The sequence below is a fragment of the Manihot esculenta genome, chromosome 5 (genome assembly GCF_001659605.2).
Source record: "Manihot esculenta cultivar AM560-2 chromosome 5, M.esculenta_v8, whole genome shotgun sequence".
Taxonomy (NCBI): domain Eukaryota; kingdom Viridiplantae; phylum Streptophyta; class Magnoliopsida; order Malpighiales; family Euphorbiaceae; genus Manihot; species Manihot esculenta.
Window position 1 is genome coordinate 3,991,827 of NC_035165.2, and position 118,485 is coordinate 4,110,311.

Below are 118,485 nucleotides of genomic sequence, written 5' to 3' on the forward strand. Positions count from 1 at the left end.
GTTAGAAATACCACAATAATCAAGATGCAGCAGAGGGTTCAACGCCGAGGGAGGATGAGACATCAGCTCTTGCGTTCCACGAGGAGATGCATCATTTATGGTAGTTAAAAAAGCAATTATTTTTTATTAAATATTTATTTACATTTAAAAAAAAAAAACTAATTGTTTATTAAGCTAAGCTAAAATGACAGTTATGCAGTCCAAAGAATATGTCAATAAAAAGTTGCGACTGTGATTTGCAGCCGCGTGACTGACATTTTTACCATAGCGAGGAAATTTTGAGGGTTTGCACACAAAAGGGTGGATGGCCATACTATTAAAAATTTGTTAGAGAAACAACAGGCACCATTTTCAGCAAACATATATATATATATATACACACACTAAGCTCAAGTCGTTTACTACATAAATTAAATTTAAATTTATTAATATTTAATTTAAATTTAAAATAAATAAAATTTAAATTCAGTTGAAATTCAAAAAAAATTTATCGATTAAATTTAACCAATTTAAAATTCAGGCTTAACTCAATTTGTTTATATCCATAACTCATGTAATGTCGGTAGAGCCTTAAGCTAATACTAGCTCTAAATACATATACTAGCAATCTATACGGTCCAGGACAAGGAAAAAAAAAAGTAACATTAAATTTAATTAAGGATGAGTGTCTTCTGGTGTATCTCCCTGTAGGCTGTACATGTGATGTGAGTGGTCAAATCTTTAAAACATTCAAAAGCTATGGTGCTTTTGTTTGATTTTGTTATAATTGTCACAGTAATTTGGCAGTGAATCCCTCACAAGGGATATGGACCTGTGTGGGTGAATATGGGGGCCATTTATTTCTGCAACTCTGTTTTCTTGCAATGTTCAACATCAACCCACATACTCACACACGTATTATGTGGTATCAGTATGTCGTAAATGAATACTAAGCTTTTGTGCATAATTTATTTTTTCTAAAGATTTTTATGTGCTCTTAAAATTTCATAAACCATTTTTATCTCTTTAGGAAGTTTACGTAAATTTATTTTTATTCGGAAGAAGAATATTTTTCAAATGGGAAAAGAGATATGAGCAGCTATGCAAAGTTGGAAAACAAGAAAAAGTAAAAACTGTAGCTGCTATTACCCACTTTGGAGAATCAAGCATGGACTTGGCCGTATTTAGGCTTGGTCGTGCACATCTCACGAGTTAATTTCTCGCAGGTTTTTTTTTAATTATTTTTAATTTGTGCCTTCTTTTCCTGTTAAAAGATATGTTTTTTGATATTAAAGGAAATCTAATAAAAAAAAATCATGAAACTTGACTCTATATATTAACTTTTTTCTAAGGAAGGCGGGAGAATCGAATCTTGATCACAAAGGTTTCTACAGACAGAGTTAGAAGTTACTTTTTTAAAAGTTTTAAATTATATAAACGTATTTAAATAGTTTTATATATAATAAAAAAACTATCATTAGATTTCTATATATTTAAAAAATTTATTAATTATTTTTTATTTTAAAATTACTCAATTAAAATATTTTATATTTTATAAAATTAAATTTTTTAATTTTTTTTATTAAATAAATCTTTATTCATCGTTAATTCTATTTAATTTATTTAATTTTAGTTATTATTTTATTTTATCCATTCTATTTTCTTTTTTTTTAATTTAAAAAATTTATTTTTTATTTTTAAAATTTCAACTTTAATATGTATTTTTTTTAATTATTCATTCATTGTACAATTTAATTTTATATGCTATTTTTATTATTCAGAAATAATTATCTCACTTAATTAATTTTTAATCTATTTATATAATTAAAATTATTTGTAAAATTATCTAGAGAAATAAATTTTAAATTTTATAAAAAAAATATTTTATGAGTAATATTTTATTAATTAATGAGTTTTATCAACTATTTAAATTTTAAAAATAATTTAATTTTAAAAATATAAATTTAATAGATAATAAATTAGATAATTTAAATTTAAAAATACTTAAATGTAAATTAAGTATTATTTCTATAGATAATAAATTAAATTATTTAAATTTATAAAAAATAAAATAAAAATATTGTTTTTATAGCGAGTTAGATAATTTAATTTAGAAAAATAAATTTTATAATAAATATTATATTAAATTAAATTAATATATTATCTATAAAAATAATACTTAATTTACATTTTTTAAATAAAGATTAATTAATAAATTTTTTAAATATATAGGGATCTAACAATAATTCTTTTTGCTATATATAAAATTACATAAATAACCTTACATAATTTGAAAATTTTCAAAAGGGGTTCATGAGTTTTTGGCACCAACATGAATTCGTATCTGTCAGTGCGTAGAATTTTTTGATATATATATATATATATATATAATTGAATGGATAATAAATTTTTTTTACAAAAAAAACATCGATCATGCTTTTTTTTTTTTTGAAGAGAAAATATATTGAAACCAGGAGAAGAAACAATCATGCCAAGGCTTCACAACCCACCCCACAAAAGATTGACCCAATCCAAGCGTGACATGCCAAGGGAAATTAACCAGGAAAACAGCCACAAGATACAATCTCAAACCAATAAAACCGAAGGCAAAAGGGACCCGCAGCTAACAGGGATTAGAACGACTAAGCAAGTAAAGATCAAGCCACTAAGCAAAGAAACTGCTATGCCAAGAGATATTCTGCTCTACTAAGAAGGCAGCAGACCAAAAGCTTCCCTGAGAGCATGCAGAAAGAAGGATGGAAACAAACCTATGGAGCTAAAGATCAAGATGAATACTGAAGACTAAGCTATTCAAAGGTGGTCTCTAGAAATAGTGTGTGGTGTCTTAATAAACTATTTCCAACTGAAGCACATAAATTTCAGAACCTGTTTGGCTTGTTAAAATGATCAACCCAAATTATTTTAATGGTTTTGAATTTAAATAATAATATTAATTCAATTGCAATTAATAAATCTAAATCTTATAGTAAGGATATTTTTAAAAAAAATATTGGCATGGATACGGTCTATAGATTAAGAAACAAATAAATATTTCTCAATGAGAAAAAAAAAAAAAAAAAAAAAACTACTTATCTGTGGTTACTAGTGAACTTTTTAATTTAGGTTAAGCCCGCATCACCATGCACATAATGCGGTCATTGTATGCCTATGAAGAGTCAAATACTAATTTAAGTTGACGCTACATTAGAAAAACTGTGACATGCTCTTAGCCACGTCCAAGTTAAAATTTTTTCTTATAGGACTTTAATATTCATTCAATCAATTAAGATTAGCCAATTGATTTTAACTTGTGCAAGAGAAGAGTTAGAACTGTTGGATAATATATGCAAAGGTTTAGCCATGAACTTAGACTTAGCAGCTTTATGAAACAGTCGCCAGTTAGATCAAGGCGACTTACGGGCTGGAACGAAACAAGACAACAGTGAAAAGACAGATGAAACTGTATCAGATTGGGCTTGGGGAAATAGAGGAGCTGACAGCAGCTACAAGTCAAAAAAAGAAAAAGAAAGAAAGAGGTGTCATAGAGGATAGGTGCCCGCTGTTTAGGGCTTTTATTTAATCAAAAGAAATTTAAGTAAGAAGAGAGTTGTGAGTTGTGGGTGAGGCATGGATGGAATTGTAGAGAACCAAGAAAAGGGTTTCACACACACAAACACCCCTCTTAACTTTGAAAACAACAGGTGAATGAGCCAAAGCCCATGCAAACGTCCCTTTCTCACTTCCCTCCCTTTCCCCCACCTCTGCCGCCTCTGCTCTCTCTATCTCTTTCTACACACACAAATCCATTGGGAATGCCAACCATTCATTTGCTTTCTCCCTTTAACCTCAGCCCTTTAGGACTTAACCCCCTCTCTCTCCACTGCCTCCTGTTTATGATCCATCAACAAAATGTACAAGTTAAAAATTAAAAAATTAATTTTATAACATGTAAGGAGCGGAGAGAGAAGGGAAACACTTTCTGCTTCTGCTCAATCTCCTACTAAATTAGTGGTATTTCCCCTCTTCTCTTTCTCTTTCCTCTATCTCTGTCTCTCGTCTCCCTTTATATCCTATAATAACAACTCAACAATCAAGAAGATCAGATCCAAGAAGAGGATTATCTGTCTATCTATATATCCACTGATCAGTCACTCCATCAATCAAATCAACAAACAAAAGAATCAAAAACATGTCCTCCTCATCAGCTGCCTTTTCACCGGACCACCTCTCTCCCTCCGACCAGCTTTATTACGTCCATTGCAACTTTTGTGACACTGTCCTCGCGGTATCATTTTCTTTCTGTCTTTTGTCCCACTCTCATCTTATCATTACTCTATATGCGCCACTGCATTCTTCTTCTTCCATGGCATCATTAAGGGTTCCAACTCTAACTTTTTGTGTCCTAGGTGAGCGTCCCTTGCTCTAGCTTGTTCAAGACCGTGACGGTCCGATGCGGCCACTGCAGTAACCTCTTGACCGGGAACATGCGTAGCCTGCTTCTTCCTGCGGCTAACCAGCTCCACCTTGGTCATGCTTTCTTCAATCCGCAGAACATCCTGGTATTCAAGAATTTAGGGTTTCAAACATACTATAACAATGATTGATATTTTATTTGTGTGTGTGGTTTGGGTGGGTGGGTGGGTTACAAAAGGAAAGAAGCTAACTAACACAATTACGATGGTTAGATTGATCTATTATTTTAAAAATCCCTACTTTGGTATCAATGCACTTCAGAAATTAGGGTTTACAAGCACTAAACAAAATTAGAAGAAAATATAGATATAATTCTATGAAAGCCATTCTCACAGTTACTTGGTGATGCCAGGAGGAGATTCGCAGCGCAGCACCACCGAATATGATGATAAATCAGCCCAACCCAAATGACCCACTTATGCCAGTGAGAGGAGGCATGGAGGAGCTCCCTAAGCCACCGGTGGTGAACAGACGTGAGATTCTTCACTATTTTTTTTTCTCTACTTCTCTAACATGACATCTGGGCTTTTAAATTACAGAAAGTCCCTCCATAAGTTCCACATTTTAGGTCAATGGACGACCTTTGTCTAGTTGAAGACGTGAAAGTTAGTTAACACCGTTGAGTGTTTGTAGGATTCTCTAGCCGCAGCGGTCCCTTAATCAACAGTGCCTGAGATATATTGTTTTGTTTCAAGCAAGGATCTTTCGGACACTTGTTTCATGCCTAGCTTTCTTCTTCATTTTATTTCACATTAAAAATGATACTACCAGAAAGCCTACTTCAGACCTCCCCATATAGCTCCTCATATCACTTTCGAGACCCCATGTAGCTATGACCTATGTGCAACAATATTTATTTACCACTTGCTAGTTTCTTCATTTGTCTTTAATTACTAAGCCCCAATTTTGTAGCTGGAAGAGAAGCCTAAAAAGATCCCTTTATACTTGCGCGTCAAACGGGTTTTTGAATTCCTGTCGTGCATTATCGTTAACTATGGAAACGCATAGTTTTTATTCTATTTGATAATTTTGTCTAGTTTTATGTATGTGAAAGAGATTTTTGCCCCCGGAAATCTAGATAATGGATTGATAGATAGATAGATAGATAGATAGATTGATAGAGATGATGATGAAGAAATGATGAAGAGAGAGAAAGATAATGAAATCAGAAATCTTTCACAGAGTCAGCGAATTGATTTTTTAATGTCTCTGTCCTTTTGTTTGTCTTTGTTATGTCTGCGTGCTCCATCCAAGTCCAGCTCCGGAGAAGAGACAGAGAGTCCCATCTGCCTACAACCGCTTTATCAAGTAAGCAGTCTTTAACTTAATTAATAAAAAAGATGGAAGATCAACTAAGGCTTGAATTAATTAGTTTCTCCTGTGTTAAATGATGAACTACTGTGAGGAATTTGTATGTTTCTATGAAGCATATGCATGATCTTTACACGCATGTGTACCAACCTGCAGGGACGAGATCCGACGCATCAAAGCTGGAAACCCTGATATAAGCCACAGAGAGGCCTTTAGTGCAGCTGCAAAGAATGTGAGATCCGAGAAAATTCAACTAGGGTTCCATTCAATATATTGTGTGCAAATAAATAAATTAGCTAAGATATGATAATAATTAATAAATAAATAAATAAAATAGCTAAACATTTGTCTGTTTGTTTCAGTGGGCCCACTTTCCACACATCCACTTCGGACTTGTGCCTGATCAACCCGTGAAGAAAACTAACGTGCGCCAGCAGGTACGTAGTCACTTTTGAAACCCTAAAAGCTAAAAGTTCTATCTTTTCACACTGCAATCCATTAACAGTGTCTGTCTGGGTTTGTGTAGGAAGGAGAGGACGTTCTCATGAAAGATGGGTTTTTTGCTCCTTCCAATCTGGGCGTTGCCCCCTTCTAATAAGTGCAACTCTTCCTTTTCATCTTCTCTTCTCCTCTTCAACTGTTAATTTTTAGGCTTTCTTCCCAGGAGACTACTAAAGACAACGCATGGGTATTTATTAGTTGGTTTACGTTATTAATGTGTTTGTGAGAGGAGTTTTCAAGCTTAATTAACTGCTAATCTCCCTTTAACAGTAAGAAAAGGAAGGTTGTGGGCTCTTTGGAATTCTTGCAATGTTATCACCACTGATAATGACTCCTCCTATCTAACTATTCAACCTCTCATTACATTTTGACTTTTCTCCTTTGTGTTCTTTGATTCTTTTGGCCGTCTTTCTGCACTTCTACAGATGCACTACATAACAGATTGCCAAGCTAATATATATATATATCTTTTGTTAGTCAATACAGATCGTATAGGTAAGATTTAATAAATAAATCAGATTTTGGTTTATACACGCTCACAATCACGGCATTTCATGAAAATAGAATTAGTTGCAGGTTGTGTTTTTTTTTTTTAAATGAGGGATGAGATTGGGATATTTAACTTGAGACATTCTAAGGTTGACTAGATACACTTACCCTTCGGCAAAAAAAAAAAAAAAGAAAAAGAAAAAGAAAAAAAAAACATTAAGCCTGTGAGTGCATGCAGGTTTTGATGTTATTAGTGAGTTAACTATAATTTCCAGGATGGGAAATTGGATGGTTAACTAGAATTCATAGGTATGACAAATCATTACATGCTTCATATGGTATGCTACTCGCTGGCTTTAAAGAAGACTGTTGAATAATGCTTAAGTTTCTTGTTCTCGCTGATTTTTTAAGTCTAAAATTATTGTAAAGCCTATAACTCATGCATAAGCTGGGATGTTTTCTTAAATTAACTTGGATTTTTTGTGAATAAAGCTGTTATTACAACCATCTCTATCCAGGCAACGAAAATTCAACAAGTTTCATTCAATGCTTCATCAAGTCTTTTCCGTATGCAAAATTTAAAAAAAAAAAAAATTCAAGAGTAATAGGATAATAAGCTTCATGTATGTAATCTATTATAAAAATTAATACAAAATATTAAAGAATAAATCTCACTTCAACAAATTTACCTTCGAATTATATAATTGAAATATTAAGAAACTTGCAATTTTAAATTTTAATTAATGAAAAAGTAATTTTATGTTATGATAATCTTAATTTTAGTTTAACTCTGAAATTAATATTATAAGTAATTTTTATAAATAACAACTCTTAATTTTATATCTCAAAATATTAGTAGTTCTTTAAAATTTAAGGAAAATAATATTTTATAATATGTGGGCGAAAACATAAATTTCATTGAAAAAATTTATTATTTTGTATTTTTATATTAATTTTGATACAAAATTAAAACAACTTTTACAGTTTGAGTTTGCTTAAAGGGAAGATATATATAACTATGTTGAATCATAGAGTTATAGCAAATCTAAATCTATTTCACATATTTAAAAAAATAAATCACAAAAGCGATAAATATAAATAAAATGAAACAAAAGAACTAATGAACTTTGGTAAAAATCTTTTAAAAAAAAAAAAAAGCTTTGGTAAAAATCCCTAACTTGTTACGTGGACGACATAAAATAATTGCATGGGTGGTCCTGAGTGTAGAGTCTTTATAATTTGGTCACTGGGCCAATCTCATTAAAACCCAACTTGGACCCTATCCCTATGCACTCAGCGAATGTGTATTTATAAAAGAAACTCTTTGTAATTTTAATATATATCATATTTTCTGAATTACCTCTATATTAGTAATTGTGAATAATTAACATATTATTATTAAAGTAATAATACATTTTATTTTAAATATAATGATTTTTATTATAGAATACAATTTTTAATTAATTAAAGATATGAAATATATATTTTTTAATCAAACTAAAGACTTTGTTTCAATTATTTTATTAAGTTTTATTTTTACAAAGTAACAATATAGTAGTTGAACTTTGCTAGTGAAAAAAACAGTTGAATTAAAATATGTTAAATGTAAGTCAAAAACTAATCTTTAACAGTCAATAGTTGACAGATTTAGGTCATTAAATTCTGCATTTTCCTGAATTTCAACAAATTATTTCAGGCACAGACACACTGAATTTTTCATCTCATGAGAAAAAAAAAACTAAAAAAAAGGAAGATTAACACCTGTAATAGCAAAAATGTTTTCGTTCAAAGTCCGGAATAAATGTTACAGAAGAGCTGGGGCTAATTGCTCCTAGAATACAGAGAAGACGGTTTCTGCTATAAGGTCATGCATCCAAACTCCAAGCCTAAAAGAAATGTTATTCAAGCCATTGATTTTAATACTTGTAACACAACAGAAGCATTTATTGCACAACTTTCTATTCCAGATTGAATTGTTATGTATCCAAAGGAGGCTTATGTGGTATACAGTGTCCAAGCTCAAAAAAGAAAAGTGAAACACAGCTAGGTAATGTATTTTTCTGTCAGAAATGGAGCTTGCAAGCACAATCTATAAAGAAGAAAAGCAAAAAATAGAACTTTACAGCAATTTTCACATACCATCTGGTATAGGAGAAGAAAGATGAAAAGGTAAAATTCACAACCAAGATGGAAGCATAATTACACATCATATAGCATCCAAGCTGCATACTGCCCAGTTGCTCCCAGTGCCCAGAGCAAGAATGCAGCAAAGATCTGGTTTCTCCAATTGTTTTATATCTCATATTCCATATTCCTCCCTCAGCATATTTAACTGAGGCACCCTTTGAAACACTGAACGAATCCCTTCGTATTCCTGTGCCACTGTCATTTACCCACAATGACGGTGTTGCAGAGAGTCATACCAAAAGCAAGACAAATTATTTTGCTTCGGCTGCTTAACTTCTAATTTCCTACATGATACAATCATGAACAACTATCCTGTACATTTCAAACCACATAAATAGACCTTGGACTGAAGAACTGTTCTCCCAATCTTAAATCCTGGAACTACCGTAAACCCCACCTTCATCCGGGTTTTAGCTGGCAAGGTGCATCTTCTAGTTACATCTTCCATATATACCACTGAAAAATCAACCCCTCTTTCCACCTGGAAAATCTCAACAACAGGATCAAATGAAAACGCCAGCTTATGAAGCGTCCATACTGCACTAGCCATGTTAACAAATGACTCGTAGAATATGCTAAGTGACCTCCATGAATTCAAAACAACTTCATTTTGACCCATGTTACTGAAAATCGATGATTCCATTGTTGCATGAATAAGTTCTTGATACTTCTTTTCACAAAATCTTGAAAATTCACAGTAAGGATTCCTATGTAGCAACTCCATAGGACTGCTAGAGACATGCTCAAGCAACTGCTTCAACGAACTATGAGTCTTGTCAGAATCAGAAATATGCCCATTACAAAGGATTTCAGCATCACCCTCATCCAAACCAAAACTCTTTAAATCAAAACCTCTAAACATGCCCAAACAAAAATATGAGAGAAAAGCGTAGCGATTATGCCCTGTTTTTGCATATTCAATATCAGCATGAACTGAATTCGCCGCCAAATCCAAATCCCACCCAGCTTTTCTCATTAAATCTATCAAAATATTTGTGAACTTATGTGTAGCTCTACAAGCATCATTTATCACAGAATCGAAAACCCTAACAGACAATAAAACATCACAAGATTTAGGCGAACTCAAATTACCAGATAATCTCTTTGCCAACTTGGAATTACACCTTTGTATGTCGCTCAATTTCTTCCTTAAAGCCGAAACTTCGTTATCCTTTCGATCAATATCTGCTTGTAAATGGTCCGAAACAATCCCCAGAACTCTCAGCTTGCTTTGATTTTCCTGTACTTGAGCTTCCAAGCACGACCCAATAGGCAAAGCTGCCCCGAAGTCGGGATTCGTACACAAATTGACATAGAATTGCTTAAACTTAGATAGACTCTGAAGATGCGAAACCAGAGCTTCATCCGCGACCTTTATACCCTTTTCATTGAAAGGAACATGGGCAGTCTGTAGCTGCAGATACGAAGCTTCAAATGAAGAAACTGTCGCAAATATGGAAGAAATCAAAGTTTGAGCGGACTGGGCGTTTAAAGGCGTGATCTGGGTCTGGTTCGTCAACTTACTTATCGTCGGTTGATGTGATAATTGTTGAGGCTTCCACGAAGGAGTTGGAGAGGTCACTGAATTTTGATTGAGGGGTTGATCGGGCTTGAGGATGATAACTTTCTGATCGGGAATGAAATCTTCAGCGGAGTCGAGGAGGGAGAAACCGTCGATGTCGGATGGGTCATCGGCGGCAGTCTCATCGGCGAAGAATTCGAAAGTTTTGGTCTTGAAAGCGATGGCGAACTTCTGGAACATTTCAGAGATAGGTGGGGCTTTGGGCGTAGTTGAGGGGACATCCATCATCTCTGTCATGACAAATTGAGAGGAATTGGCTTCCTCTGTTGTTTTGGGTTGTTGAGAATCGGATTAAGTTACAACTTTCTCTTCCCCCTTGCCTGAATTCAGATCAGATTGGAAAAGAAAGGGAGAGAAATAGAGAGAAATGTTAAGGGAGGTACTGTTACTTTTTCTTCAGTGTGGTGCTTTGAATGACTTGGAAGGAAGGTATGCGTGTGTGGCCTTGGGTGACTGCAGCTGCTCCTGTTGCTGCTGCGGCGCTTGCTTCTTTAATTTTTCTTCTTTTTATAATTTTTTTAAAACTCCTCGTTTCGCTGACTTTAACAATATGCTTAACGGTAATAATAAGGGAAACGGCTAGTGGACACTGTTCTTTGCGATTCTATACATATCACTGACTAAAATGATTAAGCGGATAACGCGTTAAACGGCCAAAGTTAGTAACTTTAACAATAAAATATCACGTGAAAGTAACCCTGAATTATTATTATTATTATTATTTTATATATAATCAGACTCAAAATAATTTAATTATCTCCCAAGTAAATCTCAAGTTTTCTATATATACATATATATTTAAAAAGAGAATTAATTGTAATCAACAATTTAATGCAGCAAATAATATGAAGCCAAGAGGGGACAAAAAGTTAGTTTTTAAGTGGGAGAGAAACTGACTCTTCACCTGCATAACCATTTAGGCCTCAGAATTTGTCTTATGCATACTAAGACTGATTAAGACATTGGGATAAAATGCCAAGTTAAGCAAATATATCCCTAAAATGATTATAATTAAATAGTAGTTTAATTGTGGTAGTTTTATTATGTTGACCTCTTAAATCATTATTAGGAATATAGACGACGCTCAGCACTAAAATAAAGTGGAGTTTGGTGCTACTTCTTTTTCACTAATTAAATACTTGTAGGGCTTTAGCAGCTTCACTATTTAATTCAACTCTCCACCACTATTTCTCATCATCATCACAATATTAAATTGAATTCCTCTTTCATTTGGGTCTTGAAAAAGACAAAGTTTGATCATTTCTTAATAAAGATTTTTCCTCCTAATTACAAAAATAAGTGGGTAAGCTGTTGGCATTTCAATGTTAATTTTGTAATGGAATCCAATCATGACTATAGTACTGTTGCATTGAGCAACTCTGCCTCAAAGCTACCTTTTAATAAATGTATTGTTTTGTTTTACAACACTATGGTGCTAGCTTTACGCTCCCTTTAATCATGTGTGATGCTTTTAGCCGACAGATTTTAGTGGTAAGCAAGCCTTCACAAGCTCATACACTGCTTCAAGTAGCAACCAAGTCCAAGAGAACCCTTTAGGAGTAGGTTGGATTCCTTTGAGATTGTAAGTTGACTCTGGGACACAACACAAGCCCCACTTGAGGAGTTTGGTTTGGCGAATTTGCGGGCATGATTTAAGGCGGTTTGTTTTTACCAAGTCAAACTTATACGATGCGTTTTGATTAGCATTTTTGTTAAGTTCTCATTTCCTTTGACAAATCTGATTGACGACCACCGTTTAAGAAATTTAAAACCTAGGTTTGAATTTTTTGTATAACCGTAGCCAATTAGGTTTCATATTCAAAGCAGAAGTTGTTAAGTTGGTAATGTAATATTTTAAGTAATTCGTTAAAATAATTTGCTATACGTAAGACAGAGACTTTTATTAATTTAACCCAAGCAATCATGGTGCCTCTTGCCCCTTGCCCCTTGCCCCTTGCCCCTTGGTGGTCTGCACGCCAAGTAAACTGCTTGCATAAATTTACGTAAAGACATTAGATAACCTTATCCCTCACAAAGACATCAAAATACAATGGTCTCTGTCTGTATTTTTTTTTTTTAATTAAAACCTATTGAAAACTTATTTATAATTCAAATGGTTGATTGTCTTGGTACTTAATTTAATTTTGTACATTAAACTACTGAAATTGTTGATAGAATTATCAGATTTTTAATTTGACACTCAATTTACTATACTTAATGGACATACACTCAATTTACAATACTTAGTTGACATTAATAAAAAATATCTAATAAATTATGAGTTTAATACACTCTGTTTAATAGAAAAAACGGATATTTCTTACTTATTACATCCACTTAAATAATGAAATAAAATGGAGAGATAGAATGTTCAACTAAGATAAACAGATTCGGGAAAAATAAAATTAAAAAAAAAAAAAAAAAGACAGCAAAAACGTGAGAAGTCACTAACACTTCCTGGGCTGCTGGGCTTCTATACTTAGTGGGACACGGTGATGAGTTGGACCACCTGTGAACATGGTGATGAAGCCCAGCAAACGGTTAACTATACAAGTTCTTTAATCAAATAGAACTCCAAGTATTTATGAAATTCAACTTTTTATTTTGAATGAATTTAAGAGATCCAGGAAGGTATCGTTTGGAAATGTAAATAAGATTGGCAAAGGGCAAGTATTTGAGAAATCAGAGAAATACAAACACTTTTACAAGACATTTTTAATGAGTAAATAAAGTTTTTTAACTCTCAAGTCCCGATTAAGTAAGTTTGCTGCTAGTGAAATTAATATGTTATGGCATATTATCCGCATAATTTGTATTTTTTTTTTTTAAGCTTGCAAATTGGGGCGATTGCCGTCTATGTTCAAGGCCCAACTAAGACAAACTCAAGATGGAAGCCCCTAACAAAGAAAATCTTAGAGCTAAGGAAACCCAAAACAATACCCAGCTGAGAACGATTCTACCGCCTGCTTTGCCGATCAAAGCAAAGCAGCCGAACCACAACTGCAAGTCGCAGACCACAAAAGTAAAAAAAGCCCAACAAGCCCAAAACAACTCCTGACAGTGGTGGAATTAGGGGAGCTGGCAGGTCCACTGCCTGCGCTCCTCCCCGCTCTCCTCCAACCAAAATGATTTCCTTTCAGACCATTTTGTAATTATTCTTATCTTGTCTCATGTTGCCCCATCTACGACTCAACTTGCGCCCCCTAGCCTAGCTCATTCTATTTCATTTTTAATATTCAAGTCTAATTACTTCGGGGAAAAAAATGTCTAATTGGTTTCAGAATTTTATTTTACCCAATTTAATTATTCATACCCATGATTAAACAAAAATTTCAATTCATCAAGATAATAAATTATAATTGTTTATATTTATGTGAGTGAGCATCAGATTTTAAGATAAATGTTTACATAGAGTTAAGGAGAATTTTTTTAAAGTTCGACTCCTCCAACCCCCTAATTCATAGAAAAATAAGAGGAAAATTTTTCTATCGTCTTGTTGTGACTTCCTCTTTAATAATGCTCAACTTTCTGACAAAATCTAACACATTGGCCATGGTTGATCTCCATGGCATTTTATTCAACCTTTGGGATTTGGCCATGATTGAGGCGGCTAGAAACTCTGGATCTGCACGTTAAATACCAATAAAATTATTGTGTCATATAAACTTATATTTATGTGTATAATAAGTTAATTAAAAAAATATAAATAAATGAATATCAAAATATAATAACGAGCATAATTATTTTTATATAAATATTTCATTCTTATTTATTAATTATATAATATAACTGTTTCATTCTATAATTTTTTTTAGCAAACTAAAAAAAAAAAAAAAACACCTTAAAAAATAATCCAACTCACAGCGACAATTTTGGAACATATAAGTTCATAAGAACATATCCCTCCCTCCCTTAAAATTATTGACCTATGACGAAGAATTTTTTACATGCATCTTGATGTTTATACACTATCAATAAATTATAGTGCACATAGCTTAATTAAATACATGTAAAAAATTTCTTGAAGTGATTTTTTCTACAAATTAGGATATTGTTTAGTTGAAATGTGTTATTTTTTGAGAAATCAGTTTTTTAGAAGTAGTTTATGTGAAAGTGACTTTAATTAATTTAGTTAAGTAAATTATTTTCTCTCTATTCAGAATAAGAAAAACTTTTGACTTTTCAGAAAATAAAGAAAAAAATGCTAATTAAATAAAAATAATTTATACACTTTTATGAAAATTTTAAATTTTTTAGTTGAATTGCTTCAATGAAACAAAGTTTAGAGAGAGACTGCCACTCCAGTAATACATAAAGTTAATTAGGGAAAAAGGTGAGTTCAGATATGCATGTCAATCCAGGTAAAAGTAGAGGATACATTTATGTATACTGGGGGAGTAATAAGCGCGTCTGTCGTCTTAGGCCAAATGGGACTGAGAGGGGGATGGGGATGTGAGCTGCCCACCACTGCGCTCAGATTTGTCCTATACACAGCTGCTGTGTTCTGATTCTGTTTGCTAATTAGTACGGTTCTGCACCCTTTCTCGTCTGCAAATGTATTCTTTTCGTTGTTTTGCTTGCTCCCACTAAATACCTAAACCATTTCTTGCTCTTCTAATATTCTTCCTTGTAAAACTTACCATTCTCAATCAACGGGGCTTAGCTGATTTAATACTCATTATCGAGTCCTCCTTACTTATTTGGGTGTCTGCTTAGCCCAGAGTTACTTTCAGACTGCAATTAACTAAATGATATTATTCAAGAGAAAAACTTTTTATACAACCACGTTGTGTATTTCTATGTTATCTGTTGTTTGCCCACATTGACCTCTAGTTTGTTTTATTATCATAACATCAAATGAAAGCTATCAATGAATTGCTCAGTTTATTTGCTGACCATAACATAAATTCATATCAAAGTAAGCAAAATAAATCGAATTTAAAATCTGGATTTCATGGATGCAGATTTTCTTCACCTCTCTTTCTTTTTTTCATGGACCTGGTTTGACATCATGAACTGAAGAATCCAGCTAGTATCGTTCCATTTTTATGAAGCAAACTTAAATAATTGTACGCTCGCAGAAGAAGTTGAACGGAATCAACATTGATCATGATGTTTCATGACATACGCAAGCTAAAAACTTCAACATTTTTGTCCAAAATATAACTGATTTCTCCCCTCGGTTGAGGAAAATACTGAATCAGAGATATACAAATAATACTTTTGCCATTCCAAAATACTCTTCCACTATTATTATTATTATTATTATTTTTTGCCAATTCCACTATTAATTTACTCGAGAAGAATTTCGACTTACCATCTTTGAAGTATATTAAAACGGCGACTTTAGAATACCAATGCCACTTGGCCACCCTTTTACCGTTTTCCACCGAGAAGTGAGAAAAATGGCTGTTTCTGTTTATAGTTTTGTCAACTCTTCACAGCAGAGAGAGAGAGAGAGAGCAATGGAGGCTCAGCCACTTACAAAGAATGGTAAGAAATAGTTAGGGTTTTTAGAGAAATGGCGAATAGGAAACAACAATAGGGAAGGAAAGTTCATTTGGACTCGGGTTAAGCAATATCTTTCTTATTTCCAGTCTGGTTTTTATTATTATTATTATTATTTTCATTTTCCAATTTTTCGCTTATTACAATAAAGTGCAGCGTAGAAAAAAACAATTACGCGACACACATACACTCTCCAGTCTCCACCTCCTTTAATGAGCCCAACCGCCTCCTCCTCCTCCTCTCTCTCTCTCTCTCTCTCTCTCTTTCTCTCTCGATATCTCTACTGTTCTTTTATTGGTAACAGTAACACTATACCAGTAGCAGCAGTTGACAGGCGCCGTTCCTATCTCTCTCTGCAATTAAAGATTAGTCCACCACTATCTTCATAACCCTGATACAAGTCTCTTTGTCTCTCTCATCGATATTCAAATACAAAAAGAAATCATGGTGGGTTTGCAATCACTCTTCTTCTCTTCCATTTTTTTGGTCGTTTTCTTAGCGTTTCTTGCTAGAGCTGATTGAAGTCATATATGTATACAGCTGGTTTCTTCGCATCTACTTCCTCACTGGCTTCAAGTTCTTCTCACTGAGAAGTTCTTTAACGCTTGTATAATTCACGAAGAAGCAAAGAAGAATGAAAAGAACGTATATTGCTTAGACTGCTGCATCAGTATCTGTCCTCACTGTTTGTCTCCCCACAACTCTCACCGCCTCTTGCAGGTTACTTTCCCTTGAACTTCACCATTCACATCTTCGAGGCTCCATTCTTTAATTTCTATTATAAGAAATGCCTCACATACAAGTCTAGTGAACTTGTATTTGTTGTTTTGTTTTTGTGTTTCAGATTAGAAGGTATGTGTATCACGATGTTATAAGGCTGGGCGATGCTCAGAAGCTGTTCGACTGCGCCTTTGTTCAAGTGAGTGAATTCATTTTTTACTTGGTAATGAAATTAAAGAAACGCTCTGAAGGTGGACATATATTAATATTGCACTCTTTTTATAGTTTCTCTATCGCTATTTAATCATGAAAACTCTTTACCGTCTGTATCTTTTCTTGTTGACATTTCGAGAAATCTAGCTACAGTGAACAGAAAATCTAAGACATGGTCTTGTTTTTCTAATTGTTGAAGTCCATAAATCCAATGAGCGTCGAAATTGGAAATTTCCTGTTGTGTAACCTATTATCGATTTTCATTTCCCCTTTCTTTCCAGTCCTACACCACTAACAGCGCAAAAGTGTTATTCTTAAACCCGAGGCCGCAAACAAGACAATTCAGAGGCTCCGGCAACGTCTGCGGCACTTGTGACAGAAGTCTACAAGACCCTTTTCTCTTCTGCTCTCTTTCTTGCAAGGTCCCTTAATTGCTAAATTTCTCTTATTATTCTCTCACTCACCCATATCATTTCCTCACTTCCTATAATCCGAGATTTTCGTAATTTTGTATTTTGTAGGTTGATTGCATCATCAAAATGAAAGGTGTGGATGGGCTCTCAAGTTTCCTCTTTGATTGCAAGTTTTTGTCCTTATCCGAGTCGGTTTCAGACGACGGTTTGATGACTTCAGACTCGGTGCTTGAACCGGCCGCTTCAACCCGGACATCTTCTAGTTCAGATGGGTATGGTGGGATTGGGTGCAGGACGCTTGCTTGCACTGCCACGACTGAGATTGTGAGAAAGAAGAGAAGCAGTTTATCGGTTTGCCAGCCAATGTTCCCACGATCTGAAATGTCAGCTGGTTTGATGAACCGGAGAAAGAAGACTCCGAACCGGGCTCCGCTCTATTGAATAGGCGTAAAACAACGTCGGGAGAGAGGAGAGATTGGAGAGCGAGGGGGAGATATGGTTAGTATTTTATTGTTTACAGGAAGGTAATTTGGGGACAATAGCTGAAACCTCCTTATTTTTGTCTAGGACTCCCCTCTTGAATACTCTCAATTTTAGGCCTCGTTTGGATTGACTAACTCAATTTAGAGAACTTAAAATTCTCAAAAATTACCAAATTTTTAATTATTTGATTGGGTATTTTGTTTGATTTGCTAAGAAATTAACCATAAATTATGGTGGAGAAAAGAAATTACAAGTATTTTTTAAAATTTGTTATCTTCTATTTTCCCTGTGCTTTGGATAAGAAAATGTACATTTTAATTCTTGAGATACGTATAGTAGAAAATTCAACAATTTTATCCTTGCAGTTTAATTCTATCCAACCTAAAGTCTATTATTTCCGTTATTTTTTTAATAGATTGAGAAATGATTAAAATATATTTCTATATATTTGGTATTCTTTTCAAGCATCTTATCTTAATTTCACATTATCGAGAAAAAAAAATTCATAATTTAATTCAAAATTTTTTTATTAAATTTTTTGTTTGGAATACAAATTTTTTTATTTTTAAATAAAAAAATATTCATGATTTTTCAATAATTAATTTAAAATTTTTTTCTCGGTCATATCAAGCAGAGGGATTAAGAAAAAAGGCTGGTGGTATCAATAATGGTGAGGTTAGGACAATATCCATGTTCTGCTCTCATCACAATAAGCTTACAAGAAATTGAAGCTTTAATCCTTTTTCTAAAAGTGCTTTCTATACGTGACGGTTGTCGCGGCTAACACAAAATGGCTTCCCTATTCCTCATAATCCTCGTCCTGCGTTAATTATTAGACTCATCATGCGTTCATTTTTCAATATTTGTGAGAAACAAAACAGAAATGAAAATCCCTAATTTTTACATCCTGATAACCTAATACCCAAAGTAAAATCTATAATTCTCTTGTGTTCTCCCCTCCCTTGTAACAAAAAATAATAATAATAATTAAGCACTCCATGGTATAGAAAATGAGAATAATGGACCTGAAAACAACAATACGGCTCAGGAGCAGTAGGATCATGGACCATATGGAAATAGGAGACCTGCGGGTGCCGATCTTGATTCCACGGACTAACAAAAGCCGAGTAGTGATTCCAGAAAAAGCTCTCGCCATCAGATTGTCCCACCAAACCAAGTGCCAAGATCTCAAGGATAGGGAGTTTCTCACCCAAGGTTACATGGCTGCTTGCAAGTGACACCTGTGCATATTGCCCCTATTTTGCCTTTTTATTTCTTGCATTTTCTTCTTTGCTAGGAAGAAAAACATATAAAAATTAATAAACAAAGAAAAAATATTTTGAATATCTTTTTTTTGGACATACAATTTTTGTTTCATTTAAAGCTCAGACTGGACAGTACAAGATAAGTCCATAGAATACAAAGCCCAGGCCATTAAGCCCAAAGCACCGAAAACAGGACTAGAGGCTTCCGTCTTCCACTGACCACTGCCAGAGACTTCTATCATCCATTAGAATATCATGTTGATATTAAAAATTCATTTGTTTAGGAAATACATTTTGTATTTAAAAAATATTTTTTAAAAAATATTTTAATAGAAAATAATTTGTGATTCACTCTAAATTAAAATAAAGTCTTAACTAAAAATAAAGTTTTAAAGCCTTTTTTCGAAGGTAAATAATTTAGTAGATGGATCAAATAGGCAAGTTTCTAGGACATCGATTTTTAAGACCTACACAGAAAAAACAGAAACAAATAAGACTGAAAGCCTAAAAAGCCTAGAGACTCGAACCCACTTGCCTCTATAAGTTGGATTTGATGGAGATAACAGGAACCAAACCTCTTCTCCATTTGAACGTATTAGTTGTGGAAAAATGGTAGAAACAAAACGGCAGAGGTAAACATCTTGCTACAATAGCAATTAATTAAAAGCCAGAAAATTCTTCTTAAAGTCTAGAGGAAACCCAAAAAATAAAATAAAATAAAATAAAAGCCTTCACAACACCTTGTCGCTAACCATAATAAAAAACCTGTACACCAAGCTAAAAGCACATGCATCTATAGGATATAGACAGGCATTCCATTTACATAAGCTATAATTGGTCAAGAAAGCATAGTGAGATTTAAGAGAGACATTGTATGCTATCTATATGATGCAATTATTGTTGAAAGGAGAGGCTCAAGGTCTTAAACTAGGAATGCTATAACTACGAAGGATATTTTTTATTATCAATAAACTAACCAAAATCAAATGTCAAAATTATATTTGTAACATCTCAAAAAAAAAAAGTAAAATAAAATAAAAATAAAAATAACTAAATAAATAATAAATAAATAAAGAATAAAAATAAAAAAAAAAGAAAAAAAAAAGAAGATAAAGAAAAGATAAATTACATTTAATTTGGGACAGGTGACTTAATGCTAGCCACTTTAACCTAAATGAATTTAAAAAAAAAAAAAGAAAAGAAAAGAAAAGAGTTAGGATCATCTTCTTTCTTTCTCCCGTTACTTCCATTTCTTCTTCCCTAAAATTCTTCTTTTCAATTCTACTCCATTTTCTTCTGATTTTTCACCCAAATTGCTAGCCCATCTCATCCAAGTCTTTTCCTTAATTAAATATTCAAGGTCGGAGAAAGAATCAAGTAGAAAATTTAAGGTGGAGGGAGAGGAAATATTAATTATATATTGAAAATCTGAAAGATATGTTAGGGGTTTTTATTGTAGGGTTATTTTTTATCATTTTATAAAAATATTTATGAGAAATATTGTATTAATTTGATTTATTGGTTTATTTTTTTTTATGAAGAAAAAGTGGGAGGGAAAAAGGAAAGTTTCAAAGGAAGAGGGGGTGTTACAATATTATTAGAGAAAGTGAGTTATGACTATCGAAAATTTATTGGATCTGACTATTTAAAACATACAATGTTAATAAGAGATGTAATAATTATTTTTTTATATGAATCAACTAAAATATAAATATATGAAGAAAACTTCTCTACAATAAATTCTACAACTGTCCGAAAACTCAACAAACAATATTTGTAACTATTTGTAAATCATCAGAAAATTAGAGGAGATATTTGTAAAATTAAAAAGAAAATAATTATGATCAAGCAAAATATAGGAGCTAAATAAAAAAAATCAAAAGTGAGATAAAAATCAATTTAGAGTGAAGTCACGTGCACAAATAATTAAATAAATAAAAAAAATTGTATTCGTAATATTTAAAAGCTATAATTAATAATATTATCTATTTTAGTACGGTTAATAATTAATTTAATAATGCTCCGCTTGTTAAATTTTTAAATGTTAGTATTTTTTATAAAATCAAAATATTAAACCCACTAATTTAAAACATTAATGCACAACAAACCCGGAACTTATGCCCTATTGGCGCCTCACAGACTCGCATTTCCGACATAACAGCCATCCAAAGTTGAATGCCATCACGAGGATTAATGGTATATCCTCGAGGACCCACTTTCTTTCAAATCCAACGGTGCGATTTTGTCAATCTTACTTTTTCCTTTTCTTTTTTGAACTTTACTTTTTTATCTTTTGAAAAAAAATAACAACTCTAATTAAATCTCTACATTTTTTAAGAAAAACAAATACATATAATTTAATCCTCATATTATTTAAATTTTAATACTTTTATTTACTAATAAAATAATTTTAATTTATAATGTTTCTTAATAAAAAATGTTTTATATGATAAATTTTTATTTTTATAATTTTAAAAATTATTTATTATTTTCATATATTTTTTAAATTTTATATTAATTAAAATATTATTTTTTAAAATCATAAATAATAATATTTTATTATTAAAAATGATATTATATTAAATTAGAATTTATTTATTGGAAGATTTGAAGTTTAAATTCTATTTATTTATAAAAAATAATTTATATTTGAAAAATATTTTTTATAAAATAATTTATTTTTTATTATTTAATTTTAATTTTAAAAGTAAAATATATTAATAAATTTATATTTAAAGTTCCTAATAAAATTTTAAGCCTTTTTTATTTTGAAAAAAAAAATATTTTTTAAAAATGATTTTTTATAAAAAAATATTTTTTTATTTATTAAATTTTTTAAGTGTTTTAAATATAAAAATGAAAATATTATAAAAAATATTTTTAAAAGATATTTTTATTAATTAAATGAATACTTAATTGATAAAAGAAATTGGATTTATTTGACAACGATGAAAAAGTAGAGTGGCTCAACTCCAATAATTTCCATTTGAAAAACTTTAGAAACAAAATAACTTTTTTCGTTTCGCCATTTCTATTCAGTCTCCTAGATCACACTCAATAGATTCTTCTTTCACAGCCACAACCCTAATTCTGATATAGGTTTCATAGCTAAACTGCTTTTCTGATTGGAAGGTCATGACCACCGGAGATCTTCTCAACGTTCAACCTACGGAACTCAAATTCCCATGTAAGCTTCCTTTTCCTGTTTGCTTTCCGAAAAACCTTGGTGGTAGAAAAGTAATGTAATCGGGAACCACGTGAGATTGGCTGATAGTCATGGCTGAGAATTTATGATTTGTTTGCGAGTGACACAAGGAAAATAAGTGAAAAGGAAGGGGAATATGAATTTTTTTTTTTTTATATATTTTGAATGCTGTCTTCTAGATTCAACTGTACCTTTTATTCTGGTTATTTCATTTGCTGATTTATCTGGGCAACCAAGAGAGCCTAATTGGTCTGTTTTGTGTGATTATTTGCTGTTTCTGTACTGATTCTCTGGCACTGGACGAAGTTGAATTGAAAAAGCAGAGTTCATGTTCTATGCAATTGACTAACAAGTCAGATAAGTTTGTGGCTTTTAAGGTAAGTTCTGTTTTCTCCTTGTCAACATTAGTTGGATTTTGATTACGACTGTCATTGGCTAACAAGTTAATATGCCGGGATTAACTAGGTTAAGACGACCAATCCCAAGAAATATTGTGTTCGTCCCAACACTGGCATCATTTTGCCTCAGACCACTTGCAATGTTACAGGTAAATATTCTGTAATTATTTGGTAGTAAGAACTTTCTGTTCTTGGATTACAATTACGTTTCTTGCATCTTATCTCTTTTTACCTGGTGTTCGCTCATTTATGATACATTTTCTTGTAAATTCATGATGAATTCCCTTTTTTTTTTTGGTAGCAAAGAGGTTCTAGTTCAGATATTTTGTTTAATTTTTTTTTATTCCATGAATTCTTGTAATTTCTGTTGATATTTTTGCACACCAAAGTAACTCATTTGGCGTGAATTCTTGCAGTTACAATGCAAGCCCAAAAAGAGGCTCCGCATGATATGCAATGCAAGGACAAATTCCTTCTTCAGAGTGTTCCTGCACCTGATGGCGCAACCGCAAAAGATATAACTCCAGATATGGTGTGCATTGATAGCTCCTCACTAGCTCTGTTTTTCTTCCTTCCATTCCTGCCGTCTCAAGAGATTCATCTTTTCCCTTTTGGACTTCTAACTAAATTAATCTGTTTTGCAGTTTAATAGGGAGGATGATAAAGTTGTAGAGGAGTTCAGATTGCGTGTAGTCTACATCCCTGCTAATCCTCCCTCACCCGTTCCGGAAGAACCTGAAGAAGAATCATCTCTGAGTGCTTCTGTGCTTCAGAATAGTAATCAAGATGCTTTGTTGTTTGAAGCTGTAAGTAATTCTCCTTGTTGACGTGTGGTGTATGTGAGAATAGCCAATATCGCTGCATGAGATTTAGCATAACCACTCAATGTAATCAGGTATCTAGATCTTTAGAAGAGCCCACAGAGAAATCTTCGGAGGTAACTTGTCTTTTTCCATTTTGCATAAAACTTGGTTGCCTTAATACTATTTTTGTTGCCTTCACTATTTTTGAGTGGGTCAAGTTCTTCAATGGTTCCAGTATTTGTGACTTGGTGCTTAGTCTTCATCACTGACATGCCTTAGGTGTTGCAGAGGGCCTCTACTAATTCATTATGCAAAGTTTGTCCTACTAATTGTGACTTCAAGGAGCACGGATTACTTGCTTTAATGGAGGGTTCATATATTTGACTTGCAGATGGAAAGCATCAATCACACTTTCTACTTACTTCGTCTTCTCTTTTTCACACTGTGAATGAGTTCTCATCAAAGTGCTTAATTACAATATTTCCTTGCAGAAATCCTGTAGTTTGCTTGATTACAATGTTTTTAATGATCAACCTTCCAAAAATGCTGTAAACTGTAGTATGTTGATGTCACTGACAAAGATCCAGTGTTCATTTCTTACATAATTGGTTCTTTTAAAAACTTATTAATGTCCAAACCTCTCTATGGTTTTTAAACAAACACTTAAGTAGCTTGCGCTATAACTTGAATGGACTTGTCTTAGGTTGTGTGTGCGCATGCAGATGTAATCAAATGTTGCACTTACAAAAGGATTATCCACGAAAATGAAGTTGTTTAAGTTAGGAGGTTTCATTGTTGTTCTCAGTTGGAACTTGGAAGGTGTTCATCTGCATTTCAAGGGGCGTCTAGTAGTGTGCAGGCCTGATATTTCAGATTGCTATATTTATGTATGAACCATATGCTAATCGATCTCTGTTTCAGGGAGCATGTAACGTCAAATTCCTAATTTCCTCTTTTAAAGGGTTCACCTTTGACTTTTATTGGTGGTCATATTATTAGCCCGGCAATATAATGCCATCTAGTACTTTTGGAGGCTCTTAAAAGTTGATGATTACAGCTGTTATATACAAATAGAATGTCTTCCATTTATCCAATATTTCAATGCAATTTTTATGATGGATTTTTCAGGCATGGTCTACCATTTCTAAATTGACTGACGAGAAAGCTCGTGCGCTGCAGCAAAATCAACAGCTTCGGCAAGAACTGGTATGATTTCTTTCACCATCTTAAAATTGATAGGGAAAGTGGGATTGGGAAACTCATTTTGTAGTTCTTGCAACTCACAATTTGTTGCCTCTCTACTTGGGTAGTCTTGCTGGGATTTCCTTAGTTGTTGTTTAATGATGTTTGTTACTGCTATGCTAACCTTCCTACCTTGAGCTAATCACTTGCAACAGGAGCTGATGAGAAAACAAGTTAGCAAAAATCGTGGCGGTGGCTTCTCTTTATTTTTGGTGTTTTTGGTTGGTCTAATAGGTATCCTAGTTGGCTATGTTGTGAAGAGAACATAGAAAAATACCAAATAACTGGTATGTATTGCATTGGGCTCTAGATATTTTTTTTTAAAGTTTTCAGCCTTTCCCTAGTCTTGAAAACTTTGTAGGACCACTTTCACTTAAGTTTGTAAAGTCATAGTCTGATGTATCATTGATTTATTAGGTGTCTGATGTATTACTTGTTTGTGGTTTTGACACGGTTATTGTTGTTTCTATCACGAATGGATTGATTTATATTAATATGACTAGGATCAAGACCATTTGCTAAAACCAATTTCTTTACATAAAAATCAATTGATTCCCATATCTTTTCTAACTACACATGTAATCTTAATACCAACTAAACTATAAGAGCGGTGGCCTTTACTAATGATTTCTTAATCTTGTGAAATGCACAAAGAGTCATTATTTGAGCCTAATTTTATAGTAAATCTCATTTAACCCTTAAGCTTAAATTAAGAAGAACAGTGTTGTGATCTTTATTGTCCTCATATCATATGACGGTGCCTTGATTCCTGCAACAACCTTAAACAAATAGACAGGTTAGCTCCATGTTTCCTTTCCTCATTAATACCAAATTAATAAATTAACTAGTGCTTCTATCTATTTTATTTTTAATAATATTTTTTTTATATTTTGAAATCATATTTAAAATTTTATTAACAATACAACTCTTAATTACTTATAATTTTATCTCAGATACTATATTTATAATAATTTAATATAATCTTATATATATTTACAGCAAATTAATGGATTTTAGATATCTAAAAAACCTTTGGACAAAAATTGGATAAGTTAATTTTATATAATAAAATATAAAAAATAAAAAATTTAAACATTATGTCAAATTATATGTTTATTTATTTATTTAGCCGTTAATTTTTTCTTTTTTTTTTTTTTTGATATCTAATTTTCTTTGTCTTGGTGGGGTTCGTGAAGTAATCCTGTAAATTTTCTTTATTTGTTTGAGAAGAAAAAGAAGCCTCTATTTTAGAATTGCTTGTTAACATATATTTCTCTTGGTATTTAAATTCTTTTTCTCTTAGGTTTTTTTTTTTATTATTATTTTTAATCTGGTTACAACCGATAATTATTATAATGGCAAGTGTCATATAAATTTCATATAAATTTCTGTTGTTATTCACAAGTGTTACAATAATGAAGCTTAGTAGTGGCCATTCCCTAATTAATTAGCATGTATTGATTTAAACTCTTTGATAGTGAGTTCACGTAAGAACAATATAGCAGAAGTTTTACTTTATCTTCTAAATGAAAATAATTTAATTAGTATCTCTCGAAAACTTATTCTTGTTTCACTCTGATCAGCGAGAAAACTTTTGTCGTGCGTTCTTTACGTTACTTATGAACAAAGTACCAAATTTTCTGTAAAAAAGATAACTGTATATAACAATAAAGCAGCAACCAATCATAAGAACTAATAAACAACCCCATCAAAGCATAATTCAGAAATTAAGGGTACAGGCATTCTGTTACATTCAATGGTACGCATTAATCTTGTTCCTGACAAAGAAAGTCGAAGAATTAATGTATTTATGCATGGTGACAGCTGAGAAGTCACCTAAAACCCAAATAAATAAAGCACTCAAACTCAAACACAAGCCATGAAATCAATGTAAATGAATAAGGAAATAATAATAATAATAATATAAAAACTAGAAACAGCACTAGGCGCATTGGAATCCAGCGGGAACACCCTTTCCACAGTAATTCAAGAGCAAGCTTAAGGAGATAGGCACATTAAGATTGATGCCCAAAACATTGGCCTTAAGAGCAGTGCAAAGGCAAACGGCGGCTTCAAGATCAGCAAGACCTTGGATGAGAGGGCAGCATGGTTTCTTTGGTGGGGTTCCCACTACCAGATGCAGCAAATCGTTTAGTAAGTTAGCACAGACTCCTAGCTTTAGGGTGTCTCTTGGGCAAGTGGCCTTAGCTGGTGGTGATGGTGATGATGGTGGTGGTGGACAAGGGACATCATGATGATGATGACTTGAGCTCACCAAAGAGAAGAAGAGAAGATTAAGGGAGAGAAGAAGGGCAGTGCTTGCAACAGCCTTGGAAGCCATTGTTTTGGGATAATGGGATGGTGTTTGGAATTGGTAGTGAAGTAGTTTGCTGTGCTAGCTAGGGTTTATATAGACAGAGATTTTTAGAGGTTTAGGATTAAAGATTAGAAGCCATGTGAACACATCGCATCTAATCAAACCCTCCCTAGCTGGCAATATTAGCAACTTGTGAACAGGGCCATCTTCATCTCTTGGAGGTTTGTGCATTTGATTATCTTGCATTCACCACGTACGGCAATAAGACACCTTAATTGCTCTTAGTTTTAGTGTATATTTCTCTGTCTTCCACTTATACTCTTCCATTGCCTGAATATTTCTTTTGTCGATAATAATATTTTATTTATATTTTCACATGATCTTTTTGTATCCAGTCAATTATTTCATATTAAATAAGAGATACATAATTATAGCCCTTTAAGAAAAACTTCTTACTATTTTCATGTTCATTGGTTTAATTTTTGGAATAAAGAATCAAACTAAAACTTGTATGGTAGTTTTGCCTACTAAATTCCAGTGTGGAATTCACAACTATGGCATCTTGGAACTAGGAGTCTATGCAACAAGCGGACAACGGCGGATTGATTACCTTCTAAACTATATAAAGCTACTCAAAAGCAATTGGTTAGAAATTAAGGATTACGCCAGCCGCACAATCCCAAGCAGCTTCTCATAACAGAGGAAAATTTGTACCAGAACAATATCCCAAGTCTTTTAAGGAATTTCATGTGTGGCCACTTTATCATTACAATAAGACCCAACTGTTCTTTAGGCCACCATGTAAGGGGTGAACTAAGGATCTGTTGGGTTCACAAAGAAATGAAATGGAAATAGGATGAAATTCTGTTCCATTTTGATTCTTGTGACATCGGTCCACCTAACGGGTTCGTATATAATATCTTTACATTTTTGCCATTTGGACTTTAGCATACATGATATACTACAACTAATTTTTATTATTTTTTTTCGTAACACAATAATTTTTATTAATAAAAGTAAAAGAAGCGAATTAAGTAGGTCACTGGGGCTTCAAAAGAATGATTACACGGTGATGCCCGATCCGGGTCTCATTGATGCGACCGAGGTGACGAAGAACCTGTAAAGCATCAGAATGCAGAACTTATCAATTGACATGAAAGTTATTGAAACATCATATATGTTATGTTTCTGTGAGCAACAGGGGTCGACAACGTAAGTTCCATAGAATTGTGTTTTCTGAACCATTTCCCCCTAATACAAATTAATTCTTCCGTTAGAGAAATCTATGCCAATAACTTGTTGGAAGTTTTGCACCTCTAAACCCCAAAACTGCATTAGAATGAAATTTCCAAGGATTCTACTAGTCACTGAATTAACTAAACGGGCTAAAATTGCTATTCAATGATGACAAGACAGAAGAATAAAATCAAACTTACAGTGAGTATAGCTTTTCCGGTGTTGTCAAGCTTCAATGTTGGCCCCTTTATGTCAGTTTCAAGGAAAAAGTGTTTTCCCTTGATTGTTTCTGTCATTGCAATATCCCTTACTTCCTGCATGTTTCATGAACATATTGAAAATCAACTGCATAATCAACAGCTAGTTTGCTTAGAAACAGAAGGGACTAAAACATTTGTAAAACTGTTTAATAGCGCATACAGGCATCTGCATCTATTAGTTCTGTATGAATTTATTAATCTACATCATGCCGGCAAAACAAGGAACCCATGCAATTCCAGAAAAGCATTCAACCTTCGAAGGAACAAGAGTGCTTGAAGTAATTTTGGATTTTCTTATTAAGTAAGTCACTTACTAATGCTTTTTCCCAGAGATTTTCTGCCACCTTCAAGGATAAAGAAAAAGAAGTTAGCATTAAGTGCAAGGTTGAGAATCCATAAGCGGAAGCCACATCAAAATATGCACAATCACCTTTTTCTTTGAGGCTCCAATAAGCTGAGCATTTGTTTCAGCGTACGCTGCCATGTCGTTGATAGCAGAATTGACCTTATCTAGTGTGAGCCTTCCTCTCATGTATCTGCAATCAGTGGAAATTCTTTTAAAAGGAAAAAGAAACAAATAAAGTATGGTATGATGCTAGACCACCATTTCCCACTTGAAGTCTAACAACTCTAAAGTTTGGATCTTATGCCTATCTACTGAGGAAATATGTATAGGAGTATACAGTAAATGTACTCGAATGCTCAAACATGTAAATTTGGCAATGTACTACAAGAGAACATTTAAATATAAATTGGTAGTCGCACACAAAAAAAATGGTAAAAAAAACAAAAAGAAAGAAAGGAAGAGCAAGTCCACGTAAAGTTGTTGTAATGATAAATCATGAAAAGTAACCGACTAGATTATACGCAGCCCACCAATTCTAGCATGGATGAGAACAAAAATTGCATAGTTGAAAAGGAATGAGAGATTAACTCACGAGGATAAGGAATCCAGCTCATCAGCAGTTATGTACCACAATGGTGGAGAGACGCGGCCCTTTTTTCCCTAGAATTAACACAAATAACAATAAGAACCTACTAAAGTAACTTCCCCTTAGGCTCACGCTTCTACAACATAGATTTTTGAGAAATTGAAGAAATTTTGCCCAAAGGCAAACATTTGCACTTTTTTATTTTTCCAGGTCCATTATTTTTAGGCGAGATGCGTCTCATCATACAGAACAATTATCCGAGTCTTCTTCTAAACCACCCATGAACCACTAGCATGTAATAAAATTATAGAAATATCATGGATCAAATAAGTCACAATAACTTAAATCCTCGGGCAATGAAGCTGCTTCATCACATCGAGCATACCTTAGGTAGTGCTGCAGGCTCCTCCTCAGCCTTCAAAGTACCAAACCCAGGTTGTAGATTAGAGGCTTCAGTAAGTGCACTGATGGAAAGAAGTAGCAATTCAACATTGAATTACAAATGTAATTTCTTCTTTTACAATGGATAAAAAGCCATGCAATAGAAAAATACTATTACCCTTTATTTGTATCTGAATTCAATACGGTAATTCTTTCTGACAAATGTGAGGGTACATGAACAGACATACTCTGCAACTTCTTCTGTTGCTGAAGTGATGCATTGATGAGTCTCTGCAATGAAGCAAGACACATAACTCGGTCAAAATTAACCAACAAAACCCGATAAGAAATAAGCAATTCAAAGAAACAGTGGTTGAATTGGAGCCGATGCCAGAAGTTTACGCCTTCGGTTTTAACATGCCTTAAACAGAATTATCTGCCAAATTTCCCCACCCCCCTTCTCTGTGTTTGAATTTCAAACTACAAGAGTAGCATAATGATATACTCAGTTCAAGAATTCCGTAGAATCGCTTACCCTTTGTTTTGGATAATAAGTAGTTCAAGGGAATTAGGGAGAAATTAAAGGGAAGAAATAAGGAGAAAAGAAATGAAATGAAATTTGATTTCTCTTCTATTGTTTGGAGTGCTTAATGATTCAGGAGAGAAATCAAAGTTTTTCTCTTAAATAAATGAGGAGAAATAACAAAGATACCCCACATTTCTTCTGTAGAATTTTATTTTCCCCACCATTTTGAAGGGAAATAAAATGGGGGCCTTTCGCATCTGATTGGGAAAATATGATTTCCTTCATTTCCTCTCATTTCTTCTAATTCTTCTCCTTATTTTCTGGCCAAACAAGAGAAATCTCATAATTTTTATTTCTTTTCTTTTCTATTTTATCTCCATTTCTCTCCATCCAAACAAAGGGTTAGGGTCAATTAAAGAATATTTTTATTTTATATGCTCTACCATGGGAATTAAAATTAATAATTTTCCTTCATTTTGTAAAATAGCTAAATGGAAAATGACGGTTCTAGTTTATAGAGATGAAATGGATATACAATTTCTCTAGTAACATACATGCAAATGTCAGTGCTCATGAGTATTTTGTTCCAAACATTCTCCAGAAAGAAACCATGAAAAATAAGAATTTTGCTAAGCAGTCAAATAAGAAACGCAAACCTAAAATTTGTATCCGTTCTCTGAATTTTCTAAGCAACCAAAAAAATGTACAATTTCAAACAAAAAGGATCCAAATAAAACTAAATCTTAAAAGCCCAATGAGGTTTAGTTTGATTGGACATTTTAAATCCCCAAATTTTTTGAAATCCCTAGTAATGAAGGATTAAACTCACCAACTTGCAAGCAATAAAGCGAAGTCCTACTTCGAAGTACCTTAGCTTTGGGAATAGCCTCATTCTCCTCACGCAACCGATCCTTGATAGCCTGTATCTGCAGCTCCATCGCCTTCAATGCAGCATCCACCGCCGACAGATCATTGATGCTGCTCGCGGGGTACACTGCTCAGACAGACAAAATAAATAGCTCAATTGAAGCTTCTAACTCTAGCTCTAATTCTATCTAAGAAGAGCAAAATTGTACACTTGGGGTTAACTCACTGTTTCTGCCGATTACGAGCTCTTGAAGCTCGGCGATTCGAGTGTTGAACGAAGATATGAGAGAATCGAGGGACGAACCAGCTTGATTCACAGCCATCTCTCCTCTCTCTCTCAGTCAACAACCGTATAATTAATATGTGATTTTCAGAATCTCAAATAGCTTCAAATTCTCGGATCGGATGTGTTTTCAGGAGGTTTTGGTGGGCGGGCAGGAAGGGGTTTCATTTTTGAACGAGCCTAGAAAGAAGTTCATCAAAACGCACTCGTAAGACGCCGTTTCCATGTTTGCGCGTCTAGCGGGAGAGCACATGGATGGGTCCCCCAGTATGTCTAATGGAAGTGGGAACCAGTTGGAGTGCATGGGAAATTGTTACAGTCATTACAGGGAACTGTGGGCTCTGTTAAGGTTTCGAATATGGGATGTTTGTTTTCGTTACTGCAACAAAATCTGCGAAGCATTTCTCTTGGGATTTTAATCAAGTGTAGTTCAATTACAAGTATTTGTTATTGTCTCTTTCGGATACACCCCGGGAACTGATGCATCTCCTGTCCCTTTTTATATATGTTTAAGCACGTCTTAGCTTAGCTTATGTAACATTCATATTCTTCTGGCAGATCAATGTAAAAAGAATATGATGGGAACTTAGTGGCTCCATTTACGGTATCAAAATTAAATCAGAAGATCCTGAATTTTAACTTCAATTCTCTTCTATTTCTTTTAACTATGTAAAAAAGGGGCTGTGATAAGAGCAAGCGATCTCTAGACGTAGTGGCCAAAAAAAGAGAGTTGCAAAATCACATAAGAGAGACTGAAGAGGCTTCCATTGGACCATTGCTTGAGACCAAAGACCAAATGACAATACCATGTGAAGGGAGAGTTTCAAGCATGGATAGCAAGTATGGGAACTAATATTAAAGGTCGGCCTTCTTTATCACGAGCAATCCAACCATTCAATCAATGCTTGCACAAATCTTTTCTTTTATTTAAATTTTCTGTCTATCCTTTGAATATAAGTAAATATATGTGCATACATGTATTTATTATATAAATTTATGTGTAGACTCAATGCATCATAAATTTGAAACATAACATATATTTGAGCCCATTTATAAAATAGAAAATAAATTCAATATACATAGTTTGTTTCGAAAAATAAGATATACAGTACGTCAAAATTAATTTTACCGTAAACAAACAAGCAAAGCATTTAATCCATATCTCTACTCACATACGATGTTCAACTATATATAGCATATTATGTGAAAATGCAGGGAGTGATTATTGCGCACATAGCGCCTGCTTTCTATGCAAGGCAAAACTGGGAGGTAAGCTTAGCTAGCATGCATGCATGCAACTTCTTAATATTTGTGTGCATACCTTCCCTTCTACTCGCATCATGTGCTATTAACTACTAGCTACCATGATTGGCCAGCAGTGGCCAAGTCCTAAGAGACAAAGTCATTTACATTTCAATTTATAATCGATTGCTGAAGACTTGTAATGATTAATTAAGGATCACCCAATTAGTAAGGCAGACATTTAAATTGCAAACTACAAACAATTAAACCAAACTAATCAATGTTAAAGCTACCATTCAGGTTTTGGTTCCAACTACCCAACATGCACTGGACGGAGGCCGGAGCAAAATGATATAGCGGCTTCCCCATGTTCTGCGCTCTCCCAACAGTGCTCATAAGTAGCATGAGTAGTAATTAGTCAACATTGTCAGTAAATGACGACAACCAATTAACAAAGGTACTACGTTACTCATTATAAAAATAAGAAGATGAAGAATCGACCATATATGTATGACAACAATTTGATAGTTGATGAACTAACAAGTAAATTAACATTTTGATATACATCAATCAGAGGCTTGGTAGTACGTTAAACCCACAAGCCTATGTTATGTTATCTTATATATTTAAAGGTTGCCGCAGTTACATATATATATATATGCTGACAGTGAGAGTTGGAACCCTGAGGGTGCTATCACAGACCCTTTGAGCTCTTGATTACTCTAATACTTGATGGAAACTTAATTTCTAGATGATAAGGAAGAATACCCTCAAGGATCAAGGGGAGAACCAGGATTACAAGATAGCAAAATTGGTATACGCATGTTTCAGTTATGTGAAGGTGGGTGTGTCTTTGGGGGTGAGTAGTCCAAGTTGAAACCAGGATGCTTATCTCCACGTTTACTGTGTGGCACACGCCATGGAACTGAAACAAGAGTCTTTTTTTTAGCAGAACCTGATTTTTTAGCATTCTCTCCTGCCTTTACTTTCTTTTTTGCCTTGGGTTCCTTCAACTTCTGAGTATAACCATAACCATTCAGATAATGAGTCTCTGTGCTGCTATCTTCCTTTGCCGCTCCAGCAGGTTCATTTGATGAAGAAGACTCCTTTGGTACTGCGACTGAAACATTCTTCTCATCCTTCTGCACAACAGACACATGCCCAGACGAAATGCATATATGAATACAGTAGTAGAATATTTAGTTCTCAATGAGATAAAGCTAGCAACATGCTTGCACCAACCTGATTGTAGATGTGAAATTTCTGATCAACAGCAGGAAGTCGCCTGGCAATACATGCATCCAAAGAAAGACATAGAAGTAAAAGAAGAAGACAGGATACGACTGACATGTTAAGAAAGACAGGTCTGCTTAAGCAAGCTAAGAGCTTGAAGGTAGCAACAAAAATTTTGTAGCTTGGTGAGCGTAGTAGCAGCGTAGCACTAGTGCTGGCAGCTAATGTAGTCGTGGTGGTATTTGTAGCCAGAGCATTAATTAGCAAGCAGCCCAGGAGATTAAAGGCTCTCTATTTGCAGAACATGCAAATGTATGGGTGAGAAGTTAGTGCAAAATATGAAGATATGGGTGGTTTCTTTTGTCCCTATACTTCCAAAAGTTTTCAATCAAATGGGTCCCAGGACACAGACCCCACCAGGGAAAGAGGGAAAAGAGCTTAAAGCCTTTCTGTAGATATATGGGGAGAGAAGCAGAGTGTCCAAAGGAGAGATCTTCCCTCAAATACACGTTTCTTGAAAAAAAAAAAAAGGAAAAATACCATGTCAAATATTAAGCACTAGACAAAATCAAGAAAAGCTTATGCATACTTATTGTTTTTATCGAGGAACTCCATTTCTTGTCTTCGTCTTAAATATTCACCACTTGCATAGCTTATGCCACCTTGTTTCTTGCCCTTGCGTGGCTTTTTACCTTGGAAATCTTACCATTTCATATATATGCATGTAAATTCTTTTATTGTTAAAAAAAAAGAAGTAAAAAGCCTTTTGCGTTGCGTGTATATATACTGCGTCTTAAATTCTTAATACTGCCAATAATAATAACAACAACGAGAGTGAAAGTATAGGGAGGCACTAGAGATTTTGTTTTATAGCGCAAGCGTGTATAAGTTTTGAAGTGTTTTTGTACTATATGTATATATGTTGTATATAGAGTTAATAGCAAAAAAAAAAAATTCTATATTTTTATTTTATTACAATTACACCTTATATTTTATTAAATTAAAATTTAAACTTTTAAAATTATTTCAACTGTATTCTACCATTAATTATATCATTAAAATTTAACAGAATTATCACGATTACCATGTCAATAAATTTCAGAGTAAAATTGATAATAATTTAAAATTTTAGGATAAAATTACAACAAAATAAAAGTATAGGAATTTTTTTATTAATTATTTATTTTATTAATATTTTTTTAAGATACTGAGGAATGAAAATTAAATTTATAATTTCAGATAAATTATATATTTTTTTAGTCATTTAATTTACTCAGATTAAAAAGTTAAATACTTAATTTATATATTATTAATTTTTTAAAATTCATTAGCATAATTTAAAAAAAATAATGGATTAATATTATACCTGAAAGTTAAAAGAATAATTAAAAAAAAGATTTTAAAAATTATTTTATTATTTTTAATATTTTCAAATAGATTCATGTTAAATATTATTTTAAGTTACTTTTAATATTTTATAACTAATGTTAATAGAGTTTTTTTTTTTTTTAACTGGAGAGTTATTTTTTAATAATAATTTTAAAATAATGTTAAATAATAAATATTTTAAATAGATTTAAGAAAAATTGATTGATAATAATTTTAATTAAAATAAAATCAAAATAAATTATTATTATTATTATAAAATCATTGATATTAAATAAAAATAAATAAATAAATTTAATAGTAACTATATTTAATAGTGAAAAAAATAACTTAATAATTTTATAAGTTTTGCAATTTGATTAGGTATAAAAAAAATAAAGTTTAATTAAAAAAATAAAAAGTGAAATTGTAATAAAAATAAAATATAAATTTTTTTTAATAATTATTTTTAATTTTGTTAGCATCATATGGTGTTTGATATAATAATTTTATTAATTTTTTAATGATATAAATAAGGATAAAATATAATTAAAATAATTTTAAAAGATTAAATTTTAATTAATAAAAAAATATTCAATATAATTATAATAAAATAAAAAATATAGATTTTTTTATTATTCACACTAGTACATATATCTATTTTTTTAAAAAAAAAAAAACGGAAAATGAAAATACTGAAACGGTCATTTGTTCCTTTATCCTACGAGCGAAACTGATGTGGGTATACAAACTCAAGCATTTGCTTCTACGTTATGCTAATTTATCCAGAAAGCAATTAAAATTTATTTGTTCCTCGAATTTGTTTATTCGATTTTACTCTTCTTTTTCTTATCAATATTTGTAGAACAAAAGGTCGATACCGTCAGTCTGTTCAATTTTATTGAATTAAAGTTTTATTAAGAACAGAATTTCTTTTGGAAAAAAAAAAAGAAATATATTCTTAATAAAACCTAATACATCAATTAAGGCAAAGAGCGGACACGATTCACGTACAAAACAAAGAGAAAAAGAAATGGCAAGTATGATCGTTGTGTGACACCCACATGATCACCTCCTCTGTGTTCCTTTTAAAAGGGGTGTAGAGGGTAGGGACAAATGTATCGGGGAGACAACTTCTCATGGATCACCTCTTCTGTGTTCCTTCTACCAGGGACACCTGAGAGTGATCTAACCGTCAATACCGGCCATATCTGAAACGTGGCAAACCCCCATGTGATTCATTCAATTGCCACGTGTACTTGGCCCGTCTATGGCCGCCGGAACCCATGTTCTTGGTTCTACGATGGATTTGGTGGTCCTCCGGTCCCGTCCAAGTCTATGAAGATCAGTCATATGGAGACTGTTATTGCCATTTCGGAGTCTCCAACAACATTGTTCATGGGGACCACTCCTCATGAAATTAAATATAATTTAAAAGTTTATTAGCAGTAAAGACAGAAGCATGAAACTGCCTAATTTTAATGGGCTGTTTGTTAGCTTGTTGGATGGAAGAGCTGAAAGTTTTCTGTGTTTGCAAGTGTGGATGGGCTTACGTGCAGTGCAGCGGATATGATCGACGGCGCGACAGGCTCGGCTATCAAGGTGACTGGGGATTTGGTATCGCCGTTGACAATTGGCCCAAATCGTTGTGTACTTAAAAAGGAGAGCAATCTTGGTGGGATCGCCCCGTTGTCTCCACGGCATCCTGGCTCCATATGCGCATCCAGTTTCAGAATGTAGAATAAGAAGTAGAAGCATTATTTTTTAAAGGAGCGTCTTTAGAATTTTATAATTTAAAAAATTTATCCTATAATAATCCTACTTTTTATCTTGTGATATGGGAAATAAATTGTAGATGGTGCATGCATATGCAGTAATAGCACTTTTAATTTTTAATCTCTCTTACTTTTATGAATCCCATGTTAAACTTCCCAAATCTGCGATTAATGTTATTTCTCATATGAATCAATTGATTTAAATTTTAATTAACTTTTTATTTCACATATTATTATATTATTGGATATATTACTCTAAAATCACACATAGATATAAGCTGACAATTGATTCCTTACATAGCCCTTGTCTATTTTGCAACATTCAAATTGACATTCGATAAGCACAAGGCACCCACTTCGTTTTGCAGCATACATATACATATATTTATGTTAGCCAAATCTAGTAATCATTTTAGTAAACAAGTAAATGATTTAAACAAGTCATTCTTTAATATACTTTAATTCATTTTAGTAGTTTCACACCATCTACTTTTGTTGAAAAAAATACACCACTCTTTAACTTTATAAAAGTTTATATTTACCTATAAAAAAAATGTTATTAGTTAGCGTAGAAGAATAAAAGAGAATAATTTTATGTAAAGATTTATTAAAAAAATTGTTTTTGTATTATTTTCTGTTTTTAACGATATTTTTATATTCGTTTCTCATCATTTTTTTTCTTTTATAATGCTAATATCATATTTTTTAGATGTGCTTTCTAAATTTAAATTTCAACTATTTTTATATTTATTTTGTTACTATATATTTTATAAAAATTTCAGTTTTTAGTTTCTTTTAACAATATTTTATTTTTTAAATTATTTTTATCTGATTTTAAATATTTATTTTCTATTTTTTAATATTTAATTTTTAATTTTTGTTTTAAATTAAACAATTTATTTTCACTTTCAATTAACATACACAAAACTATATATAGATATTAAATCTATTGGGACTAAATATCTATCAAAATGAAGACAGTTTCAAACTTTTTAAGTGTTTTTATTCATAAAAAAAATTAAAAAGGATATTGTGTTGATAATATAATAATAATAAAATTCGTTGAGATCGTGACATATAGACATGAGAGACAAAAAAATCCTTATACTGAACTCTTCGGTCTAATTGGACAGTAGAAAACCTGACCTGCGAAGTGAACATATCAAACTTCTCATACCTCCAACTCTACTAATGTTTGGATTAAGCAAACCGATCCCACATATACTCGAAACTAGTAGATCAATCTCTTTAAAATGTAAATGTTTTCTTTAATATCATAATTATGATTGCCGTAGAATAGATGTGACACGCATAAATAAGATATGGATTAAGTGGACATGATGTCAGAACTTTCTAATATAGATAGAGTATAAATACTTCTAGATCGATTGTCATTGAGGACATCATCTTTTAGTAATCACACGATACGGTCTCTCTTGCAAACCTCAATTTTCACAAAGCAAAACTTCTCAATCCTATTAACTCCCAATGATCCAATCAAAACTAATAACTTCTCCGTGAGGCAAAAGTCAAATTATTAACTTTTCAGTGAATCAAACTCTTGCGAATGTGTCCCAATCTCCTTAATCACCGAAGCTCTGGGCTATCTCATGGCAACCTACAAGAAATTGATGGGCAAAAATTTACAACAGGGAATCAATTCTTACTTCTCACAGCCCTTCTCCACAATTACCTAAACAAGTGCAAGAGGCAGCGATAAGTAGAGTCAAATTGAGAATGCAGAAGCTGTGAACCAATGCTATTGCTACCTACGGGAATGAGGCAATGCATGGCAGTAAGCAACATACAGCTTCAGCAAACATTAAGAATCCACCAAGATAACATTTTAACCACAATTTTTTGCAGTCCTCTAAATGTGTAATAACATCAGATGCACGAAGAATTATGCTTAGCTAAAACTTAAAACACTGCTTGCTGTTGTCGTTTTTCTTTCTTCTTCCCTTATTTCAGTGAGAAAGACGAGGTGGGACTTGCTGTTTTCCTTTTCCAAGTAACTGAATTTGGTTTGAAATTAAAAATGCAGCCCAATATCACAGAACTATTAAGCCCGTCATCAATCTGGAAAACTGTAGACCCATCCATAAGCTTAAATAATATCGAGGATTAATCCACAACCGAATGGCTGTAGGCCACAACTCTCTCAAAGTGGCCTACGTAGTTTGGGCTTTTACATTCAAAGCTGCCCAGCCTCATATTAAGCCCTTCTCATTTCTCCCTTTTTATCGGTTATTCCGGTTACAACTGTTAATAAGTTTGCTTGCTGCGAGAGAATAACATATCAGGCACAGTTTTGATAGGTCAATACATATATTTTTTTTAAAAAATGTTATAAATGTTATAAAATATTTCTTAGGAAAAATAACAAATATATGGAAGAAGCTGTCAATTAATGGAAGCACAAAACTTGGACAACTCACATCAAATGAAGTTTTTGATTGTATGTGATCAATTTCATAGTTATGAGTTGCCCTTTTTAATCCAGCAGTGCCTACAATTGCAGGGGGCCTTTTGGGAAAATTTTCCAATTATCCATCTCTTTACCTCTTCTAATACTTTTATTATTTTCAAATATATTCCTATCATGGCATGTTAACCATAAAACAAAGGTAAAATCTTCAAGGATAATTAAAGCTCCTCCTTAGCTTTTGAGAAGTTGGGTGGGGTAGAGTTTCTTAATCTAATTGATGCTGCTCCACCTATTCAAATTGAATATGGATATACAAAATAAAGAGAATACTGTTGTTTAATACTTTAATTTAAAAATTTAAGATGGTAAATTATATTTGAAAGTTGCACTCTCAGGCTTAGCCTGATGGTAAGTGCATCCGGTTAAACCTGAAAGATCTCAGGTTCGAATCCCCCATCCCCCATTTCAAAAAAAAAATTATATTTGAAAGTTATATATTTTGTGATATTTAATGTATATACGTGTCAGTTTTGGAAATTCTATTATTTGAATTCTATTTGTATTATGAGACTCAATCTTAGTAAAATTTAGAGATCCATTAAGGATAATAACTCGAGTGAAATATAAACTTTTATTTTAAAAAAAATCCCTAAAATTAAACATTTGGAGTGTTGTATGAGATAATGTAACTTAAATCTATAAAATATGACTTCAAAAATATTTTTAAAATTTTATTTGTTCGGCACTCATCAGGCTAAATTATAAAATATGGCTTTAAAAGTATCTTTTAAATTTTGTTTGTTCCCACTCACAGATTTAGTCTGATAATAAGTTTATTTGAATAAATTTTCTTAGATTTTACTCTCCGGTCTCCAATTTCTATTTAAAAAAACAAATTTGTTCAATTATAATTATAGATTTCAGTTTTGGATATCTATCATCGATTTTGAATATTTTGATTGTAATTCTATCAATCATGTCTAATGATAAGAAGAAGCAAAACATGATAATTAGACCAAGAAGAAGATATTGTTAGAAGTTTTTATTATGAAAGATTATTAGCTTAATTTCTTAAGGTTGTAGGTTTATTGTTGTGTTTGTGTTTGCTTGAGGGGTAGGGTGTCTTGAGAAGAGAGAAAAGAACTTAGATAACCCTTTGTTTAAGGCAACAAAAATTGTAAAGAAAAATGATTTAAATAAAAAAAGGGATAATGAAAATTTTGAATAGAAAACTCAAAGGGAGAGAAGCAAAGTGAGTATGAGTTAGGTGACTTTACACTTCATGTGAATGAGAAGGAGAGAGTTGATGTTAGGGTTCACATGGGATTGAAAGGATAAACAAAAGCCTCTTCCAGACATGTCCAAATCATTGGTTTCTCCAAGCATGTCCCTTCCAGTTTCCCACATTATTACCCAATTTTTCAATTTCAATTTTTTGTCTAGACAATTAAACTACTCTCTCTTTTTCTTAGCTCCCCATTATGCCCTTTTGGGGTGTTCTATTATTATACATGTGTCCAATTCCATCATCATCCTTTCATTGGAAAGTATTAAAAGGACACTCCATTTACTGTTGCTGTTTACAATTGCAAAATTTAGAGAGAATCCATCTTGAATCTATGAGATGAAATGAGAAGAAAATAGAAATTTGAGAGCAACATTGAAATCAAAAACTAATGAAAGCAACAATTTGAGTCTGCAACTGCAAGTGGGTCTACGTTTTGCCCACCTCCCTCCTTTAAATGCTTGTTTTTCTTCATTATGTGATTTGATTGATAGCAACATCTCTTTGCCTATTATACAAAAATTATATCTAGTTTGCTTCTGGTGTCCCAGTGGCCACTGCTTCCACAACTCTCCGATTTCTTACATGTTAGATTCTTTTGAAATTTTGGTCTCCTGTTGCTGCCTGCTTTAAATATCGTCTAAATTGAACATGTACAAAATCCCAAGTGGCTTTTAGGTTTCCTCTCATTTTCTCTTTCTTATTGTCCAAACAATCCTTTTTTTTATTGCACATATGCTACATTATGAATTCATTCTAAGAAAAAAAAACAAAAAGAAGATATTAAAGAGTTGGGTTTGTTTTATGTGTATTGGGTTGTTAAAGCTCAAAACTCTCGTTTGCCCCCATGTCCTCTTGGCGAATGTTCTTTTATTGGTTTATTTTATCACAATTGCATGCTTCACATATCAATAATTTATTTAAAAAATTTTTTAATCCAAGTTCGAAGGAGAGATTGTAATATTTTGATTTAATTTAATATTAAATTTTAATAATTAGTTTTTGTAATATTTTTCTTTTATTTATATTAAGGTTTGCTCTTTTTCTTTTTCATCTCTAAAAAGTTAATACTTTAACTTATTTTTTAAAAAAGAAATGTTAATATAAAATTAATAAAGTTGAATAAATTAAATATTTTCCTGACTTACTTTAGCTTTATAAATTTTACCGGGTTGCAGAAAGCGAAAGGGACAGTTGATCCAACGAACCGAAATCCATTGGTCAAGAAGAATGGGAGTGGGGTCCTGCTCTCTGGACTGTAGATCACAGCCATACACTTTTAACTCAGATATCTCAACCGTTGAATCTGCCTCGATTTTTGTAAAACTCCTAAAAGCTTCACTCATTATCTCGGGTCGTCAGATTCAGTTTCGAAATCCAGGCCAGCAGAACCTGTTTATATCTCTTTACCATAACACCCCTTCGTTTACCCATGTATCACTAGCCAATACTCTCAAAGATGGTAGGGGCTTTATTGGAAATTAGTATAAATTACAAAAAACAATCCGAGACAGATCACCTTTTCTGTCTCGTTGGTCTTTGTAAAAGGAAATACTAATTAACAGGGAGTGGCCAGAGTTGTAACCCCACGTGCTTCTCAGGAGCGTTGGCAATCATGTCTCATTGATTACAGGATTAATCATCCTCCATTAATATTTTTTTAACCTATAGATGTACTGAAATTAATTTTGCATTAATCTGAAGGTAGATGTATTTATTTGATTTGATTATAATATTTTTAAAATAATATTATCTTAGAGGTTACTAAAAGAGATAACATGAAAAATATATTAAATTTAATTTTAGTAGGTAGAATTTTTTTTGAGAGTACGTACAATTAATATATATATTTTGTTATGTCCTTATTCAATATTCATGGGAGATAAAAGTCGGCAAAACGCGCTGGGTTTGAGTACAGAGAAAACCAACCGGGGGAGATAACTACGTCTGTAGACAAAAGCCACATAAAAAAAAAGTATAAATTTAAAAAAAAAATTTAGAGAAAGAAAAAGAGAGGAGAGGAGATGAGAGAGATAGAGAGAGGGATTGGAGGGCACTTTACCACTTTTATATGTTGCACGCATCCATAGCAGGCAATAGAAGGAAGACAGTACTTGAAAACCAGAAAAGAAAAGAGAAGAAAACCTACCAAACTTAAAACCACAGAACCAAGAAGATAAAAGATGGTTCCAAAATGAGATTTTTTTTCTTCATCAACTGCGGAATTGGAGAGAGAGAGAGAGAGAGAGAGCTAGACGGCCGAAAGAGAAGAAGCTAAGATGTGTGCTGAAATGGTTTTCCCCCTGACTTCTGCATGCATTTAGCCAACTTTCCACCCAGATAATTCAATTTAGTTTTCCCAGGTTTTCCAGCTCCAACCTCTGTTTTTTGTTATTCCAAAATTTTGATTTTGCAAGTAAAACCTTTTGGGGAGGTGGGTGGTTCTCGATTCTTGGAAACTGGAGAGTTTTGGGTTGTTTGCTCTGTTGGAGTTTCTGTTCTTGTTGATTTTCTTAGATGAAGGCCATGCCCCTACCCTTTGACGATTTTCAAGGGAAGGGGGTGTTAGATTTTTCTTCTTCTTCTTCTTCTTCTCTGGATTCTTTCTCTCAACTACCACCACAAAATCAACAGCAACAGCAACAAAAGTGGCAGAACAACAACGCCAAAGAAAATTACTGCTATGTGGGCAGTGAGCCCACGTCTGTGCTTGAAGCTAGAAGAAGCCCGAGCCCTCCAACATCCTCCTCAACACTGTCTTCTTCACAAGGCGGAAGTAACGGCGGTGGAGGCGGCGCCTCCACCGAAACCACCACCGGCGTGGCAGCGGCTGTTTCTGGCTTTCCCTCTGGAGATATAAGTACTGAAAAATGTGGGCAGCTTGGAATGGAGGACTGGGAGGGTGTGCTGCCTGGGTCTCCTAGTCAAGAACAATCTATTTTGAGGCTAATTATGGGGGATGTTGAGGACCCATCTTTGGGATTGAACAAGCTCTTGCAAAGTGGAAGTGGGTCACAAGAGATGGAGTTCAATGCAGGTTTTGGGGTAGTGGATCAGGGTTTCGGCTTTGAGCCCATGAATAGTAGCAGCTTGGTGAACAACATTGACCCTTCTGTTCATGGAACTTCTTCTGAGTTTCCTCTTCTCAGCCACAATGCTAAGAATGGTTCTGTTTTAAGCCAAAACCCGAACCCGGTGATTCCTACCTCAGCTGGCAACCTGTTGCTGGGTATGTTTCAACACGGAGAGGAGAAGCCACAGATTTTCAATCCACAGGTGACAACCAACCAAAATCCAGCTCAGTTTGGCGAGAATCCGGCTATGTTCTTGCCTCTGTCTTATGCCCAGTTGCAAGAGCATCAACTCTTATCGGCACCACCAGCAAAGCGGCTTAATTCCGGGCCCTTTGGTGCCAACTATCAGGTGCCAAAGGTTCCATTTTCCGATTCAAAGCCAGACTTATTTCTCCAACGACAGCAACAGCAGCAGCATCAGATTCAAATGCTCCAACAGCAGAGACCAGCAATGATGAAGCAAAAGATTATGACGGATGAATTGGCGGTCCAACAGCTTCAGCAGGCGATATTAAACCCAATATGCCAGGCAGCAGAGCTGATCGAATCCGGCAATCCAGTACTCGCGCAAGGGATATTGGCGCGGCTCAATCACCAGCTCTCTCTTTCGATCGGCAAGCCTCATATTAGGGCCGCTTTTTACTTCAAGGAGGCGTTGCAGTTACTTCTTCACATGAACAACACTACCATCCCATCCAGTGTGTCCGCTTGCAGTCTTATTTCAAAGATTGGCGCTTACAAGTCCTTCTCTGAGATCTCGCCGATTCTTCAGTTTGCCAATTTTACTTGTAATCAAGCCCTCCTCGAGGCCTGTGAAGGTTTTGATAGAATTCATATTATTGATTTTGATATAGGCTTTGGTGGGCAATGGGCTTCTCTGATGCAAGAGCTGGCTATGAGGAATGGGGGTGTCCCTTCTCTTAAGATCACTGCCTTTGCTTCTCCTTCGTCCCATGATGAGGTCGAGCTCGGCTTTACTCAAGAAAATTTAAGAATTTTCGCTAGTGAAATCAACATGCCTTTCGAGGTTGAAATTTTAGGCCTTGAATCTATAAATTCTGGTTCTTGGTCATTGCCTTTTCGTGCATCTGAGAAAGAAGTAATTGCTGTAAATCTTCCAATTGGGCCCTTCTCTAATTACCCATCATCCCTTCCCGTGGCACTTCGCTTTGTGAAGCAGCTCTCGCCTAAAGTTGTCGTCTCCTTGGACAAAGGCTGCGACCGAACTGACCTGCCATTTGCCCACCAAGTAAACCATTCTATTCAATCTTATTCAAGCCTGCTTGAATCTCTGGAAGCTGTGAATATGAACCTCGATGTGCTGCAAAAGATTGAGAGGTCCTTGGTCCAACCAGGTATTGAAAACATTGTTCTGGGTCGTCATCGCCACCCTGATAGGACTCCGACATGGAGGAGTCTGTTTCTACAGACTGGATTCACTCCATTCCAATTCAGTAACTTTGCTGAATCACAGGCTGAGTGCTTGGTGCAGAGGACTCCTGTTAGGGGATTTAACGTTGAAAAGAGGCAGTCTTCATTGGTTCTCTGTTGGCAGGGGAAGGAGCTCATCTCAGCTTCAGCTTGGAGGTGTTGAGGAATTAGAAATAGCATTTCAGACATTGGTTCTACTTCTACCAATTAGTCATTGTTGCTGAAGTTCCTCATAACTTACTAGTTTAGTTTCTGAACTTTATGAATTTTTCTTGTGCTAATTTTCTATGTGCCCATGGCTTATTGTTTCCAATCAAGAAATGAAACATTTTAGTAACTGGATTGCTGTGTACAGTTCTTGTTTCCTGTCAATTCAGATATTGCTTGTAACTGTTATGGTGCAAATTCCTGTTTGTGGTGTTGATGGTTTCTTGTACACTTTGACAACAAGGGAAAAACAAGATGTGCAAATCAAAATTAACCTTTCAAAATCAAGTCTCTTGTGCCTATTGGCTATATAAAATTTTCCTCTCTTAGATGAGATATCATCTCATTGCCTTGCAGTTTCACTGAATTTACTATAGTGTGTAGTTCTAGGCTTATTGTTCCAAGCCTTGGTTTAAAGAAGCATCAAGCACCGGACTTGATGCTTGAATGATAATCTTTTGTGCTCCAATTACAAGCAATATTATGATTATGATATTGTGTTATTAAAATCTAAAATCACCCTTTTTTCTATTCCTTTCATAGCAAAGACTCACTTTGGATTCAAAAATTTGATAGCCATGTTTCTGCTTCTCAATATAAAAATTGCAGTTAGTATAATATCCCAATATGAGCAATTGGGCATAGCTGCTCTGGCATCTTAGCACAGACAGCATTACAAGAACAGCAGGCAAAGTGTATTTTTCATAGCTTGGAGAATTGGAGTAAACATTTTGGTAGAATAGTCAGTTGAAAAACTCTTGAAAATTTTCCCTTATTTTTAAGTTGTAGTCCTATATCAGGTATTGGTTGTTGAAGATAACTAACATGGTCAATATTTAGCTTTAAACAAAAATTAAGAAAAGAATAATGAGAATATAGTGTTCCAGGTTCATGGATTTAGGGCATTGAAGGTCTCAATAATAGGATGTTGGCCTGAATTCTCTCTAATAAATGATGCAGTAGAATATTTAAATGTAATTATGCATATAATATTAGCCACTAAATATTTTTTTTGATAAATATACCAACACTTGTATTATTATAACATATTTTAAATCATGAAATCACATGGGTCTTGTATTGTTGGACCCTTTATCTGCACCTTGGAAACTCTTCATTCATACAATTTATAAATATGGTTAAGTTAGCTTTTATTGAAACTTCGAGCGCCGTCGCTTTCATTATATATTATTAATAGTTTTCATTATTATGATAATAGGCTATTTTGTTAGCTGTGCAGCTTGTGGTCCACTTCTAATCCAAGCCACTGCCCCTTCACCTATATTCAGGGACTGCCCTTTCGGCCAATTTTAACCGGTTAGATTAGCCTTCAATTAAGAGCAATTATATAGTGAATCAGTAATATGCCAGACGTTTAATACAAGCGCATGGGTAAGCCGCAATTTGCAAATGAGTGAGCGAGACGTGGAAGGCATTGATTGGGAAGAAGGAAAGTGGGACCGGAAGTCCACTAATAGAAACTTGACAAATAATAGAGGAGAAAGTCTCCAATTACAGTGTACGAAGGAGCGATCCAACGATGGAGACTTATTGTCTCATCTGCTGCAATTGCTGGGGATAGCGACATCGAAAATGACAAGTGGATGGATACATATCTTCTCCCCTCTCAAGCAACTTACCAAGTGGGACCCAAAAAGCGGAATGAATGGTCATTATCTGAGGTGGTGCCACGTGTACGGTCAATGCTGCAAAATAAGACTTGACGATTGCGATCCAAATTTCCTACGGCGGGAAAATGGAACACTCGTGGGGCCGCCTGGGAGACGGTAAAATGATCATGATCTGATCAGAGACCTCTTCTCATCCATGGTAAAATGTACAGGTAAAGTGATTCTGACCGTTGGATGCATGCTAAATTTACGGTTACTACTGTTTGTCTGTTCAAAATGTGGGTGGCATTTAAATCCTCTAAAATAAAAGTTATATTCAATTAGTTTAGAATATAATTAATTTTTTGTTCTTCAAAATTTGAAATAGGATTAGCGTAGATCGAATCAAAATTCCATAAATATAGAAATAAGGAGATAAATATAAGTAAATGGATTAGTTCACTAAAGGGTGAAGTTTTCTTAAAATTTTTGATTTTATTTAAAAAGAAAAGTATTGAATCACTTGTTAAAAGATGACAGATATTAATTATGAAAGAATTAAATGGGTAGGGTTTTTGTTTTTGGAGTGGAGAAAGGGAAAGAACATAAACAGAAAAATGAATGCATAGAAAGAAAAGGCTTTCCTCTTTCTTTGTATCATTCTGATAATTAAAAACGAAATTCAAAGGGCTCTCCCTCTTGGATAGAGACTCGGCAATAGTGTTTGTTTCGGCTTTAGTCACTTCAATCCATAGTAGCCCCAAAGCAGATTCCCACACAGCCTTGAGAGAGAGCATCTTCTGCATATGGGAAGCCCACAAAAGTGGCAAACTTTTGAACTCTGAAAAAAATGGCTCTTCCTCCTTAGAAAGTATAATCATAATCAACTTTTTATTAAGGAATTGAGGTAAGCACTTTTGTCTTCAACAAGCTTCCTATGACTCCGGAATTCTCTCCTAACTTTTATTTCAATAACATATATTTTATGCTAAATACATACAATTTTTTATTTTTTTAAAAATCCCTTTTCTCCCTATTTATCAACACAAAGAATTATATAATGGGTCTAAAACGCTAAACTATATACATTCATGTATTCTTACTTCAATGTTAATTCTTCCTTAATGATCAGTGAGCATTTTGGTTGGAGCTGAAAAAGGTAGAAAAATCCAAGTTTTCAAATGGTTAATACCAAGAATCAAATTCTACATCCTTACAAAAACCTCGCAACTCATGTATCCATCAATTCTAGATTTTGGTAGGCACTGATTTGGCTGCATCGTGTCTCACATCCATCTCAACTATATTCTTTTTCTGTATTTGATGTTTCCTTAGTAGTGAAGCCATCTCATATATATTTAAAGAAATCTTCAGCAGTTTATCTATAATTCATGTGTAGGTCAAAAAATATATATTTTTTATGGATGAAATTATATATAATTTGGACGATAGATGGAGAGAATCCAAAGCAAATAGCAAAAATAAAAAGCGAAACATGGAATGAGGTGGATTGAGAAACATGGTTGAGCGTGTGCAAGAAATTAGAAAAGTTCAATTCATGATCTCTCTCTTGCTATAAACTTTTATAGATGCTTGCCCACCATATCTTCTCCAACTCGATCGATCTTCTTTAAGTTTCCTTCATGGTTTCTTTTCTTTTGCTATCTCAATTTTTTTTTCTTAGTCAGCTTAGAAACAACGCATTCTTTGCATTCCATACATTTTGTATTACAAAAATTGTTGCTTTTTTGTGTGCCAAAACCCAAAAGCAAGCACTCATGCTTGTCAAAAGCCACTTGATGTAGGACCTCCAATCACTCAACAATTCATCTTCTCATTGGCTCTCCTATCGCTCTTCTGCCCCAAGACTCTCTGTCTCTTATATTTTGGTCCCACCCCACTTTTGCATGGATCTTTTCTTGCCTGAGTTTCCAAACCAGCGTTTTTCTATTAGGGTTTTCCTTTTCATTTTATCTCATAAAAAAAAATCCCATTTATACAATTATAATGAGTTCCATCATATTTTTAAATAAAACTATTATTATCTTAATAATATATTAACTATTAATTGAATGGATGTATATACTCTATCATCCATCCACGTCAACCCTGTATTCTTCTGTCTTTTTTTTTTTCTTTTCTTCAATACCCATTTGAGAAAAAAGATAATTATATGTTACAATGGTGATTTAATATAAGCAATTTTGCATGTAATAACAAATCAATTAAATTTGAACATTTTGACGGTGATAAATTCTATAAACGTGAAAGTAAACTCAAAAAAACTTTTTTTTTTTAAATAATAGGTGAATGGTTTAATATAGCTTAAGGTAAATTACATATAACTTTTAACCACTAAACCAAATTAAATCAGACAATTGAATATATATAATTATGTATTAAATTTTTATTAACTTGCTGTTGTCTGTCTTATTAGGTGTCGCCATGTAATTTCTCCCATTTGAGAGGTGCCGTGGGCTGCACTTTACAGGAGTACAGCCAAGTGTAAAATATAATTGGGTAGAACAGTAGAAGGATGTTATTATTAGTAATAAAATTAAGAATGATGCAAACTATAAAAGGCCAAAGCAGAGAAGTTAAAGAAACAAGTTCACGTGAAATTACAAGAAATTTGCAATTTTAACAACCTTGGACCATGTCTTTAGGTGGTAGTTGCCTGGAGAAATAATTGGGCCATCACTCATACAACCTTGAGTTCTTCCCCCTTCAATTCCTTTTCTTTCGGTTATGGGATAAGAGAGCGACTTCTCTTTTATTTTTATTATAATTTGGACGGCACTAAATGTTTGACAACTTATGATGATGGATGGCTTTCACCATTTTGCTATTGAAAACCACTTGACGACCCCTGGTTGGTGGGATTTCTTTTGTTTTTGTGGACCTCTTGCTTTCTGGATTAAGGTTGACATGATGCCCAAAAAATAATACCCATTTTGCTTTCAATCAGCTCAGTAGATTACCTGTTGGTCAACTTGGTTAAATCAATGGGGAAATTGGGAATTTGAATTTGGACAATTTGTGTATGGGGTGATTATTAATATGATAAGATGATAGAATGATTTTGAGACTCCAACAAAGTATTACACAACAGAAATATAATTGAAGTGGCATCGCATGTGATAAGCATTCCCAAGATCAATATGTCATGTCTGAAAGCCATCTAATTATTAGGCTAATCCCCATGATCAGATTCTTGAGTAGTAAAAATGTCACATTTCCAAGGTACCCTTTTCTAAATACTACTTTAACTGTTTAATGGACACATAAATATCTGCCCTTTTGCCTTTTTTTTTTTTTTTTTTTCTTCTTCTTTTAATAAAACAAAAGCTTTAATCACTGGACCATATTTATGATATTCGGATACTTGCCATTCCAAAGCATTTCAAATCTTTATTTCTCCTCCTTTTGCCTTTCAAGACAAAGCTAGAGAGATAAGAGTCATGAGTATATCAGTATTATCCCCAAAGACCTGTGGGCTACGTGATGTTATTATTTGCAGATAATTCTTACTTAATTTTATATACATCACATTATAACGTAAATTGCAGTTGAACTGATTGAAAAATTTGGAACTGATTGAAAAATCTAGTGCAGGTTTACGATTTCAATTTCCAACTCTAGTAATTCATGGCCCTAAGTATTCCAACCCAGTAGTTCTGATCATGGGCTAATTTAAAATCAAAACCAATATGATTTACATCCAACCAATCAAATTTGAATTTTATTAAAACCGTTTTTGAACCGAGCAACTCAATTTTGAACTAAAATAAGATTTGTTTTTTCTTTCAGAAAATTTGAAGTAGAAAATGTTTGAAAGCTATTGATTAAATTAAATTAGGCTGCAATTAAAATCAGGAATCCTTTCAAAAACCACCGATTTCGATCAAATTCAAGTTGTCGGCCAGGCCTAAACTTGAGAAACTCTATTATGTAAGCCAATTTTTAAATAATGAAATCATTAAAGCAGAATTTCAAAATTATATATGCCAATGTTTAAATAACTGAAAACTAACCTTTTATTTGTTTATTTTTTAAAAAAAAATTAGCTAAAATTTGACAATATTATCCATTATTCACCTTTACAACAAGAAACATATAACTGAACAAGTTTTCCAAAGAAAATAAATCCTACTATCTACTAAAGAAAAAAGAAAAAGAAAAAAAAAACAAGATACAAAGTAAGCAGGCCGAACAGAAACTAGGCCCTAATGTTTGGTCGGCAACATCAGACTTGGAAAAAAAGAATCGACTTAGCTTTTACTGTTGCAGGCACAGATAGAAAAGAAAATGCAGCATAAAACGACACTGCAAGCTGACGTTGGCGGTCGCATGAAATAATAAAATGTTCACAGCCAACGAAGGCACTACCTTCGATTAAAAAAAAAAAAAAAAAACACGATGGCACTACCTGTACTGCAGACATCACAAAGGCCCATAAACATCTGGTTAAAGAGCAAAGCACTACATTGACCTCAGGACGAAAGGAGCTAGGTATTCTATTGAATATTTTTCCAGTTGATGATCATGCATACCTGGTACGACTTGCCTATCAGCTCATCTAGTCCCAGAAACATTCTATGAGATTTTTAGAAGAAGAAAGCTTTTTCTGTATGCCCCATAGATGCCCTGATTTTAATCAACTATGTGCTTTTTTCTTTATTTTTATCACAGTTTTTCACGTCAAACTCCATACTGTGATTGGAAGGTTTTGACGAATGAGTATGCAAGTGCACATTTGAAAAATGTAGCTGTCCACTCGGTCCGGTATTCCACACCTGTATGTAGGTCAGTTTTTAAAGAACTAGTAGATTTCTTTTTTTCCAAAAAGAAAAAAGGATATATGAAAACTGAAATGAATTAGATTACCATCTAGAATCATTCTGACAATAAATTGAAAAATAACAAGCTTTTACAAAGAGCAAAATCAAATACTGATGCTTGTTATTTTTAACACGTTAAAAGAATAGTCATACTGCAAACAGGCAGGACTCGACTCCAAAGAAAAAAGTACTTCATCATTCGATTTTTCAATCTTTGCTTTTCAGGGGTTTGGAAAAGAAGATTAAGAGGGAGTATGCTGCAAAGACACAAACAGATCCAATGTAGTTCTTTCACACAGAGAAATGGAGATGGATAAAAGAAAATCAGTACCACTTCACTTGCTCTCCTGTTTCTTCTTCAACCTAACACGTCTCTTTATCCCTGCATTTCCAAGTACCTAGAGATAGCTTTCCATCTCCATGTCTCCTCTTTTGAAAACAAATTTCTGTTTGTATTGTCTCGAGTTTCGAATCATCAATAGAATTGGAGTACACATAACCGGACCTTTCAGTTGCAAGTTTAGGGTTTGATAATATATTCATAAAACCTTTAATTTAAGAACATTATGACGTAGAGATCATTTACGGATATGGTAACTTTAATTAATCAATTAACGCTACATTGCTCTCCCTTTTCTCCGGGTCGGGGCAGTGCAGAACCTAAATTGTCATATGGAGAAAAAAAAAGGCAACTGCAGAGATTCTTTAAGCACACAAACAACATATTAAACCAGTTACATATCTTTCAAAAAAAAGAGTGAAGGTAGGTTTAAAAGTAATGAATCTAATGATCTTAAGCCATGACGATTTGATGCTCTATTCTCTTGTGACAATAAAAGAAAGACAAAACAAGTATCACATGGAAAAATATTCTTCCAGACGATGTCTGATCAGAGAAATTAAACATGAGCTGAAAGTCATTACCATGTCCAGGCATGAGAGATGGAGTCTTTGACACCTGCATCTCGCTTGATCGTAGATTCTATAAAATCACCAAAGCTGGACCCAAATAAATTAAGAAAAACCAAACACTGACAACCATTAGAGAGGATATGTCAAATTCACTTTGATATATTCCAAATGAATAAATGATGAAAGTTCACATTTTGCTCATCTTTTTTATGTTGATTGAACATCACTTTCCAGGATTACTTTCTAATTTCTAAATCGGCAAAAATGCAGAAGCAATATCAACACCGCGAAACATGCAAAATAAGACGCCACATCATAGTTCCACATTAGTTCTGTAACTAACATCAGCTATTTACAGGGGCATTGCAAAGCATCCATCTAAACACATGAAGTAAGATCACATAGTAATACCACATTAAAATTGGTAATTAACACTTACAAAGGGAAAAAAATATGCATGTCCAACACTCAACTCCTTCCATGTAGATATCAGGCATGCCTTACAAAGCAATAACAATTTGCTCAAGAAAGCCACTGAAAATAACTATCCTAGTTTATTTACATTGTCCATTGTTTTAACCACTGAGATTTAAAGAATTTGAACATGATCCTATTTACACATATAGACACACAACTGAGACATTTATGCATATTAATAACATATACAGTGCAATATTTTCTTATTATTATACAATTCCAGTGGATAATCTAGGAAACTGTAAATCTTCGCATTCTTAATGGGCCTGCTTTTATTGATGCTTCCTGGAATTATTGACCTACAAAAGCATTATCCATAGGAAATCTGTTTGATTGATTGTGTGCCTGTGTGCGAGAAAATATTTTAAAATGATGTTGGCTACACTACAATAACTTAAGACTCCAGCAGAGGAAGATTTGATACCTTGAAAGTAAAAGAAAAGAAAGAGGAAATCACATAATTAGAATGAGAACAAAAAAATATGATGATGCACCATTTCTTAACTGGACGACATAATTCTGACAATCAACCAGGTAAAATGAATACTTGGCATGTTTCATTAAGTCAGAAATTCTCTTTTTTGACACATTATTCATATATTATAATTACATTTCTGTCGAAAGTAGCTTTGACTTTTGATATTACAATCTCAGTTCAGAGTGGAAAATACTGCACAGAAATTTTTATTATGAGTGAGAAACTCGATAATTTGGGGAAAAAATTTCAATATAAACTATTCTTAAATTGTAATAGGCTTTAGGAATAACAGATTTGACCCAAGTTTCTTGAAAGGTAAAGAGTTTTGTTAAGGCTAAAACACCAAATGAGTCATAATAGTAGTACATTTTACAAATGAATGGCTGGCAAAACAAATTGTTATGAAAACAGGAGGCAATACACATGCAGACAAATGTGTTTACATCTATGCACACACATGTTTTCATTTTGGTTGACATTCCTTTGCATATACCACCAGATATGATAATCATTGCTTCTGGTATACTGATATCTCAGTGAAGCTAGAAACCTGCTGACTATTTCAAAAGTCCAAGTACCTTGCCACCTATAAATGCACATGTATCAGCAGCTATAATGCTGCTAATATAAATCAGGGATGCCATAACGTCCACTGTCCAATGAGCTTGGCTGCCAAAAAGAACAGGCCATGATGCTCCTATTCCTGCCAAACAAAAAATCACATAATATCAAATGGGGAAAGTTGATTTCATTTGAAAGAAATAGCATCAGAATATCTAGTCCATCAACTTCATGCATCATTTAACACCATACCACATTTCATTTCGAAGAAATGGGATTCTCATCCTTACAAAGTTCATATGCAGGTCTAATAGAAACTAAAGGAAAACTGGAACAGAGATAAGTTCAACAAATGGGACTGATGCACAGGATTTACAAACTAGTCAATCTTACTATGATTAAAGCTCCATGTGTCATATTCATCCATATCACAATTCATACACAGTTGACTTGTATTCATATCCTCAAGGAACCATTGCCATGTACTGAAGAATTATTACTTTCACAAGTGAAAACATGAAATGCATGGCTAGATCAAAATTCATCAGCATAGCATGCATTATAATTCACTAACTGCAAGTGAAATGAGAGAAGGTTGTTGTTGCAGGACAATATTAGGCCAATAAAAATCCATATCTTTTTCTCTGATAAATTTCTGAACAAGTTACCGCAAATATGCTTAAACATAACTTCTTACTAGTATTCAAGGCTGGGACTGCCAACCCGAATCACAGCTTGATCCAGAAACAAGGAAGAGAGCCTCAATAAAGTAACCCAAACATAGTACCACTAAGCTGAGCAAAGGGGGGATTCCTTCTTTGGACACAACAAAAGCAGCAAAAGTCACTGGAATGTCAATCAAACCAAAATACCTGACCATGCATTTAAAAATACCAACAGCAACTAACATCAGACACCCAAAAAAGAAAAAGTGATAGTCCAGAAGTAAAGGATCCCCGATCAAGTTAGTACCTGAAATTAAGGCAAGTTGCTGACAACGTAATAAGAGGCATGAGAGACCATATAACGGAGCAAATTCGTGAAGCGTGACGATGAGGAGGTGTCATCCCCGATGCAATTCCACGACTTCTAACCAATTCAAAGTACTCTCGTGCACCAACAAATGCAGCAACTGCCAAACCCACAGTAAGAACCCATCCTCCAGCCAAGACAGCGCCTCCAACAGAAATTGCAATCCTAAACCCAAAAACAATTCTTTTTATCAACTGACTCCCTTTCTGTTGAGGCTCTGAAACGTGTTCCTCTTTTCTGGTAATTTATGGCCCTTGTCGACTTCCTACAACTAAACCATTTGAGTAATCCCATTCAATTATCAATACATACTCGGAAAGGAACCAAGGAAACAACATAAGTAAACTGCATGTAATGAATTTTATTGAGCGCCATGAAATTCCTGGTTAACACTCTTTATCAATCACTGAAAATACTTCCGAAAAAATACACACTTGTTTTCCACTCAAAATCAACACTGAAATGGCAAATCATCTTCTTAATATTTGTGATCAATCTTCATATTGCTAAATCATGAATGTTAAATAATTTGTAAATCGCAATTTAATTGTGATATCAAAAACACAATATGAACCGTAACAAGCAGCGGACGTATTAACTACGAGGTATATTAATAAGCAGAAGAAGGTAAAAGTGCCTCTTAACGTCTTCCTGGGCAAGCGTATCTGATTCATCTCAGCAACCGCTGTATCCAAGAGCCCTATCGCTGAAATACTGTCTGCATTGACCAGAAGCGTAGATTTGGATACATTCAGCACTAGCCCAAGGTTAAGCTTCGAACACCGTCGAGGGAGAAAGAGGGTTTGCTTCGAGAAATGACGACAGGAACGGGCACAAGACAAGTAAATGAGAGCTGCATCAAATTGTACTTTTCAATTTCCTGAAGAGAGGCATGGAAAATAAGGAAAAATAAGGAACCAAAAAGAATTTAAAAAAAACTGGGTGACCTGGTTCCAACCAATCAGATTCCCTAAATCCGCACCACTCCTCTTGTCAAAAAATAAGGAACCAAAAAGAATAAAAAAAAAAAAAAAAAAAGAAACAATATAAGAGCATATCGTTGATTTCCATCCACACAAAAACGAGAAATCAAAAGGCTTTCAAAATATGAAAAATGAATTTTCATTCTCAATCCCAAGACTTAGAGATTCAGTCTAAGAAGACAATACATTGAGTTTAAGATATCAAATCTATACTTTTCAAAATGAAACTGAATAAAATTTTTCTTTGGTGTCTCATTTTCACCTCCCAGATTATCTTTAATATCCAAAAAACGATCACTAGTCAGATTTACCATCTGCACCCTTCATTATAGTTGAGCCAAGTAAAACTAAAATTTGCGTCTCTCAACAATACTTTGTTTCTCAAGAAAATCACAGAACAATCACTAAAGAGCTAATTAAAGCATATCTCATATTTAAACCTTATTAAAAAAGTCTAAATTTGTCTCTAAATTATAATAAATAATTGATATATTCACTTAAAATAAAAAACTTTAAATGTAAAAGAAAAAGTTTTTTCCCATCCAAAAGGGGCCCACACGACTAGAAAAAAAGGATAATAGAAATAAGAAAAGTACTCTTTCAAATATTTCAATGTCAGTATTTCTAATATTGTCTCTACTTAGATATAAAAGAGATTAACCCAATTCAAAGTGATTCAGTTAAATTAAAAAATCCCATAATGTAAAATTTAAAATTTGTTTAATATATGTCGGCTATCAATTAACGTTAATTAGTTATCAAATGCACTTACAAGCAATCTGCGAGCACATGTAGATCGCCTGGAGTGAGCGGGAAAACTAGTCCGCCGGGTGGCTTACAGGGCAACATTTGGAGGGCAAATTTGCCATTAAAAGTGTGCACATATTTAAGATAGAACATTTAGCACCTGAGCTCATCCCTCCAAACGAACCCCGCGGCTGTGCCTCTAATCCAATATCGATTCCTTAATCCCGCGAATAGTGAGAGCAGATTCTAAATGGCAAAGCAGGACCCATCAGATTCAGAACTCGAACCAGAGAAGTTGAGCGAAATCGAAGAAGAAGATGAAGAAGATGAAGAAGGGGAGGAGGAAGAGGAGCCTGGGACTCCCATTAGGAATGTGGCGAAGCAGGGGATATCGGAGTACGAAAAACAGAGGCTATTGAGAATTGCAGAAAATAAAGCGAGAATAGAGGCTTTGGGTCTCCACAAAATGGCCTCTTCCTTGATGGGTTCAACTCAGAAGTCGAGTCAAGCGCGGAAATCGATTCAGCGAAAATGGAAGAGCAAGGTCGTTGAGGAAGACGACGATTATAGGCCCGATGATGATGATGATAATGATGATACTGACGATAAAGATGATGCTGAGTCAGATGGGGACGAAGATGATGAAGATTTTGTTCACATTCAATCTTCTTCAAAGTCGCATAGAAACAAGGTATAGTGATAATTTGTCATCTGATACACTTCCTTGAAGAGTGAATTAAATTTACATTGCAAAACTACGATTGGAGTGTTGCTAGTTTGACTCCATTTATGTGTCAATCAGGTTGTTTACTTGGGTTATTTTCCTTGAAGCCTCTTGATAGATTATGACCATTCTCTTTTTGCTTACATTTTTCTACAGGTTAAGGATAAAGTCCCAAAACCTAAGAAGAAGGTTACCGTTCAAAAGAATCTTAGTAGCGCAGATTACATTGATGAAGAAAATGAGGAACTAATGCGGGTAAACTTTGAGAAGTCGAGTAACTTTTCCATTTCAAGTTGTTTGGATGGTGGTAACAAGTTGTTGCATTTATATACAGGCCATCGCTCTCTCATTAAAAGATTCTGCCGAAGATGCAACCCTTAAAGAAAGAAAGAGGGATGCTAACATTCAAGAAGATGCAAGGAGGAGGAAGAGAAAAAAATCGGTTAGTTTCGGGTTTGGTTTCTGGGACATGTTCTGTTTTTCTATTTGGGTTTCTTCCTTTGAGGTGTGCTTCATTGTTTTCTGTTGTTTGGTCAGCAGTTCAATAACCGGGTGCAGATTACTGAAGATGAACTGATTTTACACTTCTTTCAGTTTGATGGTAATTTATGACTCCTTTATCTTCTGTGTCTGTTGCGGACCATTGGGGAGACCATTGCTTTCAAAGATCCAAAAATAGGAAATCTAATTCCTCTGAATCGAGAAAATTTATATAAAAAGATGTATGAGTTCAGGAGTAAGCTCTCTTTAACTAACTTAGGAATCAGGAGTGTTTATGTTACACCTATGCTAAAAAAAATGCAATCTGTCAGTATTCTTTGATTTAGCACCGAGTCTTCCTAGTTTGTTTGAATCCAATCACCATTATAATGTCATTGCATGTGAGTAAAAGCATCATGATTGAACCTCTTCCGTTCTGTATTCTGGATGCAATATCTTACTTGTTTTCATTCCTTGACATCCTGAAAGTCTTGGAGTTGTTAACATCGGGTACTGATGGCTTGCAGAAGCAGGAAGAGGATTTCTAACAAAGCGGGATCTACAAAGAGTAGCAACTGCTCATGATTTTACATGGACAGAAGGGGAATTGGCTGATATGATACATTGCTTTGATAGCGATGGAGATGGGAAGGTCAGTCCTTGCTCTCTGTTTTTATTTGGTTTTCCTTAAGTTGACCAATTATTTATAATGCAATTATATTATTACGATCTAGGCTTAGTTGTCTATTGAAAAAAGGTACAGAAAAACTCGTGGATGGGCAAACTATGTGCTCCTTCTAGTTAGCCTGGTACTTTCTGAATGGTCTAATTGGGAACCTTTGATAGATCTCAACCTTCCTTTTTTGATGACTTTGCATATTCCTATTCTATTTACCTTAGTATGGAAGCCAGGATTTGTTTGACATTATTGTTAGAGTTATTGATAAAAATAATTTTAACATATTAGTTGTTGAGAAAAATAAATTGATATATTTTAGCAAGAACACTACAATAATAACAAGATGCCTCTTTTGACATCTAAATCGATAATTTTTGTGAAAAGCACAATTTTGACCTCAAATGGAGCCTTAATATTGTTTTTAGTTTCCAAGTTCAGATTTCTCTAGGTAATTTACTTCCAGAGTTTATTTACCTTTTGTTTTGATGTGCTTGCTGCCATCAGGGCTTCTCTTTATTAGTTTTCTCATTATGGTTCCCATTCGTGTGCTATCCATATACGTTTGTAAAGCTTTCGCTTTATGTTCTGTATGGATTTATATATATATATATATATATATATATATGTATATACTTCGTGACATTTATGCTTTACCTAATATACATGGTTTTATTGCAGCTAAGCCTTGATGATTTTCGTAAGATTGTTTGCCGTTGCAACATGATACGGGGTTCTGAAAATCATTGATGATTATAAAACCTCAGTTGGATGTAGCATTCAATTTCCAGGTATGGCAAGGAAATGACATCACATTACTTTATTTCTTTTTTTTTTCCTTCTTAAAAAAATTGGTCCTATTTACACTTGGTGATTGTAATTATGGTTATTTCTTTATATTGTTATTGCCTGAATTTTGATGGCCAAATGTAAATTTAACCTGTTTCAGGAACGTGTTGAGATTGGGATTTCAGATGGACCATTTCTCCGCCTTGTCAACTACTCCAAATTTAGCATCAGAATGTCTTTCTTGATGTTTCAACTTATTGTTTAGTTCATTGCCCTCTTTTGGACAAAGCGGATGAAGCGACTGTTCCTGCTTGATGGGCCTCGTTCGGCCTGAGCAAGTTTGTGCGATTTCAGACCAATTCTATTGAGCACGTTTCCTTCGGCCGAATTCGCTAGCGCTTGCAGTCTGAATGGAGCTGCCATATTGACGTCAGCGTTAGACTTTAGCGCTTTTGGGTTTTTATTGTCCGGCACCATTTGTTTTTATCGCTTTTTTTTTTTTTTTTTCTCGAAAGGTTAATATTCATTAAGATTGGGATATGATCCGAGGCCTACCGCCTACAAGCAAATAAAGGTTCAAGTCTTACACTTAAGAGTCCAAACCATAATAGAAGGCCATAGAAAAGAGGTTAGGGCTCAAAATAAAATGAACTCAGAGAGAATCGAAGTCTTAGGATTCGATAGCTTGACCTGGCAGAAGCATCTTCAATCTGGCAAAGTTTCATGCAACCGTCGTCTTATTTAAGCACATCCAACGATAATTCTAGGTCGAAATTAGTTAAAGAACTCTTTCTATAGATAGCTAAAGGTTTTAAAAACACTCATTTAAAAACAAAGGAAGAAAATATCAAGATCTTTCAAAAGAGACATACACTGCCAGATAGGAAACTCAGAAGACCAAACGGAAGCTATGAAGATGAAAATACATTCTTCGCCACATTAAGAGAGATGAGCTAGGAATGGTTATCAAGAAGTTGGTCATACAATAGCTTCGACCTTCAATTACAGAACCTACTAAATCCTCTGTGCTTCTTACCACCATCAACTGGTAATAATAATACACAACAATTTCCTCTTGCCAGTCATACATTTGACATGTTTCTCTAGGGTCATTACAGACCAAGAAAGAAAGAGTTCCACTGATCAGTCACACGTCTTCATCATTCCACATTCCAATTTTTCAAAAGGAATGTCAAACAGAATCATTGGCAGGCAACGTGACTGGTGATGTCCTTTTCATGAGGTAACCCAAAATGATGCCAATCAAACCAACAAGAACAACGTATATAAATGGGATACCACCACTTCTCCTGCTCCTGCTGGATTGATGCCTCAACAGCTCCTACATAGAATTGTGTAGGCAGTCAGTTCTGCTATGTTTTTTTATTATTATTATTTTTTTCCCTAATCAAAGGGAATTCTATTGGAATTTTCTTTTTCTCAATAATAAAAAATCATTATCACATCTTATTTCTTGAAAGAAATATACTGCTTATGAACTGGCTAACCAATTTACCATATCTGTTATCTTTAATACTTTTACTGTATTTGAAAGAAATACACAACAAGTGTAGTGGGTACAAGCCATATTGAAGTCATAGCATGATTAAGCACTTCCTGTAAAGGCACATGTTAGTGATCTCATTTCCCACATATTGAATCAAAAGCACATCTTAATATCATAAACATCCATTTGTGACCTAAGCAATGTGTTAAAATCAAACTCTAGTAGGTTTGAACTTCTTCTTCTACAAGATCCTACCTAAAAATCTATTTAGCAAATAATAACACATGTAGTAAAAATAAAAAATAAAAGCCAGTTCATGCAAAAGATTTGTAAAACATGTCTTTTAACATTCACAAAATCATGTCTACTATTGTCTTAGACTGACCGACTTGCAAGCTATATATTTGGAGAGCTTAAATTTTTGTAGCTTTTTCCATAATTCATATTAATTCCAGTAACAAGTGATTTAAATGAGTAGAAGATAAAATAGTTGTTCAGCAACATCGCAGCACAAAACCTTGCATGGTCATTGACAGAACCAATGCCTTACCAGTTCTTGTTGAAGCTTCTTGTTTTGCTGAATAGCAGAATTTTTCTCCTCAGTCAACTTGGAAATAAGAGCCCTTGCCTGAAAATACAAGTGTTACTCCAAGTAAAAGAGCAAGTTGCCCTACGATATCACAGTAATCTATCAAGTCCATTCAATGATTGAGAGACAGCACTGACATTATAATGACCATAAGATGTCTTATAAAATTTGTTCTTTTCCAGGTAATTGCAATCACAAGAAAAGAATTACATAGGAATGAGATAACAAATTATATTTGCCAAATATCTTAAAGGAATTACTACTTATCACTGAAACAAAACTCATCCACGATATGCCTCAAAATGCACCAAAGTTGAAGGTCTCAACCCTTACTAATGCCAATCATGGAAGTTCCAGAATAATGGCCAGATCCTGGCTATGCATGAGACTATCAATGAATGAGCAATAAAATCAGTAGACATAATGAATCCAACTCAGGTAAATGCCCAAACAGTGCACAAATACCTAATTAACCAACAAGTAAAGAGATGGATTAACATCTTTTTAAAAAATTTCAAGAAATGGGCTTAAAGAGAAATCAGAAGATTCATCAAGACTCGAGTAAATTCCAATAATGGTGAGAAAAAGGTCATCAAGAAGACTGTAACATATCTTTTTCTGTGCACATGTGTAACAAGATATATGCCTTTGAATGCAAATGCACTAACAAGTCAAAGCAACAAAGGAGCAATTAATTGCACACAAGAACTTGTTGCAATTTATCCCTAATAAGGTTTTCCAGTATGTTATTGAAGACTGCAAATTTTGACTATAGATGGACAACAAGCAAATAAAGGAAACTAAAACAAAAGAAATACCTCAAATGAGTTATCTTGAGGCTCATTTCTCTCAACATAAGGTGTTGAAATCTACAGTGACAAGATACATAGTCACGTGAAAATTTATTAAGATGTTGTAGATCAAAAGCATAACATGATTGAAATCACTCACAACTGTGCGTTCAGAGGCACTCAGACTCCCATTGTCAGAGACAGATGCTCTGGGTGAAGAATCTTCCTCAGATCCTTCTCGAACTGGTGATGGTGCTCTAGGAGGAGCAACATAAACAACCCTTAATTTCCACTCTTCAACATGATGCCCCGCCTCCTTATTGAACTAAGAACTCAAAATCGGAAAAACCAATTAGTGCAAACCATAGACTAAGTTGAATGGACCAAGAAAAGGATAAAAAAGAACTTGAATTATTACCATCTCTGCATTGATATCCTTAGCTGTAGCTCCAGGACTTGCAACTACACCCTGAAGTAAAAACTTGTCCTTGCATTGCATATCAGGAGGCGCCTCCTTTTGTGCTTGCATTGTAACTGATTTAAATTGACAATCAACCACCAAATAACTAATTCAGAAAGAGCGATCATGGCTAATCAGTAAATCAGATACTAATGAAAGAAAAAATCAGCTAAACACAATGAGGTAATTTGAAAGAGATGGAGACGAAAAGACCTATAACATCACATGTGGACCTTGGCGACATAACCCCAGTATTCGGCCTAACACAGTACTTTTTGGGATTCGTCGTCTTAACCTAAAATTAACAATCAAATGAATATTACAAAAAATTCTAGCGCACAAGAACTCCGAAAAAAAAAGGAGGGTCGTAAAAATGCATGAAAATTTTGAAGCCAAAATTAAATACCTTGAAAGCCACATAATTGTCGCTCTTATTTAACAGCACTAGGGAACAAGAGATCTGCTTCCTCAATTCAACTTTCGAGAAGAAAAATTAAAAAGAAAAAAAAAATAAAGAACACTCGAAACATGAAGAATAAAAATAAGGATCTGAAAACAGAGGCAGGCAACAAGGCAAAAGTCTGTAGTGAAGGAGCTTACATGGAAATTTGAGCTCCTGAGGCTCGATGGTGAGAAGGTCGCCGGTACTCATCCCTGTGCGATGGCAAGAGAGCGCCGGAGAGGGATCCAAGTAAGAAGGAGAGAGCCGAAGTAACAACGTGGGAGTGGGACAGTGATGTTAAGCTGTTGTTACTTCGATCTCGGGGTTTGCGTTTGTTTACTTTCCGTTTATTGTATGGTTCAGGTGGAAGACGAATGGGTATATTCGTCTTTTTGAGAGTACAATTTAGAATTTTTATTTTTGACTTTTGACTATTGACTACTGAGTGCGGTGTCTGTCTATGGATTGAGCACCACGAGCATTAATTATTTTTTAATAATAATAACATTTAAAGAATAACATGACGGTTATCAATTAATTTTAAAAAAATACTATTTAATTTCCCTCGCTAATTATAATGGCTGAATAATTATATTTTTTTAAAAAAATATAAAAATAATAATTATTTTCTATCTCATAATTTTTTTATTTGTTTCAAAAAATCGGCCACTTCCTTTTTTTTTTCATTATGGTTTATATATAAATTAATTATTATAAATTTATTTAATTTTATCATATTTTTTATATAATAAAATTTAAATTATCTCTTAATATTAATTCAAATTATATGTTATTAATATTTATTTTGTTATTTTAATAAAATTTAATATCTATATTTTATATTAAAACATAAAATTAGAAAACTAATAAAAAGTTAATCACTGTCATTTTAATTTATATAAAAAAGTAAAGTGAATAACTATTATGAACAATGGAGGTATATTTTAAAAGATTAAGCTAAAAACATTAAGATTGGAACAACTATCATCCAAGATATGCCTCAAAGATCTCGGACCTTGGAATATAATGCTATCAAAAAGGGGCGCAGAACGTCGAATAATGGACGGCTCAGGCCTTGAATAGTGAATACCATTATTGATGAACGAGTGATCAATATCACTAGGTGTGATGGCTCCGACAAACTGCCCAAACAACAAATGGCCAAGGCATTCCAGATTATAGTATGATGCAGGCAGGACTAACAATTACTATAATCAGTGAGGAGATAGTTGACCCATTTAAAAAACTTCCAAGAAGAAATAATCAACTTAATCTACTATAATTACTTCTATCATAGAGTTTCTTCTTCTAAACAATCCCTGCTACTGTGAATCAGGTAAAGGTCAACTTGTAGAAAACTTCTTCGCCCTCCTCTGGTGTTAGCAGAAAGAATATCATCAACTGTTGGAATTCAGGGGTGGAAATAATCTACTGCTGAAATATAGCAAATTTGCAAATGTATTTTCCTCTGCTCTTGATGAAAATTCACTCAATAGTTATATTCAAATTCCATATGTTTAAAATAAACAATGTTATGGATTATAAACATAATCGTGAAATTCATTTTTTTTTTTTTTTTCAATATGATAGTCTGGAGATAATGAAAGTTTCCAGAATAGCAAATCAACCTTCACTTGAGAACCCTAGAACGATAGATATATAATGTAAATGGGTACTTGTTTCCTCTGAACATTCACAAATGGAACAGGGCTTCTTATCACCACACGAAATGATGAGTTAGATACATATTAAGGCTTGGATGTGAAACACAAACCCAAAACATAATTAATGTATTTGGAAAACATACATAAACAATCTGTAAAATTGAAGATTCAAAATTAAAATGCAAGCCCTGCTAACTGAAAAGCCCAAAAATACTGTGAACTTCGCAAGTATTGTACATGGCATGTTTGAAGTACATTAGATTTCTCACTGCACATAAAACATGTTTTCCATTTCAAAGTTCACTGGAAACCAAAAGAAGAACAGAGTGATTATGACAGGGAACCTTACAATCTATATATTATTGGATAATACAATAAAACAATCCTGTATTTGAAGCCATGGTCTTCATCCATAGTCTTTGGTAACAATGAGTAATATATTAACTATCTGCAGAAGCAGAAGACAGTTGTTGGCGAGCTCGAGCAGTGAAACCAGCAAACCAAGCAACTCTCATGAGTTGAACTCCAAGGATCAGGATCCACCAACATACAAGCCCCCTAATCATATGCATCATCCATGCAGGAACACTTAGCTCAGCCCCAAGCTTCAACCCTCTCATCAGCTGTAACACACGATATGCCTCATATACAACTGGAGTTGCCAACCACACTGGTGACTCCCAGTGCCAAGTCAGCATCTCAGTCAGAATCTGAACAGATAGAAGCAGGAGGTAGGGACCCAACAAAACTGCAAACGAGATAAAAGGAAGCTGGGGTTGGAGGGCGCCCTTTTGGGATCCCAACAGCATCATCAAAGGAAAGACAAGTCCGGTTACAGATGCAATCATGTTCCACAATTTGTAACCTAAAGGAGGCTTGCTATTGCTGGATTGTACCATGTCTTTTGGCCGGGAACAAGCATCAGCCATGAGAAGAAAAAGAGTAGCACCAATATTGAAGATGCAATCCAGTCCGATTAAGGAAAGCAGGCTGGCTATATTGGGGCCTAGAAATATAGAAGATAGCGGTAGCCATAATGTGGGCACCATGCCAGTTGTGAGAAGAAGAGAAGGACCCAGAAGCCACAAAGGCCATTTAAGAAACTGAAACTGCCCTAATTGTTGATTCTTTGTATCCACATGCTCTTCACTGTTGGCTATTGGTGCTTCAGTAGTGTCATCAGAATTAAGTGTTTCAAATATGTTACTACTTTTCTTCAAGAAGCTACCAGCAGCATCATCAGTGGGAGCATACGTGACAGGTGAAGGCTCCCATTGAGTTAATTTTGTGCAGCAAACAGGAGCATGATGAATGCGAATTTTGGGGAAGTTAACAACATGGTGTATACTTGAGGATTTCAAGAATTTCAGACTCTTGGGATGTACACAAGGCACCAAAAAGTTTGATAGTATGGGAGGAGATTTAGTTGGTGCTGTCATCGGTTGGCTTACAAATGAAGCCTTCTCAACTTTGTATAAGAGTTCTGCTTTCCAAGCACTGAAGCGCATAATTAAATAAATAAATCTGAAGTAAGATGAGAACTGCCATAGAGGACAAGAAAAAGGAAAAAAAAAAAAACTTCCCCTTCGTTAAGTGCCCTAAGATAGAAGGTATATGGTTTGTTTGCAGAATTCCTTATGCAGGTCATTATACATTCTACAATCTAACACACAAGTACTCTAGACTGGTCTTTTAATAAGTAAAAGTTCCCTTTAATCGCTCCAAGTAGTTGTATCATAATTTAATAAATTACTGTGCAGGAATTAATGGGAGTTTTAGAAACAGTTACAGGCCGAAGAAAACAGGATGGAAGCAAAAAGTAGAATATGAAGACATACAAATTGTGCTACGGTTAATAAGATAAATTACAATTAAGTTAAAACAAAAGTAAAATCAAAGAGACCAAAAAACTAAATACTAATAACGTTGAAGAACTAATTTATCAATTATATATATATAAAAAGAACTAATTTATCATCAAATTCGCACCAACCAACCTTATTAAATCTCAGCATCAGAAATCATGAACTAAAATTGCCAATATTTACCACAAAAATAGGGGGAAACCCTAATCAGAAGCCATGCTCCATGTCTGATCCACACTTCAGTTGCGTTCTGATTATGCCCACAACAAAGTCCTCCAACAACTAGCAATCAAGGTAAAGCGTGATTTATTACCTAAAGCAAGGAAACTTCCTAAAGGTCTGCATAAAATCTAAACTCTTTGAAAAGTGCACTATTAAATAATGGCGGAAACCATTTGAACATCGAATTGAAACTATTTCATTTTCGATATGAATGAAGACGCTTTCACAATCATATGGTATCAAATGTGTCATGAACCGAAAGCAGGATTCGAGTATTCAAAACTCACTAGAAAATAAAAGAACAGAGCTGGCGCTTTATGAGAAACTATAGAAAATTGAACAATCAGAAAATTTAGTATTCGTCTAGAATTCCCGGATCGATTGTGAGCAAACAGGAAAGAAAATAGAAATTTAACGCTAAAATCTTTGGGATAAAGAACTGATAAACTTATAAATGTAAGGAGATGAATAAATTGAGGCTTACCCTTGCTAAGACGTCTCTCTCTCCCCCCTACCAAATTGGAGAATAAGTGCCTTGAATACGAGGAATTACTTGGAAAAGGAATGCTTTGCTATGTTTATACGAGGCTAAAAATGCGAATTTCCTCCCAAATTACTTGCCGATTAAAAATATTAATTTTTTTTTAAAAAATTTTATCCTTTAATTATTATTAAAATATCTCAATATATTACTAATGTATAAGTCGCACATGGTAGTTTAGAGGAAATTTATATAAAAAATAAATAAATTTTTGATATTTTTATCTTTAATATATAATTTAAGAGTAAAAATGATATTTTTATAGTTTCCAAGAACCATTACTATTAAGTTTTTATTTTTTTATAAAGTTTTGTTAGATGATTTCTGATGATTGAGATTCGATAACGAGTTTAGACCCTAATTGTATTTTGGTAAATTTGATTTTTATTTTTTTTATTTATTTTTATTCTCCTTTCATTTTATTTTTTAGTAGCGTGTAACCGTCTTCCTATACTCATACCTCTCTACAATATTTACGCTGGAAGTACAGATGTATTATGTCATTTTTTTCCCATCAGACGACCATTCAATTCCATCCGGCGCCCTCTAAATACGATTCCGAGTATCATGGGGTTTGCTTTTCTATGGAGGCTATTGGATATCTGGAGCTAAGATCCCATGGCTAAATTTGCATCCATCTCGATTTGTCTAGCCAGGTCCTGAATCCGTAGTGGGCTTAGAGCCGGGTATTGGGCCCTTATGGAACTTAGTCCCGGTTCTTCTAATTTAGGCTGCCTCAAGCCCGGGTGTTTAGAGCCTGACAGTTATCAAGTGCTCATTTACCCGCTCATTAATTATTTTATAATTTATGAGGGGTAAATTTCGAGATTCTAATTATTATCACACGGCTCTAGGAGGATTCTGTCAAAACGTCATTTCTATGCCTTCTTCCATTTCAAATTTATGCTTTTGCTCGTTGCTCTGTCTTTTGCGCTGCTTCTACTATCTTGCCCTTTCTCTTCCCTGTTATCTCGATTTTTCGATATGAGGTACGTCTTGCTTCTCTCATAGCTTCTATTAGGATTCCTGAGATAGTCAGATTAGTCTCTTCTCTTACCCTTTATTTCTTCTCCCATTTTTCCTCTTGCGACCTTGCTGATACCTTGATCTATAAGATTATGGCTTCCCTACCTAATGAGCACATCGTTCTCCCTAACCCATCGCCGACGAGCCGAATAGATGCTCAAAATGAGTGCAATTTGGTCTTTTTTGTCAAATAATAGGAATTTGGGCTAACATTCCCTTCTACCACCTTTTTCATCGAGTCTTCCATCACTTTAGGGTGACTCATCAAATGTTGTCTTCTAACTCTATCTTATTCATGTGTTTCTTTGAGTCCATCTACATGTATTGAGGTTTTGCCTCTTCCGCCGAGTTATTTTGTATTTTCTTCCATCTAGTTAGGTCTGACTATGGATTTTATTATTTTAACCCCCGAGCTGGATTGTCTATATTTATGGGGTATAAGGACTTGATTAAAGGTTGGGTAGAGAATTTTATTGTTGTCGAGCTGAAGGAGAGCTTAAGAATTATCTGGGATATTGACCTCTTATGGGGGGAGGTGCCTCAGGACTATAATTCCCTAGGTTGACCCTTATAGACCGAATCTACCTCCTTTGACTGACCTCTGTAAGGAAGAAATATGATGTCGAGAAGTGCATGTTCATGTCAAATCTACGAAACTGTCATCAAGCTGGTATCTTTTAAATTTTCCTCTTTATGTTTTTCTTTCGCTATTTTGAGTTTTGATTAAATTGATTCTTTTTTTTTTTTCAGCCTCCGACGTGCCAATGGATAACATCAAGCTCCCTAAGAACTTCACTTTGTCCAGAGAGAGCATGAAGGACACCTTGGCTGCTTTTACGACCAACAAGTTTGTCGCTGATATGGCCAGGGAGGTTTTCCAGGTTGCGACTCCAGCATCATCAACTTGTTCTTTTGGCCGTACCCCCGCACCTTCCTTGGCTTTGGTGCCAGTGTCATGGGGTTCTCGTACATTGGTCCCTCCCAAGGCATCAACCTCTTCGAAGGCTCTATCTGATTCAAAGAAAGTTCCTAAGGAGCCCATCTTAGTTAGTGAGCCAGCAGAGAGCAACTCAGAGGAGGGCGCTAGGTCTCCCCCCTTAAACGTTTCTCCCATTAGAGCTGTGGGTGTTATTACCATTAAGTGTCGGGCTGCCAAGCATGCTAAACATTCGAAACCCACGTAGGCAGTCCCTTCCCCTCCTGTTGACAAGGGGAAAAAGGTGGTGGAGAACTTATTTTTTGCCTTGGATAATGAGCTGCTGAATGCTGCCGAGGTGAATGCTAAATCGACGCCGGTCTTCATGGCTGAGATGTTGTGCGGCAAGATGTTTGGGGGGGCTTCAGATGTTTCTGACCCCCATTTTCTAGCCCTTGTTAGCCATCTGGCCTGCGCCACTAAACAGCAGGCAACTTTCAGCTCACGTCCCATAGAGGTCTATGGGGACGGTTTGAGAGAGATGCTCCTTATGGTAAGTTGTTTGTCTTTCTCGCTAGTATTTCTGAGTTTAAGGCTTTTCTAAATTTACTCCTTTTTTTATGGCAGTCTTCAGCATGTTCATGGAGATTGATGCCCGAAATCGATCTCTTCAAGGCTTTATAGACTGCTGTATTGAGGAGGCGCGCTAGGATGAAAATCTGCTTGCTACGAGTGAGGCCCGCTGACATATTATTAAACTCAAAGGGTAGATCGAAGACCTTACTAAGCAACTGGGGGAGCTAAGCAAGGAGGTTGCCAAGTCATCTCAACGGGCTTCTACGGTGGAGTCTCAATGAGATGAAGCCCTCTCACAGTTGTCTGTTTTAGAGGAGACTCACCGTCAGTGTGATGAGGTCTGAACTCAGCGTGATGAGGCTTTGGCTCGTAATACCATTCTTCAGCAGGAGCTCAATAAATATATTGATGACCTGAAAGGTATGATCTCGGCAGTGGAGGAGTCTTAACTTCAGCAGCAGCAACTCCGCTAAGAGGTATCTGCTCTAGAAGAGAGGTGTGCTTCTTTGCTGAGGGATATCAGAGCTATAGAAGATAAGATTCAGCAGGCCTGTGAAGAACAGCTGCAAGAATACAAGGACTCAATGGAGCTGAAGGAGAAGATATATGGGGAGGCATTCCATATGTTTGCTTTGGGCTACAACCAAGGCTTCAAAAGCACCTCAAGCATCCTCAGCCCAGGGAGAAACACCTCAAGCAACAGCACCATCAGCAGCAACTCCAGTAGAAGCACTAGTTGATGCCCCTCCTAATTCATTTGTTGATGTCCGATTGGACAGAATTGATACTCACATTCAACATATCGAGGATATGTTCAACATATCGGGTAAATTCGCGTCTAGCTCGATTTGCAAGTACGTGCCCTAAACCATAGGGGCGCAGAGCCGCGATTGAATTTTCATAGAATTTAAGCCTGATTTTTTTAGTTTAGTTTAGATTGCCTTAGATCCAGGAGTCTGGAGCTAGACGGTCATTAATTTTTATAATTTTTTACTACAGTTAAATAATTTTTTATTAATTTAAAATGCAACCATTTAATATTATTATTAATATATCTATAGATTCTATTAAATATTTAATAAACGGTAAAAATGTACTGTTAAATTTAAGCCATAACATTTTAAACAAGTCATTATTGCAGCATTTATGTTCTTTATTATAAAATGTTTTTTAACTAATAAAAATATTAAAAAGAGAAAATTTTTTATCTGTAAATTAATATTTTAAAAAGAGAACTAATTATAGTAACATTTTAAAATACTAAGAAATTTTTAAATGGATTTAATCATTATAATGATAAACTAATAAATTTAGTAAGTTAGAGGGGTAATAATAATGTAATAGTGATTCACTCTTATTTTTTATTTTTCACATAGTAATTTAAAAAGGAAACATAATACTATCTCATGCATGCAGACATGAGCTTACTTTCTTTTTTTTATAATTTTTTTATACTTTATTTAATTATTCATTTATTTATTTTCTAATATAGTTTCATTTAATATATATTAATAGTGTAAAATTTATTAAATATATTTTTGATTATATAAAATAAGTATAAATCTAATTATATGGGATAGATGGAGTAAACTTTTTTATTTTTACAAAAATTAAAATAAAGTAAAATATGTGGAAATTAAAATTATAAATACATATTCAACCTTATATAAATAATTATTTATTTATTTTAGCTGATTGGTTCCTAGATGGGACTTTTAGAAGCAATAGCTTGTGAATGTTACATTCATAAATCCTTGAATTTATACTCCGATTCAGCCTCTTGTTTATTTAGCAAAGAGAAAATAAAAATATATTTCAGTTTCAATTCTATGTAAGATATTTAAAAATATTTTTTTAAAACTATGAAAAATCAATAAAACAAATACACACGTGACGCATGTGATAATTTGCACTGTATAACAAATTAAAAAAATTAATAATTCAATTAGTTAAATTAATAAGAGGGGAACAGAAGTTTTCTAGGATAGAGTGTGTACATGAAATCATTTAAATAGAAAATTTAATCGTAGATTCCATTTATTTTATAAAAAAAATTATTTAAGAAAATAATTTATTTTAATTGTAATATTAAAAAAAAAAGAGAATTGATAAAATTTTCAATTTCTAGAAAATGGGTTCTCTTTTTTCAAATAATTTAATTTTTCTTTGACTAAAAGATATCCTTTTGTTAATAATTTTCCTGAACAGTCAAAAAATATATATGAAAAATGGTAAAAATAATCATATTTTAATTATTTAAAATAATATATATATATATATTTTCAGACCAAGTTTATACCTTGTGAAAACAGTAATATTGATGAACTTTGTGGTGATCACAATCATACTATGATGGGCAAGCAAGAGAGGCATTGCCATAAATTGGATACATCTGGTTAATATGTTTACCTTTTTTTCCAGAAGAAAAGGGAGAAAATAAGACAATCTTTAGCTGCTAAGGCTACCATGCAGTATAATCATGGCAATATATTTGATAAATTCCAATTTAACTAGAGAATAGGTATGGGAGAGTTGAGCTGTAATGATTGAATAAGATCAGAGTCTGGCAAGTTGAGTGGAGGCAAAGAGAAGCAACTATAAGTAGAGCTGCCTCTTCTAATTTCTTGCATGGTCAACAGAGCTGCAACAGTGTTTCTAAAAATTCCATCTTCTGCTACTGTTATAGCTTCTCTTCCTTCTCTTGCTCTGTCTTCTTCCTCTACAGGAAACACAGCATCTATTGTGTATTCGCATTCCTTGACAAGCTTTGAAATAAGATCGGTTGTAAAAAAAGGTTGTTGCAGCACCTTCTGAATGAAGGGCAACCGCAATAATCCTCCAGTTCTCTTGTCATATTTCTTCAGTATCTTGGCCAATCCTGTAAGATTTTTATATTTCAACTGTTATCAGTGGCCTATTTACTCAATTGGGTGGACTTGCAGGGCTCATTATCAAGTACCTGTATAATTGATATTGCTATAGTTTTCTAGAAGCACCATTTCGCCATGGAAATTGATAATATCTTTTCTAATCTTGCCCATCTCGTTTTTATACTCTGCTCCTGAAGGCTGATTTCCGTTTGGTCCCCAGGCATCAATCACAGTTTGAATCCTCTGCTGCAATTCCTGAACTCATGGGTACTATGGTTTTTAGTTGTGTGTTTTTGCAACTCACATTTGCAACATGTGTTTGGAATTGTAGCATTGCTGATCGTAGATGTAAAGATTCTAAACACAACATACAAAATAGGATACACCTTTTTCACCTATTTTATGCTATTCATTGAGAAGGATTGCTCATAGTAATAAGTTCCATGACATTTTAATTTTATATCCATGAATGGATAATTATCTATGTGATTTTCGAATATTGCATTTATTCGTAGAATATGAATATAAAAAAAATTAATAAGATTCGAGAGAATAAAAAAATAAGGAGAATATAAAGCGCGTATTTATTTTATATATATAATTTTTTATTTCTTAATTTTTAAAATAATATATTATTTACTTACATCTAATAAAAACAAGCACTAAATATTTTTGATTCTCAAGCTCCTAATCAAAACAATTGCATTAGATCTCCAATGTTGGATCCACATTAATTTGTGGGTTGATTAGAGGGGCTCCAATTGTCATTGAAAATGCAAGTGAAGTTAGCATTTCCTCTTGAGTTCTTACCAAATGGACTATTGGATCAACTCAGTTAACTCGTCATCCACTCAACTTATACTCAGGCGTAATCATCGCCGCCGGTTGATCTGAGATCTGATTTATCTTAAAGCCCTAAAAGTAGAGGGAGAGAGACTAGCTTACCTTGTGTCGGATGATGAAATCCTCCTCTTGTTCCATGAAAAAAGCATTGAACTTGTCGATCTCATTGTTCAACAAATACACAAACTCAGCCTCTGCTTTTCCATTCTCGATTGATCCACTCATCAACAGCGGAGCCGAAGAAACTAACCGAACAAGCTTCTTCAGTTCCTTATACGACAAGTACTTGTCGCGCCAATCAGGCAAAGTTTCTTGTATTTGTTGCTTCAGTCTCTTGCCAAACTTCATTTATGCAACTCTCTGCAAGCTCTCTAGCTACTTAACTTAATTAAAGTGAAGTTAACGAAATAAAAATAAAGAGGAAGCCCAAGAATTGCTGCAACCTGAAGTGTAAAGAGACATAAAAATGGAGGATTTTATTAGCAAACGGTTACCAGAATATTAGAGAGCATATGCTTGGCGTGATGAAGTGGCAGTTAAAAAAGGTATAAATGAGTCGTTGAAGCAAGAGAAATCCTCAGCATATTCGGTTACTATTGTCACACCTAAGACCAAGGTTAAATAGAAACACTTGACTTTTATGCAATGGTGGTGCTGCTGCAAATGGGTATTTTTGGACTCGGGGAAATTTTCGAACTTTACTGGGCTAAGGGACTTTCCTTGCTTTTCATTGGCCTTGGTTTTGTACTTGAAGTGGGTCTTGCGAGCTATCTATTGGTGGGTGAGGCTTAAAAGAAAGCATGGCAGGTGACTTTTGTAACCATGGAGAGGATGATTCTGAGGAATCTCCTTTGTTGAAATGGTGTACGTTGGTATACTCGAAATGTAACACTGGAGAAGGTTCTGTAGGAAATCAAATTAGGGAATATTTTATTTCTGATATTTCTTAATAATTTATCATCATTTTTGTTTCTTGAATCCTACTTTTGTCTGTGACTGTTCTCCATTAAAAGGCAAAAACAATATTTTTAAAATCCCAGATGCCTTCAGTAGAAAGCATCCTCAATCTGATTACTGAAGGAAATCCTCTAATTAAAACATATGCTTTGAATAAAATAATTTAGAAATTCTAACAATTGGGATTCTGAGTACAGTAATTTGAAAGGATTTCAGGAGTTATGGGATAAGATGGCAAGGCATACTGGTCCACTAGAACACCAAGTCAGAAAAAGAAATGCTAAACTTTGACCAAAGAGATAAAGAAACTGGAAGTTTGAAAATCCATATATATTTTGGTATTCTTTGAAACTGATATCTTCCTATTTTATAAAAATTAGTTATAATTATTACAGATTCTCCACTACTAATTTGTTTAGAAATATTTCCTAGTTAGCTGTTAAGAGCCTATAAGTATGTCATCCTCTATTTATGAAATCAATGGAGAAATTATATTTCTCTTCTCCTAAAACCCTATCTAAACAATGAGAAGAAAACTAAATTTCTATACTTTTATTTCTCTTTCTTAGTTTCTCCACATTTTCCTCATACAATTAAGGATCCAAACAAAGGGTAATTTTTTTTTTTAATGCATAGACCCAAATAAAGCTAATTTAGAGAATAAACTGTGTGGCTAAGCCGCCTGGATATCCCACTGGCGCAGATCAACTATTGACTGAGAAGGAGATTGGTAGTGCATGAAACCTTGTGATGCATCCCACAGCTAAGTTAGCTAAGCAATCAATAACTTTATTAGCCTCTTGATAAGCACAATTGAACACCAAGCTGCCAAGGGCGCTGTAGAAGCTAAGTTTTGTTAGCTGAAGGAGGATTCTAATATTAGCCCACATAGCTACCCTGTTTGGAACTCTTGCTTCCGTTCCGTGCGTTTTGTTGTTGGCGGTGATTATCCCTTCTCTTTGGTACCTCACTTTAGCTGGTGGGGATTTCTCTTTCTGGCAATGGTGCGCAAGCTCTATCATCAGCTCTGCCACTTGACCTATCGATGTCTAAGATGTTAAAACATCTTATATACGCGGAATTTTCTGCACCAATTAATAATATTTTGTTATTTTAAATTTGTTTGTGAAGCATTTCATGATTTTATCAAATTTATGTATATTCAAATACAATACGCTTGTGAATTGGGATTATTCGGAGCAAAGTTATCAATTGTTGGTGTAATTTTTAATCTATTATTATTATTATTATTATTCCTTTTTCTTTAAATAAAAATTAAAAATTAAAAAAATAGAATTTGAGATGTCTCTCGTATTAATTTAAATACACTTAATTCATATGTAATTATCAACGATAAATAATAAAAGATATAATTGATAAAAAATATATATATTAATAGAAAATAATATAAAATTCTAACTAATTCAAACTTTTTGTGAACATTACAATAATAAAATTATTCTTTTCAAATAAATATTTAAATATATTAATTTTAAATATAATAGTTTTAATTTTTATTTTTCATAAAAAATAAATTGTTGCAAAATTTATAATAATTAAATAAATATAAAATATATGAAAATATAATTTATAATAAAATATAATATTTATTTTAAAATTAGTTAATATTAATTTTTTAATTGACTAAATTTATTTTTAAATTATATAATCGAATCAACAATAAAATCTTATAATTTTATATTTTTTTATCAAAATTACATATTATCGATAAAAATAATTTATGAATCGGTTATTATTTATTTTTTATATTAATAATCTCTATCTATAAATTAATTATAAAAATATAAATAAAATGAAACCATATTAAAAATAATTAATATTTATAAATTAAAATATTATGCTAAAATTTTTAGAATAAAGAGATGTATATAAAATAATAAAAATAATAAATAAATTAGCCTGATTATCTTGAAACTTAATTTAACACATTAAAAATAATTTGTAATGATATAAACTATCTCTTTTATGACTCTTTTAAATATATAAAAAAAATTAATTATATAATTACTTTATTATCCTATTTTTTAAAAAAAATTAATATTGTCAAATTTATTGATTATATATATATATTAAAATTTACTTTATTATCTTATAATTATCAATTTATAAATTTAAACTTTTATTTTATAATTTAATATTATAATATTATTTTAATATTTTTAAATAAATATAAAATTACCAATATCATTTTAATAAGTTATATTATCACTTTATTATTCTTATCATCAATATTTTAAATTAAAACGCTTATTTATCAATTTAATATTATCAAATCAAATTTATTTTAAAAATTTTGTCTCAAAATATCTATTTTACTGTTTACATATGTTTTAAAATTAAAATAATTATTTACTAACTTTAAATTAATTTAAATAATAAAATTATTATTCACTTTAAATTTTCAATACAGTAGTTAATAATATAAATAATTTGTTATCTTATAACATAATATGACTAAATTTATTAATATTTTATAATTAACAATATACGTATATAATTAATTTATAAAAAATATTAAAATGTTAACATTTAAAATTAAGTTGTGATTTATTTATTTTTTTTATAATTTTGAGTTAATTTTTTATTGTTTTTCAAAATTTTTCAATATTTAAATGTGTTGTTTTCATAATTTTATATTAAAATTTTAATTTTTTAATATTTATATGTATATCATAAATTACATATTTATTTAATTAATTTAAATAAATTGAGATAATAAAAATTATTGTTCACTTTAAAATTTAAATAATTAAAATAATAATTTATTATATGATAATTTTATATAATTAAAATTATTATTTTTTTATGATTTACATAAAGAAAATTTTAAATTATATTAAAATTGTTAAATTTTTTTATATATATAGTTGATAGTTAATTTTTAAAATTATTATAATCAGTTTAATTATAATTATAATTTTATAAATTTAGATTTATTATCTAATAATTTAATATTACTATAATTATTTTAATATTTTAATATTCTTAATTGAAAATTAATTTGTCAGAGTTATATTATCATTTATTATTCTATAATTTTAATATCAAAATTTAATTTTTTTCACTATTCATGTATATACTTAAATTTACATACTTATTTATCAATTTTAAATTAATTTTGATAATAACAATTATTTTTACTTTAAAAATAAAATATAATTATTATAATTAAAAATCAACACATTATTTAATAATTTTATATTATCAAAACTATTATTTTTATATATTTTTTTAAAATTTATTAATATTTAATTCTAATTTTTTATATAATTATTAATAATTAAAAGAACCACTTATTATCAAATAATTTAATATTAATAAAATTTTTATTTTATACTATTTTTCATAATTATTTAATATTTAAATGTAAATCTAATAATAGGATATATGATTATTATTTTAATATTTTTAATTAATATTTAAACTTATTATTTCAATAATCTTATAAAAAATTAATTTAAATATTATCAAAATTATTAATTTTTGATAATTATCTTACATAATTATTAAATACAATTAATTAAACTCATAAATAAAAAATTTAAACATGCATTAATTTTAAATGATAAATATTTAAAATTATTTAAAGAAATTATTTAAATAATAAAACAATCATTCATTCTAAAATTTAAAATCAATCCTAAATAGTTAAATAATAAAAGGGTAAAATTGGCAATTCCATTATTTCTTCTACTCCCACTTTTATATATAGTATAGATTGCTGCATAGATTAAGAATAAATTTTTATCATAATGTAAAAAAGAAAAAATAAGAATAAGGCTTCGCTGGTTTCACAAAAGTACTTTTTATGAAAATATTTTTTATATTTTTTGATATTTATGGGACTTATAAAAAAAATTAAGTTATTTCTCGAATTTTATTAAAAAATTTTATATAAATTTATTAATATATTAATTTTTTAAATTAAAATTAAATATTAAAAAATAAGTTATTTTATATGAAACATATTTTTTAAATATAAATTATTTTTAAAAAATAAATACAATTTTATTTTTTTGCCAATTATATAAAAGAAATGCCCCTCTATGTATAACTTTTATGAAAAATATTGATACAAATTATTATAATTATTTTTAGAACTGTGAAATTTTCTAAGTCTAATTTAAATCGAAATGAAGTAAGAGACTTCTTTTGATTATAAGATTATGATTTACCAAAATGGATTGAAATCGACTCCAATCTAACATTAAAAAATAAATAAATAAACTTTGAAAAAAAAAACTCTTATCTAAATTTTGACTTAATTTTAATAATTTGATTTAATTTGATAAGATTTTGATAAATCTAATTAATAAACTACAATTTGTTTTTTTTTTTATAAAATTGCCTAGAGATAAATTTTGATCGATTTATATTTAATTAGTTTCAATATTCTTATTTTGATTTCAAACTAAATACAACTGATTGAAGATCTAGGTTCATAATTAATTAAAGACCCATAAAAGAAGAAGTATGGAGTGTATATAAAATACTGACTAGTTATTTGGCTAATAATTTAATAAATGAGAGTATTTATTTTAATAATTTTAATTTTCATAATTGAAAAAATCTATAAATATTATTTATACTTTTAAAATTTAAATATCACAATTATACATCTATATTAACTTTATTACAAATAAAAAAGAATTGTTTGTCCCTTATAGATATTTTGCTTTATTTTTCACTTTATTAAGAAATTGTGTTACATGTTTCTTCTATCAATTTGAAATTGGTGAGTTCATAAATGAAATTGACAATTTCATTAAAGTATATAGACGAAAAACAAATCATAATTTTTAATTTTTTTTTACCAAGAGAAATTTTATTATTAAATACGAGAGGAAATAAATCAAATAATTTGAGATACATCATATGGTCAGAGTCTAAAAAGTTAAAAAAGTTAATAATTTTTTTTAACAGTCTAAATCATTCGGTATCCCAAATTTAATAAGTGAAATAATTTAAATTAAAGTTAAGAATGTCGATGAAAAGAAAGAAACCAAAAATCAAATGATCAGGTAAAATTATGGTTTGTTTGTTGATATTTTTGCAGTGAAATCCAAGTTCCAAAATTACTCAGAAATTTATGGGTTTATGCTTTTTTTTTTCCTTAATTACTTTTTCCAACTTTTAAGGTGATAATATTAAATTTTAATTAAAATGTAAATTTGTTAAGTTGAAATTATAAATTTAAACTAATCAATGATAATATATTTTTACATCTACTTAATTAAAAATATATAATAAATACACAAATTACAATTTATTTTTATATGATATTCTATGCTTCCCATCGATATTAAATTAAATAAGCATTTTTTATTATTAAGGTCAATTTTATCTAAAATATTAATATTTATATATATTTATATTTTAATTTTAATTTAATTAATTTAATTTTTACATTTTATTATAATTTTAATCGATTTATAAATTTATAAATTTAATAGTTTATACGTTAATTTAATAGTTTAACAAATATACCATATTTTTTTATAATTATTATTTTATTAGTTAAAATTATTCGAAAAAGTTTAATATTTGTATTATTTTGCATTTTTAATTTAAATTATTTAAATTTGAAATAAATTAATTGATATTTAAATATAATTTTAACTAATTTTTAAAATTACAAATAAACAATCTAACGTCTTCAACTATAATAAAGTTTATTTATAACAATAATTATGAATATTTTATAATAAATATATTATTTAATAAAAAATAATAACATTTATAAAATAATTAAAAATAATATATTTGTTATAAAATATTCATAATTATTGATACAAAATAAAATTTATTTTATTGAAATTATTATTATTTTTAAAATTAAATATATTATTTAATTATAGTTAAATATAAATTAATATTATTTTTATATACAGAATTAGTTTATATTTAAAAAATAATAAAATATTTTATTTAATATTTTATTTGAAAAGTTATATTTTAAAATAAAATTATATTAAAATATAGTTATTGAATCAATTAAATTAAAATCTAAACACTTAAATTAAAATATAAAATAATATAAATATTAAGTCATTTAAATTTTTTTATTATTATTATCAAATTATTATATAAATTATTAAATTTAAAAATTAATTAAAATTACACTAAAAGTTAAATTAATTAAATTAAAATTAAAATTAAAATATAATTTTTTTTTTTGAATAATTAGCCTATCATTAACTAATCTCCCCTCAAGACAACATCTGAAGGAAGCTTGTGATTTTGCACTTCCTTTCTTGCCACTGTAAAATACGAGGACGTAAGTTTAATACGTCTTTTATTTTGGATCGTTTTCTAAGAAACGTACTATTCTGTTCTGAGTTGAACTTCCTCATTCTCCAAAGCACAAGTCATTCACATTATATAGAACCCCAACAGCGGCACGGCAGATCAGATAATCATATTTGGGACAGGAAAAAGGAAGCTCAACTTCAGAATAAAATGCCTCTCCGCCAACAAGCAAATCCTAGCTCTGAAAGGTTAGTACAAGTGATCTCTTCCTCTTTCCCCATGAATACCCTGTTTTTTCATCTCTTTCTAAGTTTCAGTACTTCCATTTCTTGGCATGCTACTTCAACAAATCTTTCTTTCTGTCTGTCTTTTTGAGTTTTAATCCCATTGACATAGCTTGAATGCCTCAAACCTAGTACTTCATTAGAGTGCATGTTAAGTAAACTTCAAGTGTACTCTGCAAAGTCCTCTGTTTTCAGTTACTTGGGGTTAAAGGACCAAATTGTTTTTGGTGATTGCAGAGCAAGTGATGAGGCAGGCGTAGGCCTAACTCTCTTCATTGGATTGCATGGACTCTTATTTTCGCTGATCATGACATTAGAGAGCCTGCTTCAACTCAAGGAGTCCCCATTTGAAACGCACAACAGCTATATGCTGACGTTCATATTTGTTACTCTCGTATATGCAATGGCCCTGCTGATGGAACTTATCTTCCGAGCTCAGAACTCAACTTATTGTCCAATCATAGGCAAGCTTAATATACTAGCTGGAGCTCTTGCAGCTGTTATACTGTTGATGATTCTCGTCCCATTTGTTGGGTGGACAGTTTTGGCCATCTGGGTTGCTTATTTTGTAAGAGCAGCTTGTGAGTTGTATGAAGAATTTTGCAAATTGGTATATCGAGCAATTCGTCAAGTGTTATTGAATATGCTAGTGAGACACGGGCCACACGGCTTCTTCCAGGAACATAATCGACTGCCTGTATAGGAAAGTATGTATTATTTATGAACTAATAATGACTTGTTCCATCTTGTTTATCTAAATTTTTGCTACGTTTAGTTTTTTTTTTTTTTTTTTAAAATATTAGAATTCACTATTTTTCAGTGTATATAATCTAATTTAAAAGTGAATTTCACATAAAATTCATATGATGAGATTCTGAATACCATGTCTAGACTGTCATTCTCTAATGACATTAATCAGATAAATTATAGAATATATTTCTTTTTTCTTTTTTCTTATTTAACTTTCTTTCATTCAAATTATAAAATAATATTATTTACATATATATAAATAGACAACATTTGAGGTCTCAAATCTCTTTCGGATTTTGAATTGATAATGTGAAAATACATTTAATCTTTATCAAAATTGTTTATTCATTGTTTTACTAATCTCTATTTTTTTTGGATTTTAATTAATTATTGTTATATTATTATTTCATATAATTAATTATTTAGACTTATATTTTTAAAATAATATAATTTATATTATAAAATTATATAATCATTAAAAACATAATATAATAGTTATATTATTATAGAGTTTTTTATTATTAATTTTATATATTATACATAAAATTTTCTTACTGTGCCCTTATCTCTTCCTGCTGCCTGCTCACGTATTCCCATTTTCTCAAGAGGAGGTTGAGGCAACAGGAATACGGGCGGCCGAACAAACAGCTCAACCGGCGATCGGGGCGACAACATTACTTTGAAAATAATAATAAAAAACAAAAAAGAGAAGCGGGCAAAATGGATATCGTAATTATTTGAGATCCGAATACTGGGCCTGGTTTTGGGCCTAAAGAAAACCTGCTAAGAGAAACTGTAAAACTGTAACAGAAGTGTCATGAGAAAACTCTTCCCTTTCTTTCTCTACACCTAAGAGGACAAATGGCATATTTATGGCTAATATCCACTTTAGTTAATTAATCACCATTATTTAATAATTAGCTTAATTAATTAACTCTTAATTAAAAGTCCACCGAGTCAAGAAGAACAAGTTTTATCTTCAAGTCATAAATTTATTTATTTAATTTCTAATTTAATCATTTAATTGAATTTAGTTTCACGTCTTGCTAAATATTTTGCAATCCAATTGCAAATTAAATTTATTAATTCCTTTAGTAATTAAACCATTTGATTAAATTAATAATGACTTAATTTACTTTCATAAGTCATAGTTAATACACTATTTTCATTCTTATACTAAAATTTTTTTCACAACAAAATCTGGATCATATCTAATGTTAAATTCTAATTGTCATTAATCATATCACCTTATATTAATTTCAATTCTTGATAATAACCTACCATTTGATAAAATGTGTCTATCTTGGTTAAAAATTTTAACTTACCAAGAATAATTAACCTCTATACATGAGTTTACTTTACTCTTGGCTATCACATGAGATCCAACCGAATAAATTTTGTCCAATAAAGTATTCTACTCCAAACAATTTGATGACAGACACTTTAAATCAAATCAATAAATCACACATTTATTTAAATAAAATAAAAATATTATAATAAATATTTACAAACTACAACATTACAGCAATGCTCCAAAGCATACATCTAATACATACAAACAAGCTGGAACAACACTATCCATTTATACATAGCAATACAAAATACAATTCTATTTCCTAATCCTATCTGCACAACTACAAATGTCATTATCGCTTCTCATACAACGCAAATCACTGAATTCCTTCTCATTGCAATTTGAATCCATCGGAGGACTCTTGGTCGGAAGTGAGATTTGCATCAACACAACCCAGTCCCTCTCTGATTTCCAACGTGTTCAAGCTGTTCATCTCTGATGATGGAACCTCACCTGTAACTGAAGATTCAGCTCAAAAGCAAAGAATATTCAAGTAAAAAGCTAAAAAGTCGAAATCACCGTCTACTACACAGTACCTTCATCACAAGTACACACACAACAATAATAAAGCAGGGCCTTCATGTGATGCTCTGACTACTTTCTTTTCATCTCTCATTATCTGTCCTGCCGACCTCAAAATCTATGAGGTAGAGAAAGCCGCAGAGTCCCCAGTCAACCAAACATGTAGCAGCGGTGTTATAATGGACGCCACCATAACAGCAGTGAATTTGGGAGATCTTTTTGATGCGATGCGATGCTCCTGAAAATCACACAACGAAATATTTACTAGTGATATCATTATCAATAATGAATCAAATTAGAAATGGTTGCTGCATCCATACTTTATATGTTTGCGGAAAAGGAAACTGCATGGCTGATGAACAGAAACGAAAAATCCAAACTGAAACTCTCATAAACAACAAGAGATGGCTGATGTTATGAAGCACATAAATTGCAAAAAATCAATCACCTTTTCATAATATTAAAAATTTCAGCAGAAAGGACATCACTCGACAAGATACAAGGGACACATAGTTGCACAGTTCTCTACCATTGCATGATCCTCTCTTGTTGCAGCCTACGCTTCTTATCTTGACCATGAATGACAATAGTTTAACAGATCCTTCCCAATAAAGACATCTCCTTTTGTAATAATTGAATGGAGATGATACTGCATTTCATATATTGGAATTACCACAAGGACTCCACATATCGACTCAAGCGGACATGAACTGCTTTCTGAAAGATGTAGACAGCTCTGTTTTTATCCGGATCCTAAATCCATAAATTAACAAAAAAATGTGTAAGATTTCTTACTTCAATATTTCAAGCTGAATAAGGTCACATCATCATGTAATTGTAAAGTTAGTTCCTTTAAATGAAAACTTACAAATAATAGCAAATCCAGTTGAAAGGCAACTCTACTTAAAAAAAAAAAAAAAACAAATCATTTGATGAGACAAAATTTAATGCTTCAAGTCTGTTAATAATGTTACAGGCAGTTCAAAAAACTACCTTCAAAACAGAGATAAATTGTGCCAACAATTAAATTCCCTGTGAGGAATTAATACTCGGGATGATTTTAGGAAGCAGTCTGTATGGTGGCTTTAAACATGCATCAGCATCATCAGGAAGGGATGCCAACTCATTCTCCAATATAGAATACGCTTCTGAAAATGCCTGCATCACACGATATTTATTATTACTAAACATCCTTATTTTCATGAATTGTGCAAAACTGAAAATATATAATAACAATAATTATAACTATAATAATAATAATAATAATAATAACAAAACTTGCATAAGAACCTCAAAAAAGATGAGATGATATATCATTGTAGCATAACTTGCCTACTACTGAGAGTTACATTATCACAGAGTTGAACCAAGAAATTATTGACTTCAATGGTCATGCAAATCATAGTTCTTATAGACAATGGTAAACACAGTGAGTACCACATGCAGCTTACCTTGGTACATTGATGTATCCGAAAGCAATTTCTCCCCACATTATTTGTTGGAAAAAGAGGGTCATCAATGTGTATTGGATCAATGCTACAGCACAAAGTGTCAGAACATCAAAAAAAGCACGTCATTTGTAGATTCTAACAAAGGAACCCATGCTATTATTACCTATAACCTCTTTCCCTATTTATATATACTCCACTTCCCTGAACAGAGATACGCATTCGGCGAGGATCAAACACATTCCTGTATAACGACATAAAAAAAAATTAGTGCAAAAACAAATTGAATCAAGAACAAATAATTCAAAGTTGCTACATTAGATTCAGGCAAGATAGGTGCTTCCAATGTGCAATGTAAGAAACAAATATATTATGTTTTTCCTCACCCAAAGAAGTAAAGAAAATCAATCAGAAGGCTTCCCCAGTTCTGCAAGAATATGTGGAAAAACATCAAGGTAAAAACAATTATTCATTGAACACCAGAAGAAAAAGTAAACAGAAAATAAGCACATTTGCATAGTGTACAACATGAAACAATGTCCTTTCTCATGCACATATTGCTTCAAAGAATCATCCTCAACAAAAAAGTACAGTTCATAATACAAACTCACTTGATTAATAGCCCGTCCAAGATGATGCTCATGCTGCAGAAAACGAGTAATTAGTAGCACCTACAAATAAGAGTTTAGTAGTGAGAATCAGAAATTCAGAACCCAAACAAATAAGTGTTAAAAATCGAACAATCACACAATTCATAAATTAAGCACGAAAAGTAATCAACACACAAATTTAACGTGGTTCACCAATTTGGAACAAGAGCATCTAATTCATGCAATCACAAATGTGCTTTCAAGTTCTTGGATCGCAAAACATGCTAGTGCAAAGAAAATTTTGCCTAGCTTAAACATCATGCATGCCAACTTTTATGAAAATTTGAAACTTCCCGGCAAGCACAGTCTCAATCTATTTGGGAGACCTGATGCCATTTAGGAAGGTAAGTGCAATTACCAAGCAATAGGAACTTAAGCCACCAGAGTAGGACTGATCAAGGCTACGATCTGCCAAGAACTGTTTTAGTACCAAAGCAAGAGGTGTTGCAGCTGGAAATTGCTCAGTAAGCTCTTTTACCTTGTAAAACAAAAGGGTGATTAAAAAAGAAAATTGACGTTTCCAACAATATCTGAAGTCAAACAAATAATATCCTGTCTTAATTGCAATAATTGTTACAAACCATAACAAAATCCACAGAGAGATTTCATCCAATGTAAGATGAAATGAACCATAAACACATACTCATAGAACTCCAATTAGTCAATAAAAAAAATTAAAAAAAAAGAATCTACAACTCAAAGTTTAATAATAAGTCAAGCACTATGAATGACATTTAATTAAAAAGAAAGAAATTAAATCTTGCCTCATTGTCGCAAAAGTGAATTGAGTTAGTCAGCTTAAATGATGCTGGGGACTAAGGCTTAGGCTAGTTTCTAGAATTTTGCACCTTAGTCTAAGTGTTATGAGTAAAGTTGAGGTAAAACATTAAAATTCACCAATGTTGTCATGTATTTCCTAAAATTCACCAATTTTGTCATGTATTTCCTATACAAGAGACATGAAATCTATGTACACCTATAGACTCGAGGGATATCAAAGTTTGCAAATGGTATGCAAGCAGTAATATTCTCATGAGAACAGGTTTCCAGATAAATATTCAATCCACCCTCGTAAAATTTACTACTAGAAACTCCCAAACCGGGATGAACAAAAATAGTATTTTCTAAAATCAGATTACATGCTGCTGTCCAGTAAATCTTTGATACACTAACTCATGCAATCCTATAATTCTTCAAGTCCTTTGTGGAAAATTGACTGAAACGTGGGGTAGAACAAGATACCTAATTTATCAGCATTACAAATATTGAAGTTGTTAAGTAATACATTATGGACAACAAAGTACCAGTTCTGTAGTTTGGAGCCCAGTATGTGATGGAGACTTAAAGCTGATGTCCAGACGAATTGATTTCACTTCCTTAGTACTATCATCATTAATTTGTGAGCATTTTGGTGAAATTGAGTCTTCTGAACCAACTATATCAGAGTGAACATGGTTTTCATGTTCACCTGTCATACGAGTTTGCTCCTCCTTTGGTGATTGTACATTAGACGAGGCAGAGTTGATCAGATCATTTGGAACCTCCACCACAAGCATAATAATAGGTATCTAAAAGAAAACAGGTACCAGCATGAGAAGACAGCAACAAAAGCAAGTGAAAATTAACAGAGTTCTGAAAATTGAGGCATTACAGCTGTATTCTCCACAGTCTTCAGCGAATCATTTTTCACCCACTCTTGGTTTGCAAGATACCTTGCAGCATGCTGGAAGATAAATGTAACAGTTTCAATTTTTGCAGAAGCCCGCAAAAAATAATTAACAACCAAGTATTTTCTAACGATTAATTAAAGTAAAAGCATACAAGAGATTTCCAAAAAGTAATGTACAAAAGCAGCTTAATGCACCTTAGGTTGATTGCCACATTTAAAAATGCTGGAATGCTATGCTAAAAGTGTGGCATCCAGGGAAAAAGGAGAAAATTTTACTTGTATTTCGAACCAAAAGGACATGCTATGAAATGTACTGCAATAGAAGTATCCTACAACAACAAGCATATTCTTCTACTATAACAAAAATCGACATTGTTAGATATTAAGCAGTATGGAATGCGCATCACCATTCTTCTTCCATATTCACGAGCCTGAATACAGTCCTTAAAGAATCAAGTCTAGCATGCTAAATGCCACTAAAATGTCTGCTATGGAGTATTAGCTATAGGAACAAAAGAAAGGTAGAATTTTGATGATTGACCTACAGTATGCATAAATACTGGTGTAAATTGAAAAAAGGGCCAGAAATTCATAAAGTGAAAGTGAAAGTGAAGCTTTAATCTAGGAAACAAAGAATGTTATGCAAGTGTAAGGTTAACCAAATACCTAGTCAACAAGGACAACTAATAGCACTATTGGAGTAAAAAATGGAAGAAATTAGGAAGTACTTGTGTATTTTGAATCAAAGAAACAAATATCACCAACAGTCATGGAATCAATGGCCTCAATTAATGCACCAAAATTTACGACACCAATATACCTGAAGACAAGTTTCTTTAATACCATTTCGGCCCTCCAAAATCCCAGCCTCCTTGATAGGTTCCTATAAAAAGTCTTTGCTGTCAATGATTCCACCCCTTACAGTGCTCAAACAGGGAAAAATAATAAAAGAACACATCAAGAGAATTCTTACCAAGTTCCTCACTGGAGGAAGACAAACCACAAGGTCAACATCACTTGTTGGAAGGGATAAACCAGTTGCATTTGATCCAAAGATGTTTGTTCTGGACCTGGGCCATAGGACTTGGAGAGATCTGGTAACCCGCTTGACAGCCCAATTAATAAAAGGCTTCTTCTCCATATTTTCTGCAGCAACCTTTGATGCAACCATGCCAGAAAATAAAGAATGATAGTCACACTCCATGAAAGAAATCTCTAAGTGACCAATTTCTAATGAAATTCTACATCATGGTTATAAGGAAAAATAAAAAGAATGTTATCTACGCCTTGTACCTGCTTGCAAAAAGAATCAATTTCATCATGGAGTAGGCTGTGCATCAAAGAAAGAGATGCCTTTCGTGCTGGACAGTTCTGTGACTCAGGTGTTTGAAGTGGAAATGATATATCTGGCTGCATACCAATTTCAACCAATTAAACCATAATGCACCAGATAATAGACTTAAAATATAATTTAGCCACTGGGCAAGTAGCACAGTGTTTAAATAGTCTCCCTCAATCCAGCTTTCCATTGATCCATTCCCTTCCTTGAACCTGTTAAGCAAAGAAATAAATAAAATACAGAAGCAAACTCACATGTTCCTGGTCACGTGCTAATTGGGACATGGCAATCAGATGGTCTTGCAGCAAACCCCCAGGGAGAGGCTGAACCATTGAGCGAGATGAAAGATTTTTATTCCTCCAAGAAGGCCAAACAACTTCAGCACCATCCATACGTACACAAGCTTCTTCCAAATTACTTCCTTCATGGTACCAACCTCTCATACTCCAGTGTCTTGGGCTGGAGCTACCAGACCTAACAGTAGGAAAACCCCGGTGTTTTCTAGAGTCGCCCACAGGCGAGGGGGGTGGTGGACGTGGAGCCCGTGGAACACAAAGCACTACAGGTGATGGTGGTCTCTTTATCCGAGGTTGTTCCCGCCTAGAAGGAGGAACGCATGGGCTTTTATGATCATGGCTACGCTTAAAATCAGATCTCGATCTTTCTCTCGACATAGTTGGAATGATGATGGGAGGCAATATGGGGTAAGGAAGTGAATCTCCTGTCTTCCCTTCAACATCACCAGACAAATTGGCCAAAGATCCAGTAACATCCTCTTCTGTAGCCGTGTCTGTTGCTGTTGATGAAGAATGCAGAACCTTGCCAGGTACTTCATTCCCTGATACAACATAACCAAGTGCCTGGTGTCCAGGGCCCAAAGGATCAAAAGGAGAACAGAAAGAAGCAGCAGTTGGTGAAGTCAAACCATTAGTACTATAAGAAGAAGAGAAAGCAACCATGTCATCAACGGCCCTATTGATGTCAGCTTCATGCCAAGCCCATGTGCTATCATCAGAACTAAGAGAAAGAGGTCGAGAGAAACCTGTCCCTGGGTAATCAGAAGGATTCCAATACATTACACCACCACCAAAATATTGATTATAATCTATCCCAGAAACCGCATGCACCTCCAATTCTTCCTCTGATATCCAGTGGCTTTCATATTCATCCATCACTTCCTGTGCATTTGTTGATTCAGATGCGTCTATAAGATCCCCAGAATACTTTCTCTCATCATCACCAGTCTCTGCATTAATTGGCATATTATGAGTGAAACTCTGCTGAAACACAGATTGGCCTCTTGATATAAATCCAGAATCATAATTACATGTCATGGATGGTGCTAATCCATAAGTGCTTCTAACCACTGGGGGCCAGTCTAAACTCATTGGCAATGGTCGAGACAGAGTTCGGCTGTAACCACTTTCAATGGGAGAATTTCTCGCTTGATGCACTGTGGGAACAAAAGGCTGACGAATGTGATTATGCCAATTGTGACCAACATCCAGATGCAATCTATCAGTGGCAGGTAGAAGATGCGAATTAATAGATGGAAAATAGACAGGAGTTAAACTAGGCCACTCATATGAAATGCATTCTGCAGGATCAGTGAGCCTGGTGTCTCTAAAGTTTTTATTTTGTCCCTGTATTAGGGTAGATTCTTCTTTTACACTAAGAGTTTCAACTGATTTTTCAGCAAGATTTGATTTTGCCTTGGCTTTCTGGTTCTTAAAATTGACATCGTCATTGCTTGAAACAGTGTCAAGCTCCTGCACAGGCACTAAATGAGATGTTAGGTTATTCTCCATGTTAACGTTTACTATTTCTACTCTGGACGGTATAGTTTCATCCTCAATAAGGCTATTTGAGGACTGCTGATGCTCTGAACCCGTATGGCAGATTCCCCCATTGCACCCAACAAAATAATCTTCTTGAACGCTTTGGGTATCAATCCCCTCCTCAGAGGACAGATTATCAGAACTACTTAGCCTCATATTTAATGCAAAGGTGACATCACCAAATAAATTATCATTTGATGCATTCTGGATGAATGAACTATCTGATAATCTGCCATGCTTTGCATGCTCATCTGAAGAGAGAACAGACAAGCAGGGAGCTTTTGCTGCAGATCCTTCAGAATTTCTCACTTCAACCAGATTGTTTAGGCTAGCGTTTTTATTTTTATTTTTTCCTTTTTTGTTCTTCCTTATAGCAGTGCGCCCTTTTCCAAGCACCAATCCTTGGGAGTGTTCCTGATGACAAACTACCAGTTATAAATCGTTTAAATCATAAAAAGAAAGATTATCCAAAAGAAAACTGTATAACCATCTCAACTGCTGAAGACAATATGTCTCTGTGTATTTCCTTCCCATGAGGTACATTGGGCGACTCATTGAACTCTGACGAATCCAACTTCTCAGAATAAGCCAGTGTAGATTCAGTATCCTAACACATCATTTGAACCATTCATAGCCAAATAAATAAAGTGCTCACATGCAGAAGCCACACAAGTACAACTAGAAAATTGCCAAGGGAAAGATACCTTCAAAGATTTGCCAGAAGAGGACTCTTTTGCGACTGTCCCTGGAGCAGGATTTAGCTTTTTCATGTTATGAGTCTTCCCCTTTTTCTTACGGCTACCTGCACTAAGCTTTTCCTTTGGTTTACTGGTTAAACACTTGAAATTTCCCTCTCCAAGAAGTTCAAGCTTTGTGCAATCAAGTGAAATAACCATAACAAGTGCCCGTACTTTTCTTAATATGCAATCAGATATGCTACTGACTGAACCCAAAGTGCTAAAAAATACCTTCGATATGTCAAACTCACTATGCTGACCTGGTAATATCAAAGTAACAAGATCCCGAACAACGAATAAACTATTAAATAGATTGGCCAAAGAAGCAGCTTTCCCAGAGGGCAAAGCAGATGTAATTGGTGAACCAAACTCTGCATCATCTGAGAGTTTTTGAACAGCTTGTGGCATTGACTCAGCATAAATGTACGTCAATGGCTGTTCTGCTCCAGTTTTAAACATCCACATCTCATCCTCCAGCGCAGAACTCGCCTCCTTCACAATCTCAAGTGTCTGAGAACTTGTAATGGTCAAAAGTTTAGGCAACAATTTAGTTTATATACATATTTTTTTCCTTATGAAAATATCTTAAAAAGAAAAATCGAAATTCCAAGCACCATCATTATTTAACATCTCCACAATTAAATAACTAATCATACACTTAATGTTTTCCACCTGGAACATGCGCAAGGGCTTAAATAGCTAATGCAAATTATTCCAATTGAGTTAAATCTACCCTCATAGTCATAGATCATTTACAACACTAACCACTTTGTTTAATACTTAATATATTAAAAGATACTGAATAGGAAAAAATATATCAAATTCGCATTGAAAAAAAAAATTCTTTGCAGAAAATACCAATGATTTTGCAGCTTTCCCCAGCGTCAGAGTCAAGAATTTCCTCCTCGTTTCAGCATCCAAATTCAGCCACCAATCGACACATCCCTTCTTCCTCCAAAATACGTTGGCAGACGCACCCGAAGCAGTCACTTTCTCCTTCAATTTAACCCCTCTTTTCTTACAATTACTACAATTCATCCAGGCTAGCCTCAACGCCACCTCTAACCTATTTGCCACAAAAGCCTCAATGCTATAATAACCTTTAGCTTTTAACCATTCCAATTCCACCCAATCCGATCCCAATTCGCTCTCTTCTCCCCTTAAAAATCCTCCATTCGATACCTCATCCATTGCCTCAACAAACTTGTCCACATTTTCCACCAGTGCTTCGCTCACAGTCACCGAATCTAAGCACTTAATCGAACAAGAACATTCTTCGATCTTCTCGCCTTCTTTGGAGCCGAAAAGCCGGGTTGAGTCGAAAATCAAGCGTTCGGACTCGTTGGACTGAGCGGTTCGGGACAAGAGGCCACGTGACTTCTTGTAGCAGAGGCTGGGAAGGTCGGTTGAAGGGAGGTCAGGGAGGATGATGAAACGACCGTGGCCGTGTGTACGGACTTTGCCAAGCATTTGAATCAGGAGCTGAGTGAATTTATAATCGACGGTGGTGAGATGAGCCTGACGTTGATGGACGGAGAGAGACGAAAACCATTTTAAGATGGAGGACCTGGGATTGGGATTAGAATTAAGATTTGGAGGAAGAGAGCGAGAATGGTAGAGAGAGATGTGAGCAGTGAGAGAGTCGACGAGTTGGTTCTGAGTCATGAACGAGTTGGTGAGAGCGTTGAGAGGGGGTGGTTTGTGAGATGAAGTATCGAGGTTGTGTTTGGACATTTTTTTTTTTTTCTCCTCTTCCCTCGGAAAGAAGAGAGACAGAGAGAGAGAGAAAGAGAGAGAGAGGAAGACAAGCGGGTCAGGAGACCACGGTATGAGAGTAGAGTGAGGAGGCCGTGGAGGACATAGAAAACGCAGGAAATATGTCTGTTTGCCAGGAAAATGCGGCAGGTGGGAATTTTTAGCACGCCAGATCTTCAATAATTAATTAATTAATCTGCAGTCAGACAGTAATAGCCGACTGTGACTGATACTTGAGCGCTGAGCAGTAACCGCAAGATGCATGCTTGGGCCACTGACGTAGGCCCAAATCTCACCAATCGGCGGCGCTGCATTTCAAACAATTAAAGAGTTGGGCCTCTTCCTCCTTTAGGTTTTGGCCCAACCTGTTTACGAGAAAAAGGCAAGATTAATTGAACATTGGGAGAAGGTGTTGGTTTGAGACGAGAGATTAATAATTATAAAGATGTGGTTTGCTGATTCTAAGCAATAGCAATTGAAGTTGACGTGATAGTTGTTGAGCAATTAGCAAGTAGCAAGTGGCAATATCATTAGTGGAAAGCTAACTTTGATCTCTAATGTGCCTACTACTTTCCACTTCATGGAAACTAATATTCATTTTATCTGCAGCTGGACTATTTGGTATTATCAACACTAAGCAGATTGTCTAAGGCGTCCAAGTGTTGAATAGACTTGAGATGCTTCGATACATATTCACACCGACTCTTAACACGTGATTAAGTACTGATCTATCAATTATTAAATGGCTTGGCAAACCATATTTAGAAATGTCTAGATGACCAAACTTCAATTACATTCAATGCTGAAAAAAAAAAATCACTCAAGGCAACTTTTTAACTGTTATTAACTTATCCCGATCATGCTCCAATAATATCTCCAACACATGCATGTTAGTTTATAATTTTGAAGAGAACATTCAAATTAAATAATCGATATATTCACCGATAAAATTACAAGTATTGAGAACTAATTTAATTAGGTTAAATTAATTGCCACAATTAAATGGAAGATTATTAAAAAAATTAGTTTGAATTAATCAATTTTTCAAATGAGTGCAATGTTTTAATTACTAAATCCATTAAACAGAATTATTTATTACTAATTAAATATCTGTATTATAAAAAAAATTTGAGGAAAACATATATTTATATGACCAAAAATACATGATTATACATAATAATAGGTATAGTTATACTAAAAAGATATTTTTGTATATAAAAAGATATTTTTATATATAATCAGTGAATATAAAATTAATACTCAAATGAATATATATATATATATATTTTTTAACTACTCACTGATGTTCTGATATTTAGAGAAAATAAAATTTTTGAGTTTATGTAAACTTGGTATGGAAGGATTATATTTTCCTCTTTTATTTCTTTTTACCTTGTCCTCTAATGACGCCTAACCGTCACTCCGCTTATATACAGGTGTACCTGTCTGTCCATTCTCATCAGACAACTATTTAATTTTCCTCTGGCGCGCGTGCTGATAGAGCCGTGGCATAGCTGGGTCTACTCTCCTACTCTCTATCATATCGAATGAGCTAGCCTTCCCTCCAGTAGGTCCGGACCCTCGGTCAACTCGACCTATTTTAGGTATGAGTTGGATGGCGTGTGATGGATTGACTTGCTTAGTGAACTCTAGTGAGTTTTGCGTCTATTTTCTTCTTGAGAACTCGATCTCAACTCAAATGTCGTTGGCCCGCGGAGATGACTACATAAAATAATGCAATATCACATGTTATTAGAGTAAAAATTAGTAGAAAAATGAGTCTCATATTAGAACCCTAGCCCATTAATCGGCCCATTCTCAGCGGAAGTTTTTGTGCTAATGATTTAGGGAAAGCATCATGAATTTTGTTTAATGAGCAATGTTGTAGTAAAATATTTCAACTTCGTTAATTTATACTGACATGAAGATTGCTTGATAACATGACATTGGATAATAAATATTATTATTTTTTGTCCATTGTGTTTCATATTTAACAAAAAAATTGCCAACAGCCTTTGATTGAGCTGGTCATGACATCTCACCTTAATTCTTGGATTCCAAATCAAGTCCTCTCACTCTATGTAGTGGTGCCTCTTTAGGGGGTTTGAAAATGCTTTAAAAGGCATGGAAAAAAAATTTAAAATTAATAATTTTTTAGTAAAAATAATCTGAGAAATTTAACTCACTTTCTCTTGAATGCTTTTATAAGTAACTAAAAAAGAGATACTTCATTATTTTCGGTGCAGATGTATTGTATTTTTGTAATTTATAAGTGATTGAGGGTAAAATTGAATTAAATTTAAATAAAAATAAAAATAAAAATAAAATAAAATTATTATTTCACTTGAAAATTGTATATATATAATATTTTTTTTAATACAATTAGCTACATTTGAAATGACCCAGTCTTATAGCATATGTGAATTTGTTTTGCTATTTTTTCTTCATCCCTTCCTTCACGGCATGATCATGAGAAAGAAGACCAAGGAAGCTCACATTACTACTCCTTAATCAGACTTCAACACATATGATGGGAAGGGATGCCCACCAAAATCACCATTCTAAACATCTGATTCAAACCATTAATTTATTATTTTTTAGCATAATTTATTTTGCAAAAAGTAAATAAATAAATTTTTATAAAATCACACATATTTTTTTAAAAATATATATATAAATTAAAAAGAAGTGAATTTTTCCATTTCAGAAAAAAAAATAGATAAAAAAAATTAAATTAAATTTTCTCAAAATATTCAGCCCCATCTTATATTAATTAATTTTCCAAATGAAAAAGCGTTGAATCTTCGAAATAATATTGCAGTCAAGAAACGTTTATTAGACTGAAAGTTTTCAACCTTTTATTTTTCTGAAAGAAAGTTTTGAAAAAATATTTTTCTATAAATTATTTTAAAAAAAACTGAGAAATTTTCTGTTGTGTGAGCTAACTTAAAGGGAGATGCATGTGCAATAATGAAAGTTGAGGAGATGATGAAGAAGCAGATCCCAATGATGAAATTAAGCAGTACAAAGCTACCATCGTCACAAATTTCCTTCTTCTCCTGTCACATGCCCTGCGCGTGCTTTTTCTGCCATTATCAAGCTAGTATTGACAATATTTAACTTATTATGGCACGGGACCATTCATGGGTATGTAAGGTAATTGTAAGCAATTGTAAAGGAGAAGAATGACAAACAAAAATATTAAAGCAAGGCAATGACTTAATTGGATGGAGGTTTGAGAAGTTATTCAGTATTTTATTTAGGTGGAAAATTTTTTTTTTTATAACTTTTAACTAATTATTGATGGAATAATTATTTATTAAAATAATTAGTATTACCAAATAATATGTGGACAGTGGGTATTTATACTGATAAGGAGAGGCATGGAATCATGGCTTTTATGGTGTTAACCCTAGGGAAGGGAACAAAACATGTGTTCTACAATGCAACCCAAGAAAAGAAAAATGCTTTTGTTTAGGATAAGCTGTTCTCCATACCCTCCACCCCAAAGAAAAAAAAAAGCCTTGGAGTTCTAATTCTTGTTTGTTTGCTGAGAAACTCATCCAAAATATCAATTATGCACATTGTCTCGTTGTGTGTCATCCAATTCCAAGCCCAATATGAAATTAAAGGGTATAGATCGATCCCATTTTTCTCAGGTTTGGCAGCTGGGGACTTGCCCACATGTTAGGTAATGGAAATCTCCATTCAATTTAAATATTCATCTCCGTTTTTAGGAGCAGTTAAAATATATTTAAAGAGTTTTATCAAGATTAAATACTATATACTATAGTATAAAATTTTTACGAGTCTATAGAATTTCAATACATAAATATATTAAATTTTTTTTTATTTTTTCTTTTTTCTTTTACTTTTTCTTTTATTTTTTGACTCGCGCGTATATAAATATTAATTTAAGGTCTAATTGAAATTAAGCAATAAGAAAAATAGAATTATTTGCCATAAATGGTATAAACAAAATAATGGTGAAATAAGAAGATAAACCTTAAAATGAGACCGTTAATAGAGTATCAATATTCTATATACAGCAATGATAATAATGATATTTTATTTTTAAATACGAAAAAAAAGAAAAAAAGTATAGACGTTGAATTAAGTTGCATTGCCAACAAATGCACATGAAGAAGTCATCCCAAGTCTCATATACAAGTCCTTTTCCTATTGCCTTTCAACTACTTAGAAGTTGACGGCTCCTGTTGTGAAGTCCATCTACTCAAATACAATAATTTAATCTTATTTAAATGGTAAAAAAAAATCTCAATTTTTATTATTTTTAATAATTATATTTTAAATTATATAAATTTTTTTAACATGCAATAGGATTGTATTAAAATTATTAGTAAAAAAAATACAAATCCAAAAGATAATTCTAGACTCAACTTAACAAATTCGAGAAGTCCAAATAAAAGAAAAATTCATGCGACATTCAAAAATAATAATCGAAGTATTAAAATTTACAGTAATTTTATTAGAAAAAATAAAAAAATCATGAAAAAATAAAGAATGGAAAGTAACAATAAGTAAGACTTAAAATAAAGTTGTTTGACTCCCCTTGCAAGTAGTTTACTGCCCTTGTCTCAACCACGTTGAAAACTTGAGAAGAAAAAGCAAGCAATCGAACCAAATGAGCAAGTATGTTCAAAAGAACACATATGATCAACATGCAAATCAAATGAACAGATGATCTAAGTAATAAAAGTACGTCAAACTCCCGATCATCTTATCAAACTAAATTTAGTGTCCATCAAGAAGGTTCAATCTGTCAATCGAAATCTGAATCACCACATAAAAAAAGAGACGTGACAAAACTTATTGAGAGCATTGGTCGCCGAATGTAACAGTGTGGTCTCAAATTATCGATATCAACAATTGAACATCTTTTTTCATAAAAAAGAATCGGCTTGAAATTCAATAATTAAAATTACTAAAAACTAAATTTTAATACAGCAAAACTCGTCAAATATAAATAAAATGAAAAAAAAAAATTGCACGAGTAAAAAATTATTAAAATTTATTTTCTAACTCTGACGCTCTAGTCTTTTCTTTCTCTTTTAAATTATATAATACTAATCACCTTTACAATTATTTTGATTATGTCGATTTTATCACCCATTATCAAATGTTGAAGAAACAAAAGTTTAGATGTAACTATAAATAATTAAAATTTTGATTATCTTTTTTCCTAAATTGGTAAATTCAATAATTCATTATTTTTTTAAAAATAAAAATAGCTTCATCTTTATCTTTTTATCTAAATAAAAGTAAGGAAAATCACTATGTATGTTTGATAAGATGAAAAATAAATTTAATATAAGTCAAAAAGTTTCAAAAGCTAAAAGATAAATACAACTGAAAAGTAATTTAAAAAATATTTATTACTTTAATATTTTTAGTTAAAAGTTTAAATATATTAATTTTAAAATTATCTAATCAATAAAAGGAGTGGAATAATGTATATTGATAAAAAAGAAAAGAGATGATTGAACTTAATAATAACATATAAAATAAAAATATTTATTTTAATGAATTATTTTATTAATCAAATAAAACTTGTAAAATATATTATAATCTATTATTAACTTTCCAAATTTAATTTATATTTTTTTGTAATTGTGATTAATTAAAAAATAAATTTTAATAACCGCTGAATTTCACTATTCCGGTTTAAGGTCAGACCCATGATAACAGTCAATGATCTGAAGACTTCTAAGTCTCCCGCATGAGTCAGGTCCAACCCGCTCAGCCGTAGGACCAGGCTCCACTTAGATTTCTCAATCAGGTCGGCCCAGCCTTTTCGGCCCAATGATCAGATCTCGTCTAGACTCAGCCTTAATCTCATCACTCAGTCCAGCCTGGAGGAAGAAAGGTGGCCCGCCCACTCGATTGGTGGGTCCATCCGCATGCGTGCTAGAGGAGAATTAAATGGCCGTTACGCATGGAATAAAAACCTGATATTTTCGTACGTCCGTATTAGTATGGCAGAGACAGGTGGCCCAATAGAAGCAAGACCGTTACACGTCACTGACAGGCAGAGGAAGGAATAAAAGGAGAGGAATAAAATGAGAGAAACACCTTCCTCTCACACTAAACTTACAGAATTCTTTGTAAACCCTATTTTTTGGATCTCATATTATCAAATTTTATTATTTAAAATTTAAAATTTTAACCATAGATGTGAAATCAAAATTTTTTTTTTTTTTTCATCCCATAGGCGTTTAAAATATATAAAAGCTGTGATGATAGAAGAAAAGCTATTATATTGGGAATCAGAGGAGATCGAGTATTGCAAGACGAAAAGTGGTTTTGAATGATGAAGGTGCAGTGTGTCCGAGGACTTAGAAGAGTGGAAAAGGATTCCATTGTCAACTTTTTTTTTTTTTTTTTCTTTTGAAGTTTACGAGTTGGTAAATTGAGACTGTCTAGAATTGTTACATTGCTTCAAATTAATTTTTTTTTTTTCCTTTGAGCAAAGAGTAAAAATAATTTAAAGTTTTATTTTCACTGTTTAAACTAAACTTGAAAAAATATATAAAATTTTAATCAATAGTTTAGAGTTGATTTTTATAATTTTAATAATTATTTAATTTAATTTAAATTAAATTAAAATATAATGTTGTTGAGATTTAAAATAATAAAAATAAATTAATTTTAGTGGATTAAGTTTATATTTCCTTTGTTATATATATTGTATTGAATCGTATTTAAAATTTTATATGAATTAAAAACTAAAAATTGAACACTTATTTTATGGAGTAATGAAATTTAAAATATTAATATTATATTAAAATCTCATAAAATCATGTATAATAAAATTTAATCAAATTAAATAAATATTTCAAATCATAATTAAAAAATTTAATATACGATATTTTGATTTCGTATAAGTTTATATTCTATATGTTATCATATAAGAATTTAAGATGTTAGAGACAACAGGAGACTGCCCCACCACGACTTTTGAGTGGGAGTCTGTGAGATATCAATTGGCCTTCTACTTTTTTTCCTTTACCTTCTTCTACAAATCCCTTTTTTCTCTTTATTATTATTTTTTATAAAAAAAAAAATCATCTGTCGATGATATGAATGGAACCAATAGGACCGACCCACCGACTCATCTGATCATCAACTTCTCAACCATACAAACCAGCCTCTACCAACCGTCCTCGTTTTTATTCTTCCAGATCTGATTGGAACAATTTATCTTTAAAATTATTTTTTAAAAAAACTCATACATTACTTTAATTTTTTCATTTTAAATAAAAAAATTAATTAAACTGAATTCTCCATGAAATTCTTAATTTCAAAAAAGTTGTGAAGCATCTTAAATAGATGACCGAATAAGAACATCTTTATAGAATTTCTTCATTTTATTATTATTATATATATGTACATATATTATAAAATACATTACAATTGTTGATTATTATAATTAACAAATTAAACTTTAATATATTATATATTAGAAAATTTATTTTAATTCTTTGAGAGGACATTTTCATTTTATTTTTAAATGGGAAAAGAATAAAGTATACTTCTTCTTTGAATCTTAAAATCCATCCATTTCAAATATATATCCCACTTGGTATTCATGATAAAGGTTCATGAAATTTTATATATACACTCCATATTAATTACGAGAATTGCAAATTAAATACAAAAACCTTGAATTTTAATAAAATTATTGTGGGTAATAATTAATTATGATAAAACAATAAAAATCTTTTTTTTTTTTAATGAGAAATAAAAGAGCCTAAAGCTTTAAGAGACACACACATGGACAATTCCTTCCTGCCTAGCAGAATCACGCAGAAGACTCAAAAGAAGCTCGTGCTGAAATTTATTCAATGTACCCGTATAATGGCTCTCTGTATAAAATAATTATATTTTCAAATTTATGAGAGAGAAAATAATTAAAAAATCATGTGAATCAAATTAAAGTTTACCACAATTATTATCTATACTCAGTAAACTGTGAATTTAAAATAAAAATATTTAAATTTTTCTATATGAAAATTATGTTAATAAAGGTCAATTAATTAAAAAAACCCAACATTCGTATTTACATTTTAATAAAATTATTTTAATTTTAATTTAATTGACTAAAATTATATTAATTGATTAAAATTTTATATATTTATACAATTTTAATGAATCTATAAATTTCTATATTTGATGGAGTATATTATGTATATTATTATTATTATTACTATTTAATTGATTAAAAATATATAATATTTATATTATTTTTATATTTTAATTTAAATATTTAAATTTTAAATAAATTAATTCATATTTATATTTAACTGTAATTTTAATTAATTTTTAAAATTAAAAAATAATTTAATAAATATTTTATAATAAATATATTATTTAATTTAAAATAACAATATATAATATAATTAAAAATAATATATTAATTATAAAATTTTAATAATTATTAATATAAAATAAAAACTATTTATTCTTAAAATCATCAATGGTATATTTAACAATTAAATTATTATTATTTTAAAAATTAAAAATATTATTTGAGTTAATATTATTTTTATATTTAAAAAATAATAAAATGTTATATTTTATATTCGATTTGAACTTTATATTTTAATTTTTAAAAATTAATTAAAATTACACTCAAATATAATTATTAGACTAATTCATTCAAAATTTAAATATTTGAATAAAAATATAAAATAATGTAAATATAGAGTTTTAATAATAATAATAATAATAATAATAATAATATGCAATCTAAACCATCAAATTAGTATGTAGATTATTAAATTTAAAAATTAAATAAAATTATATTAAAATATAAATATTATATTTATTAAATTAAAATTTAAAAAATTGAATTAAAATATAAAAATGCACAAATCGGTCTATTATAAATTGAACTTTAGATACCTGTCCACTACAAAATAAAGTAACCTGGTGTTGCAGTTAGAGACCTTTAAATTTAGGGATCCGGGTGATAGAGCGTTGATCACGCCAAACTAAACTTGTTATGGTTTAAAAAGTAAAGAAAACAGAGGATTTTTTTGCCTTTTTCTGTCTATCATTCAGGCTCAGCTTTTCAGGTTTCCAACATATGGAAAACTATTAAATGTGAAACAGATGATGCAGCTTCAAGATTATTGGTTCCATTAAATGCTATTTCTCTCTATAATCTCTGCTACTGTGGCAGTCAGCAGATCTGTTTATTGTTCAACTTAAGCTAAGACGCAGAGAAGCAATAAAATTCTGAGACTGAGATGAGAGCGAGAAAGTAAGAAAAAGAAACAAGGAAAAAGCAAACAAAACAGTTGCAGATAAGGGAGAATTGGCTTCTTCTTCGTGAGCTCTGTACAATGCCAATAGTGACACTGACAGGATTTGGAAGTTATTTTTCTATTAATAAACTATACGGTTTTGATCTTCCTTGGTAGAAAATGACTTTTTTTAAAAAAAAATCAGAAAACAACGGCTGGAACCTTGAACAGAACCCATTATCAAGAATTCTTAGCACTTCATTTTTTCTTTGTTCTTTTTTAACATAAAAACCCAGAATTATTACTGTTAAATCTCTGTCAAATGATGCATGTTTTTAAGTAAATGTATCCATGGATGTTCTAACTCAGTTTGTTGCAGAAACAGGACAGGAGACAGAATGAAATGAATTACAGTTAGAATTTGAGCCAATAAATGGTCTAGATAAATTAATAGGAAGCAATCCATGTAACTCTACTAAAACTAACAAATTCACGTGATTTTAGATCCCAAAACGCAAAAGCACCCAAAAGCTTTTTTTTTTTTTCAAAAAAAAACTTTTGGATCAAACTTTCTTTTTGGAAGATGATTGCGGAGTAAGCAAACACTCACCTCTTGATGTGGTTAACAAATTCTGCATCGGATACGGCAGATAGCTCGATTTGGCTAAGCTCATCATCATCAACTGGAGCTGGAAGATTGAGATCTATTAAATTCAAGTTGTCTTCGATCTTTGAAGAACTTCTAGCAGGAGTTGCTGTTACACCAATTAGATGAGATCTCTTGTGACCACCCAGAGCTTGTCCAGATGAAAATACTCTGTAACAATATGGACATTCATGAATTTTCTTCTCTCTCGCAGAACTTGAAGTTCCTGCATTCAATGGCTGCAAATTTGGTTCTTTAGTTGGAGTATAAACTTTGAGTTTCTTGTGACTTGCCCTGTGTCCACCCAAAGCCTGATAAGATTTAAACACTTTCTTGCATGTTTCACACCTGTACTTCCCTCGAGTTCTCGTCTTGCAAGATTTGAACTCGTCTGATTCATCTGTTTCTTCAATGGACTTTTCATCTTCTACTTCCTCATCTTCTTCTCGTTGATTTTGTTGTTCCAATTTCTTCCATTTGTCCCTTGAAAGCATCATAAGACAGAAAGCGACATCTTCCTCTGTGGTGGTTTCAGATATTGAACTCACGGGTTCAGGCTCAGCCCACAACTCGTTCTTACTAAATTTGCTAAAATTAAGCTTCTTTATATTGTTCTCATGCTCCTGCCTATGTTGCTGCTGATGGTATTCATGTTCTAAAAGTTTTCGGGTCCGTTTGGATCGTCTCCGGTGAGTAGTATTCTTGGACGACTCAGTCTCGCTTTCTCTGTCTTGAAGAACAGACGCAGCATCGGCAGCAAACGAGAACTCAGGATCTACCAATCGAATACTTCTCTTGGGATTCTCTCTTAGTTCATAACAAAGACTCTTATCTTCTTCCTCTGCTTCTTCCTCTGAAGATGAAGCTGACTCGGTGTCTTCACAGAGTTGAATGGGTGGGTGTTCTTCTTTTTCTTCATCTTCTAATTTTGGAGGAATTGGAAGATTCAACATATGAGACCTCATGTGACCACCCAAAGCTCTTCCATTAGAGAAGGTCTTGAAGCAGAGCTTACACCTGTGCCTCTCCATGAACCCAGAAAGAAACAGAGCTTTCTATATCTCCCTCCTTCAAAAAGTTGCAGTTCTGGATTTCTCTTTTTTCTCTGAGAAAGAGTTCTAAAGGAGCTGTGAAAGAGAGCAGAAACTAAAAGGAGTAGGTGACAAGCGTTCCTCCACCATGAGATATATATTTGAGGTTAAAAAAAAGCTCAGAATTAAAGATGAAAATGGAAATTTCGATCAAGGAGTAAATGATTTTCATTAAAACGGAAATAAATATTATTAATAAAGACTTAATTAAAGCGTGTGCATGAAGGGAGAAAGAACGACATGTAACATGCGAGGCTTGCCTGTTTCTGTATTGATTCCAAGCCATTCTTTTTTTCATCTCTAACCACTCTTTTCTTTCCCACATTACCCCTGCCTCCCACTCGGTTTTCTTTCATTAGTTGGGTAAAATAGCAAAGGGCATTTTAGGAAATACATTGAAGGTTACCAGAATAAACCGCTGGGCGCTGGCTTACTTGGACAAGTCAAGAAAACTGCTGGGTTTGTTGTAACGACGAGGCACAAATATAAAACCTCCATTCAGAAAATGATCCCACTGGTTTAATGTGAGTCCACTAGCTGTGACATAAAAACATACACAGCCAAATCAAATCAGTACACCTCACCAACGCGGTCCACTTGTCATGCACCACATTCCGGTCTTCACGTATTTATAATGTTCTATTGATTTTCTGATCCTACACCAATAATAATAATAAAAGAGAGATTCTGTGATTCTGTCAACTTTGGCACGCCGGCTGGACCGGCTACAGCTTTTTTTTCTAATTCTTTCTAAGAATTGATTTTTTAAGTAAAATAATAATAACAATAATAATGAAAGGAAGTGTTTAGAGTTATTTTTAGGGTAAGTTTCCTGTAAAATAGGATCTAGAAGTTGAAATGTCTGGTGGGATGAAATGAAGGGTGAGGAATGAGAAGGAAAGTAACCTCTTCCTTGGTTTGAGAAAAAGGAGTTTTCTATGAAGGAGGAGTTAATGCCGTTTTATTGGGGTTTGGTAGACCCAGTCCATACTCCCCATTTATACCCAATAAGTTTCATTCTTCACATTAGGAGAATGAAATTTCATTTTAATTCATATTTCCTTTTATATAAAATTAAAGATATTATTATGATTTATGTAAACGTAATTTAACAAATGTTTAAAGTTTCATTTGGAAACAATTATAATAATTAATTAGTACCCATTAATTGATTCAAGATATTTAAAAAATCATTGAATTAAAATATTTAAAAAAAAATTTGATAAAGAATGAACAAAATCTCGGATGAGGATATGATGATGGAGGAGAAGGCTGCTGAAAGCAAGAGGAGGATGATGAAAAAAAGTGAGTGCCCATAGGAAGAAAAGCTCCCAAAGATGCCAACTTATCCGCAGAAAGATTGTACAAATAATCCTTAATGTATGCGTTTAATTGGCATAACACGTTTTCTTTGAGCATTCTTCCTATTCTCATTAACGCATTAATTACATTTTATTTGGTAATTTGCATGTGAAAATCGCTCACTGTTTAATAACTATGTCATGGTCTCAGTACGTAATTTTGTATCTAATTAGTATATAAGATTCGATCAGATAATGAATATTTCCCCATTCTTTCGCAGGGCCATTATTCAAACTGCATTTGCTTTCAATTCTTATAATCAAGTTTCATCAAACATAAGATTTCGATATTTAATTACGATATGAGTAAAATTTTTATGCACTGCATAATTAGATTATATCAGTTTTTTTATCAAGTAAAAAAAATACTGATATGATTATATATATATATTTATTTATTTTAATCAACATTCTTTTATATAAAATAATTATTCTTTTAAGCTTTCTCCTTAATTTTCAAAATTTTATGACTAAATATGAAAAATCAATTGTGATCATGAATGCTCTCTTTCATTATGCGGATAATTCAATTGATGATAAATCAAATTTACAAATTACTCATTAAAATTATGTAAATTAATTCTATTATAATATTATGTTTTGAATAAAATGAAACCTATTATTAGTTACAAAGTTATATAACCCTCATTTTTTTTAAAATGAAAATTAAAATTAAAAAAATAAAATTTAAATTCTCTCAAATTTATTCAGATATATTTACCGCTAGATTAAACTTACGAGTGTTTATATAACTTCATTAAAATTATGAATGGTTTAATAATTAAATTAAATTAAATTAATTTTTTTAGAATAAAATATTTTTTTTAAAAAAATTAAATTAAATGTGGTTTTAGTAAGAATTTTCATTTAATTTTTTTTTTATATATAAAATAAGTCATTTCAAACGATTGTTTACAAGTAGAGTAGCTTGATGCATTCTTGCAATAATGAAAGGGGATCGGTTAGCACGTACCAAAGTGAAATTCTAACGTGTTGAAGACCAAAGCCAAAAAATATCAAGGTGCTTGCTTTGCTTGCCAAGATACACTTTTCCCTGTCAGGTTTCACAAAAGTAAGCCTTAGATTTAGCTCATTGCATGTACCAAATGCATATCTAATGGTGGGACACCATTTTGAATGATATTTTCAACTCAAATAAACCTTCAAAGCAGAAACTCCATCTCCGTTATTACACGACATGATGAAATCATACTAATTTGTAGACTACATCAACTTTGAAATTATGTCATAAGTCCATATATATGTAATATACCCACCGCTTGTGATATTTTATTATAAAATTACAAAATTAAATTATAATATATTTAATATTTTAAATTAAAATTATTAAATAAATTGAATTAATTATTTTTAACACGGTAAAAAAAATATTTAAAAAATAGTAAATCTATAATATTAATTTTTTCAAATCAAATTAGGTTGTCCTTCTTCTTATGTATTGGAAAGGCTATTCAAAAGTAGATGAGGAGTACTCGATTCAAATCGAAAAAATCAATCGAATTAAATTAATTTGAAAATTTATTTTGATTTTTTATTTATTTCAATTTAATTTAATTTTTAATTTTAAAAATTTTAGTTATTTCAGTTCAATTTGATTTTGATCGAAAAAAAATCAAATTAAACTAATTAGTAATAATAGTATATTATTTTTAATAATACAGAGAGATTAGATTATATTAAATTTAAAATATTTTAATTAAATTTTAAAATATTAAAAATAAAGCGTAAAAAATAAAAAATTTATTAAAAATTCATACTGATCAAATCGAATTGAATCGAATCAAATTAGATCGGTTCAATTCGTTTTCTAATTAAAATTAATTTGATTTGATTTTTATGAATACTAAAATTTTATTTTTAATTTATTTAATTTAATTTAATTTTAAATAGAATTCTCCCCGGATCAAAAGGGAAGATTCAGAAAAACCAACAGCTTCCTGCCACCATACAGTCGGTAACCCTATATTTGAGGTCATTAATAAGACCAAAAACATAGTCATGAGTCTACGTACGTATGGAAAATGCAAAATTTGACTAAAACAATAGACTACTCATGCTGAAATCGCCATCATCACATCGAAGTCTGCAGCAAAAGTGGTAGATTTATGAAGATGGAATTGGGCCAACCCCAGGCCAATTCCTTTATTATTAACTATATGAAACCACAGCCAATTCTAAAGTTAGAGGACAAAGTCATCGGCGTGCTGCCAACTACCATCAGGCTATGAAATAAGCTTAATTTGGTTTCCCTGAAATCCCCACTTGCAACGCTTAGGTATATTATTACACTTTGAGATTAAGTTCCACAGTCAAACTTGTAGTGGCAGCCACTTTACTCCAAGATAAAGAAGCCTTTTCCTGGAGTTTTCTTTAAAAAAATGACACCCATTAAGGCATTATTAACCTTTTCTCTTTATATCTCTCTCTATAGAGTTTACGGAAAGCCTAATGTATCTATCTCACGTTAATCCCTTTTATTGAAGCTTGCCAAAAGGATTGAACTGTAGGTCATGTGAATTTGAACAACAAGAAAAGCTTCGTCGGTGCTGGCAGCAGAACAACAAGAAGATATCTAACTAAGAGGGGGTCCAACTTTTTTTTGTTTTTATCGAAAGAGGGGTCCAACTTGACGCCCACTTTTAAGATAGTGTTTACAGTTTCTATCGCTATTGCTTGCCCTAACCCAAACGAAACTCTTTTTCTTACTATTACTATTATTATTCGGTAATTTTTATTTAAACTCGATTTATAATAAATTTAAAATATAAATAAAATTAAATATATTTTATATGAATGTTTTATTTAAAAAAAAAAAAGATAACGCTGAGAATTAATAAAATTAAAAGAATTTGAGGAATAGAAGGCTCATTCAATGAAACACCTTAAATTTATTAAAAAAGAATTAAATTAATATAATAAATAAAATAATTAAAAATAACAAATAAATTTAAAATTAATAAGAAGGTGAATATTTTATTAACTTGAATAATCTGCATATAGACTATATGGAATAAGATTCAAACTAACTATAAAAACAAATTTAAAATGAGAAAAATTTACAAATAAATTTTTCATTAACTTGTAGAATAGGTTTCAAGTAATTAATATGGAATAAGATTTAGAGCAATATTAATACAGAAAGTGTATTTAAAAAATAAAAAGTTTTCAATTTTTTTTTATGGAATAAAGAATATTATAAAATTAGACCTCTTAGATTTGGGCAACTCTAGAGACATCATGGAGAGCAATATTAATATTATAACTTGAAATTGATTGGATTACATTCATTGATTGTGCAGTTTTTGCTAGTGCTGATTTGTTCGGTTTTACAGCAGTATTTAAGGACTTGGAAGGCTTCTTTTCCATTGCAATTTCAGGTTTCTATGAGGGGAGTGGGCAACATGTTATTGCTGAAGTTTTGACCTTGCGTCAATATGTATCTTATGCTAGAGATTGTTTTCTTCAGACTGATTGTATTTTTACGGATAACCAATCTAACCTTGGCTATTCGCTCTCCTCTGGATGACTTTTCGGAGTTTGGATTAGTTGTTTCTGATTGCAAGGATGCTATGCGGTCTTATGGTAACATTCATATTCATTGGGTACGGCGTTCAGAAAATAGAGCCGTCCATTTATTAGTTAGAGAGTGTATTCATCATGGTAGATTCAAGATTTGGATTGACATTCCTGATTGTCTCTTGGATTATTATTCTACAAGATAAATAAAATTTTTCTTGATTCAAAAAAAAAAAAAAAACATTCTTTGTGTGTGTGAAATTAATTTTAATAGAAGATTGTTGATATATAAGCAATTTTTAGTGACTATTCTAGCACTGAAGAAATGTATATACACTATAATGTTTTATAATTAATATAGTAATTCAGAGATCAAAGTAATTTCTTTTCTACAGTTTAATTATGATTTTGAAATTAAAAGAATAAAGTTTAGATTTATTCATAATTTTATAATTAAGAATTAAACCACATAATAATTAAAAATCGAAATGCCGCTGTTTAAATAGCAAGATTTGAGGGGTATGTTATGGATTCTTTTGCAATTAATATATATTATAAAATAATAAAAATAACGCTTAAGAACACTTATGATAACGTATTCCATAATCAATTCCCAAAACATGCATTAAATTTTAGATTATCCCACTTTTTATTTTTTTTTTAAAAGAAAAATTCATGAATATTTGAAACCGGAAAACTTGCAATGAGTAAACGAAATACCTTCATTGTGTGGCCATAGAGAGTAAATTTTTAGTAAAATATCCTATAATTTAATATATAGAAAAGCCGAGTCATTTTTCCTAACACAGAATAAACCAGTTGTGCCCCTCCAGCCCATTCATGATTTGCCATACCCATGATATGAAATTAGAGATAAGAGATACATATTCTCTAAAAAACCAGATCGACATTTTGCCACCATATAAACTTATGCAGATGCAACTTCTTTGCCAGACCAACAAGTGATAGAAGATGTAAGAGAAAGAAAACTGATATGCTGAGATCCACTAGAGGATAAAATTAAAATATGTGTGAGTGAATTTAGTTTTGTTGGCTCCCTTCCTCTTTTTATCCTTTTTCATTTTTGTTCTAGCTATGTATAATTATCATTCTATATTCTATATTTTATTATTTCCACACAGAGCTATACGTATGGATGTACTGTCTCCTCAGAAGACTATTTAATACCTTTCAGCGTCATGCAAATATGATCCCAAACGTTCAAGGTCCGTTGTCTCGCATATCCGTCATTTATTGAGTGCTACCACTCTTCCTATAAGTCTTTGCACATCTCTTACATAAGTTGGCTCAAACAGTGTTAGTATACCTCTACTTTCTTCGAGTTCAGCTCTATGCCCCTTCTATTAACCATGTAGCCCAGAAACTTTCTCTCTCTGATGAAAAAAGTACATTTTGAAAATTCAGTTTGATTTTTTATTCATTTCGGTTCGATTAAGTTTTAATTTCAAAAATTTCAGTTATTTCGATTTGATTTAATTTTAATTAGAAAAAAAAATTAAAAAATCCGAACCGAACTGATTAGTGATAATAATATATTATTTTCAATAATATAGTGAGATTAGATGATTAAAATATTTCAATTAAATTTTAAAATACTAAAAATAAAGTATAAAAATTAAAAATTTATTAAAAATTCAAACCGATCAAATCGAATCGAATCGAACTGAATCAAATTGGTTCAGTTCGATTTGATTTCTGATCAAAATCGATTCGGTTTGATTTCATAAATACCAAAATTTTTATTTTCAGTTTATTTAGTTTGGTTTTGAATCGAACAGACCGAATATCCACCCTAGCTAGCATTTGCTTTGTTACTAGAGGTGAGGAAGTTCATAATGTATCTAGAAAGCCACTAAGGGGTGGTAATGACTGACTAACCCCTAAAGAAAATCTTACACAGGCCGGAGACTCTAGGACGAATGCTAGCCTGGTTCATTGAAATCAGCCCGTACTGCCTTATTTACCAACCTCGGACGACCATCAAAATCCAAGCTTTAGCTTACTTTATAGCTGAATGCTCTTTCAACTCGGATAAAGAAGAACGGAGTGAAGCATCGCCGAGCTCGGTAGAAAAGGAGGGTGATCAACAACCACATGAATTCAGATGGAACCTATTCGTAGACGAAGCATCAAATTGTGCAAGCAGCAGTAGGGGTGAGCATTCGGTCGGTTCGGTTCAAAACCGAACCGAACCGAATAAACCGAAAACCGAAATTTTAGTTTTTATGAAAACCGAACCAAACCGATTTTGGTCAAAAACCGAATCGAACCGAACCGGTCTGATTCGGTTCGATTCGGTTCGGTTTGATCGGTTTCGATTTTTAATATTTTTTTAATTTTTTACACTTTATTTTTAGTATTTTAAAATTTAATTAAAATATTTTAATTTTAATATAATTTAATTTCTAAATATTATTGAAAAAACATATTATTATCCCTAATCGGTTCGGTTTGGTTTTTTCAGTTTTTTTCTGATCAAAACCGAACCGAACCGAAATAACCGAAATTTTTGAAATTTAAAACCGAACCGAACCGAAATGTATAAAAAACCGAACCAAATTTTTAAATCGGTTCGGTTTGATCGGTTTTTTCGGTTTGAACCGAATTCTGCTCACCCCTAAGCAGCAGAGTAGGAATTCTATTGAAAGGGCCAGATGAATTCAGAGTGTGTTATGCCCTACGCTTTGGGTTCTTAGCATCTAACAATATAGCAGAATACGAAACTCTTATAAATGGAATGCATATAGCCTTGGGAGTAGGGGCAACTGACCTCAGAATAAACAATGATTCTCAGATTATTGTAAATCAAATAACAGAAGTATGCTAGACGAAGGATCCATTATACAAAGTACCTAGCCAGGGTGCAAACTATAGAGGGTAAACTCGGTGTGCAAAGGATCATTGTCCAATATTAGAGAATACCCCATGAAGAGAATGAAGAGGTGGACCTGCTCAGTAAGTTGTCTGTAGATGAACTAGAGCAGCTTTCAGACGAAGTGTATTTACAACTAATTAACACCCCTACCTTTGAAAGGACAGCCCCCGTCATGCATATCAATAAAGAACGAAGCTGGATAATCTCTTACCTGGAATACGTTGAAGTGGGAAAATTGCCCGAGGATAAAGCGAAAGCCCAAAAAATCGCAACTAAAGCTGCCAATTACCAAACAGTAAGGGAAACCTTGTACCGAAGGGAAAATCCAGCCCGTGGCTGAGATGTGTAGGCCTAGAAAAAGCAGCCAAAGTGATCTAAAAGGTACATCAGGGGGTCTGTGAAGTTCATAATGGGGCAACTACGTTAGCGAATAAGATCTTCCGGCAGGGATATTACTGGCCCACAGTCAATAAAGAAGCTAGAAAATTTGTCAAGAGATGTGATATCTGCTAGAGGTTTACAAATGCTATCAATAGCCCGACCATGCCATAATCGAGCATATCCAGCCCCTAGCTGTTCTCACAATAGGGGATAGACATCCTGGACCCATTCTCTAAGACTATAGGACATAAGAGATTCGTAATAGTGATCATGGAGTATTTCTCCAAGTGGACTGAGGCAGAAGTTGTACCCACTATCACCGTCTGAAAAGTGATAGACTTCGTCTGGAGCAATATTATATACCGATTTGGGATATCCAGGATGCTCATATTGGATAATGGAAAGTAGTTCAACTGCAGCTCTTTTAGGGACTTCACAAGGAATATGGGCATATGGCATAAGTTCTCCTCAGTGGCTCACCCGCAGACGAATGGCCAAACCGAAGTGACAAACCGAGCTACCCTGTAACACCCCCTACCCGGTTATTTAATTAACCGAGCCGGAGACATTACATTTTATAACCGTTCTCTTATTTTTCCTTTAATTTATATCATATAATTCATGGTCTTTTTTTTTTCCGAAAATCCGGCAGAGTTTCCCCTGAAATATAGACTTAATTCCACCTGTAAATAGTAATATCACACTTCTATAGACTTCAACCTTAACTCCCAAACTTCTTTTAACATTAACACAATTTCAATTCAGATCAAACACTTCATAAACTATCTCATTAGTCTCGACACAAAAATTTATACTAATAACCAATATTTACACCAAAATTAAAATCTTCAAATATATCTAATTCCAACCATATACAACTTCATTTCTAAAACTTTATGTACACGCCATATTTTCAAAATCAACTTTATATAAAATTTACAAAATATACCCCAAGATAGTTAATGATGTAACTCTAGTCGGGTTGATGATCTGCTGCTCCTTTGATCTACAACCTGCGCGAGGAAAAATAAATTCCTACGCGCTAAGCAAATTGCTTAGTGGTGTCGATCATTTTTTTTTAAAATAAAATATTTAAATCAAAATTCATTTATTAACAATAAATCAAATAAATGACAATAAACTATATTGTAAATAATTTAATATAATTCTAAATCATATTATTATTTCATATATATAAATACAGAGTTGAATTTCACAGTCTTTTTTTTTATGTAGAAAATTTTGTTTTCTCTTAATACATTTATTTATTTATTATTTTTATTTTCTTTTTGGCCCCTATAAATTTAAATAGAACTGTTAAGTCAGATAATGAAGCTATATTTGTAGGGCACAAAGTGCCAAATAACTATATGACTCAAAAGAGTCTATAACTGTAGCGGTAGAGTATATCAGCCGTACCTGTGGGTACCAATCAGTGTAACTGTAATGCAGTACTACAAGATCTGTATACGGTCAGACTTTAAATAATTTCTACATTTAAACATGGGGACAATTCAATATAGTATAACTTTCAATCATTCAAACGGTAATACTTTATCATATTACAATTCTGTTTTTAAACATTGTCATATATGTAAATCTATTAATTTAACTCAACTACATAAATTACAAATTTATAATTTAATTCTTAATTAATTAACTATTATTAGTTTTATTATTATTATTTTTATTATTATTTTTTAATATCCTTTTCTATTTATCACGTTATATCATATCTCATTTCTATTTTTCTTTTAATTTCTATTTTTATCCAACAATTTTCTTTCGACCCTAATTTTACTGATTTACAACGTTTAACATATAAAAAGTAGTATTCCTTATTTAGACTAATATTTTTTTTCTTGTTACTGTATCTTAGCCAAATTACATCCCTATCAAAGAAAATAGAGACATTCCACCCGGTCCATAACTTGACTTTTGGTCAAATTACATATTAATTCCAAATTTTTTTATCTATCAAGTTTATCATTTCTTCAAACTTTGATCATGCAATATAACTAAAATATTATTCACTTGATCTAGTTCTATTAAGGTAGTAAAATTTTTAAATAAAACATAATTAATAAATTTTTGAATTTATTCAAATAAAGTTGAGCACAAACCTTAAACTTTACAAAATTTTCCACAAACTTAAAATTTTTTAATCTTCATTTCCTTTTTCTTTAGAGTTTCCATTCTTCTCTTCCACTTCTTCTTCATGAAAAATAAACAAATAAATCATATTAATACAATATTTTTCATAAATATTCACATAAAAATGATAAGAAACATTTCTACATCAAAACCCCTAACGTACCTTTAAATTTTCCGACACTTGTTACTATTCACTCTCCTTCAACCTTGAATTTTCTTTTTGATTTCTCTACTTTTCTTCAAATTCTACTTTGGAAAGGTGTTGAGAAAAAATGGGTAATTGATTGGAGGTGAAAGTTTGAAGAAATTTGGTGTAAAAGAGAAAAGATGGAGAATGAGAATTTTTTCTTATTCACGGTAGAGGAAGAAAAAAAAAGAGAAATGGGGTTTCCTCTTCTAGCCTTTTCTTTTCTCTCTCTCTCTCTTTTTTTTTTTTTAAAGAATTTATTTTGTTAAGTGGTAGTAAAGTGCCACTTGTCTTTAAATTAAAATTTAATTTTTCTTTTTTCCTTTTTTTTATTCTTATTATTTTTTAATTTATTATTTATTTATTTATTTTTATTTTATTTTAATTTATTTTTTAGGATGTTACATATCCTCCAAGGGCTAAAGAAGCGACTACACCTTGGACACCCATAGGAAGACACTATTTGCGCTAGCATTTGGGACATAAATTGTAGTCCCCATAGAGCTGCAAATCCCTACTCACCGAGTCCAATTCAGTGATGAGGGCCCCAACAGTGAGAAATTAAGAAGCAATCTGGATGCCCCGAAGGGATTAGAGATGAAACACAAATAAGAATAGTTGCTTATCAATAAAAGGCAGCCCGATATTATAATCAGAAAGTCTGTGAAAGGAACTTGAAGGTTGGGGACCTATTCTTGAGGAGTTTGGAAGCAATGAGAAAGAGGGCAGTTGTGGAGAACTAGCGCCTAGCGCCAACCTGGGAACGCCATTCAAAATCACCAAGGTAGTCAAACTTGGGGTATACCGAATTGAAGACCTGCAAGGAAATCCAAAGCCTCACATTTGGAATATTCAACATTTAAAAATGTACTTTCCATAAAAGACATAAAATGTTACTATTATTTTTTTAGAAGACATGAATAAAATTGTCATTTTTTTTTCCCTCCTATTAGTATTCTTAAGCAGGTACCGAAGACCCCAGTGAGGGAGGTGATCAGTCTCAAAACATGACTGTCGATACCATAAAACCGGCTGAGGAGACGAGGACCCTAGTGAGGTAGGTGACCGGTAGGGCTATAATCGAACTGAGCTAACCCGAGCTTTAATAAGCTCAGGCTCGATTAGAAAATAAGTTTAAAAGCTCAAGTTTGAGCTCGAGCTCGACTCGAGCTTCATTTATAAGCTCGAGCTCGATTCATAAAATAAATATTAAACTTGAGCTCGATTCGTAATAAGCTTGTTTATCACATTAACGAGCCAACTCAAACTCCATTAAAAAAACTCGAATTTGAGTTCATTTAGGCTCAAATTTGAGCTCGATTATATTATAAACAAGCTTAATATAATTCAAATTTATTTAAATTATAAACAAATTTAAATTATAAAGTTATTAAGAGACTTCTAAATTAAATTTTTTTTATTTAATTAAAGTCTCTCAAACCCAAAACTAATGAAAAAAAATGTAAAAGAGTTGTCCTTTTATAGAGAAGTCACAATTTTCCATATCCCTTCAACTTTCGATGTGGGATTAGTATTAGCAAACAAGCTTATTTGTGAGCCTGCTCACAAGCTTGTTCACGAGCCTGTTTACGAGTCAGCTCGCTAGCCTAAACGAGCCGAATACTGCTAAACTCAAACTCAACTCGTTTATTAAACGAGCCTAAAAAGTGAGTTCGAGCTTAACGAGCCGAGCCTGATCGAGCTTTTATCGAACCGAGCCTCGAATAGCTCACGAACAATTTGGTTCGTTTGTACCCCTAGTGATCGGTCTCGGAATATGAATGTCGGTACCACAAAACCGGCTAGGAAGATGAAACTCTCAATGAGGTAGGTGACCGGTCTCGGAACATAACCGTTAGCACCACAAGACCAGTTGAGGAGATGAAGACTCTAGTGAGGTAGGTGACCAGTCTTGTAACATGGCCGCCGACACCAAAAAACTGGCTGGTGAGACGAAGCCCTCAATAAGGTAGGTGATCGGTCTCGGAACATGACCATCGGCACCACAAAACCGGTTGAGGAGATGAAGATCCCAGTGAGGTAGGTAATCAGTATCGGAACATGACTGTGAACACTATGAAACCGGCTGGAGAGACGAAGCCCTCAATGAGATAGGTGACCAGTCTCGAAACATGACCGTCGGCACCACAAAACCAGTTGAGGAGATGAAGACCTTAGTAAGATAAGTGACCAGTCTTGGAGCATGACCGCTGGCACCACAAAACCGGCTGGGGAAGATGAAGACCCCGATGAGGTAGGTGATCAGTCTCGAAATATAACTGTCGCCACCATAAAACCGGTTGGGGGAACAAAGAACCATGACGAAGGCCTTTCATCAGTAAGGCTATAAGCCCAAAGAAAACAAACTGAGAAATATGTTGCCAGCCTAAGAAAGGACCTCGGCATACATAAGACTCAGCAAACAAATAAGAGTGTGGCTCAAACCTCACAAAAGGAGCTCGAATTATATAGAAAAAAAAAAACTTGGGTCCGACCTCACCAAAAAGCACAAATCAAGGGAATACAGGCAAGAGACTTGCTCTGACCTTATAAAGGCTCAGATCACAAGAACACAAGAAACTTGAATCCGACCTCACCAGAGGGCGTGCATTACAGGAATGCATGCAAAAAGTTAAGCTCCAACCTCATTAAAGGGCTCGGACAGTAAGAAAACGAGATCTCAATCTCACAAAAGGGCCCAGCATGTAAAGAAATTAACCTAAGGCATCCTAATGCCCACTTCATACTGAAAAGCTAATTTAAGGCTCGTAAAGTGAAAGCACCACGCCGACCTCAAAAAACGAGCTCAGTGTCCTTAAGGCCCATAGACAAGCAAAACCAAGGCAAAATCAAATAAAAATAAGCCTTGCCAATAAGCTCCATAAACAAGCACATGAATGACAGGAAAAAACGTGTAAGGGAAACACACAAGAACCTAAAGGCAAGACTATACGAAAATTAAATAAACTCAGCTAGCTAAAGGGCAGTATGAGCTGAAGTAAAGAGCTGTAAGAAAACCAAACTCAGCATAGATAAAGGCTTCCAGAAAACAGAAGGTAAAAAACACTAAAGCATTCATTTAAAAGGAAAAACAACACAACAGGAAAGATTGCACAGATAAAGCAAAATTCATGAGTCGACAACCTGATGAAGA

General features: G+C 32.6%; 14 protein-coding genes and 1 long non-coding RNA gene across 41 annotated transcripts; 5 read left to right on the plus strand and 10 right to left on the minus strand.

The window, feature by feature from the left end:
- The first annotated feature begins 3,850 nt into the window (after nt 1-3,850).
- Nucleotides 3,851-6,641, plus strand: LOC110615668 (axial regulator YABBY 1). The gene is made up of 7 exons (XM_021757666.2): nt 3,851-4,264; nt 4,386-4,538; nt 4,805-4,925; nt 5,712-5,760; nt 5,920-5,995; nt 6,126-6,200; nt 6,290-6,641. The coding sequence occupies exons 1-7, from the start codon at nt 4,169-4,171 to the stop codon at nt 6,356-6,358; spliced, it is 639 nt and encodes a 212-aa protein (XP_021613358.1). The 5' UTR covers nt 3,851-4,168; the 3' UTR covers nt 6,359-6,641.
- A 2,038-nt stretch (nt 6,642-8,679) lies between these two features.
- Nucleotides 8,680-11,023, minus strand: LOC110615667 (protein GRAVITROPIC IN THE LIGHT 1). Its single transcript, XM_021757665.2, has one exon. The coding sequence runs from the start codon at nt 10,757-10,759 to the stop codon at nt 9,248-9,250; it is 1,512 nt and encodes a 503-aa protein (XP_021613357.1). The 5' UTR covers nt 10,760-11,023; the 3' UTR covers nt 8,680-9,247.
- A 5,154-nt stretch (nt 11,024-16,177) lies between these two features.
- LOC110616128 (protein RGF1 INDUCIBLE TRANSCRIPTION FACTOR 1) lies at nt 16,178-18,042 on the plus strand. Its single transcript, XM_021758451.2, has 5 exons — nt 16,178-16,477; nt 16,571-16,750; nt 16,875-16,949; nt 17,245-17,385; nt 17,485-18,042. The coding sequence occupies exons 1-5, from the start codon at nt 16,475-16,477 to the stop codon at nt 17,815-17,817; spliced, it is 732 nt and encodes a 243-aa protein (XP_021614143.1). The 5' UTR covers nt 16,178-16,474; the 3' UTR covers nt 17,818-18,042.
- Nucleotides 18,043-22,079: 4,037 nt separating this feature from the next.
- LOC110615959 (vesicle-associated protein 1-3) lies at nt 22,080-25,266 on the plus strand. The gene is made up of 8 exons (XM_021758232.2): nt 22,080-22,311; nt 22,636-22,706; nt 22,795-22,876; nt 23,144-23,259; nt 23,372-23,533; nt 23,623-23,664; nt 24,659-24,736; nt 24,928-25,266. Exons 1-8 carry the CDS (start codon nt 22,260-22,262, stop codon nt 25,039-25,041), a joined length of 717 nt encoding a protein of 238 aa, XP_021613924.1. The 5' UTR covers nt 22,080-22,259; the 3' UTR covers nt 25,042-25,266.
- Nucleotides 25,267-26,461: 1,195 nt separating this feature from the next.
- LOC110615118 (14 kDa proline-rich protein DC2.15) lies at nt 26,462-27,167 on the minus strand. The gene has a single exon (XM_021756830.2). It carries the CDS (start codon nt 27,111-27,113, stop codon nt 26,715-26,717), a length of 399 nt encoding a protein of 132 aa, XP_021612522.1. The 5' UTR covers nt 27,114-27,167; the 3' UTR covers nt 26,462-26,714.
- Nucleotides 27,168-27,941: 774 nt separating this feature from the next.
- Nucleotides 27,942-31,752, minus strand: LOC110614598 (spindle and kinetochore-associated protein 1 homolog). Of its 2 annotated transcripts, none has more exons than XM_021756163.2 (9): nt 31,518-31,752; nt 31,294-31,418; nt 30,077-30,189; nt 29,903-29,981; nt 29,524-29,591; nt 29,016-29,121; nt 28,900-28,929; nt 28,526-28,639; nt 27,942-28,206 (listed from the first exon to the last, which is right to left on the minus strand). In XM_021756163.2, exons 1-9 carry the CDS (start codon nt 31,612-31,614, stop codon nt 28,129-28,131), a joined length of 810 nt encoding a protein of 269 aa, XP_021611855.1. In that variant the 5' UTR covers nt 31,615-31,752; the 3' UTR covers nt 27,942-28,128. The 2 variants fall into 2 exon arrangements, with proteins under 2 accessions (XP_021611855.1, XP_043813093.1); XM_043957158.1 differs by having other exon boundaries at nt 31,254-31,418; nt 31,518-31,739.
- Nucleotides 31,753-33,344: 1,592 nt separating this feature from the next.
- On the minus strand, nt 33,345-34,510 carry LOC110616308 (root meristem growth factor 10). The gene is made up of 2 exons (XM_021758695.2): nt 34,059-34,510; nt 33,345-33,958 (listed from the first exon to the last, which is right to left on the minus strand). The coding sequence occupies exons 1-2, from the start codon at nt 34,164-34,166 to the stop codon at nt 33,644-33,646; spliced, it is 423 nt and encodes a 140-aa protein (XP_021614387.1). The 5' UTR covers nt 34,167-34,510; the 3' UTR covers nt 33,345-33,643.
- Nucleotides 34,511-42,861: 8,351 nt separating this feature from the next.
- On the plus strand, nt 42,862-45,759 carry LOC110615259 (scarecrow-like protein 6). The gene has a single exon (XM_021757053.2). The coding sequence runs from the start codon at nt 43,420-43,422 to the stop codon at nt 45,568-45,570; it is 2,151 nt and encodes a 716-aa protein (XP_021612745.1). The 5' UTR covers nt 42,862-43,419; the 3' UTR covers nt 45,571-45,759.
- A 4,960-nt stretch (nt 45,760-50,719) lies between these two features.
- LOC110614700 lies at nt 50,720-56,156 on the minus strand. 4 transcript variants are annotated; one of them, XR_002487821.2, is made up of 4 exons: nt 55,466-56,156; nt 55,191-55,365; nt 54,511-54,635; nt 50,720-53,064 (listed from the first exon to the last, which is right to left on the minus strand). It is a non-coding gene; the product is annotated as an uncharacterized LOC110614700 (long non-coding RNA). The 4 variants fall into 4 exon arrangements; XR_006350599.1 differs by having other exon boundaries at nt 50,725-52,322; nt 52,397-54,635; XR_002487820.2 differs by having other exon boundaries at nt 50,726-52,020; nt 52,397-54,635.
- Nucleotides 56,157-57,299: 1,143 nt separating this feature from the next.
- Nucleotides 57,300-60,517, plus strand: LOC110615701 (nucleolin). Of its 2 annotated transcripts, none has more exons than XM_021757734.2 (7): nt 57,300-57,946; nt 58,136-58,234; nt 58,314-58,421; nt 58,517-58,580; nt 58,987-59,111; nt 59,817-59,926; nt 60,085-60,517. In XM_021757734.2, exons 1-6 carry the CDS (start codon nt 57,506-57,508, stop codon nt 59,883-59,885), a joined length of 906 nt encoding a protein of 301 aa, XP_021613426.1. In that variant the 5' UTR covers nt 57,300-57,505; the 3' UTR covers nt 59,886-59,926; nt 60,085-60,517. The 2 variants fall into 2 exon arrangements, with proteins under 2 accessions (XP_021613426.1, XP_021613428.1); XM_021757736.2 differs by having other exon boundaries at nt 57,302-57,946; nt 58,520-58,580.
- Nucleotides 60,518-60,828: 311 nt separating this feature from the next.
- LOC110615702 (vesicle-associated protein 1-2) lies at nt 60,829-64,072 on the minus strand. The gene is made up of 8 exons (XM_021757737.2): nt 63,872-64,072; nt 63,678-63,748; nt 63,485-63,566; nt 63,230-63,345; nt 62,972-63,136; nt 62,839-62,889; nt 61,982-62,059; nt 60,829-61,266 (listed from the first exon to the last, which is right to left on the minus strand). The coding sequence occupies exons 1-8, from the start codon at nt 63,921-63,923 to the stop codon at nt 61,117-61,119; spliced, it is 765 nt and encodes a 254-aa protein (XP_021613429.1). The 5' UTR covers nt 63,924-64,072; the 3' UTR covers nt 60,829-61,116.
- A 1,458-nt stretch (nt 64,073-65,530) lies between these two features.
- On the minus strand, nt 65,531-68,058 carry LOC110615815. Of its 5 annotated transcripts, none has more exons than XM_021757952.2 (3): nt 67,949-68,058; nt 67,426-67,524; nt 65,531-66,874 (listed from the first exon to the last, which is right to left on the minus strand). In XM_021757952.2, exon 3 carries the CDS (start codon nt 66,814-66,816, stop codon nt 65,818-65,820), a length of 999 nt encoding a protein of 332 aa, XP_021613644.1. In that variant the 5' UTR covers nt 66,817-66,874; nt 67,426-67,524; nt 67,949-68,058; the 3' UTR covers nt 65,531-65,817. The 5 variants fall into 5 exon arrangements, with proteins under 5 accessions (XP_021613644.1, XP_021613645.1, XP_043813049.1 ...); XM_021757953.2 differs by having other exon boundaries at nt 67,375-67,524; XM_043957114.1 differs by lacking the exon at nt 67,949-68,058 and adding an exon at nt 67,752-67,933 and having other exon boundaries at nt 67,375-67,524.
- A 4,757-nt stretch (nt 68,059-72,815) lies between these two features.
- Nucleotides 72,816-74,733, minus strand: LOC110615059 (SPX domain-containing protein 3). The gene is made up of 3 exons (XM_021756765.2): nt 74,339-74,733; nt 73,483-73,648; nt 72,816-73,401 (listed from the first exon to the last, which is right to left on the minus strand). Exons 1-3 carry the CDS (start codon nt 74,582-74,584, stop codon nt 73,034-73,036), a joined length of 780 nt encoding a protein of 259 aa, XP_021612457.1. The 5' UTR covers nt 74,585-74,733; the 3' UTR covers nt 72,816-73,033.
- Nucleotides 74,734-83,939: 9,206 nt separating this feature from the next.
- On the minus strand, nt 83,940-93,972 carry LOC110614705. 18 transcript variants are annotated; one of them, XM_021756339.2, is made up of 20 exons: nt 92,913-93,971; nt 92,022-92,564; nt 91,805-91,924; nt 89,734-91,731; nt 89,434-89,550; nt 89,114-89,296; nt 88,961-89,023; nt 88,123-88,194; nt 87,776-88,039; nt 86,830-86,949; nt 86,433-86,492; nt 86,208-86,248; nt 85,988-86,065; nt 85,825-85,909; nt 85,367-85,531; nt 85,047-85,126; nt 84,903-84,942; nt 84,694-84,752; nt 84,388-84,611; nt 83,940-84,304 (listed from the first exon to the last, which is right to left on the minus strand). In XM_021756339.2, exons 1-15 carry the CDS (start codon nt 93,786-93,788, stop codon nt 85,397-85,399), a joined length of 4,755 nt encoding a protein of 1,584 aa, XP_021612031.1. In that variant the 5' UTR covers nt 93,789-93,971; the 3' UTR covers nt 83,940-84,304; nt 84,388-84,611; nt 84,694-84,752; nt 84,903-84,942; nt 85,047-85,126; nt 85,367-85,396. The 18 variants fall into 18 exon arrangements, with proteins under 18 accessions (XP_021612031.1, XP_043812490.1, XP_021612029.1 ...); XM_043956555.1 differs by having other exon boundaries at nt 84,694-84,725; nt 84,822-84,942; XM_021756337.2 differs by lacking the exon at nt 84,694-84,752 and adding an exon at nt 85,242-85,272 and having other exon boundaries at nt 84,822-84,942.
- Nucleotides 93,973-102,691: 8,719 nt separating this feature from the next.
- On the minus strand, nt 102,692-105,186 carry LOC110614918 (zinc finger protein ZAT4). The gene has a single exon (XM_021756609.2). The coding sequence runs from the start codon at nt 104,753-104,755 to the stop codon at nt 103,685-103,687; it is 1,071 nt and encodes a 356-aa protein (XP_021612301.1). The 5' UTR covers nt 104,756-105,186; the 3' UTR covers nt 102,692-103,684.
- Between the last annotated feature and the right edge of the window lie 13,299 nt (nt 105,187-118,485).

What these genes read in the sequence shown, in the direction of transcription:
- LOC110615668 (XM_021757666.2), top strand. Translation starts at nt 4,169, where the DNA reads ATGTCCTCCTCATCAGCTGCCTTTTCACCGGACCACCTCTCTCCCTCC. An exon ending in TTTGTGACACTGTCCTCGCG is followed by an intron (nt 4,265 to 4,385) that starts GTATCATTTTCT and finishes TTTGTGTCCTAG; the next exon opens with GTGAGCGTCCCTTGCTCTAG. An exon ending in TCAATCCGCAGAACATCCTG is followed by an intron (nt 4,539 to 4,804) that starts GTATTCAAGAAT and finishes TGGTGATGCCAG; the next exon opens with GAGGAGATTCGCAGCGCAGC.
- LOC110615667 (XM_021757665.2), bottom strand. Translation starts at nt 10,759, where the DNA reads ATGACAGAGATGATGGATGTCCCCTCAACTACGCCCAAAGCCCCACCT.
- LOC110616128 (XM_021758451.2), top strand. An exon ending in TCGACTGCGCCTTTGTTCAA is followed by an intron (nt 16,950 to 17,244) that starts GTGAGTGAATTC and finishes CTTTCTTTCCAG; the next exon opens with TCCTACACCACTAACAGCGC. An exon ending in TCTGCTCTCTTTCTTGCAAG is followed by an intron (nt 17,386 to 17,484) that starts GTCCCTTAATTG and finishes TGTATTTTGTAG; the next exon opens with GTTGATTGCATCATCAAAAT.
- LOC110615959 (XM_021758232.2), top strand. Translation starts at nt 22,260, where the DNA reads ATGACCACCGGAGATCTTCTCAACGTTCAACCTACGGAACTCAAATTC. An exon ending in ATAAGTTTGTGGCTTTTAAG is followed by an intron (nt 22,707 to 22,794) that starts GTAAGTTCTGTT and finishes GGGATTAACTAG; the next exon opens with GTTAAGACGACCAATCCCAA. An exon ending in GACCACTTGCAATGTTACAG is followed by an intron (nt 22,877 to 23,143) that starts GTAAATATTCTG and finishes GAATTCTTGCAG; the next exon opens with TTACAATGCAAGCCCAAAAA.
- LOC110615118 (XM_021756830.2), bottom strand. Translation starts at nt 27,113, where the DNA reads ATGGCTTCCAAGGCTGTTGCAAGCACTGCCCTTCTTCTCTCCCTTAAT.
- LOC110614598 (XM_021756163.2), bottom strand. Translation starts at nt 31,614, where the DNA reads ATGGCTGTGAATCAAGCTGGTTCGTCCCTCGATTCTCTCATATCTTCG. An exon ending in AATTCAGATACAAATAAAGG is followed by an intron (nt 29,982 to 30,076) that starts GTAATAGTATTT and finishes TCTTTCCATCAG; the next exon opens with TGCACTTACTGAAGCCTCTA. An exon ending in CCGGAAAAGCTATACTCACT is followed by an intron (nt 28,207 to 28,525) that starts GTAAGTTTGATT and finishes GATGCTTTACAG; the next exon opens with GTTCTTCGTCACCTCGGTCG.
- LOC110616308 (XM_021758695.2), bottom strand. Translation starts at nt 34,166, where the DNA reads ATGTCAGTCGTATCCTGTCTTCTTCTTTTACTTCTATGTCTTTCTTTG. An exon ending in AATTTCACATCTACAATCAG is followed by an intron (nt 33,959 to 34,058) that starts GTTGGTGCAAGC and finishes TCTGTTGTGCAG; the next exon opens with AAGGATGAGAAGAATGTTTC.
- LOC110615259 (XM_021757053.2), top strand. Translation starts at nt 43,420, where the DNA reads ATGAAGGCCATGCCCCTACCCTTTGACGATTTTCAAGGGAAGGGGGTG.
- LOC110615701 (XM_021757734.2), top strand. Translation starts at nt 57,506, where the DNA reads ATGGCAAAGCAGGACCCATCAGATTCAGAACTCGAACCAGAGAAGTTG. An exon ending in ACACTTCTTTCAGTTTGATG is followed by an intron (nt 58,581 to 58,986) that starts GTAATTTATGAC and finishes GATGGCTTGCAG; the next exon opens with AAGCAGGAAGAGGATTTCTA. An exon ending in ATAGCGATGGAGATGGGAAG is followed by an intron (nt 59,112 to 59,816) that starts GTCAGTCCTTGC and finishes GTTTTATTGCAG; the next exon opens with CTAAGCCTTGATGATTTTCG.
- LOC110615702 (XM_021757737.2), bottom strand. Translation starts at nt 63,923, where the DNA reads ATGAGTACCGGCGACCTTCTCACCATCGAGCCTCAGGAGCTCAAATTT. An exon ending in GTCCACATGTGATGTTATAG is followed by an intron (nt 63,346 to 63,484) that starts GTCTTTTCGTCT and finishes AATTTAAATCAG; the next exon opens with TTACAATGCAAGCACAAAAG. An exon ending in AGAAGCTTCAACAAGAACTG is followed by an intron (nt 61,267 to 61,981) that starts GTAAGGCATTGG and finishes AATTCTATGTAG; the next exon opens with GAGCTGTTGAGGCATCAATC.
- LOC110615815 (XM_021757951.2), bottom strand. Translation starts at nt 66,885, where the DNA reads ATGCGCTTCAGTGCTTGGAAAGCAGAACTCTTATACAAAGTTGAGAAG.
- LOC110615059 (XM_021756765.2), bottom strand. Translation starts at nt 74,584, where the DNA reads ATGAAGTTTGGCAAGAGACTGAAGCAACAAATACAAGAAACTTTGCCT. An exon ending in ATTTCATCATCCGACACAAG is followed by an intron (nt 73,649 to 74,338) that starts GTAAGCTAGTCT and finishes CCATGAGTTCAG; the next exon opens with GAATTGCAGCAGAGGATTCA. An exon ending in TAGCAATATCAATTATACAG is followed by an intron (nt 73,402 to 73,482) that starts GTACTTGATAAT and finishes AAAATCTTACAG; the next exon opens with GATTGGCCAAGATACTGAAG.
- LOC110614705 (XM_021756339.2), bottom strand. Translation starts at nt 93,788, where the DNA reads ATGTCCAAACACAACCTCGATACTTCATCTCACAAACCACCCCCTCTC. An exon ending in TTCCTCCAGTGAGGAACTTG is followed by an intron (nt 89,024 to 89,113) that starts GTAAGAATTCTC and finishes GACTTTTTATAG; the next exon opens with GAACCTATCAAGGAGGCTGG. An exon ending in AGACTGTGGAGAATACAGCT is followed by an intron (nt 88,040 to 88,122) that starts GTAATGCCTCAA and finishes GTTTTCTTTTAG; the next exon opens with ATACCTATTATTATGCTTGT.
- LOC110614918 (XM_021756609.2), bottom strand. Translation starts at nt 104,755, where the DNA reads ATGGAGAGGCACAGGTGTAAGCTCTGCTTCAAGACCTTCTCTAATGGA.